Source organism: Saccostrea echinata, unplaced genomic scaffold (genome assembly GCF_033153115.1).
Source record: "Saccostrea echinata isolate AGI-Se365-2 ecotype Australia unplaced genomic scaffold, CSIRO_AGI_Sech_v1 ptg000054l, whole genome shotgun sequence".
NCBI classification, from domain to species: Eukaryota; Metazoa; Mollusca; class Bivalvia; order Ostreida; family Ostreidae; genus Saccostrea; species Saccostrea echinata.
Genome location: NW_026889803.1, coordinates 51,194,576 through 51,338,754, shown reverse-complemented (window position 1 = coordinate 51,338,754; position 144,179 = coordinate 51,194,576). Strand labels below are relative to the sequence as shown.

Sequence of the window (144,179 nt, the reverse complement as noted above, 5' to 3'; positions counted from 1 at the left end):
GACATTTTACTGCAAGAAGACACGAATGACGACCTAACAAAATGATGTTTATGATGATAACGTGACGACTTCAACTTTTCTATCGCCAGCTTCCCTTATTTATGAAGCAATATTCTATTATCACCTGCATATGGAGTTTATGTCTCCCAGTTGACTCGACACGCAAGAGCATGTTCTACGTATTCACGAACAATTTCTAAAACGAGTCAAGTTATTGAACAATAAGTTGATGATACGAGGATATCAACATTCCCGTTTAATATCAACATTTCGCAAATTCTATGGTCGATGCAATGGCATTGTTAGCAAATACAATCGAATATTGATATGGTGATTCTGAATTTTGGTATGTGAATCTATCTTCATTAGTTGCAAAGTTTGTATTATAATGATTTTTAAGTTAATTTACAGCCCATACTGGTTGGAGATTCTGTATTATTGTATCTACTATATGCATTGAATGATTTTTTATTTTTTTTTTAAGGGGAGAAGGCTGGAAAGCTAAGTTTATAAAATTCCATGCTGACAAATGAAACGATATTTAAGCTTTTTGGAGTTCTCTTTCTTTTCCCCTTACTGACTACCTGTCCATCTCACGACTGATACGTAACCATATCCAATGCACATGAAAAAGCTACAAAAACATTAAACATTCTTAGAATGCTTAAGTATAAGCGCTTAATCTGTAAAACAGTTATAAAGATTTGATTTGCATTTATTAGATTCGATGTATGGAACTACATGTATATACTGCTCTGAAAAAAGACTCCAAACTTTAAGAAGATATCCAAATTGAAGCTGGAAGAACAAACGGAAGGTTGTCAATGTGACAGCAAACCGGGTTTGCATTTGCATAATCAGTACTGGTATTTCTCACATAAATTATAAAACTTTTTATTCTGGAAACTAGGAGATGACACCTTTATAAATCGTAATGCAATGCATATCCTCATGAATTCGCATGAGTGAGCATGAATTTGGAATTTGCCAGTGTTCCACCTTTCAGCAACCATGAACGTTAAGACATGTGATTTAAAATGAAATTTTCTCGTACTCTGTCATCTTAACAGGAAGCTGATGCTGATGTATGAAATATGGAGATAACGAACCGTAATAAAACTCAGAAGTCAATTGGAAAAATACAAATTAGGAGCAGCGCCAACACAGACCACCAAAAACATGAGGTGGGATCAGGTCCCAGGGAGGAGTAAGCAGAAACACAGCCACTGATAATGCCGACCAATCACATTGAATGTTTGTTTACAAGTATGGCATTTGTAGTAAGCAGAAACACGTGGTTAGTCAAAGTCCGTTTTACGTTCTTATAAAAGCATACATGTGTCATATTTGGTTGTGATTTGACCGAGTGGCGTTAATACTAGTATATGAAAATTCAAAGCATGAAATTAGTAAGACTATATGGCTACCCTGTTACTATTATACTATATACCCAAGGGAAATCTAAAAAAAAAAAATTAGTTCTTGTTCCACATCTCCCGTTAAAAAACACAAGCGATTAGTATTAATCAACATAATTTATTATAACTAAATTTTTAGACCGTTCCTTCCTTGTACATAAATTTAAAGTTTAGTAGCAGAAAGTATTTAGGAACTAGATTGATAATACAATATGACATTATGATTATATGAAGTAACATTTTTGTTTACTGCATACTCGTAAACAATCATTCAACAGAATTGGTCAGTATTGTCAGTGGTATTGCTGGGTTCTGTGTTTCATATGTAAAGCAGTATTGATTTTCATTGAAATCAAACATCCAATTGCTGATTAATAAGGTAATAAGTTTATGAAGTTTTATCACGCTTGTTTATGCGAAGTGACACGCTGTTATTAGAATGATAGTAGCTTGTGTTCCTTCTTGATTAGGATTCCAGTTGATCATGTGGCCTTGGCAGAAGTTGTGTTGATATGGTCACGCAATGACAGGACTTTACCAATGGCGATTCCAAGGTATTTAGCACTTGGATATCTTCCAGGGTGTGGCTACGCAAGTGGTAAAATTCTTTGATGGGACGACGTTTCTTAGAAATGTGAATGGCGGTACACTTCTGAGAGTGGAATGCCGTCTGCCCGCCTTTTTTATGCCCCGCCATGAATATGGCCGGGGCATATAGTGTTTGTCATGTACGTCTTCCGTCCTTCCGTCTGTCCTTCCGTCACACTTTGGGTTTAGCTCTGTTCAAAGCTCAGTTTCAAAGAAACTATCGAGATATTTTTATCAAACTTCATATGCTGATAGATATTGATGAGAGCTATGCAACTGCATCAACATTTTTTGACCTTGATCTTTCCTTTGACCTTGACCTCACTTTTCTTAAATTAGTGTTTAGCTCAGTTTTAAAGATACCATTCAAGATAGTGTAATCAAACTTCATATGTTGATTGGGTTTGGTTGAAAGTAATGACTGGGTAGGCCAGTTAACTTCTGGAAGGTTAAAATCACCAGTCATCCAAAAGTCACACGTTGGATTCCCTTTGCGAATCTTGCTTATTCACCATTTAAACAATCACTCAATTTGATTATAGTCATTATTATCAGTAGTATTGCTGGATTCTGTGTTGCACATTCAAAGTGGTATTTATGCGCTGCTTTCCCTCGCTTTCGCGAAAGAGCGAGGACATGCATTAAATCTTTCATCCGTCTGTACGTCCGTCTAGCTGTCTGTCAGTCACAAAAACTTAAACTTTGGTCATGTTTTGAATGAGAGAAGATAGAGCTTTCAAATTTCACATGTGCATTACCTTCGACAAAGATCTTTCAGAATGTACGATATTATTTTTGACCTCCTGACCATAGAGTTTGACCTTCTTTTTAAAAAAATTAACTTTGATAATAACACTTGAATGAGAGAAGATGGGGTTTTTAGATTTTGTGTATTGCCCATAACAAAGCCTTTTCAAAAATACTTTGATTTTTGTTCTCATGATCTTGAAATTTGACCTTATTTTCAAAAATTTTTACTTTAGTAATAACTCTTAAGAGAAGATAAGTCTTTCATATTTTACATGTGCATCTATGAAAAGACCTTTTCCTTTTCGAATATACTGTGATTTTTTTTTTACCTCATGACCTTGACCTTAATGTATAACTTTCTTTTCAAAAATTTTAACTTAATAAATAGTAATACATGACTGTTACTTTTAACGAGAGAAGATAGGGGTTTAATATTTCTTGTGTGCAATTCCTGTGTCAATACCTTTTTGAATTTACTATTGTTTTTGACCTTGAAGTTTGACCTTCTTTTCAAATATTTTAATATTGGCCGTAGCTTTTGTACCTGGAAAAACAGGGCTTTCGTATTTTTACACGTGCATTACCTATGTCAAGATCTTTCCAAATGTACTATGATTTCTTACTTCATGACCTTAATTTTGATCTACTCCTCGAAAAAAAAATGAACTTGGTTGTAACGTTTGCACCAGAACATATTGCTTCAAAAATATAAAACTTTCTTTTGAAAGATGGAAAGATAGGACAGACAAAATAATTACAATATGTCAACTGGTTCATTGCATCCCAACCAATAAGACCCCGAAAACGGGTTACCAATTATACAATTATTGCTGGTTTATGTAGCAATATACCATTATCACCTGCATATGTTGACTGACGTTTCTCATACAAATTTTTAGGCCATTATTTTCACACTAAATTGTCTCGGATTTTTCAATTTGCCCGATCATGACAAGGAGCACACGGCGGGTGTGACCTATCGACAGGGTATGCTTACTCCTCCATGGCACTTGATTGCACCTCTGATGTTTTTAGAGGTCCATATGTTTGCTCTGCACCAAATTTGTATTGTTTCAAACTTGACAAGCAAGCCGTTTTAGCTTGATTATACTCTTCGTTATCTTAATATTTCATTTGAATGTTGCACGTTCATTCAAATCTGATTTAAACAAGAAAGCTGAATCTCCTGAAGAATGTACTTAGTAATTCCAAACTATGCCCCAAAAATGAAACATTAATTCTAACATTTGACAAAAAGGCAATGTGGAAGATAATATGATTGCGTTTTAATTTTTTTTGTCTATTAATAATATTATATTTAACTATTCCTTGAGCATTTCTTTACAAATTTTAAAGTATCCTAAGTGAATTTACTTTCACCATTTTTTTAAACAAAAGGTCAAAATAAAAAAAAAACATGAAATAAAAAAAGACCCCACATATTCATTGTTTGAAGATCAACTATGTTTCTGTTTGATATTTGCTTTTAAAATATTTTGTTGAGTAGATGATTATGCGATGACAAATATAAACTACATAGTATTAGAGACACGGGTATTGTTGTTTGTAGTCTATGGACTTGAAAACCCGTCATATTTCTGTGGACAGTCAATAACAAATCTATTATGTAATACTGGATGGGAGATTTAGCAAATTAAACACTCTCAAGGTTAACTTTGTGATATTTTTGCAAAACAAAATTTTATTAGCCTATATGTCGATCGTCCGTGTTGTAAAAATTATGCATATCTATGATTTAATGAATAGCGTTTTTTATTTCACTGAGGAAGTTTGCTTATATATAAATGTATATGAAAAAGATGATGATAACGAACAGGGATCAATCTTATAAATCCTAAGAAATTTATTTTCCATAATTTATCATGATGCTTGATAATGATAAAAAAAAGCATAACCATTTCTAAAGCTTAAATTGTTTAACTTTAATTTGGCAAACAACACGTATACATTCTCTTTAACTCTTTCCTGAAACGTCTATCATTGTAAAAATAAATGAAACAATTCACAACATGGTTCAAGTATCCAAGTTCAAAACCAAACAAAAAGATGTAAGCCTCAGTCGCTGACATATTGCTCAGTGTTTCGTTTGCTAAAATTCTAAGAAGGATTAAAACCATGAATGTAATCAAAGTAACAAAAAATATTATGGCGATTAGGAAGAGTCCGACTGTAATTTTTGTTACATTCCTAGTAACAGTAACTCTTTTGATTGCACATAATAACTTGGAGGACGAGTTACGTTTTGCCGGTAGTTTGCTGCAGTCTAAGCTTTCTGCAGAAGTGACACTGAGAGAGGACTTCAAGGTGTTTGGTTTCGTGTTTTCAATATGAAGAGACAATGAATTTGTGTTCCACTGTTCATTGATCACGTGATCATTGTTCTGAGTATTGACGCCATTCCATACTTTTAGTGAATTATCCTCTGAAATGCTGATCTCTGGTACTGTAACATTCAACGTGGCATTTATGACACTTGGTCGTAAGATGCCTACCTGACGAGTCGAAGAATCTGCCTTTGAATGTTCAGATATCGATATATTGATGTTTTGACAACTGGCACTATATTTTATGGTCTTTGAATTATCATCCTCAATATTGATAATGGGTAAAGAGGTGTTTAGCGGTTTTCCTCTAATTTTCCTTATTTTGAAGGTCTTGATTACGCTGAAGATGGACTCCGGATCTCTTTTAGGGAGTGTTTTCCTGTTTCCATTATACACATCTGCAAATTGTTTTCGTTGCTTCATGCTTCTTTGAATCGTTTTTCTGATCGGCACGTAAAATAAAACAATGGCAAATCCAATCAGAAGGACCTCCATCAAAAGAAAAATAAAATAACCCATGGGTATGTAAGACCTCGTTAAGGTATCACTTATGAAACATTCGTACCCATTTGTAGTATTAGATAATGCAAATGTGTGTGTTCCTGATATGTAACCCACCGGGGCAGCATTTAAAGTAGCCAATAGAAAGAGAGCAGCACACAACTTTCGAGCAGTCGAACAAGTGATTTGTTCACTTACAGGATGACATATACGTCTGTATCGTTCTATGGCGATCAGAAGAATCAGAAATGCTGTCCATATTCCCCAAATATAACTATTCAACATTGCCAGACGACACGTAACGTCATAATTAAACGAAAATGGCTTCATCACCATCGCAATTTCTACCGGAAGATACGTCACACAGACAAAAAGATCAGACACAGCCAGGGCCGAAATCATAATATGATAGGTGGAGTAATTTTGCTGATTTCGAGAGAAAACTATAAGAATGTGAAAATTTCCTACAATTCCGACTACAGCGAGCAGTCCTACAAAAACTGCCACAGGAATTCTCTTGACGATTTCTTCAGTTTCCGTATCCGTCAAAAATTCGTGTTTAATCAGATTAGTGATATTCGTCATCCTGTTTGTTTCTGAATGAAAAAAAATATGGTTCAATGTATACTGCTTACTAAAGTTTAAATAAAAACAAACCAAGGCCGACATAATTTATATAAAACATTATGCAACATATCATTTATTTATTAATTGAACTGAAATTAAGCCTTGAAACAATTAAACCAGTCTGTCAGTACGCAAAAAAGAATTAATAATACATGTATAACTTATTATTTTTCTCTATCGTTCCTAGCTGTCTGCTTGGCTCCACTTGACCACATGATCAAGTATAAAACAGCAAACTGGCTGGGTCTCCTTTTTTAAACTTTAAAAAGGCATATTGACTTGATGTTTCAAATATTGGAAACAATCTTTTGTGAAACAATAGCGCTCGATCGACATATTTCTTCTATATAAGGTCGATATATCTAGGAATTGGCCACATCAAAAGGTTAAAGTATATAAAATTGGTCAATGGTATACGCAATCTGCATTTACAGGTTGGAATTATACTACATGTACATGTATAACCTTAATTTGCAGGTTCGTAATTTTAAAGACCCAGTAAATACAAAGTTATGTAATGATGACCCTGTAAATGCGCGGGGAAAATTAAAGCAGCTTTCAATAAGGACAACTTCTTCTATATAAAGAGAAGAAAAAATATATAAATATACAAAAACTTACTCTGAAGTGAAAGAGGAAATAGGGAAATTGGAAAATCAAAATGAAATGGTTAATCATGGGAAAAGATTAATTTTAAAAAAAAAACTCATTAGCATTGAACACCTTAGAAGATTCAGGATTTAAGCGAAGAACTATTTTAATTAATCTAAATGATAACAAATTTTAAACAATAAATATAAACTTGAAATTCGAAGAAATTAAAGGGAAAAATGGAAATAAAATTTTCACTTTGTTTTATAATTATGTGATCTATGATCGAGAATAAATCCTACCTGTCCAGGCAGTCATTGGCGCTGAAGTAATTCAATTCAAATTATCGCCCACCACTGAATACTGACCTTGTCATGTTTATGTGGTGTGATGGCCAGAGCTGGAGGGACAAAGAGATCAGGTCAATATTTTCGCTAGATTTCATTTTACTCCGAGTGATTTTTTTTCTCCACTAATGGGATTTCAAATGCAGTATACCTGTGTTATTTTTTTTTAATGTCATATAGATTTCGTCAATATTCATTATCAACAAATCAAATTTTTAACAATAAACATATTGTATAATCCATTTTAATTTAAAGATATTATACTAATCATTGATTCTAAAGAAAATGAATGCAATTTTGCACAAACTGCAGTGTTTGATAATCGTTTCATATTTTATCTGTAAATGTAGGCAACATTATCTTGTGATAACGAAGAGCACAATTAATGAATCATATTCAAATTTATGTACACATGTATAACAAATAACAATAATTGGTAAGTGAATATTAATCTTTTTTTCAAGCGGTTTATTATTTTTCCTGTAAAATTCTTTTTAAAGCATGCTTCTTATGTACACTACTTTACCACATGCTCTTTTCTGTACACATATTGTTCAGATGACTACGAAAATGAAAGCATTTTAATTCTCTGTGTATAGTTATCACTATGAATTTTATATGATAAATATTACCTTTTCAATATAATTTCTTTGTCAAAATGCATCTTGCAATGATCAATAAATAATACTTCTTCAATATTTTGATACCTCTATGGGTTAAAAATCGTATAATAATGATAAAGAGCATTGTAAATTACTAATTTTTATCACCGTTTGTTCCCATTGATAAAAAAAATGTCAAATACTAGTACTAGTAGGTTATCAATTAGGAAATAACAAGTTGGACTATTGGTAATGGAAGGAACAAAATCCTAATGAAAAAGCTTACGGAAATATTTTTTACATACTCCTTCATACATCAAATCCCTACTGATTTTTACCTCTTTCAAATTATTCGGCTTAAAATATATATTTAGTGTCTAAAGGACATTAGAAAGAGGGCAAGACAGTGACTAATTTCTAGACAGCGAGTATTTCTCGGAAAAAAGTCATTGTAACCTGGGAACAATGAAATCTGCTATTGTTTCATTAGCCTATATAAGATATGTACGGAAGCCCCTTTAGGACCTATTAAAATGTTTTTTGAATTTGATATAATGAGTTGTCGAATTTGATAGAACGAATTTAATTCGTTATATCGATTTTTTTTTTTAAATTCATTATAATAAATCAAATATAACAGATTTAATGAATTGTTGATTTGTAAGAACGATTTTGAAAAAAAAATTGTTATAATGAGTTAAATTTGTTTAAAGGAATTCTAATATATATATTTTTTCATAACGAATTAAATTAATTAAAACAAATTCGACAGTTCATTATATCAAATTTAATTCGTTTAAACCAATTCAATACATCAATTCATGGTTATTTTCATCACAAGAATTTACCATAATTAACAGCTTAAAAACTTGCGATTTTTCAACTTTATACAGAACCATTCCCAACGATAAATTAAAGTCCAGGCTTTTTGATATCATTGACAGCTGCTTTTTCAATAAAAATGGAACTCGTAAATATACTTACCTTGTCATTGGTCATTTGCAAAATTATTTTGTTAAAAAACATTCTGATTGTACACACAAGTACTCTGAAGTTGACATTAAAAAGATGCTTGAGTTTCTGATTGACAATATCTATGTGGTTTTTGGAGACATGGTCTTCCAACAATATAATGGAATTCCCATGGTTACCAATTGCGCCCCATTATTAGCAGACCTTTTTGTATTCATATGAAGCAAATTTTGTCCAAAATCTTATACGTGAAAAGAAGAAAACACTTGCTGTGGCCTTCAACTCGACATTTAGATATATCGTATTGTCAATTAGCAATGATTATTTCCATTCTTATGTCGATACGATATATCCCGGTGAGCTTGAGATAAAAGATACCATAGTGTCTGACACATCTGTTTCATATTTGGATATTTTACTAGAAAAAGACGTTAATGGTAATCTAACAACCAAGCTTTATGACTTTAACTTTTCAATCGTTAACTTCCCTTACTTATGCAGCAATATACAAGTTCCTTCATCACCTGCATACGGGGTTTATATTTCTCAGTTGATTCAATACGCAAGAGCATGCTCTACGTATGAACAATTTCTAAAACGATGTAAGTTATTGACAAACAAGTTGATGAAACAAGAATATCAGCAGTCTCGTTTAAAGTCGTCATTTCATAAGTTATGGTCGATACAATGACCTTGTCAGCAAATACAGTTTATCATTAAGTCAAATGCTGACTGATGCTTTTCATACTTATTGTTAGGCCATTATTTACACACGGAATTGTCGACGGATTTTTCCGTTATTTTCCGATCATGACAAGGAGCACACGGAAGGTGTGACCGGACGGCAGGGGATGCTCACTCCTCCATGGCACATGATCCCACCTCTGATGTTTTAGAGGTCCGCGTTTGCTCTACTCCAAAATATGTATTTTTAATGGACTTTTGAGCTTGAATATTTTTGATAGGTTCTGTCGGCCGCGTGGCGCAGTGGTTAGAGCGTCTGCTCTAGAGTCGCGAAGTAAGGAGTTGATCCTTACGTCGCGGGTTCGAATCCCACTGTGGGACGTGGAGACCGGTCCTTCGGATGAGACCGTATAAACCGAGGTTCCGTGTCGCAGTAGGTGCTGGCACGAAAAAGAACCCTCACTGCTCAATGGTCGTAAGTGCCGAGTATAGGACAAAATTTGCAGCTATTCACCGGCAAGTGGTGGCGTCTCCATATGAGTGAAAAATTTTCGAGAGGGACGTTAAACAAAATACAATTGATAGGTCCTAAATGGGCTTCAGTAGATATGTTTATTAATCTTTATTAACTTTCTACCGACATCAGAAGAGGAAAAACGGTTAAAATAAAAGAAGTTGTTTGATACAGAAAAAAGGGTTTGCACGAAGGGGCATGGAGAAGAGACAACTTATGTTCATAACATAACGGCCCACCTCATTTGATCTCATAAAATATCCATTGAAAATTTTCAGAGTAAAATATATAACCAATTTAAACTATCATCAAATAATGTAGACTGACATTCACCTCGAGTAAGAAATTTGGTATGTGTATTACGATTAATTTCCTATCAAAATTCTGTAGTGAGTGTTTAGAATGCAATATTTTTTCTTGCAACAGACTCGTGGATATTTATAGAGTCTCCATAAACGGTTCATCTATGACTCTTCCAAGAATTCATAGAAACATTAAAGCTAACATGCTCGAAGCAGAAATTTACTGTTATCAGTTATGTAATCTCATACAGCGAAAGATTATCTAGAAAAAGTAACAACTAAGTCATTCAAGGAATCAAAACAATCCTAGTTTTGTACAAATCTTTGATTTAAAGGACATTATCTATAAAGCACTTTAATTGACTTTTTGTCTGTTATCAGGGTCCATAAAAACATCAGACTTGTTTGTTGAAGATCTTGCTCTTCTTGATTTCTTTATCAAAAAGGAACCTCAATTGTTCTTTTAACTATCTAAACCCTTCAGATCACAAAATGCTTTTATTCAGTTCTTAGAACAAAGTATTTAGAAGTGTTGTATGGGTACACAATACATAATAATCTATTTCAACAACCTTTATAAAGAGTAGTAAGTACTAAGAGTCGCAATTTATAACGATCAGTTATATTTTAAGCATTAAATTTACTGCATAAATTCATCTTCTTTTTAAACCATACAGCATTTTTTAATAGTAAACATACAAAGGCGGAGACCAAAATACTCAAAGATTAAGAACTTTATCAACAAACCTTGATTTATTATGTCGTTTATTTGGATGGCGCGGTATGTCGCGCGACTGTCGCATGCCAAGGAAACTCCGTCGTGTGTCACCCGCATAGCATGTGATAAAATTGATGTTTGGTATGAAGTGAAGGTTTTGGTGTACGTTGATGTTTTAAAAACCACTTTCTAAATATTTCCTGTTCACTATGCCTCTCAATGTCAAAGAAATGAAATGAGTCTGTGTTATGGTTCTTAAATATCAAGGAAACTAACAAGAGAAGATTATTAAAATCTTAACGTAATGTTATAACTTTCTTTTTTGTTTGAAACTTAGGAAATGTTATACAATATCTTATAATGTCTAAAGATAACCACATACATCTTATCCATATTTACACTTAATCCTTTTAAGTCATGATGAATAGTTTAAATATTACAACTCTGAATGGAAAATTTATAGAGCATAATTGAATTTTATAAACAGTGTTGATATCAAATTAGAAGGACTTTTGTGAATTCTGAGAAAAATGGAAGATCTTTTTACAACCCCCCCTTTTTTCCCTGAGTAGTTTTGGTTATATTTCTGTGAAATGAAATGTTATATGTTAAAATGTCATGCCACCTCAGCATTAGTAGTTCAAGTGTGCAATGTATCACCAGTGAATATCTTAGACATTTTTATGGGATGTCATGCTGACAGGCATATCAAATGGAGAAAATTTATTTTTTTGTTGTAAGAACATGCAGTGATATACCTTGATACACAGACATATAAATGCATCACGATTAATACATGTCGACCATACCATAATGCAAAGAAAGTCGATCGTTTATTTAATTTAATCTTTTTTTTATTTAAACCTCAGGAAAAAAAAAAACATTACGGTAAAATCTAAAATTGAAAAAAAAAATATACGTCCTATCCAAATAATTTTTATTGATATTTTTCAAAATAAGATATGGAGCAAAATTTCCTTTCTGTGATGTTAAAAAGTTTATGATGAATACCGAGAAAGATGGAGAGTAACAAGACAGTGGATTAAATATGAAAGGAAAATTTCGACACATTTTTTTCAGATGTAGTAGGAGTGTTAGAAGTATACTGTCTCTTCCGATGCCGTATATCTCATACTCTATGTACACATACCTGCATAATTTTGTTCATCTACCTTAATTGAAAGATTTTTGTTTTGAACTTTGAAGAAAGTTCAAACTTCAAACTAAAATTCATCAATGTGTGTTGATGTGCTTGGTCATGATTTACAATTTGTGGTATTCTGAATAAAGACAAATGGAATTTTTTGTCAATCAATTGTATTTTATTATATTTATTAACAAATCAGCAGCCAGGTTTGTCATTTGATATAAACTAGATATTATTATTACACCTACTTTGCTGTATCGTTAAAAACTTTTGTAAAAAAAAATTGCTAAAAAGAAAAACACACGTTAGATATAATGTTTTCATTATTATAAATTATATTCAAATCAGTGGACTCCTGCCTACCAGGGCCAACACCTTACTACAGCTGGCACTTTTATCAAAAGAGGAAAGACTCACGCGACTGAGAGTGGGATTAGAGTGTGTTTTATCGGTCTTAACAAAGATATCCAGGAGTGTCTCCTCTCCAAACACACAGACACAGACATTTCTCTTCATAAATCGTAAGCTTTACGGATTGATATTGTGTGTAAATGGATTTTAGTTATTATCTGAATTCGTAATTTAGAAATTTATAACGAAGTTATATGGTATCCCTTGCCATATTTAAATAAAATTAAATAAGTGTGATGCAATGGGTCCCCAAAACATTAAGGGCATACGAAACGTACCTTACCTACTGAAAATTTTTCAAGATATTCTTAATTTAAGATTATAGTGCCATCAGATGTTCATATACAAAAAATCAGCATGCATTGCAAGAGGCTTTGAAAAGATAGCAATTGATGAAAATTCTTGTATAATTCAAAGAAAAATATACAAAAATTTCTAGACATATATTCTAGATGTTTTTTTTTTTTATCCATACTTGTTTTAGAAGAAGTGTTCAACAGCATATATAAACATTAAAATGTAGCACACAGTTCCTTTAAGTATTGGAACTCTTCAACTCCAGGGAAAAAGACAATAAAGTTCAAACTACGTTGTGCATGTCCTAAAAACGAACTAGAGATAGATAGAGCAATGTAATGTGGACAAATTTGATCTTCAATTTTGATTAATCTGCATGTCTCTGTTGATAATAAATAGATCACCCAGGTCATCTGTTTTACATTACGAAGTGGCATTTCAGCCTTTCACCTGCCCTTGCCCCACTCTTCACGAAATCAATGGTGTCGTCTGATAAGTATCAAACCTTCTGAGAGATACATTTCGGATTTTTACCTATTTTTGAGCAATGTGACAACGTTAGAAAAATGCGTTGATCCATTCAAATCAATGACTTCTAAAAAAGAGTCGAATGACACAACGACACCTTTCGACGAAAAAACAATTGTTTCTCTGAAAGCTGCGTCTGTGTGAAATAAGAAGATGACGAACAGTATTCAATCTCGAAAGTCCAATGAAACGATACAAATTTGGAGCAGAGCAAACACGGACCTCAAAATTTAGAGGTGGGATCAGATGCCATGGAGAGTGAGGAGAGTGAGTATCCCCTGCCGACCGGTCACACCCGTCTTGTGCTCCTTTTCATGATCGGGAAAAAAAAACCCGGAAAAATCCGTAGACAGTTCAGTGTATAAATAATGGCCTAACAATTAGTATGAAAAACGTCAGTCAGCATTTGACTCAATGATGGGTTGTATGTGCTGACAAGGTCATTGTATCGACCGTAAAACTGGTGAAAAGATGACTTTAAACAAGACTGTTGATATCCTTGTTTCATCAACTTGTTTGTCAATAGCTTGCCTCGTTTTAGAAATTGTTTATACGTGAAGCATGCTCTTGCGTAATGAATCAACTGAGAGACATAAACCCCGTATGCAGGTGATTAGGGTATATTCTACATCAGTAAGGGAAGTTGATGATTGAAAAGTTGAAGTCATCACGTTTATCCTAAAGCTTTGCTGTTAGATTACCATTAACGTCTTTTTCTAGTAAAATATCTAAATATGAAACAGATATGTCAGAATCTGTGGTATCTTTTATTTCAAGCTCACTGGATATATTTTCATTGTGTGGTTTTCTGTATATTCTAGCATTGTCCTGATAAGAGATTTTGTTTCGAAAACCATATTAGTAATTGAATCATTTAAGAGTTTCAAATGAGGTCTTAAGATGAAATATGGAGATAACGAACAGTATTCAAGCTCAAAGTCCATTAAAACAATACAAATCGGGAGCAAAGCAAACAAGAACCTCCAAAAAACAGAGGTGGAATGAAGAGTCATGGAGGAGTGAGCATGCCCTGCCGACCGGTCACACCCGCCGTGTGCTCCTTGTCATGATCGGGAAATAACGGAAAAATCCGTCGACAATTCAGTGTGTAAATAATGGCCTAACAATTAGTATGAAAAACGTCAGTCAGCATTTGACTTAATGATAGATTGTATTTGCTGACAAGGTCATTGTATCGACCATATAACTTACGAAATGATAACTTTAAACGAGACTGTTGATATTCATGTTTCATCAACTTAATTGACAATAACTTGCCTTCTTTTAGAAATTGTTCATACGTAGAGCATGCTCTTGCGTATCGAATCAACTGAGAGATATACACCCGATATGCAGGTGATAAGGGTATATTGCTGCATAAGTAAGGGAAGTTGACGATTGAAAAGTTGAAGTCATCACGTTTATCATAAAGCTTTGCTGTTAGATTACCATTAACGTCTTTTTCTGGTAAAATATCCAAATATGAAGCAGAAGCGTCAGACTCTGTGGTATCTTTTATTTCAAGCTCACTGGGATATACCGTATCGACATATGAATGGAAATAACTATTGTTAATTGATAATACCTCGTCGATTTATCTAAATGTTGAGTTGAAGGCCACAGCAAGAGATTTCTATTTCTCATATTTAAGATTTTGGTTGGATAAAGTGTGTTGTTGGCAGATAAATTACAAAGTTCTAATATGATTACTTAAAACAATTCGAGTAATAAGAATTGAAGTGTTATAGTTCTCTAACACCCGGAGCAAACTCCGACATCAAAAAATATTTAATGTCAACGGTTCAGATTTTGGGGAAAATACTTAATTACCAGAATCGAATTCTTTAATTAATCATAAAGATTATAGTTATAAATGTTATATACCTTAATCATTGTGATATGATTAAGCATAAAAATAAACCCTATGTTATACTGGGTTTTCTTCTGTCTTCTTTAATGGAGTTTCACAGTGGTACTCTTGCCCGATTCTTAGGCTGTATTTTTGTCTTCTTTTTTTTTTTTTTACATAATTATAGAATTCATTTCAGTTTTTTTAATATACTAAGGACCAGAAAACATTTCCATGTGTATGTATTTCTGTAGAAGTGAATTCAGGATCAAAACATTTTTCCCTATCCCAAGTGTATACGTTCCTGCTCCAGTTCTTCTCAAGTATTGGGAAATGTAGTCGTTTTCATGAACCGAAGACAAGAAAGCATACATAGGGATGGGGTGGGAGTGTTAAATCATGAATACACTGAACCGCCAATGCCAGTCTACCATCCTCATCCTCGATATTTAATATCATTGGTACAGCTCTAAGAATAATGACGTCATCCCTTTCGCGATGCATATGATGTATTACACTTGGGGTATTGTATTATTGATATGTACGTCATTGTATGTTTCATTGATAGAAGAGCCACTGCTCAAGAATTCTATATAGGTGGTTTGCTAAGCGGCGTTAAAGTATTGGGTTTTCATAAGAAATAAAGGAGATAATACTCAATGGATGTAAATATTTCCAAACTGTGTCCAAAAAAGAGAAGTGAAATATTAATTTTGACATTTGACAAAAAGGCAAAAGCAAAGTTGAAGAAAAAAAGATTGCCTTTAAGTATTTTAAAACTATTTTTTTCTAAAACAAACGAACAAAGTTAAACAGAAAATGAAATTGAAAAAGACCGCACATTCAACATTTGTAGATGAAAGTATTTTCTGTTTAATATTTGTCTCTAAAATATGTTGATGATCTGCAGGAATCATGTGTACGAAACATTTATAGTTTAAATATAAACGATTTGGTTAGCTGACCACAGCTGGAGAGACTTTACAAACTAAATATTATATTTACATTGAAATACCTTGTCAGAATGTAATATTTAAGTCCGCTTATCTTAATAGTTACGATAACATAGTAACACTTATCATAAATAATTAACACCTAAAAGATAATAGGGTATAGTAATATGTAAATGTATTGAAGTTTTAGGGTTGGAAGAATTCCTTTCGCTCTCGGTGCAACTGAAACAAATTTTATCTATTTTAAAGTCTTAATAAATTAATAAATAAAATTGAACTGACAAACGACTTGACTGTTTGTATTAAAAAAATTATAAATTCTCCATGCGAGGATCGAACCAAAAACTTCTCAATCCTAAAGTACTTTGGACTGGTAACGCAAACTATACTGAGCTATTATCTAGCTATATTTCAAGTTATTTTTTTATTAACAAATTAAAACAAAATATGGGGAAAATATTTTCCTTTCCAATTTCACAGGAACCCAGGATGTAAAATCAATGAAATTGTCACTTTTCAAGTCTCTCCATATTCCTGCCGAATGCCAATCAAATGCGTCTTCGGTCTTTAACACCATGAAACATTTTTGCAATCAAATTCTATAATATGGCAATCGTCTGTTTTGTCAATATTACTTGTATGTTCTGATAAATAGTGGAGATAAATTAAGAGGATGTAGAAAAAAATAAGACATATAATGTAATGCTGATTTAAGAAGCTCTTTCTTTTATTGGTTTTACAAATGTTTAATATTGTGTAAAGAGTTTGCTAACAATGCAATTTAGATACGTTGCAAAGCAACACGAAAATCTCACAGAGTAATTCAGAAGAAGGATCGGCTTCCAAGAAATATCGATTTATATATATCTCCCACCAAGATGGTATAATTTTACATGTACTTTTTACGAGTATCTAAGGAGGTAAAGAATGCTTTACTACACCGATGACCCTCTGTAATGAATCAGAGCCTTATAAGCGACCTACTTCTTTATGCCTCTACGTCTGATTTTTTTTTAAATTCATGTTTGAAGACGAAAAAATAGAAAGGCCCAATAAGATGTCTTTTCAATAAAAAATTTAACATTATTATTATTTTATTTATATTTTATTTATTTATTCATTTGTTTATCTATATATCTATTTTTTGTAAAACTAACAACTATAAAGAAAAAAATCCTTATTTATAATGATAAAAAAGAGGAGAATATTTAAAAAAAAATACATTTGTAGATAATTCATAATGTCAAAAAGCCGTCATAAAGAAAATAATGTACAATATGTAACAAAGAAACAATATAAATGATATGCTGTGAAATCACTAATATAGGTGGGAGGTTATTTTCGTTGTTTTCGAGGACTGAGGAGACCCAGGAATTCATATCCACCACGAAATATAAAATGTGATACACATAACTACTCAAAAATTCTTTGTCCACGAAATGAAATCCGCAGGAGCCAATAGTTTTCCATCAAACCACGAAATTTTGACCTCCTCGAAAATATGTGATTTTACAGTGATTTTTTGTTATTATCTGGTCTTTTTATTGTCAATATACAACAGGAAGGATAATTCGACTGTTGCGTTAATTGTGATGTCAAAAAGATACATCTAGTAACATTGTTGAAGTCAGTTGTGCAACTGAACAGGAAAACGTTTCGAAAGCCTGTTGGGATGAAATATGTGGAGATAACGAACAGTATTCGAGCTCAAAAGTCCACTAAACATTACAAAATAAGAGCAAAGCAAACACGGACCTCTAAAACTTCAGAGGTGGGATCAGGTGACATGGAGGAGTGAGCATCCCCTGCTGACCGGTCACACCGGACCCGCCGTGTGCTCCTTGTCATGATCGGGAAATAACGGAAAAATCCGTCGACAATTCAGTGTGTAAATAATGGCCTAACAATTAGTATGAAAAACGTCAGTCAGCATTTGACTTAATGATAGATTGTATTTGCTGACAAGGTCATTGTATCGACCATAGAACTTACGAAATGATGACTTTAAACGAGACTGTTGATATTCTTGTTTCATCAACTTAATTGACAATAACTTGCCTCGTTTTAGAAATTGTTCATACGTAGAGCGTGTTCTGGCGTATCGAATCAACTGAGAGATATAAACCCCATATGCAGGTGATAAGGGTATATTGCTGCATAAGTAAGGGAAGTTGACGATTGAAAAGTTGAAGTCATCATGTTTATCATAAAGCTTGGTTGTTAGATTACCATTAACGTCTTTTTCAAGTAAAATATCCAAATATGAAACAGATGTGTCAGACTCTGTGGTATCTTTTATCTCAAGCTCACTGGGATATATCGTGTCGACATATGAATGGAAATAACCATTGTTAATTGACAATACGTCGTCGATATATCTAAATGTCTAGTTTAGGGCCACAGCAAGTGTTTTCTTCTTTTCACTTAAAAGATTGTGAACAAATTCTGCGTCATATGAATACAAAAATAGGTTTGCTAATAACGGGGCGCAATTGGTAACCATGGAAATTCCAATAGATTGCTGGAAGACCTGGTCTCCAAAAACCACATAGATATCGTCAATCAGAAACTCGAGCATCTTTTTAATGTCAATTTCAGAGTACTTGTGTGTACAATCAGAGTGCTTTTTAACAAAATAATTTTGTAAATGACCAATGACAAGTAAATTTACGTGTTCCATTTTTATTGAAAAAGCAGCTGTCAACGATGTCAGAAAGTCTGGACTTTAATTTATCGTGGGGAATAGTTGTATATAAAGTTGAAAAGTCGTAAGTTTTTATGTTGTTGATTTTGGTAAAATTTTGTTATTTCAAATTTTCCAAAAGTTCCTTGGAATTTTTTAGTATCCGCATCTGATTTACACCACTTCTTGAATATATTGTGGCACAGTACTCTTGAAGTTTCTCCTTCACTACTGTTAATATCTTGGTGATGAGTAAAGAAAGAGGCTTGGTAGAAAATTTACTGGAACCCGCTATGTATCTTTGTTTGTAAGGATTTTTATGAAGTTTCGGAATCCAATATAGATATGATAACTAAAATTCATTTTGGTTGTTGGGAATATTTAAAATATTCAAAACTGACATATGATTTTGAAGAAATAGATGGAATTGGTGTCTTACATACTACAAAAAAAACATGGACGTTGTGACTTGTATAATGGGCATTCCAAACCTCTCTGTGACAGAAGTTCGTAGAGAAAAATCGTCTACCTTAATTTGCAGCATTCATTGTCCTTTCAGAAAATATTATAAAACAATAATGGCTTTTGGGATGTTTTATATTAAACAAAATTTCATGGACTTGAGGAATTGAAAAATAGTCATATTAAACAGAGATCTTTCTGATTCATATCAAACCATATTCACCACCTAAAGAGTCCATAGTTGTTTTATCATATACTGTGGAATCATTTTAATTCGTGGGGGTCAATGTTCGTGGACAAGCAAAATTTTACTTTGTTCGAGGGGACGTAATTTCGTGGGTTACTCGTTTATACGGTAGATTCAAGTAATCAATATGTTTACAAAATAAACGTTCGTGGGGATGTTAATTCGTGGGTAAGGGTAACCCACGAAATCCACGAACATTGATCCCCCACGAACAATGATGATTCCACAGTAGTTCGGTATTCAATGAACAAGAAATCGATTGCTTCACAACGATAAAATTTTCAATAAAAAGCTTCTATGGCAGATGGGTTCGAAATATGGAGTTTAAGATGTACTAACGTTCAGGTTTTCAATCCTTATGTGTAAGACACATTTCAGCAGTTATCTTCTTCCCACAGGCTTTTGAAACTTTTTTCCTGATAAGTTGCACAGCTGATTCCAGCTGTCACAATCATTGTTTCCCACTTTAAATGAGGTATTATTTGTGAGGTCAATGTTTGTTAACAAGCAAACATTAGTGAAAAGATTGTCTTCTTTATTGTAGATTTAAAAAAAATGATAATAACGTTAGAATACAGTCACGGATCGTTTTTGAAATTATGGTGTCACCCTGAAAAAAAACTGACAACTTACCTGAAAAATCTTTTACGAGCAAAAAAAGGGTGGTGGGGGAGGAGGGTCGGCCTTTCATATAAACATTTTCATACTAAATCAACAGTAAATCATTATTTAGGAAAAAAGTGGGAGGGTGCATCCCCCCCCCCCTTTGATACTACGTGTCTGGAATAAACACTTTAAAAATATAACATTTAAATATTTAATGTTTGCAAAACATCTATGCAATCAATCAATCAAAAAATCTGTCAATCAATCAAGGCTTTGAAAAAAAATAAGTGAGGACCTAGAATAAATAAATTGCACAATACTGAGCAATGAAGTGTTATTATTTTATTTCTGGGAAGCGTAGGGAAAAGTAAAACTAATAAATTGCAGAGAAAAATATTTTGATATCAAGGAATAATACATTAAAACAAAGAGAAATCACAACAAAATGTTAAGATAAGCAACTTGTGCATTAAAATTTAGATACATGTCAATAAACTATTGTTATGTAAATTACTTCATGTATTATGGTTTGTCAACTACAAGAAAGGTTAAATTTATGACACTTAAAAAATTCAAATATAGATAGATGATTTCATTTGGCATATTGATGGACAGCAGTGTTGTTATCTATTTCGAAATTTGAACTACATGTACATTTGAAATTCAATAAAGGTTATACAACATGTATTGGAGGAGAGTGTTTTGTTTGCTAATTGAATTAAAGGGCAAAAAGTTTTCATTTTTTTCCTTTTTAAATCACATGTAGGATTCCCACAAAGATTCAGCAAACTTTTCTTGCTCACTTTGAAAATTTTATACAGAGTTTAATCATTTACAGTTCACTTTTAGCAAAAGAGCACCATTTAATATTAGAATAGAATTGAATGGCGCGGATTGCATATTTGAAGCTAGCAAATTTCGCAAATTAATTTCAATTATAAGAAGCTTTTGTGTGAGAGAAATTCATCTCGATATGTTTGTATGTTTAATTAAATGAATTAGTGAAGGTCCTCCATCAATAATCTCTGATATATTGCAAATGTTCCGCTAACATTTTTAAAGACAATTCGTTCAATACTCGTTTCCCATATTTCCTTAGATTTTTATAAGGTCGAACAAGAAAAGTGTCCTGTACAGCTTCAGTGTAAACAATCTTTCTTACCTTATCATGTTAGATATGTTTAAATCAAAACTTACGTTTTCACCCAATAGGAACTCAATTTTATATTTCTAGTTAAATTTACATAGTTACTTAGCTATTAACCAATCAAAGTTTATAAATTTGAATTCAAATACAAAAGCAAGAATATTCATGGTGACCTATGTTCTATGTCTTTTACATTTCAACCAATAATTTCTCATGTACTGCAGAAAAGACGCCGGAAATAAAATAGGTAGCATGCAGACTTAGCTATTTATACGGATTTTGCAGAAAGGTTTCAATATTAGCGCAACAATCTGGAGAAAACTTTGAGCACTTTACCATTAAGTAGTTTTTGTATTTTTAAGTTTAAAAAAATACTACAAAATGGAATACTATGATTTAAATAATATATTTAGTGAATATCTTGAGCATGCGCAGGATCTACCCGTGGAGTGGAATAAGGAGCATTCTGATGATATAGAAGACAAATATGACACTAATGGAATGCCATCAGTGGTTGTTAATGATACCCCAACTAATCAAAACATAAGTAAAAATTTTGAATCTCTTAAACAAACGCAAACAGACTCTGCATTATCGACAAAAATCGTAAAACGAGCGAAAAGAGGCTGTACTAGCGCTGATCCTGAAACCAAAAAAGGGCGAAGGTTGTCTGCCAATGGACGGGAACGCAGACGAATGCGGATTATGAACGAAGCATTTGATCGTCTGCGAGCTGTGATTCCATCCTCTGGACCAAAGCCACTTTCCAAGTACGATACGTTACTGATGACGCAAAGCTACATCCGGGCACTACAGAGTATTTTGAATGAATGATGTAGTATCTTTTTTGTTAATGTTAGATATTCGGTGATTTTTAAATGACTTGGACAAAGAAATTTGTGTAGTACTGTTTCAGATTCTATTTTATTAATGAAAAAATAACTTACAATTTAAACTCTGTCTGACATGAAATTTAGGCTTTGTTACGTATGAGCTTCCATATCTCTATACCTCGAGTGATTTTCCAAGAATTATTTTAATGCAAAGGACAATTTCAGTCAAAGGTCTGCTATGTTTATGCATGTTTTAAAATAGTAGTAATATTCACCAACATAAATACTGGGAAGATTAAAGTTTGAAAATTCGTTTTTTTCTATAAAGTTATGTTTACAGTTCCGGCATACTATCTGTGTATACAGTCAGTGTTTTGAAGTGTGATGTGTATATAACCACCAGAAATAATTAACTTGACGTTAGACATGATAAATTTGCATAAATATATGATAAAAAATGCCCACATTTATTCTCAGCATTTACTTTTGCGAGTCCAATGTAACGAGTAACACAAAATAATTTTCATGCTGTCGATACGATGTACTTAAAAATATTTAATGCTTGCCAAAATAAAATGTATTTTTAAAATGTTAATGTATATGTTTTTTTAGATGGGTGATAGTACCAAAAGTATAGTATCAAGATTTAATTTTGCAGGTTTCTTTACCTGTCAGTATTTTGTTTTTCTTTTTCTTATATTTTGTTTCATTCTTTTTAAATAAAAGCGTTGTCTTCAAATATAAAGGGATATTTGTGCAATTTTAAGTCAGGTATCTTTACTTCCATCAGTACAAAGACCGACATCTGAAAAAAGAATTTATTTTATAGATAACTGATAAGACTGTGCTCGATTAAGCATAACACAACACACATCTGAAGTATGTATTAGTAAAATAAATAACAATGAAAAAAGGTGAAGATAACGAATAGTGATCGATCTCAAAAAATCTATAAACAATGCAATTCTGTGAAGAGGGCAAAAATCACGGACCCCTGGAAATTCCAGAGGTGGGATCAGGTGACTAGGAGGAGTAAGCATCTCGTGTTGATTGGTGACACTCGCTGTGAGCCCTATGTATTGATCAGGTAGACGGAACATTCCCTGGTCAAATTAAGTATAAAAACAAAGCCCTAACAATTGGTGTAAAACAAGTCAGCCAAAATACGGCCCATTGATAGGCTATCTATTTGCCAACAAGGTAATTACAACGACCATAAAATTTACGAAATGATTACTTCAAACGAGGTTGTTAAAATCCCTCCAACATGAAGTTATCTGTCAGTAGCTTGTCTCGATTTAAAAATTGATCGTACTCGGAGCATGCTCTTGAGTATCGAATAAGTTGGATGTAATCTCCATATGTAGATGATAGCGGGATATTGCTACTTAAATAAGGAAGGTTGACAATGGAAAAAGTCGAAGTCATTTCGTTTGTTACACAATTTAGATGTTAGTTGGCCCTTATCGTCTATAGTCAGTAAAACATCCAAATATGAAATAGATGTGGCAGACTTTGTGGTGTCTTTTATTTCAAGTTTACTGGAATATATCTGTATCGAGTCTGTTGTCATAAAAAATACATAAAAAGTTGTTTTAAAATACTTCACATTAAAACTCATATCAAGATATTTTAACTAACATTTAAAATACAAAATCCTAAAATACTCTCGTTTTTCTTGCGGGGGGGGGGGGGGGACGTTTATATTTCTTTCACTTTCAGGTCATTAAATATATTGCCTTCATGAAATAGCCTTAACCTCCGTGATATGATCGTAAATCAAAATTATGAATGGCGAAATATGAGTCACTTGTCGGACACAACTTTAAGTTTAGGTCAAGACTTGAGAACAATACCGATTTTACAATTTTGTGACAGAAAAACAATCAACCGATCCAAAGATCCTAAATTAAGATATAACCCCCACTGGGGGAGACATACAACAAATTAATGGTAAAGTATATCAGGGAAAATGGAAAATTTAAAAGAATGTTTTCGTGTGTGCATTGCAATATCTACATGGACAATGAAAGATAATCGAACATAAAGAAAGTTATTCAAGCAATCCGCATTGGCAACTCTTTAAATTTTATAATGTTGATTTTTTTTTATCTTATAACGGATCATAAAATTATGATACAGTTGTTATACTCGTATTCTCACAATTTGCAAAATCATATTATTTATTAGTAGTCTGCCTCGGTTTAGAAATGGTTTATACATAGAACATGTTCTTGTGTATTGAATGAACTAGAAGACGTAAACACCTTTTACAGGTGATAAGGGTATATTGCTATAAAGATAAGGGAAGATGACGATAAAAAAAGAATTATTGAAGTCACCACATTTATCAGTAACTTAAGTTGTAAGAGTAGTTTGTTAATAAAGTCCCTACTTAGTAAAACATTCAAATATGAAACAGATATGTTAGACCCTGCGATATCCTTTATTTCGAATTCAGTGGGATACATCAAATCAATGTATGAATGAAAATGAATATTGCAAATTGAAAAATCGATTTATATAAATGTTGATCTGAAGGCCATAGCAAGAGATTTCTTTTATATGTAGTTTTTAAATAAAAGAGTACAAAAACCGGTCTGCTAATAAATTACACAATTATTTAACAGATTTTTAACGATATGTTACAATACATGAAATTTTATCAATGAGGAACTCAAGCATCTTTTTAATATCAACCTCAGGGTATTTGTCTGTAGAATCATAATGATTTTAAATAAAGAAAGATTATAGATGATCAATTTCAAAATATTAAAATTTCCAAGTTCCAAATTTATTCAAGAAGCAGTTGTCTATGATTTCAAAAAGCCTCGTCATTAATTTACCGCGAGATGGTTGTATGAAGTATTGAAAAATGCATTTTTATGCTATTGATTTTGGCAAAATATTGTGATTTCAAATTGATAAGAAGTTCTTTGGAAGTTGTTTTAATATACACATTTGATTAACACCGCTTCTCGAATATGTTGTTGCACAGTACTACTGAAGTTTCTCTGAAGGAGTAAAGAAAGAGACCTGGTAGAAAATTTACTAGATCCTCTTCTGTATCTTTGTTTGTAGGGATTTTTATAAAGTTTTGGAATCCAGTGTAGATATGGTATTTCAAATTAATCTTGTTTTGGAAAACTTGTAAATATTTTAATACATGTACTGACATATGATTTTACAATAATACGAAATCAATTAAATATAACATTTAGTTCTCTTGGTTTATTAGAGTTTGTAAGCTTTCAATCAATTAAAAAACTATGGATCAGCAGTGTCTTCAAAAAATATTTGTGATAAAGTTGTTTAATACATAAAACACAAGAAAACAGGCATGTTCATTAACATGAAATGATTTCTGAAGCCATATCTCCTACTAAAAACTAAATGTCAGAAAATAAATTGTATGTTTGATTCAAAAGATATAATGGATATAAATCGTATTTTATATGAAAGTTGTTATTCCAACGTACATGTATGCTGAATGCAATAATTGTACAAACATTTTAATTATCATTACCGATCATTATTTTCTGTAGCAAAGTAAGTTTTGTGTATAATGTTTTTTATTGATTAATGGCAAAATATTGAATGCTTTAAGTAAAAATATTAGAAATTCAACAAATGTAGTGTAGAGAAATTATCTTAGAAATTATCCCCTCCATACTTTTTACTTCATTTTGTTTCAATTTGCCCTATATTCACAATTATTTATCAAGTTTATATGTATTTTATGTCTTTTAAAAATTAATAGATAATGAGTTGAAGGCAACAGCAAGTGCCTTCTTCTTCTCATGAAGAATTTTTTAAAATAAATTCTGCTTCATTGCAATATGAAAACAGTTCGGCTCGTAAAAGTTCGGTGTTATGCTTCGAGATCATTTGCTCACTAGACAGAATTTCAAGAGAGCTTTTTTTAGAAAAAAAAATTAATATATAACTGTTTTGGACAGTTTGGAATGACATATATAATTGCCTGGAAATTGCAATTACGAAGTTTCTAGTTGTAAGTTGCAACGGATAGTCTTTCTTGATGTAAAAGGTGAAGATAACAGTGATCAATCTCATAAATCCAGTGAAGAATAGAAATCGTAAATTTGTTTGTATGTTGTTTAACGTCCTCTCGAGAATTTTTCACTCATATGGAGACGCCACCACTTGCCGATGGAGAGCTGCAAATTTTGTCCTTTACTCGGCACTTACGGCCATTGAGCAGTGAGGGATCTTTTTCGTGCCAGCGCCTACTGCGACATGGGACCTCGGTTTATACCGTCTCATCCGAAGGACCGGTCTCCACGTCCCACAGTGGGATTCGAACCCGCGACGTAAGGATCAACTCCTTACTTCGCGACTCTAGAGCAGACGCTCTAACCATTGCGCCAAAAACACGGACCCCTGGAAACACCAGAGGTGGGATCGGGTGCCTAGGAGGAGTAAGCACCCCACTGTCCACAAGTTACACTCTCAGTGAGCCCTCTGTAAAGATGAGGTAAACGAAGTAATCCGTAGTCAAATTTATTAAAAATATCAATTGATGGGAAAATGTCCATCAAAATACGACATAACGATAGCTTGTATTTACAAACAAGGTCACTAAAATGACCATAGAATTTGCAAAATGTTAACTTTAAACGGGTTAGTTGAAAACCCTGTAAAATCAACTCATTTTTCATTACCTGCCTCTGTTTAAATATTGATCGTACCCGGAACATGCTCTTGAGTATCGAATAAGTATGGAGACATAAACACCATACGCAGGTGATAGTGGAATATTACATGTCCTGCACAAATAAGGAAAGTTGATGATGGAAAAGTTGAAGTCATCCTGTTTGTCGTATAGTTTAGTTATTGACGTCTAAAGTCAATAAAATATCCAAGTATGAGGCATATGTGACGGACTCTGTGGTGTCTTTTATTAACACTTCACGGTAATATTCGATATGATATATGAATCAAAATAACTATTGTTAAGTCTTATCGTCGATATATCGAAATGTCGACATAAAAGCCACAAAAAGAACTTTCTTCTGTAGAAGTTTTTGAATAAATTCTGCTTCATAAGAATATAAAAATACGTCGGCTAATAAAGGAGCATAATTAATACCAATGGAATTCCAACAGATTGTTGGAAGACGTGGTCTTCGGAGACGACATAAGTGTTGTCAATGAGGAACTCCAGCATCTTTTTAATTTCAACTTCAGAATACTTTTGTGTAGACTCAGAATGGTTTTTACCAAAGTAATTTTGTAGATAACCAATCACAAAGTATGAAAATTTATGAGTTTTAATTTTAATTTAATTTTTATTGAAGAAACAGCTGTCTATTTTGTCAAAAAGTCTCCTCTTTAGTTTTGTGCGAGGAATAGTTGTATAGAGCCTTGAAAAGTCATATGTTTTGATCCGATTGATTTTTGGAAAGTTTTGGGATTTTCAATTTTCAGAAAAAGTTCTTTGGTGTTTTTATAAATACACAATTTATTAGCACGAGTTCTTGAATATGTTGTAGTACAGTACATCTGAAGGTTTTATCTAAGGATAAGGGTCTGGTTGAACATTTACAATGCAATATATCTTTGGAATATTTTATGAAGTTTTGGAAACATGTTTAGGCTCGGTGAGTCAAATGAAATATGGAGATATCGAAAAGTTATCAAGCTCAAATGTCTATTGAAGCAATAAAAATCGGGAGCAGAACAAACATGTACCTCTAAAAAACATCAGATTGGATCAGGTACCATAGAAAAGTAAGCATCCCCTATTGACCGGTCACACCCGCCGTGTGCTCATTGTAATGATCGAGCAAACGGAAAAATCTGTAAGTAATTCAGTGTTATAATATTGGCCTAACAATTAGTATGTATGAAAAACGTCAACATTCTACTAAATGATAGATTGTACAGTATTTGCAGACAAGGTCATTGTATCGACCATAGAACTTGCGAAATGATGACTTCAAACAAGACTATTGATATCCTTGTTTTATCAGTCATCAACTTATTTGTCAATAGCTTGCCTCTTTTTAGAAATTGTTCGTACGTGGAGTTTGCCCTTGCGTTTCGAATCAACTGGGAGAGATAAACCCCATATGCAGGTGATGAGGGATTATTGCTACATAGGTAAAGGGTTTTGACGATAGAAAGTTGAAGTCATCACATTTATGATAAAGTTTTGTTGTTAAGTTACCATTAACGTCTTTTCCTTGTAAAATATCCAAATATGAAACAGCTGTTTCAGACTCTGTGGTATCTTTTATTTCAAGTTCTTTGGGATATATCGAGTCGACATATGAATGGAAGTTACCATTGTTAATCGAAAAAAAATATCGTCGATAGATGTCGAGTTGAAGGCCACAGCAAGTGTCTTCTTCTCATGTATACGGTTTTGAATAAATTCTGCTTCAAACTCACTTCCATTGACTGGAACTATCTGTATATGAATATTATTTATATATATTTAGAAAATTTCAATGAAAATGTATTATTTTCTGGGCACATTTTTATACAGTATTTATTTATGATAAAATAAAATTTTGCATTTAAATCAAGTTTGAAAATTTAATTGATATTTATACAAGAAACTACGCGTGTTTTCTACGCCTTGTAAACATCAAGTCATGCATGCAGTATTTATTTCAATCAAACAGTTATTTACAATTTCTGGCACTTACTTTAAAATATAAAACCAAGCAACTCTCTAATGCTGAATACCAACATGTTTTATCATCTAAGTCTACAATGATTTTAATTTGAAATCATAACCGACTGTTTTAAAATACATTTGTACTATTAGAATATTAAAACACTCAATATGCAATTAATTTAATCTTACACGTAACATCGCATAAACACAGTATCATATTGTTTTTGGTTGGTCGACAGAAATACTACACGACTGATTGATTACTTAAACCGCAATCAATCAATGGCTCGCTGAAATTCCACCTGTCTGCATTATTAATGCTAGATAGCCTGCCGTTTGCGCTCTTTATCCCACATCATATAGGGCGTTTTGTACAAATGGACTCTTTATGACAACATAACGTTCGTAGAGCTTTTTGCAGCTAGTATTCGTTATTTCTGGATATTACTGCGCTGGTAAGTTGTAATGCATATGGATACAATTTTTTTTCTTTTATATCTACAGAATCTTTTTATGTTCTTATCATTAATTGCATCGTTAAGCTAGCTATGAGTTATAAAAATTTCAATTTATTTTTTCATGAATTATATTTATCTTTATTTTGTTCTTTACATTGGTAAAGATGGCTCGGAGTTAGTTTCCGTTATATAGCAATGCCATTCAATAGTTTACATCAAAAGCTACCATCGCATGCTTATCTTCATTCTAGGACCATCAAGAATATGTTATGCAAATTATGACTTCAATTGATGAACTTGTTTATTATTTCAAATTATTAAAAGAGTGACCATGACCTTGAGAAGCATTGACAATATTTGAAGTCTGTCATTAAAGGCAGGCAAATTGTTTACTTGCTCGTTTAAATTGTTCCGGTTGGTGAATTTTTAAATCAGTAATGGACTCGCTTTGCAAATGAACGTCAATCAAAACAAGAAACTGTACCTTTAAAATTTAAAGTTCCTCGGTGTTCATGTTTTCCAATTTTAAACTTGTGAGTAAGTATTTATATATAAATCTTTTATTTACAAATATTTTCTGTAACCTAGGTGTATGTGTGTAATTTCTAATGATTCTATTTTATATACATTATTTTGATAGATTTTCGAGATTGCTACAGATGGCTATACATTCTAGGAAAAGATATCATATATAGTCTGTTGATGGTAAGACCAATTCATTTTCAATCTCTGACGTACATTTACCATGATAAGAATAATACAGTTTGTCTTTACATATCACATCATAGCGATCTGTATAATTAATTTTTATCATTCAAAATAACATTTCATTTCTCAGACCGAAATAAAATCAAGACTGTTGTTGATTCTTGGATTTTTTTTAAAAGTGTATTGCATGGTTTATTCACATTTTCCTTTTATAAAATTTATCAATATTGAAGGAGTGAACTCCAGGCTAGATGTGTTTTTGAATTATTCCTAGAATCCAAACAAACACATCTTTTCGTTATATGCTATAATTTTAGTGTTAATTGAGGGAAACATGAATGATTAAGGGATCTAGTGTTAGATTTAGACATCAACAATGGTAAGGCTGAATTATCACAGATTAGCTTGGTTTATGTTCTAAGATCCACTACACGTTGATTTTTAAATAACTCAGGCGATGCAATACAGAATTTTAATCTGTTAGGCAACTTCTACCAAGACAAAGATGAAAAGCTGTAGCGTGTTTTTAATTTTACTAATACTTTAATCTTCATTGAATATCGACCGCTCCTTCTTTTTGTACTGCTTAACAATCATACATAAATCTTACTGACTTATGAACTAATGCTACCTAGTAATACCTTTATTATGACTTAATACAAGACAATAATAGTTAGAACGGAGACACAATTATCTTCGTTCCGTATCACTTTAGAATTACGTGGGAATTTTTTTACTTCATAGAAGTTGATTCCAATACAATTTTATCACTAGTATTCAATTGATCACATGCATAATGAACATTTCACATTTATGTAACAGCAGAAAATGCAAAGAATTTTTCTGAATGAATACACTATAAAGATAGAAACATCTCATGACCTTTATTATAAAAAGTACAGAGTCATTTATAGATGATTTTTATTTGCCTACTGGAGTTTTTAGACAGATGGAACCTCGGTCTTGAGAATTGCTCTAACTAGAACAGAGCAAGTTTGTCTAGTAAGGTAATCACATTATAACAACGCCATAAAATAGAAAATTCAAGGCCTCATTTTTTCCTCAAAGGTTTATTTAGGTAACCATCATATCTTGTTGCAAGTGGTATGATTTGGATTTTACAAACACGTATAAATTTAATAATGTTAAAAGTTTTTCCTCGGTTGAATATACTTTCCTCTACGTGGAGCATTCTACATAAATGTAATTATAGGACTTAGATATATGGACAATCGAATCCAAATTGTAATGCTAAAAGAAGTAATTAGAAATGCTGTTCATTATTTCATTTACAGAATGTATATTGTTTACCGGATTGCAAAGACTCTGCATACTGGGTCGAGGTCATTATGGGCGTTGAAATTATTCAGAATCTTAATCATCTTGTCATTTTAAATTTTTCGAAGCAGACCATGACTTTAAAATGCATTTAATATGAGAAAGTATTAATGAATAAATGCAAACATGCCACATTCTTATTTTGTTCATAAAAACCAACAAACATAGCATATGTTCTGCAATATATGTAGAAAGAAGGTGGTTAACAAAATGATTGCACTTCTGTGTAGTGGTTATTCACTGATTAGTAATACGTATTGCAATGTTAAATAATACAAATTTATTCAAAGGTGTGAACATGCGAATACCATACAGATAATTAACATTCTTTGACATATAACGTTCTCATTCTTTTCTCCCAGATGTGGTTTAAGATATTCTGAAACTAGACTTGGAACACTATTAACAGAAGCACAATCGGTAAGAACAATTTATATATGTTACTTATTATTGAATTTTCGATGCTTAAATATTCGTTGTACATAAAGTTTTAAGGTGTACATACATATACCAAATGATCCATGATAAAACCCTCTTTTCAAGATAATAAAAAGATTTAGAATCATTTGATATAAACTATTAGAAGTATGTCGTTTATCCAGATGAAATATTTTAGCAGACTTGTAAAGATGTCATCCTTTTTCAACTGGTTGTGCTTCCCCAGTCGCCATGTACGATCGAAACAAAAGTCGAAATTATCAAGGAATCTGGACGATGAAGGTGGATTTCTTTCTGTCAAACAACAAAAGAGGAAATTAAGTAGAAATACTACTCAGAGAACTGACTACGTACGTAAACAGGCTTCGTTCAGCGAGCAAGACAGGAAATACCAAGTCAAAAGTGAACAAAGGCTAGAGGACAGCACTGTACCAAACAAACGAAGGAGAGTTCAGGAAATATTTAACTTACCAAACACAGAACGTTCTGACAGCATCACAAGCCGTAACAACGGAAGTAAATACAGTAGAAATATCAGAGCAAAGGGGGACTTTGGGAGTGAGTATACTCCGAGGATGTACTACCACAACCACAATAGTATAGGAAACAAGTCTGAGAGCATGTACGGATATGTTCCTAAAACTATGCAGACATGTACTGCATCAAAAGCCCTTGAGGGAAACAGGGTGGACGATTTCTTTTCAAATCTTCACAGAGAAAATGCTCTTAATTTGTTTGGGAAGATGAGTTCAAGTAACTGCAGGCAAAATCAAATGATGCCTAAGTTTACCTTTACACATTCCCAGAGTCAGACTTCTTTGTCAACTGCAGATAAAGTATCCCTTATTGAGAGTGAGGAGTTGACTAATGTTGATGATCTTCCTTTAAACTGTGGTGAATTTTATTCCAATATTTCATCACGTGTTAATTCCATTCTGGAGGCTAGTTTCGATTCTATGTGGAATAGCAACGGGGAAGTTTTGTATTAATATTGAACTAGCTTAAAGTATTAATGATGCTTTTCTTTGGTCTACAGTCATGAATGCATAAATTTACGTGAAATATAAATGTACCGTAACATTTTTATATCCTTATCTTTATTTCTCATATACTTTTTCAGATTAGTTAATTGTTTGCCACTTAGTATCTATACGTTATTCTGAGCCTTACCATCAGCTATAGAATCCCTGACCCTCCTTTGGATTGAACTTTGATTTCTTGGGTTATTTTATATCCCATGTCTTCGCTTCATAATTTAATGATTTTTCTATAGCATACCCGAACGTCCCTGCATGTTTAACAAAATGTGTTCTCATCTGTCAATGCATGTAGATCGACAAAATGGAAATTTTCAGTTCTTCAACCTGTTTTATTTAGAACTGTTTCATGAAGCTGATTTTCTTAATATCTACTTACTGGGAATGTTTTAAAGATTATATATGTTTGTCGGTTTTCAAGGTCAATTATTTCAGCCGTTACGAAACTTTCTTCTCTATATTAAAACACTGCTGGTAAAGTGCGAATCGAGAAAATAATGGTTTCGGACACTCGCTACTATGGGCACCTGTGAATTGTCTGGTTAAATTTGTATCTTTTGAAATAACAAAATAAAAATCAATTTTCATAAAGCAAATGTACCAAATAGTTAAGCGATGAAATTGCTTTCATACCCAAAAAGTGCTCAACATCGAAATATACATGCTTTTTATATTGTGTTTTTCATGTACTCGTATTTGAATGACATATAGAGGGCAAGAAGACTAATTGGACAGATTAGTGGATAAATCTAACTTTAATTTAATTATTCAATGTTAAGGAGGCAAACATATGTGCTTTGAATAAACAATATCCAAGGAATTTGCTAATAACAAGTTAATAACTAGCAGTCATTTTGTAGATGCTACAACTGGTTTCTGTTAAACATTAATACGAGCGACTATTTATTAGTGTAAATATGATACGACAACTGGTTTACGTCTATGAGATTGCTGGTTTATGTAACTAAACGCGAAAAAATGCGAAATATTTACATTTTCAAATATTTTTTCCTTAAGATTCTTTGCAAATAAGAAAAAGTCCATGTTCTCATGAACTACCGTGGGAGGAGTAAGAATATTTCCATTGTGATATGAATAAAGTCAGAAAATAGTGCAATCTTTTTTAAAAAAAATAAATAAATAAATGATCGTTGGATGACAAAAATATGTGGCAAGTTATCCGGGAAAAAAATGTAAATATAAGATATGAATTTAATTTTTGAGAATTCATGAGGTACATGAACTACAACGCTTCACGACTGCATATTATTCGCTTCATGAAATGTGCCGGTGTAAAGGCGAATAATGATCCCCATAGAATAATGACCAGGGGTCATTTTTCGCCATCAAATAATGACCCCCGTTGAATAATGACCCCCGGTCATTATTCAACGGCGAAAAATGACCCCCGGTCATTATTCGACGTCGAAAAATGACCCTTTTACCCGTAGAAAAAGTATCATCACCCTAAAAATCTGCATAACCCACCTGAAAAAAAAATGACCCCCGTAGAATAATGACCCCTTGTGAATTAAAGAGGATTAAAGGTGAAATTTTTAGGGGGCAAAATAAAAATAATTTAGCAAGAGACCTGTTGGCCAAAATGCTCACCTGAGCTAAATTAGGAATAAATCGATGATATGTTGATCTCATTACATGTACATTATAAAATTATTGCTGTTTTTAAGGTCAATGCGATGATTCAGAATCTAGAGGAGTAAAAGATTTATCGAGCCCAAAGTTCGAGGTGAGCATTGTTTTTCGATGGTGGAAAATCATCGTACTGACAGAAAAACAGCAATAATTGTTTTATTATGATTCAACGATTAAATTGATACAAACTGTTTAAGCAGACATATCAAGTTTCTTGTTTACATTTGCTCAAGTCATAGCCATACACAGTGAGAGAATCGGAGTTAACATTAGCATATCAAGTAATAATTTTGCATTTGAAATCTAGTTTTGGTGCAATGTAGAAAAAAGAAATGTCAAGCATAGCATCGAAAAGGGGAATGGGGCATTATAAGAGGCAAAATGACAAATTACCTAAGAAATATCTTTGATGAACCCCTTAAAAAGTCTATTGCTGTAAGGGGGATTTCCTTTTTCTCTACTGTATCAAAAAGTTGGGGTAGGGCAACCAGACTTGCAATGACCATTTTGAAGCGAAAAAATTACCTTCATGAAAACGGAAGGGGGAGGACACTCCTACCCCACCCCTGATTCTAGAATGTTACGTTCAGCTTGTCCACTCAAGTAGGAGGGATTTTTTTTATCTATACTGTATAAAAAAGAAAAATAAAATGATGTGTCACAATGATAAATTGAAAATATTTATCTACTTCAATATACACTGTATTGAAATGTTTCCATATTGATTTGACAAACGTATCACTGTTTTGCAGTGGATTTCTAAAGAAAATTATTTCTCTTCCATCTATGTATCCTATTCTCAGGCGACCATGTTAACAGACTTGAAAGTACATAATCATTATGTACATTATACTGGGATTCTTCTTTATTACTTCTATATATTTGAAAAGAAATTCCCATTGACCACTATTTATAAATAAAATTGAATGCACATTATGCGATTGTGTATATTTCAGACATGCAGAAATTTTATGTCCTTTTTATGTTTGCCACGTCTGCTTTATATTTGGACGTCCTACTGACTATAGACGATAAAGACCAACTTACAACTAAATTGTCTGACAAGCGGGATGACTTCAGCTTTTTCCATCGTCAATTTTCCTTAGTTATGTAGTAATATTCCGCTATCATTTGCATATGATGTTAACGTCTACCAAATTATTCGATACCAAAGAACACGATTAAGTTTTAAATCGAGGTAGGCTCCTGACAGATACATGTAAGTTGATGTTACAGGGGTTTCAAAAACCTCATTTAAAGTCAGCATTTCGTAAATTCAATGGTCGTATCACTGACCCTGTCAACAAATATAACCTATAATTGGGTCAATTATTTGGCCTTTCTTCTATACTAAATTCGACAACGGAATGTTCCCTGGTTTATTAATAGGGCTCATGGCAGGTGTGACGGGTCAACAGGGGATGCTTACTCTTTCTAGGCAGCTGATCCTACCTCTGTAATTTTCAGGGGCCTTTTTTATGCCCTGTTAACAGAATTGTATTGTTTGTAGATATTTTAAAATCATCACTGTTCGTTATCTTCTCCTTTTTTTATTAGGAAATATATCCACGGTATGTCGTTCAGATATTATGTCATTTGTGATACATTCTAACTCATTTGCACAACTTTTTATGTCATTCAAAAAATATATAAATATTACATTGCATAACTTTCCGTATATTTTTCCGAAAACTTATTCATTTTTTTTCGTTCACTTTAAAAAAAAATGATCGTACTCAAAGCATGCTGAATACTTTGAGAGACATGTTTACCATTGAAAGAGCCAGAACATCCTACTTGTATGTTTTTTTAGCTATGAATGTCTATAATCAGTCAAATATCCAAATATGAAATAAATGGAAGGCAGTCATAAAGAGAGATTACGTTAAGAGTTATTACCAATAGTAGCCAATTTGCGATTTTCAATATGTGCTGAGAACACAATAGGCTTAAAAGATAGAAATATGCATGTAAATGTAATGTTGTTTTATTGCATTTTAATTGTTCTTTCGTCCAGTGTTAATCAAAAAGGGCATAATTTAAGAAGAATTAAACATTGAGGATCAAACCTTGCCATCAATCACCTGTTTTAAAATGTGTATCACTCTGTTGGAAAAGGGGTCATTTTCCAACGGGGGTCAATTTTTATAGGACGCACATATAAAAATATGACCCCTAGGGCTCTTTTTCTACAAAAAAAAAATATTTTTTCTACGGCTGGGGGTCATTTTTTGTGTATATATCCTCATGAATTCTCAAAAATTAAATTCATCTCTTAAATTAGTAACACTTGCGTGATCAAAGATCATAGTTTTTATAGTTTATTGTCATTTTGGTCATTTCTTCAGGCAATGCAAAACGTTTCATCAATTTTTTTTTTTTTTTTTTTTTTTTTTTTTTTTACAGATATTGTGTTATTAACTTATTTTTTTGTTACTTTCGAATGGAGTACAGCGAGCCAGTCGATGACACCATATAATCCAAAAATGCATCTGTTCGTATCTACGAATATTGTGATGGCTGTAATTTTTTGTCCAAATGGCGATCAAGCTTTTCAAAAAATACTCAGTAAACGAATGCATAATGGAGATATTTCTTCCTTAAATATATGTTTATTCAGAACACATTGTTTCCTTCTTTAGTATTGAACTGCGTTTAATTAAAGCTAGATTTATGATATCTACTAACATGTCCAATTATAAGTAATCCGGTAGCTACATGAAAAGGCTATGTCATTCAAACATTAAAAATTAAATTTTTCCATATAAGTTAATTATTGGAAATATTTAGTGCCTGTACACGCCGAAGGAAGAAAGCATGTTTTTCGAGGGAGAGAGGTGAAATGATACATAGATAAAACGTCTGTCCGGTACAAACACTTTATCTAAAACTGACCAGTTATTTACATGGTCACATAACACATAATTTCCTATGTAGCTTGTAACAAGAGATTTGATTGGTTACAAAGTCGGGTGAAAATTTCCGTACACCCGATTTGAGCCGGGGGTTAAAACACGATTAAAAGCAAATAACGTGACGTCACGATGCATTGTAGGACGTAGTAAATCTTATCGATAGCTTGAAATACAGTTGATTGATTTGTTTACAAAGAATTTATTTGGGTACATAAGAAATAGATTAGTTATCCAGGTCCAATAAAGGGTGTACGGGGATTTATCCCGGGTTGTATTCCATACACCCTTCGGCCTAAGGGTGGATGGAATATAACCCGGGATAAATCCCCGTACACCCTTTATTGGACCTGGATAACTAATAATACAAAATACACAATGATGTCATCACTATTATAACATCATCACGATTATGACGTCATAGCCAGAAATGCATACTGCAAATTACATGCCATAAAATAAGTTTTAAATTGTAATAGTATTTATAACAAGAGGCAATGGGCCACATCGCTCACCTGAGCACATTGGCTAGGAAAAAGAACAAATCAGTTCAGTATTGAAAAGTTTAAAGGGGGGGGGGCTCTTGAATTTTAAACTACCTGAGGATGCTTCCATTTAAGAAATAAGGTATCATTTTTAAACATCTATCGGGATATAAATACGGGTTGGTCACGAGATCAAATTCCATAAAGCCCGAAGGGCTTTATGGTAAATTTGATCTCGTACCAACCCGTATTTATATCCCGATAGATGTTTAAAAATTATACCTTATTACTTATATTTACATTTGTGACTTATTTATATTTTTTATTTGCCTGGTTATAATCTTGAACGTGTGAAGTGTTTTAAATTCAACGGCACGTGTTTAATCCATTGATTGCGCGTCGACCCTTTATGACGTCACTGAGAAATTACGTCGAACGTTTATGACGCGAGGAACCCGTGTTTATACGGATATAGATACACATTGCTTTCAATAGTGTTATATAAAGAAAGGCATTTGCAAATGTAAATATATCAATATAACAAATGACTTTGCTGTTCTTGAGCAGAAGATTTTTAAAGGTTTTTTCCTATTCCCTTGTTAAAAATTTTATCCCCCATTGTGGCCCCTCTTGTGGGGGCGGGGGGTCATTATTTGAACAAACTTGAATCTACTCTACCTGAGGATATTTCCAATATGACTAAACGTGGCTTTTCTGTTCTTGAAAAGATTTTTTCCTTTATATTCCTATGTAAAACTTTGATCCCCCATTGTGGCCCCACCCTAACCCTGGGGGGTCATTTGAACAAAGTTGAATCTACACTATCTTAGAATGATTCCATATCAATATACTTAACAAAGCCTTGCTGTTCTTGAGAATATTTTTAAAGTTTTTTTCCCATATACTTTGATCCCCCATTGTGACCCCGCCCTACCCCCGGGTGTCATCATTTGAACAAACCTGAATCTACACTACCTGAGGATGCTTCCATATCAATATGACCAATCATGGCTTTGCTGTTCTTGAGAAGAAGATTTTTAAAGATTTTTTCCTATATATTCCTTTGTGAAACTTTGATCATCCATTTTGGCCCCATCCTACCGCGGGGGTCAAGATTTTATTAAACTTGAATCTACACTACCTGATGATGATTCCACATGAGTTTCATTTTTCCTGGCCCAGTGGTTCTTGAGAAGAAGATTTTTATAAGATGCTATTTATTTTTCACTAATTTGTAATTATCTCCCCTTGGAAGAGGGCATGGCCCTTCATATGAACAAACTTGAATCCCCTTCACCCAAGAATACTTTATGGCAAGTTTGGTTGAAATTGGCCCAGTGGTTCTTGAGAAGAAGTCAAAAATGTGAAAAGTTTACAGACAGACAGACAGACCCCGGACAAAATGTGATCAGAAAAGCTCACTTGAGCCTTCGGCTCAGGTGAGCTAATAAGAGGGTCATACTAATTATTTATTTTATTTGAATATCATATGTCACCAGTGTTTACAGGTGAGTCCGAATTTTAAATGCAGATTGGCCAATACCCTCACTTATCTCGAAATTTTGCAGCAAAATGATTCAAGTATGCGTTGGTTTCCTTATATTTTCGTAGACCTCTGGTCCCATAACAATTGAAAGTTGCCTGGTACTCATTAGGTGTAGATTTTGCATCTCTACTAGTTGGGTTTTTTTTTACCCCAGACAAGAAAAAAAAAACAATCAAAATAAACGGTCCAAGAATTATTTCTTTTTTAGTTGAAACCTTTTCAATTCTGTCTATTTGTTTCTAAAGCTGTCGAGAATTTGTCAAATTAGCATTTTCTGCCTCGATCTTGCAAAGCAATTTATTTTTCCTCCAGAAAATAGAATTATGATGTCAAATCATTCAAATGATATCAATAACATCAAAACGTACGACTTTTCTACACTTTTCTACACTTTATACAATGATTCCTCGCGATAAATTAAAAACTAAGTCTTTTTGATATCACAGAAAACTGCTTCTTCAATAAAAATGGAACTCGAACATTTTCGTATCTTGTGATTGGTCATCAACAAAATTACCTGGTTAAAAAATCCCTCTGATTCCATACAAAAGTACACAAAAGTACACTGAAGTTGATATTAAAAGGATGCTGGAGTTCCTCATTAACAACATTTATGTAGTATTCGGAGACCAGGTCGTCTAACAAACTGTTGGAATTCCAAAGGGCGCTAATTGTGCTTCTTTGTTAGCCGACTTGTTTTTACGTTCCTTTGAAGAGAATTTATTTAAAAACTTCTACATGAGAAGAAAACGCTGTGGCCTTCAACTCGAAATTCAGATACATTGACTACGTTTTATCAATTAACAATAGTTACTTCCATTCATTTGTCGACTCGATATATCCCAGTGGACGTGAAATAAAAGACACCAAACCTGTTTCATATTGGGTGTTGCTAAAACGCGGAACGGAACGGAAAACGGAAAAAATGATTCCAGGTTAAATCATTAAATATAAAACATATCATAAACAGTATATATCAAAAAAAATTCGTAATTAATCCTTCATTATTAAAATACGAGTTGATTTAGTCATGATCATTCGCTTATTCATGCAGATCTCTGAACATAAACAAAGCACACGGTACGGAAAACTAAACAGAAAATATCTAATGCCATACATATATACATGTAACATGTGGTAAAATATGGATGAGTGGGAAAACTTTATTGAACAGGGGCATCGGCAAGTATTATACATTTGGGAGGCGAACTGGATCGAAAAGGGGGAGGGGTCTAGCTAACTAGCTTAACTAAATAATTAAATTTCCGCCAAATCTTGATATTTCCCCCATCAAGTCAATTTTCCGATTGAAAAAGAACAATTAAGCATGCAACCAAAAAAAAGTTTTATCTGTTTGAAGTTACATGTACTATAAATAAAACAAACCCGGAAACCATTTATAAAACAAAACCATTATTTTTTAAATAGCTAGGAGCTAGTTTGTTTGTTTGTTTGTTTTTTCATCTTCAATGAAGATCACTCTGATCAATATGAAAAGCTAGTATTCGATAGCTTTGTGTACCATATGAGCAAAAAATTTCATAATTTCAATGCATATTTACCCATGCAACTTAATAACGCATATCTCTGTGCCCCACCCCGCCCACCCAATACTACAATATAAATAACAAAATTTTGAACGTTTCCAGCTTCCTCTCATAAACCGCTTAACCAGTTTCAACAAATTTTTGTACAGAGCATCTATGGACAAAGGGGGAAAATATGAATTTCATGGTCCGATGGATCCTTCACCAAAATTGTTAAATTCATGGACAAGGGTCAGGGATTCTGGAGCTAGGGTGGGGATCTATTGATAATTTAGTGAATATGCATAAATGCTTAAAATGCTTCCTCTCTCCCCTGTATACTCAGCAAACAAACTAAGTGCATGGTCATTATAGGCAAGACTGCCACTTCCAAAATTGTGATTTTCATGGCCTTTGGATCAAGGGTTCTGGTGTTAGGGCAGAGCTCTATTGATTATATAGTAAAAATTTATTAATTCTTCTAAAAAAAAATTCTCTGCCACTGGGTATTTGGCAAACATAATAAGTGCATAGTTATGATGAGCAAGGGTGCCTCTTATAAAATTGTGAAATTCATGGCCCTGGGTTCGGGTCTGGTGTTAGGGCTATGCTCTATTGATTACATAGTGAAAATGCATTATTTCTTTGAAAATCTTCTTCTCTGCCCCTGAGTATTTAGCAAAAACGCTAAGTGCATGTTTATGATGAACAAGGATGCATCTTGCAAACTGTGACCTCTGGGTCAGGGGTTCTGGTGGCACAGTGAGACTCTTTTCATTATATAGTAAAAATGCATTAAATCTTTAAAAATTAGGAGGTACAGAGAAAAAATTGTAATGAGCAAGGGTATTTTTTACCAGATTTGTGAAATTTTGGATCACTTGATCGAGCTCTATTGCTTGGCAGAGCTCTATTGATCTTATATAGAAATACTGTACTCTATTTAGAGAAGTTATTCCCCTTTGCTTTTCAACTTTGATAATTAATCACTGTTAATAACGTAATTGATTGGCCCATTGAATAAAAGAATTTAAAAAAAACTTTACACGCATATTACAAAAATATTTTCAAGTTTTTCATAGTGAGGTAGACTTGTAAATAATATATAAATAAAAATAAGACACAAATTCCTCGTCTTTATAAAATCTTTCAAAGAGCAAAGAGGTCAAACTAAAACGGTGCGAGATCAGTTTAAGCGCTCAAGCCCTGTTGTTTTGTTTAGTCTACATGATGCTAGTGACAAATTGGAGTGTATTGGCACTTGCAAGTACAGGCAAATAAATAGATCTACTTTTCGTTTGTAACCGAGTACTTGTAATATTTTATTGATTTCTGATCATCATATTTCTTTGCTTTTGGGTTACATATCTTCATCTCTCCATTTATTTTGTTTTACCTTATATTTTTATGGTTCCTTTACAAGGTTGTATTATACTCAGGTGACCATAAAGGCCCCTGGGCTTCTTATTTTAATTTCATATTCACTAAATTTTTACTAGTGAAAGAAGCATTACGTAAAAATTAAACAAAAATGTTTTGTTGCATTGCCTTTTTAATTGAATCAATTAATGCTAGCAGGGAATAAATTGTACAGGTTTTCATTATCAAAACTTTTCTTAACCTTTTTTTATATATATAAAAAGAAAATTGTTTGATAACATACAGTCTAAATTAAAAGGAGAAGTCCCTGATGAAACTGTAGCACTACTGCTTTTTACTTATTACAAAAAGAAGGGAAAAGAAGGACTCTGTATGGCAAATTATACCAAACCTGTAGGAGGAGTTCTTAAAAAGAATTTTCTTTATTTTTAGAAACCATGGCAACAGCGTTAGAAAAAAATCAATAACGAATCAAAAACCTGTAGAGAATAATGTACAGTTACAGTATATTTCAGTGTTGTCTAGTTTTGTACCATATTTATTGAAAATGGACCAAAACTGTAGGAGGGGTAGTATATTTAAAGAATTTCACAGAAATTTCTATTTTAGTAACCATGGCAACTTTGTTCCTCGAAATCAGACACTGTTCAAGAATTATGTATTTTATTTAGTCTACTTGTGTAGTGAATTTCATAGAAATCAGAGCAAAATCTAGTAGGATAAGCATTTTGAAGAAATGTTTACAGAAGAACAGCTAGACTAACGGAGAGACGGATGGACGAAGGACACCTTACTAATGCATAAGCTCTTGCCTCTGGCCAATAGAGCTAAACATTAATCTGCCTTTAAAAGCGAAAAGTTATTTTATAGTTAAGAAATTCAATGTTGTGAATTACAGAATACCAAATCAATGTACAGGCAACAACAGATATCCAAATTTTAGGGATAAAACAATCCAACAGGTTTTAAAAATACAAAATCACTAAAACAGAAGCGCTCAGCATTTCCCAGAAAGGTAGACATGCAATCATAATTGTGATAATCAAAAGAAAAACATTTAGAAGAACCTCTCTTATTTCACTTAAGGCAATTACTTTGGTTACAAAATAATGGAACGATGCACTACACAAGACGATACTGACATCAAACAGCAGTAATTAAGAGCGATCCACATATTTACAGCGTCTCTCATATAAATCGTTCTTTTCTTCTTTCAGACGAGCTTCTTTCTTTAACATTTCCCTCTGCAAGAAAACAAGTAATTAAAAAACTATTTAGATTTCCTAAAAAAGTCCATTGAAACAATACAAAACGGGAGCAGAACAATCACGAACCTCTAAAACATCAGAGGTGGCATCAGGTGCCATGGAGGAGTAAGCTCCCCTGTTCGACGGTCACACACGCCGTGTGCTCGTTGTAACAGAAAAATCCGTAGACAATTCAGAGTTTAAATATGGCCTAACAACTAGTATGAAAGACGTTAGTCAGCATTCAACTTATTGATAGATTTTATTTGCTGACAAAGGTATCGACCATAGAATTTGCAAAATAATTACTTCAAATGAGACTGTTGATATTCTTGTTTCATCAACTGTTTGTCAGTAGCTTGTCTCCTTTTAGAAATTGTTCGCACGTGGAGCATGCCTTTTCGTATCGAATCAACTGGGAGATTGATTGATTGATTGTATGCTGTTTTACGTCCCATTCGAGAATTTTTCACTCATATAGAGACGTCACCATATACCGGTGAAGGGCTTCAAATTTTGACCTTTACTCGGCACTTACGGCCATTGAGCAGTGAGGGATCTTTATCGTGCCAACGCCTGCCGTGACACGGGGCCTCGGGTTTTAAGGTCTCATCCGAAGGACCCGCAACTTTCACTTCAAAGTGCCGAGCGCATGGCGAAGGAACAGTTGCTACCCATTTTTTATCGACTTAGGTCAGTCGCGGCCGAGATTCGAACTCACGACCTCCCGATCACGGAGCGAGCGCTCTACCGTGAACGGTAACTGGGAGATATAAACCTCATTATGCAGGTGATAAGGTTATTTTGCTACATAAGTAAGGAATATTGACAATAGAAAAAGTCGGTCATCACGTTTATCATAAAGTTTTGTTGTTAGGTTACCTTTAGCGTCTTTTTCTAGTAAAGTATCAAAATATGAAATAGATGTGTCAGACGCTGTGGTATCTCAAACTTTTTAACATTAAATTGATTTTCTCTATTCAGACAAGACATCAATGTTCACATACCTGTTTCGAATTCAAATCTTTATCTTTTCTTTTCTTTAGACTTTCAATCTCTTGTAACTGTTGGTTGATCTTTCTTACAGCATTTAAATATGCCTCATGAGTAGCAACATCTTGCCAATTTAGTACGGCGTTGTTCGCTTTGGTTTGGTTTGATTGTTTTGCAGCAGTAACGTCTTCCCCCTTCTGTATGTCTTTCAATGTCATATCATCTTGGGTATTTGGATCTTTTTGTATGTATGCCTTTGGTCCACTCCAACTGAATCCAAGGTAAAATACAACACTCTTTTGCCACATACTCCTTGGGCTGGGGTAACTGTTTTTTACTTTTATGAAGGATTTGTTGCCGTTTGGACTTGTAACAGTATATAATATCTCCCATCCATCCATAAGTAATGTTCCCTTCAATTGTTGGAGCATTTCTTTTACCGGTTTTGATCGCCACAGAGCTTCACCATCTATGTATGTTTGTTTACATCTAATGTCTTTATAATAAACAATCCCACTAGAACCTCTTCCCTTCCCAAGGAAATAGTATGTTGTTTCTCTTCGACGAAAAGCTTCTTCCTTTTGTTTTGGGTATAATCTGTTGAATGCATTTTTCCATCTTCTAATCGCTTCTTCAACAGTTTCAACAGGATTGATTTTATATAATTTACTCTTCATTTTATGTTCGGTTGGCCAATGGATCATTACAAAGTACATGAATGCTTCCAATTGTGGTCGCTCATCATCACCCAGACGCAGTGTCAAATCGTATGCTCTTCTACTCCACTCTACGAGATTTTTAAAATCTTCCTCACGGAATGTTTTTCGGGTCATATTTTGAACAAGGGTCACCGTTATCAGAGTTACAAAATCATAAGCCTTAGCATACTGTGACATAATGTTATATGAAAGCTTTAACGCCATTTCATTTAAACGAGTTTCTCCATCTGGTGTGTTTCTCAAATCCAAAATACTAGATGAAGATCGACCACCGAGGCGTTTAACTCTTCGTCTTATGTAAGACGCTTTTGCCTCTGGAGAAAGATGATCAGGTATTTCACCCGTCTGTTCTCCAAAATAATTATCAAGATTCTCTCGAAGCTGAACAAGTTCGTACCTTGGATTGTAGCTTACATTCAGTTTTAAAATTTCTCCATCTTTTTCATTTTTAAGTTGTGCAAGCTTGTCTTCTATGACTTGCATAGTCTTTTCCGAGCGTTCCTGAAGATCTTTCAGGAACTCTAGGGCTTCCCCTGAAAAAATTTCGAATTCTTTTGAATTATTCATATTTACCAGATATTTATGTAAATCCATTTTTTCATCTTTTCCAGGGAACCATAGGAAAATCAAATCAAGAAGCTGAACGATGAGACGTACTTCTCCAAAATAGCCAGCATCATTTTCCCTGCTGAACCGTGATTCCTCACTTACTATCTGTTCCTTTGAAAATTTTTCTATTCCTTTCATTGCCAGTTTTACAATCTCTTGTATTTCTGAATTATTTGGGGCTTCACAATCAGCTAGATACGCTTTATACTTGAGTGTTAATTGCGTCTTGTATATTTGACCATAAGTGTCCCAGAGGTATGAATTGTCAGGTTTGCTTTGTACTGCAGTTTTGGCAAATTCCTCTGCTTTTCCCCAGTTAGCACTATGAATGTAAAATCTGGCTATCTGTTGTGCAAGCATGGGATCTTTAGTTTTTTCATATCCAGTCTCAAGCACTTCTGCTACTTTGTCTTTTCCTTCCTTTTCATTAATTTCTAATATTATTGGAGAGAACTTTTCTTTCTTTTGGTCTTCTGTAAATTCTCTTTTTTTCAAAACATCTTGTACAATTTTTTTTAGCTGTCTGACTGATGCATTCTCAGCAATAAAGAGGGGATGACGCAGAAATTCTATCATAATGTCACCAATCGACAAACTATCTTTCATGACGATGTAGTCCAGTATAGCTTTTGCAAAGAGTTTACTAATTATGGACAGTGCCTGGCCACCAGTAGAAACTCGAGCATTTCTATTGAGAAGAACCTCCGTCGATTGGCTAAGAGTGCTTTCCCAATTCCTGTACAAATTTGAAGGATGCCTTCGTCTGCCGCAAAATGCAGAAACGCTACCCATAGAGTAAAGAACACTGCCACTGCCCTTCTTTCTTTCCTCCATCAAAGTGTCAAATGCACTCAAAGGCACAGACTGAAAATCAATGTCGTAAGAGTTGATGAGAGACAGATACTTTATAAGATACATCTCTTTTTGTATATCAATACTGTCGACAAACTCCTTAACTGTGCGCTGGATGTAGTTTCTATCAAAATTTTCTTTCAAAATATTGAATGAAATGAGAAGTTTTGGATCGACTCCATTGTTGTTCCTGAACATTTCATCCAAGGATTGATACTTCCTTCTCAGCCACTCCAGCTCCTTTGTGGACAGTTCATGTTTTAGCTGAACTGTATGGCTGTCAGTAAAAGTGGGGAGGTTTGCTCGCCTAATGCATAGAAATAAGAGGCAGTAAATTGCCCTTGTGTCATTTTTGCAAGATATCCGAGCTTTGTATTCCAAGCGAGCATGTAAATCTTGAACTTTTTCCTCATCGCCATTATCAATAAGAAGAATAGGTGGCATTGGGTTGTTGGGGTCTTCGAAGTATTTCAACCTTTCTATTTGACTGCAAGTTTGATCTGTAATTTTTCTAATCAGAGAACACCTGTAACTTTTCCTGAATTGCCACAATATTTGATGTGCTGTTGTTGTTCCACCTGCACCGGGTTGATGAAACAAATAGAAACATGGTACTCGGGTGTCTTCAAATCTCTGATTTGGCTGAAGAAGTTTTTCTACACCTTGTTGAATTTTTTCCTGCTGACTTCGTCGTAAGACATGGTTATCTTCAAAATACAAGTTCCACCAAGTCACCTGCCCGCCTTGGTAGAATTTTTCCTCCATAAATCGTCGATGATTTTCAAGCTTGTGAGTGTCATGACAAATATCATCGATTTCGCATTCATTACTGCTAAGAATTTCAAGATCACAGAGCTCATTTCGAATTTTTTCCTTTAAATAACAAAATGCCCCTGCTGATGTTGGGAGCTGACATTTAGATACCTTTGGTAAAAAATTACTCACTTCCTTGACAATGTTATTTACGTGCTTCCAGGGTAAACCAATGATACACCTTTCTTTCAAAGTTTTCTTGTCCACACTGTCCCTTCGCAATAACTCATCTCGCCAATTTTCCATCAATTTCTCATTCTCTGACATTGCAATCCACTGATTCTGGAACTTAAGGATAACTTCCTCTGCAATCTCAAGCATGATGTCATAATTCTTTGAGAGAATAAGAAAAACTACCAAAGCCCTCTCATTTGGTATTTCTTGCTGTAAAAATCTTGTTACTTCTTTGAACCCTTCACTTCTTCTTTTTTTCCACTCCAATCTGTTTAACGGAATTTTCCGAAGAGGTTCATACCCATTGCAAAATATCCAAGGCTTGAGTTGACTTGTACTTAGCTCCTCCAGAACATTGTTTAAATTATCCGGATTACTGGCATTTTCTTCACTATTTCTGTCAAAATTATCTGTTGTGTAAACCTTTACAACTCTTTGCAAATCAGCCTCTACAAAATTGTATAAGCATTTTCCATCCAGACTTGAGTGAAAGTCAAATATTGCTGTTGGTTCCATGTTGAGCAAAAATTCAAAATTTTCCGACACAAAATCTTCATTCATTGCACTGTCTAATGGGCTGAGAAAAAGAATTGGGTATATGTCATTTGTGAGTTTTTCACTTCCTGCAGTGTAGAAATTCAAAAATTGTTCTCGTAAATTTACATTTGTCTCTGATGGCAAAGACTCCTCTTCCTTGCGTTTCCTATGTTCTGCAAGTTTTGGTTTTGATTCCATATAATTCTTCAAATCTTCATCTAGCAAAACTTTAGGTACATTTCTGTCAAAGTTGTAAATTCTTGGAACATTCTTCTCTCGAATGTAGAAAGTGTCATGATTCGTCAGACTGTAATTTGGTACAACATCAATTTCAACTACAAATAGGGGTTCTGCTTCTTCATTTGATAACACTTTATGCCTCACACTGACAAACTGGGGTGGTCTTAAACACTGTAAAACAATGCCTAATTGGTCCTTGTAGAAAGCTTGTTTAATTTGGTCATAAAAAACCTCCATGAATCTTGACTGGTTAATATACAAGCCTGCTACCTTTCCTTCAAGAAGACCATCTTTATCAGTATTCTCTACAATTCCAAAATGAATTGTGCCGTTTGTCCTCCCAGAAAAACAAGCACATGCAAATTTGATAGTTTCCTCTGCTATCCAATTCATTAGTGAAGACTGATCCTGATCATCTCTATGCCTGAAGCTATGCAAAGGTTCTATTAAATCAGATATGTAAAAGTTACTTGTTGTGAGTACTGCATGCCTTCTATAAGCATCTGTTGGTTTTGCTAGTGTATCAAATGTTCGAAATATTTCTTTGAATTTTGTCTCTGGGTCATTTTCTTCACTTTCACTTAAAACTCTGTTCTGGCAAATTAGAGAAGTGTCTGTGCCTTCCATTGCTTCGGAACCACTGGATGGGATAACAAGGTAGGGACCCTTTTTGGATTCTTCCTCTAGAATTGCATTTCTTATGCGCAGAAGTCTTTTTCTATCACCAAAAGGCATATCTCTAAATAAATGCCCTAAATCTGTAATATCACATTCCTCAAAAACTTTACCATCAATTTTTTCTCGCACAAAGACTTCTAGATGAATGGCTTCAATACCCTCCTTCTCGCAAAATGGTGCAAGAACAGATTTTAAGTCAGATGGCTTAATATCTTTAAATAGAATTGTAGGATGTAAGGCATCATGGAAGGAATCAGCTCCATCAGAATTTGAAACCAATTCTGTAAAAGAAAAAAGACAACACATCTTTGTCATAAGAAGTCTTCATTCAAATTCTTATCATAAGGATTCCCCTTAAATCTGTCTTTAAAAAATAATTGCAATATTCGGTGCTGTGATATTCAACTCTTAAAAAATCTTCAGTATTCATTAAACAGTTGACGTTCAGTCTCCCGACCAAGATGTAATGGTTCTGAATTGCATGGAGGAATAGTTATGTTCTCATAACAATGCGAACTGTGGTTATTTACTGAAATTAACAAACTCTTCAATATGTCAATTTGGTTGATGTTCTTTCTGTTACAGTATACAAGTATATATTTTCTCTACGTACATATTTTTTAAGGACAGATGATACAAACAAAAAAATGGATGCCTGGATTCGGATATGACCTATTTTAGTTGAAAATGATGCAAATGATAAATTTCTGAAATATAAGAAATTGTGAACTTTCTATGATGTTCAAATTCTACCTTTCTGCAACCATCCTTATTAATCTATACAATTTTTTTTCACTTAAAATCCAATCATTATGAAACTATGACTGAAAATTTGAAATCTATGCGGTTAAACTTATTCATTTTACTTTTATAAACAGGACTTAAGTTGTTATTTTTAAAATTTTTGATAAAAATTTGTTTTTATCATCTGTTCTTAAATAATGAAACTGAGGTTAGGGTTGGGCTAAAATCAGACAAAAATAACATTTAAAAAAAAATAATAATCTCCAGAACAGCAAGGCCGTGATAGACATATTGATTATAAATCATTACTATGATGCATGGATTCAAGTTCTTGTTTCATTTCCCCCTGGGGCTAGAATAAGATCACAATGAACATTTTCGGAATCCCAGATACCCGACAGCAGACTTCGGACCTCTCACTCCAGGGAACGTGTCAAAACGTTATTGGAATAATCCGAATACTAGTTTATGTTGTCTTTGTTAATTGAAATCAATAATCACATTTCATTTTCATTTGTATTTATTTATACCACTAACATTTTGTCCAATTCCCAATTTTTTTGGAAAAAAAACTGTTTCCCTCTCTTTCCGGAGAAAATATTTCATTTTATAAATAATGAAAAAGATGAAGATAACGATCTCAGAAAAATCTACAACAATACAAATCTGGGAACAAGACATAACACACGGACCCCGGAAATTCCAGAAGTGAGATCAGGTGCCTTTAACACCCGTTATCATATATCTAATAAATAGTCTATGATTAAAAAAACTTCTAAAAGTTTAGCGAATGCTAACGTTGAATTTCTTGGCGTTTTATCGTTGAATCCACACTTTTTAAAAGTTTTCTCCCTTGATCGCCATTGAGAGAGAGAGAGAGAGAGAGTTGTCAGTTACTGAGAAAATATTCAAACTACAATGAACACGTTGTGTATTTGAAAACGTATTTTTCTATTATAAGGTCCCTGTCAGTCGTCCTGTTTGCAATCTGCTGTCTGTTGTTTTGTTTGTTTTGTTTGTTTGTTTGTATGTTGTTTAACGTCCCTCTCGAGAATTTTTCACTCATATGGAGACGCCACCACTTGCCGGTGGAGAGCTGCAAATTTTTTTCCTATACTCGGCACTTACGGCCATTGAGCAGTGAGGGATCTTTTTCGTGCCAGCACCTACTGCGACACGGGACCTCGGTTTATACCGTCTCATCCGAAGGACGGGTCTCCATGTCCCACAGTGGGATTCGAACCCGCGACGTAAGGATCAACTCCTTACTCCGCGACTAGAGCAGACGCTCTAACCACTGCGCCACGCGGGCGACTGCTGTCTGTTGTACGATATCAGGTGTCTGAGATTCCAAAAATGTTCAATATGGAGTCAGAATTTTTCATTACATAAAGATAATTTTCATTTACCAAAATTAGAAAATTCTGAAAATCAGAAGGGCCAAAGTAACTCAGGTTAGCGTTCTGGCCCATGGTCCTCCTGTTTTCATGGTAATCGCAGCCAATTAAGGGTAATTTACTGAATGACACACATCAATTTCTCCCAATCCCTCCCAGAAATATTATTAACATACCAGGATCTGTGACACTTTCTTCATCCTCTGATATCTCAGACTCTCTCCGTTCAATATTGGTGTATCTCCATCTATACTTTTGTCAAGAACGTCAATATGAAATGATAAAAACCCTATTTCTTTTGAAACTACAGAAAGTATGAAAGCAGTAGCCAGCTTTTACATATTATGTTTGTTTACATATAACTTGATCTCTAGACTACTTTCAAAAACGATATTCCATGTCCTGGAAATTTAAATCGGCTTAAAAATGATTTTTACAAATTTCGAATTTGCTTTCAATTCGACATTTCGATATATCGACGACGTAATGTCAATTAACAATAATTACATCCATTCATAAGTCGACTCGATATATCCCAGTGAATATGAAATAAAACATATCACACAGAGTCTGACCCATTTGTTTCATATTTGAATATTTTACTAAAACAAGAGGTCCAAGGGCCTTAACGGTCACCTGAGTATAATACAACAATTTAGAAGATCCATAACTGATAAATGAAGCCTTGCTGCCCAAAAGCTAGAAAAATAGTATGATTACCATCAACAAAATAATTGATCTAGTATCTATCTGTCCCCCATTTATCACTATTACCAAGCAGACTATTAACAAAATATCTATATTTTAAACCCATACTTTTACTTCTCACATTGGCCTCTCTTGGCCTTTGAAGAACATTTAAAAGACAATTTGTTTTTGTCTCATTTTTATTCATCTATTATTTCCAAGTCTACCTGATCATTAAAACTATGAAAGTACTTTTTGTATTATACAATAAATATTCTTGCATAATTCTCTTATTCTATTAACCTTTCAAATACATTATTTACAGTGATTAATTATCAAAGGTGAATGGCAAAGGGGAATAACTTTGCTCAGCAGAATAGAAGTCAATAGAGTCCTGGTCAGGACCAGAACACTTGACTAAATGGTCCTGGTGTTCAAATTTCTGGTAAAAATACCCTTGCATATTAAAAATTTTACTCTGTTTGCCTTGAATATGCCCAGAAGCATACAAGATTTTCAAGGAAATGCATTTTCACGATATATTGAAATAAAGCCCCACCCTAACACCAGAACATCTGACCCAGGGGCCATGAACTCACAATTCTGGAAGAAACACCCTTGCTCATCATAACTATACACTTGTTTCTTTGCTTTATAACCAGTAGTAAAAAAAAAAAATATTTTGAAAGAAATTATGCATTTTCACTATATACTAAATAGAGCCCCACCCCCCTTTCACCAGAACCTGGGGCCATGAATTTCACAGTTTTGGAAGAGGGCTCAATGCTTATTACAATCATGCCAACAGTTTGACTGCTTGATGTCCAGGAGTGAAGAAGAAGATTTTTAAAGATTGCATTAATTTTGGTGGTTTTAGCCCACCCCTCAGGCCCCAGGGGGGCAGGGACCATGAAATTCAAAATTTTTGTTTCCCTTCACCCATAGATGCTATATGCCAAATTTGGTTGAAATTGGTTAAGCGTTTCAGAGAAGAAGCTAAAAAATGTTCAAATGTTAACGCACGATGCACGATGACGGACGAAAACGAATAGCAAAAGGTCACCTGAGTGACTCGGGTGACCTAAAAAGACGTTAGTGGTAATCTAATAACCAGAATAAGTAGTTCAATTAAATTACCTTTTTAGGTGGAGAGAAACTTGCAGAATATATCAGAAATGAATCTGAATGAAATACGAGACAATAGGAATGTGACATGGAAAAATCACTCATATATCATTTAGAATTACTAAGTATTTAAGACATACAGATGGACACACAGACAGAGTAATATGACCTATTACAGTGTACTTTATAACATGTCTTTCTCTTACAGTGAAATATCTGTTCAAAATTTGAAAATGTTACAGTGTGAATAAAAACCATGTTATACCGTCAAAACAAAATGTTGACAGAAAGGCAGACAGACAAACCACAAAATATTAAAAGTCTTTCTCTCATGATCAACTCCTTGTATTTAAAATTTTACAATGAAAACATTTTTTCAGTAACCATGTCATGAAAGATATATATTAGAACATACATATAAAAAGAGAAAGTGACCCAAATTTTGTAGTGTTATTCTGTCAAAATATGAAAACGTTACTTTGAAAATTGTTTGAGTTATTGCATCACAACAAAACAGTTTGAAAAGACAGATGAACGTGATTTCTTTCACGCAGGGTCCTAAAAAGCTAGATGGATATAACATGCATTGTGTTGTAAATGAAAAGAAAAGGATACATTTTTTTGTTCTTTTTTGTCACTCTCTTTCTTATTGAGGTTGGATACAATGTTTGAATGCATTCTGCCAAGTCGGTCTTTGTACTTTGTGTTACGTCCCCTTTTCCTTCCCACCAGTACTCAAACGAAATATCCTTTAAAAGATCTGGTTCTGCAATAGTCTTTCCCTCTGTCAGACGATACCTTTTTTGCAGCACTTTTTTCAAAAACTCAATCCTCCTTTCTTTCTCTGTGAATATTGAAATTTTTTTGTTTATATCATTTTAAGAACAATGATGTAAGCACTAAGCAGAAGAAGAGAGAAGGGATGGTGTAATCAAACTGTTCATATTGATAAAAAAAAATATCATTATACACTATATAACGTCATCTGTTGAATATAGCGTTGATTTTTCGTTATTTAAAGAATTTCTAGTATTCAAGCTTTTCCTTATTTGGCAAGGCTTCATACAAATTTATATAAGTGTCCCCTTTTCATTGATGCAATCGTAAAAAAAGTGACAAGTAGCCCAGATTTGCACAGATGAGAAAATCCTTTAACGATGTTAACTTAAATTGATCTGTAGGTTTCTTATTAAACTGCAACTGGCCCTCAAATTTTTTTTTACTTTTCTCACAATAAATAATGGATATCATTAAAATATAAAAATGTTTTCATCTGCTTTATGTTTATCTAGAAAGATTAAGCATTGTTTTAATGATTATTTAAGAAATAAATAACAAGTTTAAAAACTTCACTGGGAAATGAAGTGGGTCGGTCACGTGATCAAATCCTGTGAAGGCCGAAGGCCTTCTCAGAAAATTTGATCACGTACCGACCCACTTCATTTCCCAGTGAAGTTTTTAAACTTGTTATTTATTACTTATATATACATTTGAGACAGACAATTGAATATAATCGAATATAAATATTGCGCTAACTGTTCGTCGTAGATTTTGACAAATTACGCTAGTTGTAAATCGGCTTGAAAAGCGGTTACGCTTCAAATTCATCTGGCAAAGGATTCTGTTTCAGGGGCGTAGCTGCCTATACGCAAATACGCAAGTGCGTACACATCATTTACAAAAAAAAAAAAAAAAAGGAAGAGAGAGAGGGGGTATTCGAAGAAAAAAATCTCCGTTCTGTACCATCCAACAAATATCCGTGTTTGTGTCATACTGTTTCGATTTGAATTTTATCACAATTATATAATAAGATTTGAAATCCTTCATTAAATCATTGCCAAATCCAAATAAATCATCCATTAATTTTTAATTGTTCTTTAATTCACTGATATTTTTTTTTAAAGATCTTTTAGAAATTAAGTTTCTAACACATCGTTGAATGCTATGATCTACTAGTATATGATTTATACTACGATATTTTTTTGTTAATAATTTGCTTTTAGAATACGCGTTTTTGAACGTTGAAAAAAGAGTATATGATACCAATATATCGGTTAAATATTTAGCCTAACTACATGTACAATAAGATTCCATGGAAGTATTAAAACAATGAATATTAATATAATGTCTTTTATTTTCTAAACATTTAAAGCTAAATGACAATATTTATATTTTGCAAGAAAATGAATGAAATATTTGGTAAACCTCAGAGCTTCTGGGCCCTTACCGGCAGGCACGTAGTATCGGGGGGGGGGGGGCTGTCCCCACTTATTTTCATACCTAATCTATTACTATTGAAAATGTTTATTGAAAGGGTGGTCCCCCCTTTTTGTTGTAGTATAGTTAACGAGGTTCGCTCCTGAGCTTTTGAGCAGATTCTTATCTTAACCTATTTTTCAAAAATTCTGCATAATTTTTTAATTCTTACAATAAATTTGGATTCTACAATGCCAATTTAACTATATTCAGTTAAAACTCCATGATTAAATTCCAAACCAAAAGCATTAAGTGAGGAACTATATTTTGTGGCGGAAGGTTTTTTTTTTAGAAAAGATCATTTTTTTCTCTTTCGAAGTATTTAAAGTATGTTAAGTTTGGATTCCTATTTTTACATGCAGTCTGCACACATAGTTATTTTGTGCAGTGGACTGTTTTATACTGGTCCTAAATTATCTATTAAATAAACTGTCATGAATTCTATCATCATATTTGATAAATATAGCAAATATATTGTGGAAATGAAGAAAAAAATAGCCCTAATTTAGGCTTAAAATTAGCACTATTTTAGTAATATCTAAAAATTGACATCACAGACCCCCACTTTTAATTTTCTTTTCTGAATATATACGATACTTTTAACCATTCTTCTTAAATTCAGTAAAATGTCATTACTTTCAAATGATTTTTTTTGCTTGTTAAATTATAATGCCAGAAAAATGAAAACGTTTGAGTGCAAAAAGGTCAAATAATTGAACATGCGGAGTAATTCGAAAATTTCTTCGTTGTTACAAGTTTTAATGTGTCTATTTAAGATTAAATAAGACTGTGTTTGTTCACCATAATTTATTTGAACAAAAAATATTGAAGGAAAAACTTTAAAAATTGATTTATGTGTAAGACGTATTTACAGTGCAAAAAGGTCAAACTAAATGCTCTGTAGCGCCAAAAGAAGCGCATTGACCCCCATTTTTTGTTTTGATTTTTAATAAAGCTATGTGTATAAATTCTAAAAATATACTTGATAAAAAATTCTCATTACTTTTGATGGCAGGATCCAACCTCCTTAAATCATGGTAATTTGGTAATGTATTAATAAAATTTTGATTTCTGAAAGTTGGACACCCCCCCCCCCCCGCCCCCTTCCATTCTCTGCGTACACTTTATGTCCATGCTGGCTACGCGCCTGATCAAGTAAACGGAACATTCAGTAGGGAAATTTAGTATCAAAACAAAGGCCTAACAATTGGTATGAAACAAGTCAGCCACAATACGATCCAATGATAGGTTATATTTGTTAACAAGGTCATTATAACGACCATAGAATTTTCGAAATGCTGACTTTAAACGAGGTTGTTGATATCCCAGTAACATCAACTTATCTGTCAGTAGCCTTACTTGGTTTAAAAATTCACCGTGCTCAGAGCATCCTCTAGAGTATCGAGTAAGTTGGGAGAGAACCATATGCAAGTAATAGCATAATATAACTACATAAACTAGAACTGTCCAAAATGGACAAATACCCCCGATGGGTTTTTCAAAAACGTGCCAAATCACTAAACATATTTTATGGATTTAAGACGTGTTCACAATTTGTTTAAACATTTAGAGTGAAAATTTAATTGCTAATATTTTTTAATGAATGATGAACTAAGGTGCAGCCTAATAAAACATCAATACTAATAAGTATATTGTTTTAACTAGATTGAAAAAATAAATTGCAACTATCTGTCATCTTTGTGAGACATGACAGTCTGCAATTTATTTTTTGAAAAAAAACCATCATATTAAACAATACCAAATTAATCTTGATAACTTTAATCCAATTTTATTTTAAAAATAAAAAGCTGGTCATCCTGTAACTGTGTATTATAATTTGACAGACTATAAATTACAATGAAGAGAGTTAGAGAACAGAGATCTTTAATTCTCTGTTCTATTTTCAAGAGATATACCTGCTAGATCAGAAATGTTCTAACAGCTTCAGACATTGAACTCATTAATTAATCTTTAACTGGATGCATGTTCACTCATTACTCCCAAGGGACAAATGGATTTACACTATCTGTTATGTAATGCACCGTGAGTCTGTAGTACAACAGAAAATGGATATTTATGTCATTCTGTTGAAAACAAAGATTTTTTTAATCTGTTATATAAATCTTTATATAATGAAAAAAAAGAACTGTGTTATCTTGATGCAACGTTTTTTAATAAGGTCACTGCATGACTCATAGATTAACAGGGACTATCTACCAAAAAACTTTTTTTAATACTTGGTGATTTACTGAGTAGTTTTAAACAGCAATTCACATTTTTAAACAGATGTACGAACTGGAAGTTTTAGATTCTATGTCTCAAACCTACATGTACCCAAAATGACTAAGTCAATAAAAATTTTAAAAAAAAAAAGTGTAAAATGATGAAAAATTATCTAATAAAGATGAAAATATCAGGTTCGCACCTTCGTATAGTGAACAAGTGTACAAATTTTCAGACAAATCCATGCAATAGTCTCCGAGACCAGGTCCGGACAAAATCACGTCTACAGACAGGACAGATGGAATGCCGATCCCAGTTTCGTTTGCGGGGGTATAATAAGGGAAGTTGACGATGGAAAAGCTAAGTCATTTCGTTTGTCGTACAATTTAGTTGTTAGTTGGCCCTTATCGTCTATACTCAGTATAACATCCAAATATGAAACATGTCTCAGACATTGTGGTGTCTTTCATTTCAAGTTCACTTGAATACATCGAATTGACATGGAAGTAACAATTGTTTAAGGAATCACTGTCTAGTTAGTAGAGTATGCCAGGACATCAACGATAGTTGGAAACGTGGGATAATTTGCATAACGGGCAAAGCCCGTTATGCATAAATTATCCCACGTTTCCAACTATCGTTGATGTCCCTGGCATACTCTACTAACTAGACAGTGATTTCTTATATTTCCATTTCATTTTGAAATAAAATTGTAAATTTAGATTTTAAAAATGTAGACTATAATAGATTTAAATTACACGAGGTCTCACATGTCAATTTCAATAGTCCCCGACCACTGACGTCAAACACAAAGACAGCCGCACGATCATGTCTTAAGAAGAATATCAGCCCTACAGTCCTCTTATCAGTTCTTTCTCTCATAGAATGTACAGTTTTTGGCTTATATCCTTTACATAAAATGATGATAAAAAAAACTGATTGATTATAAAAAACCGACAAAACAATTAAAAAAAATATTTTTATTTTTTTTATAAATTTCAGTATTCTTTTCAGTGGGGGTTATTTCATTCAATAAGACGGTGAGACTAGTAGCAATTCCAAACAAACAATTTCAATTTGGTCTTGTATACCTTTTCCGAGTTCTTCTCCAACATCCGTTTGCTGAATTTTTTCCTTTATATCAGGTCGATCTTTGCCAACTTCCTCTAAAAAAGCTACAAAGGCTCTTTCCTTGGTGTATAAAATGTTTATCAAACATTTTGCTTTGTCTTTGTCTGTTACTTCAGATGATATTCGTTGCAAGTCATCATGTTCAATGACACAATCTGTGTACAAGTTGTCCACAATGTCTTGAGCACGCAATTCCTCCAACAGATACGTATAATTCTTCTGAATCTTTAGCCTATGCTTAGTGTCCATTTCATGAGTCTGAAAATTCAATAACACAGAAAATTTTTATCAGTACCATATAAATTTATATACATGTATATATTTATTGTTATAAACAATACTATTAATAATTTTCATAAACCTTGCCAAAAAGGATTTGTCATCCTTAACACTCAGTTTACACTTTGTTGCAAGAAATGTAAATAGATCTAAAATTAGAAACAAGGAATGCCTTTGTCGCCTGCTGTTGCATCATTAAAGATATAAATAAAACTAATGGTCTTCTATTTTTTTAAATAAAAAAAAAACACGGATAGTAAGACAGCGATAAATAATCTTTATCATAAAAGTTACAATCAACTTAAGTTCAAGTTAAATGTATAATCAAATTAAATCTATTAAAAATAATCATCCATTCATACGAGTTTATTTCAACAATCCCCAAGATCCCTAAGCCCAAGTCGGTATACCGATACTGGAGTAACGGAACAACTGGAACATCACAAAGGCTTTTCCGTCAAGTCGAGAACAACACCGGTTTTTTCTGTCAAGTCGAGAATTTTTTTTTACAAAAAACTTTAATAATAGAAGTTTAATTCAACAATTCCCGAGATTCAAGATCAAAAGTCTGTTTTATTTTTTAAAGACAGCTTATGGAACATTTGGAAAATCACATGGCGTTTAGTTTAAGCCATACTTCTCAAAATTCATAAGACGGATCAGAGTATTGTTGAAATTAGACCAAAGGTCAAGGTCAGGTGGACTGTAACGCTGATATTTTTCAAAATGTCTTATGACAAGCAGTGCACTTGCCAAATAGCACAAACCTCTAAAGAGTAAAAAAAAAAAATGAATATCGATACTATGGTGTATTTTTAAAAGTACGTCAAACGTCATATTCATAGATCACGAGGCCGGTAATTTTGGTATTTTACAACAAAAAAAACATTCTTCTATGCAATACATGAGCCAGTTGTCAAATCCCTGCCTTTAACATTTCTCAAACCCGCTTGGCGCAGTGGTTAGAGCGTTCGCTCTTGAGTCGCGGAGTAAGGAGTTGATCCTTACGTCGCAGGTTCAAATCCCACTGTGGGACGTGGAGACCGGTCCTTCGGATGAGACCGTATAAACCGAGGTCCCGTATCGCAGTAAGTTCTGGCACGAAAAAGATCCCTCACTGCTCAATTGACCGCAGAGCCAAGTATAGGTCAAAATTTGTAGCTCTCCACTGGCAAGTGGTGGCGTCTTCATATGAGTGAAACATTCTCGAGAGGGACGTTAAACAATTAACAAACAGACAAACAGTACTCAAAATATACGGTGGGACAGACAGACAGACGCCAGCAAAGTGATCCCTAAGTGTCGTTCTGCTATGCTGGCGAGACAACAATGGGTTTCCAGTGATGGAAATTCTTTAAATTTTATAATAATTGACTTTTATTACAAAGATTCTTTAAGGATGGAGTCTTGTCAGCATTTCAAAAAATTAAGTAATAGCGAGCGCAGCGAGCGGCGCGAAGCGCCGCTCGTCACTGCGAGCTCTAACGACAACGCCTGGGCGAAGAGAAAATTCGGACTACTGCACATTCATTCAATAGAATTTTTTTCCGCAGTAATTCTGACCCACAATGCATTGCTTCTTGTTCTCGCTGCTAACTTCATTCACGCGGTAGCAACAACTAAAATTTCACAAAAAATAAACTCACCTTAATTTAATGGATATTGCATGCAGATAGTAGATTAAACGTTCTTTGTTAAAATATGTGCACTTTTTAAACTTTGTTTATGGAAATGCAGCTAACGTACGTCATGTGACGTCACAGTCTAGACGTTCCAAATGTCTCGTGCGGTTTGAAGAGGCGGATCTTAAAATGAAGTGAACAATGCGCTCGCCCCAACGGTCGCACCGTCAACATATTAGTAAGATAAGATTTTGTCATGAAGAATGGGTGGAGCGGATCCCATTCTTCATGACGAAGATTTCTCTTAATATGATCTTACTGATTTAGAACAGAACCCCAGCCAATCAAATCAATGATTCAAAAATAAACTCCTCCCATGATTGTGTCATAATAGTGCCAAGCTTGAATTGGCCGCTCATTCTGTATAAATACAAATCGATATCACACACACACACACACACACAATATCGAACACAGTTTCAAAATGGACCTCCAAACCATTCAGGTAAGCATGGACTTAAATGAAGTTGTTCTTGATTAACTGGGAGACTGGGATGGTGAGGATATTAAAGCTACTGAGGCAATGAATATCCTTGTACCAAGAATCTTTTTATTTTTTCTATATAATTGTGGTTAATTGACAAGACCATAGCCAACAGGAGTGGACATCGCTCTAACACCACATAAAAGTACCATCGGGAACATTTTCCTTACTGAAGGAAATTAGCAACACTCTCGCTCCTCCTGTGCCCCCCTCCCCCACCCCCGCCCCAAATAAAAATTTGAAAATCATGCTTTAAATCGATCTTCAGAGACAACGCTGATATACATGACGACGATTGTATTTTTATGGAAATGTGTGGGAAAAATCTTATTGTGTAGAAAGGCGACAAAAAATTAGAGTGGAAATTACCCAAAAAAAGTGAATTCCAAGACCCGGAAAAATTTAAATATGATTTTGAAACAGTACATGTGTCTTGCATTATCTTTAAATTTTTTTCTTTTTGCGCGAGAAAAAAAAAGCCCATATAACTGTTAAATGGAACAATCAAACACCATTCCATAGAAATAGAACTATTCTTCAACACAAGGAATCGATTCTTCATGAGAATTGGAAACATTTGATTGGCTGAATAAGTGGGGTTATGTTCTTAGAGATATAAATGCACTCTGTGTCTGAATACTTCAGCAATGAACATCATGGTCGTAGGAACCGGGGGCCATGTCCCCCCCCCCCCCATAAATTTGCCAATATATAGAGTACTATAGAAAATGTAGATACTATATACTTAGTAGATGTTTGTGTCCCCTTAATAAAAACTACGGAAGCCGGTAGGTGCCAGGTAGAAAAATATTTTATCTGGCGGCCGCCAGGTAAAGAGATCTGGAGGCCGCCAGAAACTTTTCTGGCTGCCGCCAGATAAAATATTTTTTCTACCTGGCACCAACCAGCTTCTGTAAAAAAAAAAAAAAAAAAAAAGTCTAATTACCCTTTTTTTGGTTGTCAAGGAATTTTTGGTATTTGATAGTGCTCCCTCCACTGAAAATGTATGGCTGTGCCCCCCCCCCCCAACTGAAATTGCTTCCTACTGGCCTGAACATGAACAAGAACAAGTTATCGAACGATTTTAGGATACGGACGAATTTAGGGTATAGATAGTTTTCGTATGACGTATTTTCTCTCCGAGTTATTTCCCTTGGCCGCCATCTTGGTGGTCAACCTGGTAATTTTCCTCTTTGTCTTACCAAATTTAAGAGGATGTAGCACAAATATTTAGAAAAAATCTTTATAAAATAAAAATTATGAAATAGAGGAGGCCTAAATAAATGCATATATTTCAGAAAAACAATGTTTTTCTACCCAACAATGATCAGTATAAAAAGTTAAAGTTGGTTGAATAATGAAGGAATATGAACATGTTGACCTCCAATATGGCGGCCAACGGGAAATAACTCTTGCTAATTCAGGCCTACTGAAAACTATCTATATGACGATATATCATTTGGCTTGATATGATGATGTGAAACCAATGAAAATACGAAGTATATTTTTTTCTGGATTGATAGCATAAATACTAACACTAATTGCTACTGTGCATGCATTTGTAAATACTGAAGAAGTAAACTCTTCAGTACTTTCGAATGCATGTACAGTAGTGATTTTCATCTTGTATAAATTCTTTAGGTAATACAGAGAAGTACCCCGATCTTCTGTCATCGAGTGCATAAAGAAAATAAATTGAAGACTCACATATGGCCCAGGCACTGTAAGCCTTTGTTTAGTTAACTATAATATGTGTCCCATTGTTATTCTGATTATCCATCTCCGCCCCATATTGGTGTTTATAAAACGAAACATTCTTTTTTTTACTTTCGATTTGGTTTCTCTGTAAAGCATGATGGGAGTGATCGTTATTTCTGGAAATCACATAAGCTATGACGTCACAGCCTACTCCACTGCGTTACGGTATCCGGTGAAGCATGAAGCGGTTCGAGGACTTATGTACTTAGACAAGTAGAGTTTTTTCAAAAAGCTTACCGTCTTTAGCAACAACCTTAAACAGTAAACTGACCTAAACCTATCAGGCCGTATTATTCTTGAAAATTTCTTGACTCTGTATTTCTTCATTAGTTTTTTTCTGACATAAGCTCTACCAAGTGAAACGTTAACAGATGCTCGGCTGTCTCCTTAAACTTTGACTCTGCTGCTGAGATCATTCGGCAAACCTCGGCTGATTCCGTCACCTTTGTGATATGTAGATGAGGTACGAATCGGCCGAGGTGTTGCCGAGTGCTGCCGAGATTAGAATACATACAAGTTGTAAAGCTTGCATGCAATAAAGATCAATTCTGTTAACAATGAAAATATAGAAACGTTTTTTTGGTAATTGCTATAAAAAAAAACTATCATGTTAAATCGAATTAATTAGTTCCAATTTCCACTGTTCGTTTTGTCATATTTTTTTACGATTAAAAATCTTGAAAAATTGTTAAGTCGTACGAAAATTAGATCATCAGAAAATTATCTCCCTTGCCTTGAACAGCATTTCAGCCAATGAAATAATGGCAAATTTTCTCATCATGCAATTTCTGCCAATCACAAAAGAGAGGAAAGGCATAGTCCGAAGACTGTAAAATACTTCAACTCTGTATACCGTCTTCCAAGGAAGACGGTAACAAGAAATCACAGAGAATGACGACGATAGTATTATCGCAGAGCAAAACTGCAAAAAAATATAAAGTTAGTACTCTAGTAGGAAAAATTATTTATTTGTTTGTTTGTTTGTTTTTTAATTCAAATATGTTAACGATCATGTGACATTTTAAAATGGAAAAGGCACGTGATTAAGATGAACACAACTGTGTCCAAAACTATAGTGTTCACAACCCGAAGGTACTTTGAACAATTGTGAAGTACGAAAGCCGGTGTATATTGAATATTGACCCCCATGGAAAGATGACCGGGGTTCAATTTTCATCATAGAAAAATGCACTCTCTACCATCGGCTCATACATTCACCTCTGTCGTTGGCTCGCGTATATCACAATGTTAAACACAAGAAATAGTGCGTTTGTTTTAATCATTATAATTAAATTCCTGCACTAGTGTGTATCTTTTAAGGTATATATTTTCTAAGTAGCTCTAGGAATATCAGTTTAATTTGAAATAATTCTTGGAATATCATGTTTTTTACCTTATGTCAAAAATCTTGACGTGAGCCCATTGCAGAGGTGTCTGAGAGAGTAACGAACGACAACTCTGCAAGGGAGATTGAGAAAAATGACACGAGGTCTAAAGTATGGCATGCCGATTCCATCAAAATTATTTTCTGCACAATGATCACGATTTAAAACACGGGCTTGATGAAAAATATACACGAGTAAAATAAAAATGCACGTATCGGTAAAAATTGGACATAGTTTGAAAGGTTTTAACACAAACATAACGAAAAATACACGAATCCGAGTTTTTTTGTTTTACACGATTAATGGGTATAAAATGCACAAACGAACTCTTTATACGAACTTATGTAATCGAGAGAAAATGGCGTTGGTCGATGACATGCATGTTTCTTTGCTAAAGGCTTAAGTTCGATCCGATTTCTAGCTATAATGCCAATAGAACGAATGAAATGTTTTCTTGTGAAATGTAAAGCTGTTCGGAGATATTATGTTTTTCTTATATTGATCCTAGCCAAAATATAGAGGTATTATATGATACCGGACATATGTGCTATAATGCGGGGTAAAAAGGTACCATTGCATCTGATGCACTCGACTCCGAACTAAAAGTAATATTTTAAGACAAAACACTGCAAACTCTAAATTCCTATTATTAAACAGTACAGCTGACTATGATCTTGATTTAAAAAAAAAAAAAAAGAGGTGGATTTTTTTTTTTTAAATAAACGCGCTATGGCCTTTGAAAATTCTCTAACTTATAGAATGATACAACTTTAACGGAAAGTTCTTGTATGAAATAAAATTAACACATGCATAATAAGGGGATTCTTCATGAAAATGATGGCAGAATTATTGCAGATTATAATAATAAATTGTAGAATTTTTTTTTGGTACTTTTCATTTGTACTAATTATGAATTCATTTGGACAGATTTTTTTTTTCATTTAGTCATAGGTGATTATTCAGTTGGCTGGATATATATTTTTTTTTCAAAAAACTTAAAAAGGGGATTACCTGACCTTAGATATACACAGTATGTATTTAAAGTCAAACATTAAAAATATTTTATTTCTACTTTACTTATAAAATATATATCAATTTTGGTTGGATATCTTTAGCCCATGATATCGCATATTTTCATCATGATAAAAATCAAGACATTTCTATAATGGTAAGCATAACCATCATTCGTAATGGCGATTACTTGATAAACGTTTTCACGTTTAATAAAAAGGACCAGATAAAGGGAGAATATATATACTCTGATGTGCTTTATACACATGCGGTTTTGTGTTTTGTTACTTAAGATTTGTCCAAATGAAATAACAAAACTCTACTTTAATGATCCTAGCACCGGTAAACATATAATTAGTGGCGGATCTGGTTCGTGGATCGATTGGAGTCACAACATTTGAATCTATGTATTTATTAAAGTTTCAAATCGTTGGACCATAATGACACATCAGAAATTTTAAAACATTGTGAATTACTAAATACATCAACGCACAATGGTACAAATAAGAAATGGGAATGGATATGATAATAAATAGAAAGAACATAGAACGTGTTTTATCACTCTTGAAAAATGCAAATAAATCACGTTCTTTATGGAGCTCGACGTTTGACAATTTTTTTCCAAGATAACAAAATCTCTTTACATTTCGAATTCGTATGCATAAAATTTTAATCATTTTCCAGACACTTAGTTTCTTGTAATAACACTTTTTTGCCCAAATCTATGGCCATTATAAAAAGAACATGACTGTATAATTATAAAATGAAACTAGAGCCCAGCTCGTTGCAGAGCAACGAATAGGTCTTCCGTTGGAGCAGTGACCTTGAGTCAAGGTCATGCCATATTCTAAGATGATTAATAATCTTTTAAGGGACTATCAACTTGCAATGCTTCGCCAGTAGAAAGACAATAAAATAATGTACACTTTCTCTTTCGTGACCTTGAACTTGTCCAGATGACCTTGCATCAAGCCATGACACACTCTGGCTCTGACGCAAACCTATCTGTGTTACCGACTTGACAAGTTAACATCTGTTCTTTCAGACCACACATCCAGTAAAAGCATCTTGTTCTTAGTGACCTTAAACTTGAGTCAAGGCCATGACACAGTCTGTATGATATCAACAATACCCATTCAGAGTGTTTCCAACTTGACAAGTTTACACATGTTTTTTTTTTTCATTTCGTTTCCATATAATTGTAATTTATTACTTTTAACTCGCTGGCTTCAAATTTTATTGTAAATATGTTTTATGTCCAATTTCGATATTGAAAAACGTCGGTGTCCTTGAGTACGTGTACAAGATGCATTACGTTACCCTATCACATCATGTTTTATAACGCAGACCATACATGTTAAAAAAACCATTTTATTCATCAAAAATCTCTGCTTAATTATCTTTGCCGATTTCTTACAGAACTAGAGTGTTCCCAGGAACGCATGGTTTTAGCTTCAATAAAGATGTAACTAAGTCTAAAAGTTATCAGCAATTTATTTGCTACGGCATTGAATATAGTTCATGCCAAAAAAAAAAAAAATCCAGGGACAGTAAGACTGTGATAGAATCTAACAATCAAATAGAAATGCAAATCCTTAACCCCTGAAAGCCAAAATGGATATTAATGAAATTTGAATAAAGGAGATGGGTGAATATGACGAGCGATAAGCCTATAGTGTGACAAACATGAAGATGAAAAATTAAATTTCAATTATATCAAAATTTTCCTTGATATTTCGTCTAACATTAAAATATACTTTATATAAAATCTCTATAATTTGCAAAAATCCCTAAAAGATTGAAATTATTTGCCTGGGAAATATTAGACACACACTAAAGCGGGCAAAAAGAGTCATTTTCTCATACTATAATGCTATTTTTCGATATGAGTGGGTCTTCGCTCCACCTTTTTGAAAGTTAATCCTCAAAGTTTGCATAAAAATATATTTTTTTTGGTTACCAAAAATATGGAGCAATGACCCACTATACCTTAAAAATATACTTTTATGACATAACATTCGCATCTTTTCGAGAAATACTTGAAGTCCATTAAGTCAAGGGTCATATCACAAACATGATTTAAATGCCATTCTTCATCAGGACTTGTGTAGTCTAGTGGTTAGCGTGCTAGTCTCGAAAGAAAATAATACTCAGGATTTTTATTGCCAGGGTTCGAACCCCATGAATACCACATATTTATTTTTTTAATAAAAGAATAAATTTTGCCGAGAAATTTTTCCTCAGAAAAGTTTTATTTATCGTAATTTCATAAATTTCAATAATGAGAACTTTACTCTAAATACTAAATTCACAAACTGAACATGATTTTTTATATATCTGAAGCTATAGGCTTTTTGCACGCTATGTTCACCCATCTCCTTTATTATAAATAATTATATATAAATTATTTAAGTATGTGATTTCAACAATCCTTCGAAAGAGGCTTCAGTCTATCATATCAGCAATTGTCAGTCTACACCATCCATTTTGGAATACCGATCCCGTTGTATTTTCATAGTACTTAAATTTCAGTTTTTGTGGTTTCCTTTATTTCATACAGTGTCAAAATACATTGTCATGAGCTCATAAACATGTATAACTGTTAATTATCAAACCCTGCCTCTGTAATTTCAAAAGACATAAGTTAAATTTAACCTTCCGCAGTATATTTTACAAAATAGGTCAAAGGTCAAGGTCAAGTGGACTGTAACGCTAGTATTATGACAAACAGTGCACATTCTAAATGGCATAGACTTACTTCATAAATATCAAAATGAAGTTGTATATCGGCATTATTGGTTATTTTGAAAAGTAGGTCAAAGGTCAAGTTCAAGGATATCTAGATCGGAAGCCATGGAAAAATACAAAAGCCATAGTGTCAAGCTATATGTGCAAATTATCAAATCCATACCTCTTACAATTCTCGAGATATAAGGTGTGACAGACGGACGGACAGCAAGACAGACGCCAGGTAAATTGATCGCTAAGTGCTGCTCTACTCTGCAGGCGACACAAAAATGTTTGTTTGATTGTCTCTTTGTTGTTTAACGTCCCTTGAGCTGCCAGCATTTGCCAGTGGAGGGCTGCAAATTCAGACCTATACTCGACACTCAAGGCCATTGAGCAGTGGGGGATTTTTTTCATGTCGGCACCTACTGCTACACGGGACCTCGGTTTATACGGCCTCATCCGAAGGACCACACTCCACGTTCTGTAGTGAAATTGTTTGTTTGTTTGTGTGTTAACGTTCCCGTCGAGATTTTTCACTCATATACATGTATGGAAACGCCACCACTTGCCGGTGGAGGGCTGCAAATTCAGACCTATACTCGACACTCAAGGCCATTGAGCAGTGAGGGATCTCTTTCGTGCCAGCATCTACTGCTACACGGGATCTCGGTTTATACGGTCTCATGCAAAGGACCGGTCTCCATGTCCCGCACAGGGAGTCGAACCCGCGACGTAAAGATTAACTCCTTACTCCGCGACTCTAGAGCAAACGCTCAAACCACTGCGCCAGGCGGGCGACGTGGTGGTATTCGAAACCACGACTACGAATCGTAGGGGTAGAAATATTTTGATAAAGGTACTATCATTATGAAATCATGTTCTGACTTAAGCCTGTAGAAAGCAATTTCATTTTTTCTGGGACGGGGCACAATCAATCAATTTTTTATATATCTTAGCAAAAAATAAAAAATAAAACCATAATTGCGGGGAGGGGGGGGGGGCACGACCATATAGCTCTAAGCTATATAGTGACTAAGAAGGAATAACTTGTCATTTGTCAAAGTCTTTTACCTAAACTCTTCACTTTTAATTGTCAATAACAGATTCTTGTTACAAAGTGAAAAGTATACATTTATATGTACATATTGTAGTACAGGTATCCATCTCATATGCATAATCTATTTAATCAATCGTTTTATCCTAAAGGGAAAGTGAAATCTCAATCAAAATTTTTCACAAATACTGGACTCTCTGATTGATTATAATATACATGTAAGAACGAATCGTCAGTTAGGACTGCAGGTTTGATAAATTCACAGCATGCATCTTCAGCCTTAATTAAAACGTTGTTTCGAAATATTACACTGTATCTATAAAAGCGTAAAATTAGAATTGACCTAAAGAATATTTTACACCACATGGGAAATGTTTCCGTGGAATCCGGAGTTTACAATTCTGATTGACAGGTGTAGCGCCGTGCATGGATTTCATGTAACTATGTGCAAATAAGAAATAAAGGGATCTAAAGAAAAGAGTTATTGTGATTGACATTGTAATCAAAACAGAGACAATTATGAGTATTTTGGCTGTGCTGGCCTTTCTGACATTTGAAGTAAAATTTTAGAATAACTTATCATTGAAATAAAGTTGTAAAAGTGTATTATCAATTATGTTCATTTTCATCATTAGATGTGTGCTAATAAATTTGTTATATTCAAGTCCATGTATATGTACTCCTTGTACATTTTTTTTTCTTTTGAACCGCGCGTGCAAGTGGAATTAAATTATAAAAAGTTAACATACTTCTTAAATGCATGGATTTTAGGTTACACAGTTCTGGACATTAGAAATAATTAAGCTTATAGTTTTGCCGATATTTTATCGTATGCTAAAAAATATGTATTACATAAAACATGTATTTTAAAAAATTCAGCACAATATAGCCTTTCAGATACTTATACATACAAATCAAATTACATATAAAATGAAATATTTTATTGAATATTATGATCTCTTCTCTGTAAACAGGCATGTTTTGAAGAGGACATTGAAGGCGAAAAGGGGCTCGAATAGACGCCAATTTTTTTTTTCTTCGGAAAGCTGTACAGTTATCTTGGGCGACATATCGCGTACAAGTACAATGTACAAAACAGCAGTGAAAATAAAAATAATGAACTCAAAATTTAATTCTCTTCTCTCAATTATTTTGTGAAATATAATTACCAACAAATATATAAGTTTTTACCAGAGTGTATACAAAGCGACTTTTCAAGCGGTACATGAAAGCGTTTGACGCGTGATCAGGTACGTGTAATTGCTTTCTAAGCATGCAAACTCTGACTACAGTATCAGGTATAGCACTGATTGCTGGCCTGTCAATCAAATCAGCAGCTATTGTTTTATTTTTGTATGATTGTCGGGCGGTATATTATCGATCTTAAGCTATAGGTAGATTTTGTGGGCATTAATGGAAAATTGGGAGTTTAATAAAAGCACATGTACTTGTCATATGCTGGAGTTACAAAACTATAGACGACAGAGTTTTTCACATAGCATGTTCAGAGTTGGTGTAATCATAAAGATAGCCATTTTAAAAAGAAAATAATGTAAAAGTGTTAAGCAATGCGTCTTATTGTTTTCAAAATATATCTCTTTTGAATTCTTGTGTGCAAACCTTGTGTGTCAAGTTAGAATTATCTGCAGAATTAACTACACGCAATGAATCTCCGAAATTAAACATATAATAACACATACATGTAATTGAGAAATAAATCGTTTATTAAATACATGTACATGTATGCAGTTTAAAGATTAGGATTCATGAAATCGGGGACCTTTATACGTCCTTAATAGAATGTTTTGGATTTAAATTAAATCAAATTAAGATAAGAATAAATAATTTAATTGAATGACCCGGTATGATTTAAAAAATAATTTTCCGTAAATCATTGTGTCAGCAAAATGAATATAGAACTACAATGTTTTGTGTATGAGCACTCATAGCTGCTTCCTCGGCTACATAATTAGGTTACATAATTGTAAACAAACACAAAACCCGGGTATATGTGAAACGCAGTTAAATGCAGTTAAAGACTGATTTATATTTTGCTAACTTTTTTTTAAAATTTAATATAGTGTATGTTTCAACATTAAACGACGAAAAGATGTTTAGTTTACGAACGCAGGTCGCTGGTTCACACGCAATGGATCTCTTGTAATTTCGGCCACAATAATTTAATTAGTATATCACCAACATGACCAACATAGATAAGATGAAATAATTTGAAAGATCCGATATGACTAAAAAAACAACTAGAATGAAAATCAGAGACAAAAAATGTTTACCCAGAAAATGAAAGATTTCTTTCTTCACGCAAGCTAGTTAAACATTTCAAAATAAGAATAATAGCTGAAGTTTTCCTATTGCAGAATTATTCTTATGGCTTTATATGATTACCGCACGTCTGGCATGTCCCACCCTAATTTTCTACGCTTAATTCATTCATCATGTTCATTTGACCATTTCTGATTTTAAAAAAAATGTCGCATGCAGATAAATTGTGAATCGGAAATCAATTTCTTTAGAACCAAATCAATATTTGTTGCGAGAAGTAAATAATTCGATAGCTTTTGAAGATTTCAACATACATTTTTGTAACACGCATATTTGTAATAACCACTTTATATACGAAACAAAATTTCATTCTCTTATATGGTAATATGGATGTCGTAATAGATCTGACTAAATGCTTGACATGCCTGTTTCAAAAACGTTTCCTAAGTTATCTTAAGATATGCCTAAGTTATAACTTTAGAAGTTCCTAAGATTTATCACAGCTTTATCACGAAACAATCTTATCTAAAAAAAAATTATAAGTCATTTCTTAAGTTGTGCCTTTAAGGACTAATAAAATAACATTCCCGCTCTATATACAACTCTCAGTATGGTATATATTTTTAGATTCAAAAAGGAAGGGTGCGAGGATTGGGGATTTCCCCCACTTTTAAAGGATTTGGACACAAGTATGCTTAACTTTGCGAAGTGTGTTGCTAGATCTAAGCATTCACAGACACACCCTTTTAAGCCATCTTCCCTTCCGAGCACACGCTATTTGTATTTTAATTTTTAAACATTGTTCTAGGTGTTATATATTTACTTTATTTTGTTCTTATAAGGTATCTACATGTAAATAAAATTTTAAAATGAATGCTTCGTAGCGAACACATGCGAGTTTATATTTTTCAAACAATCTTTGCCAATTACTACACTGCATGTACACGTTAGTTGTTTGTGCTGTGTAGAGCAACTATCAGAGTACACAATGTATTTCAACATCGAGGTGCCCGCGGCTCTCTGTGGCCACGTGTATGTAAACGAGGACTGGACTACAACACCTAAGACACAAAGCGGCAGAGATGGATGAAACTGTTTGCTATATTACAAATACATGACTTGTATATTTGAAGGAATTTTTATTTATGTTAATGTTTATTTAATTCTATAAATAATAAATGGACATTCACAAGAGTGATGGTAAAAATAATATGTGCGTAGCATGCGTAGTAATTACAATTATTTACCGAAGCCCCCATTCAATTACAATTGCAGATGAATTAAAATACAACAACACGGGATAGAGCAATACTTTTTTAAATGTATTGATGCGTGAACAGACAAAAACAGCGATTAAAATTTAAAATGATTTTTATGCACCAGTGTTTGGAATTAAGATTATAAAAGATCGGTAAAGTAATCTTACTGATTCGATATAATTAAAAACATAACTTTCCATTAATTAATAGCTCTTTGTACAAAATTGACATTATATGCGATCACAAATACTAGCTTTGTTTATGGCCACAGGTGGCTAGTACACTGGTGACCTCGATCAACAGCGTGGGATTCGCGCGTTGGGTTACATAACTAAATATCGAGCTGAACATGGAGACCGTAATATGCATACAGCTAATGATCGTGAATTATTCAATGCATACAGTTTAAAATCACTTACAAAGTTTGTTGTAATAATAAACGTAGAAAGATAGATTTAATATTCTCCGCTTTTGAACACTATTAATCTAATTTAAGAAGAAAAAGAAGAAAAGAAAGACAAATTGTAATAAATAATTTAATAGTGAACCATAAACCACGTTTTAAACCTTATTAAAAAGAAAATTAACATTAAATACCGCAGGGTATATTATTGATAGCAAGTCTGTTTAAGTTATACACATGAAGAGGTCTGATTTCCTTGCCGAATGAAAAACGTTACCTGTTTACCTGGCCTGCTTTCTAATACGTATTACGCAATACCCATGGTATACTCGAACAAAACAACATTTTCATTAGATCAAAAAGGTGTAAAAGAACAATTTTGTTCCCAAGATCCAGATCGAAATATTTACCGTTTTTGAGTTATAAAGCAAAAACTTTTAAGGGCCCAGGATCCCGAATTATAGGGGCCAGCCCCTTTTAAATGGTATAATATGAAAGCCCTTGCAATTATGCACAACTTTTATTCTACATGTTTTAACAAATTATTTTTAGTTTTAAAGATATAAAGGAAAATATGTCAAAATTTTTGCTCTTTTTCGCGTTCTAAATTTTGACCCCTCTCTAGCGCCATTTTTAATGCAAAAATCAAGAAAGAAAAACCGATGTGCACAACTTCAATGCTTCTTCTTTTCAATTTCAAATGGTATTGTGCTCCAATTATTACAGTTTCCGAGCCTTTGTCTGGAAACCAGAGGCATAAAAATTTCAATCAAAGGGGAATAACTCGTGAACAGAAGGTAATTTCCGAATTGTATTACAGTATTCTGAGAGTGTTTTGTAAAGTCTAAAAGCTCTGAAAATTTGAACAAAATCTGTTCAGAAATGAGGAAGATATGAAGCTTCGAAGTTGGCGTCTAGGAAAAAAAAAAAAAAGAATAATCTTAATCAGTACAATCAGTAGAAGGTCTTCCGTTGGAAACGGAAGACCTTAAATATTCTTCAATAACATTCAAGGAACATATTTGATACAAGATCCACTTTTTAAAACACTATTCATGTGCATATCCAAAACTTTTAAAAATTCAGATTATGAGTAAAAAAGCCTAATCTATGCAATTTGTATTTTGTACGTATACATGTAAAAGTAATTAAAAGGATTGCTTTATAGCAATATTGTACATGTGTATCAATGGCATCAACCATGTCTTGTTTTACTTCAAGCATGACTACGAATAAATAGAAGAAAACATAATTATGATGAATACAAACCTCAAGAAATCTTTGTTTTATTACCGTGTGCAAATTTATTATTGTCAAAATCTGCATTGTAAATAAATATACATGTGTAGCCAAGTCACAGATTATTAAGTTCATCTTGTATGTCTTCTTGAATTTGGTCTTACAATATCGTTACAGTTCCGTTGTATTCTCACTCGTGCAGTTTTTGTTTTTACGATTGTGTAATTTTAAATTCTCACTTTATCGTGTAAATATTTTTGTTAATTGTACAGTTTTCTATAGTTTGTGTAAATTTCAATAACTTCGTGTGTATTTAGTTCACTTTGTGTAAGTTTTTACTTACTCGTATGATTTTTGTTTAAGGTCGTGCAAGAAATAATTTTGATGCAATCGGCATGCCATACTAAATTCTATGACAGACACAGGCACTATAACAAGTCAAGGTTTATAACTCTGAATTCCTTAGCTGCAGAAATATATAGCTCTCTGGTTGAGTAAATTCGGACAGATATACCATAGAGCTACAGATCCATGCAAGCACTGTAATAAAAAAAAAACATGATGATTTACACCGCCACCTTTTCGTCCTCGCTTCGGGTATTATTTCTTGTATTATGTGCGTCCCCCGTCAAAATCATGGTATCCGTTAAATACCATATATTTTACTCATAATTTATTAATTTATTTACCTTTCTACAGTTCCAAACAGCACTACATATTAAAAGATTTTGAGGAGCATCGGCAAGCATTTGGCATTGTAGTAATCTCAGCGAGATCCGTAGAGACTAAAAATTTTGGTCTGGTGTCACATTACATGTATCTCATTCGGGGTTTCGTGCCCGGACTTCGACCGCTTGTTTCGATTAATACGGGTTGAAATGAATTAACTGTCCGCTTCAACTTTTTGCTTTGGACACCCTTTTAATTCCCTATCACCATAAAACTGTAACGTGTATGATTGGGTTCTTACAAGAGATAGATACCAAGTTTTCCTCTTACTCTGTCTGAGTTTATAATTGCAATGATTAATAAGACCGCTCTGTCTGAGGGTAAATCACACAGTATTAAAAATTTTTCCTCTTATCTAGAGACGGGGACTGGGTATGATTCTTGCACCGTGTTTCTCCTCCTAGGTTCCTATTGATAAGAAAGAACTGGGTGTTTCAATCTTCTTCAGATTTACTACACCCAGAACTTAACATCAATTCCTTAGGATTACTTACCACTGGTGCTTCTATTCTTACCCTTACTACTTCTTTATTTAACTATTCTTTTGCCGGCTTCTGTTTCAGCTGTCGGCTTCTTCAGCTAACTTCTGAATGCCTTCCCCAAAACTTCGCTTTATATAACCTTGGGCTAGTCTATGCCAAGGGAAGTCAGGTCATTCCATTATTTGAGGTCTTCAGTGCGTTTATAGAAATGCCCCTTAACCATTACATTACCCACGCCTCTGATATCATGCGTCCCGCATGTGATTTGATTTAAAACTAAAGATTTTTTTTTTACAATCCTGAAACTATCTTGTATTCAAGAAACACGTTATAAGAAACTATTATTACAAAAGGTCCTTTTTAACACATGCAACAAAATTAGGTTACCAGGCAGTAACTGCATAGAATCACAATATACATATCATTTAGATTGTTCAGTCAAACCAAATGTCTTCTTCTAGTCTTTCTACTGATTCGCCATCCTTCTGATATTTCTTCAGTACACGTATTGTTTTCTGATGACTCTTGGTCCTGGCTGTATCCACCTTTAGCTCTGTCTGTGTTACGTCAGTTGTTACACAGCAAGGACAGTGCTGCTCCTTTGCTCACTGTCTGTTTAGCCTCAGATAAACCTCTGGTAACTGTTTCTACAGCTCGTCTTTTCACTCCTGGTAGACAGGGAGCAGTCCTCTTTCTATGCGTCCTTTCTTCCTTCCAATCCTCATCTGCACATTCAGGGGACTTTCTCTTAGCTTTCTCCACTGGCACTGACTCCCCTGTTTCAACTGTCTCTTTCCGGGAATGTACTCTATTAATATGTCTTGTAAGAACGGTCTTCTTGCTGAATATTAGAACACACTGCTCACATTTAAACTTTCTTTTGTTACTCTCAGACGCACTACAAGCCAAATTTTCAGTGGGACTGATACCAGGTTTGGCCACTATTGCTTTGGCTTTTCCCTGATTTTACAACTTTGGCCTCTTTGTTACCATCTTAAGATGTGATACCTGATCTGAACATGTTACTTCCCTTCCAGTAAGTCTGGATATCATCTCTGATTTATTAACGCGCAAACATCCAATATGTCCTTTTAGCTGCAATTCATGTTCCACTTCATGAACATATATTTTCTTTTCAGATACGTCTAACAAGCATTTGCAAGACTTCAGGAAATCTAGACCCAGAATACCATCAGCTTTAATATTTGCTATAACAGCATGGCAACCAAATTCACCATTTCCAAGTCGCAGTGAAAAATCCCCTCTTCCTCGGACCTTCAAGGGTGTTCCATCTGCACCTAGTACGAGGGACATTTGAAAAGTTCTGAGAACTGTTTGATAAAATATTATCCTTATAAGGAAAATTACTGAATTTGATATCATTGGACAGATCACAAAAATATACACATATTGTGACGTCACTTTGTAATTTTTATTACGTAATAACTCCGAAAATGACGTCAGAATCTCGAATGTCTAGCATAATGACCATAAAAATGACGTAACAAGAGACACAATTTCAGTGAAGTAAAATTGTAAAGTCAACTTTTGTTCATTACTCGGATGCAAGCTAAAGGACACAACTGCCAGTTGGAAAAATGTTTACATAGACTACAGTCTATCATATGAAGTTATATAATTAGGAGCTCCTATAGTTCTGAGATGGTTTAAGAATGTGTCAAACATAGCATGTTGTTATCGAATCTCGTGCAAAATATTGGGTAAAAAAGACTCTGCTGTGAGAAAATCAAAAAGTTGACGATAACAGGAGAATAGTGGACGGTGTTACAGAGTTTGCTGGCATTAATTCGCCAGGTGTTTTAACCAATTTTGCGGGAACGTTTCAAGCTCAAGAGAGGTTAAGCGAAGGGTGTCCTATATTTTCTCGTAAAAACCAAAATGGCGCCGGTGTTGTTCTGACCCCGCCGTAACTCGATATGTCCGAAAATTTTAAATCATGGAAAATAAATAAGATTGTACATAGCAAAGAAACTCAGATTTATTTTTTTTTTTTTGAGTCGAAAGTCAAAAGCAAAAGTGAGTTTTGGATCGCCAAAGTTGAAATAATATGTAAAAATACGCACAGAAACAAGTCCGGGGGAAGACTTTTGTACGTCTTATTCGTAAACGGTAAGAGTCCTGACACTCAAAATACATTTATGGAAAACTGCATTGTTACACTTCAATTTTATATAGAATATCTTTTATTTAATATAGGGGAGAGCTATATAATAGACCGAAAATCCATCTATATCATATAAATAAAAATATTTTATGAACGCCTAAGATAAAATTACCGTGCTTATTAACCATGCAAAAAAATAAGATATGGAATTACTGATTTACTGTATCATTTTTACAGTCTTACTCTACCTCCATACAAATTTTCTTTGAAATATCTTTTCAAAGAAGCCTTTGACAGCACTTTTTCGATGTTCTCATGGACAAAAAAACACGACTTTTCAGTATGCTAAACATTCGAGATTCTGACGTCATTTTTGGAGTGATTACGTCATAAATGTAAAAAAATACGTTAATATAGGTGCAGATTTTCCAGCTCTTTTCAATGGTACCAAACTTCTTAACGTCCGTGTAATAGTTAACATTTTAGCGAGCAGTTCTCAGAACTTTTCAAATGCCCCTCGTATACTTTGATTTACAGGTTCTAGTCTACAATCTCCTGTGTTCTCTATTGCATTGTATAGTCTGTCTGCTAGAATTGTCAAGGTTGCCCCGGTATCAACCAACAGATTGCATGGCACATGATTCACAAAAGCTTTGATGAATAAGCCAGATTCTTTATTGATTGTCCTTGCTTGACCGCAGTTGTACAAGATACAACTTTATTGCTTTTGTTTCGGGTTTGAGTCTCTGAGCGACTTTTTTTTTTTTGATTAATCGTTTGACTCTGATTTCCGTACCCTCTCACTAATTTGATTATTCTTTACCCAACAGTCTTTAATTCTATGACCACGCTTTCCACAGTTGTGACATTTATATGGAAAAGCATCTGGTTTCAATAACTGATTAGAACTAGGTGGTCTCGGAGTCTCTTTCGTTACAGCCATGTCTGCAATTTTCCTTTCTAAATTTCTTAATGATTCCTGCAGTTCATTACGTAGCTGCTTCATTTCATCTCTCACACTTGAGTTTTTATGAGACTCTCTGATATTTTCCTGATCTCTAGTTGCTCCTCTTGCAAAACCGACATTATGCCGACGTTGGCGTTCGGCTCTACAGAAAGCCTCAATTTCAAGCGCCAAACGTATAGCACCATATAAAGACCTAGGGCCTGATTGTTGAATGCGTAAGCGCATATCAAAATCTGTCAACGCATCAACAAACTGATCCTTGGCAATCATCTCGGTAACTTCTCTTGGTGCTGTCGGGTAAGCTAGGTGAGCCAAGCGTCTTATACTTTCACCAAGCTCCGGTAACGTTTCGGATGCCTTCTGTCGTTTATCTCTCAGCATTGCCCGATACAGCTCTGTTTGATTGGCTGGTGCAAATCTATCTTCTAATGCAACACATAAATCCATATATGTGCAAGCCATACCTCCCTTCATATTACCAAGGACAGTCTGTGCTTGTCCTCTCAATGACGCTGCAAGATATAAACTTTTCTGGTGCGCATTCCACATGTTTATATCACTGCTCGCCTCTAAGTGAGCTTTATAGTCTATCCAAGACCCAGTTCCGTCGCTGGTTTCATTACAGTTTTACAATATGAACCTCCTCTATCATTACTTTGTGTGCCCTGCATACTCACATTTGGATTTTGATGGTACCCAATATGAGAGCCAGTTCCGGTACCTGGCCCTTTTGTCCAGGTTACACTAGTTGTCGTCGTTGTAGCACCTGAAGTACACCAAGAAAAACCAAGTGTGGATCGTGTCTCGGAAAACACAGACTGTTTGATGGAACTTTTCCTCAGCAAGTCATATTTACTGGCTTTACTGTCTCCTCTCATGTCCCTGTGCTCATCTTCTCCATACAGCGCGTAACCTGATGACGGGTAATCAACATGATCAATGGTGTCCCTCATATTAGATGCACCCTCCGCGCCACGGTTACTGGACGATTTTGATGTCAATTCATATAAACTATTTTCTAATAGTTTGTCTCTAACATCTACCCCGGAGTCTGGAACTACATTTGACCTTGTAGTCTGGGGCGTCGACTTCTGCCTTTTTAATGTTTCTCTCAGTTTTTCTGTCTTAGCATCAACTGCACTGAGATCAGCGTACAGCTCATCTTCCATATTGTCCATACTCATTCAATTATCACAAGAACTAGTCTAATTCTAAATATTCATTGTTTAGCACTCTATAAATTAGAACTACGTATCCTACACTTGACACACAATGCCCAGTATCAATAAATCTGATTCCCTACACCCAAACACAATACACCTGGTACCCTACACTTGGTACACAACACCTGGTATCACTACTTGGCTTTACAGCACTTGGTAAACTGCATCGAGTTCCCAGCACCCGGTGTCAATAGCACCCGGTATCGCCTCTTGGTTTCACAACTCTGTGTAACACTGTACCGAGTTCACAGCACCTGGTGTCAATATACTAATTCTAAAGCACCCGTTATCACTAATTCACTGTACCTGATGTCAGTACTATCACAAATGTTAAAAAATTTAATACAAAGTAAATCAGACAACAATAAAAATTTAATCAGAAAACGCCTTGTACTCTATCCCTTGACCGGCTACCACCAAAATGTAACGTGTATGATTAGGTTCTTACAAGAGATAGATACTAAGTTTTCCTCTTACTCTGTCTGAGTTTATAATTGCAATGATTAATAAGACCGCTCTGTCTGAGGGTAAATCACACAGTATTAAAAATATTTCCTGTTATCTAGAGACGGGGACTGGGTATGATTCTTGCACCGTGTTTCTCCTCCTAGGTTCCTATTGATAGGAAAGAACTGGGTGTTTCAATCTTCTTCAGATTTACTACAACCAGAACTTAACATCAATTTCCTAGGATTACTTACCACTGGTGCTTCTATTCTATGGCTTCTATTCTTACCCTTACTACTTCTTTATTTAACTATTCTTTTGCCGGCTTCTGTTTCAGCTGTCGGCTTCTTCAGCTAACTTCTGAATGCCTGACTTCCCCAAAACTTCGCTTTATATAACCTTGGGCTAGTCTATGCCAAGGGAAGTCAGGTCATTCCATTATTTAAGGTCTTCAGTGCGTTTACATAAATGCCCCTTAACCATTACAAAACTTTCGTTTCTTGCCTCTGAAAGGTTTAAATCCATCAAATAAGTGGTTCATTTCTATAGGAAATAGTAGTAGAACGAAGTATTTGAAGCAGACTATTGCTGGAACTCTTCAGCATCGGAGGTTTAAACGAATAGCTTATTGCTATGAAAAATCAACAACTTTATATTTTGATTGGTTTAAACCTTTCAGAGGTAAGAAACGAAAGTTTTATGGTGATAGGGAATTAAAAGAATGTCCAAAGCAAAAAGTTGAAGCGGACAGCTAATTCATTTCAGCCCGTATTAATCGAAACAAGCGGGCGAAGTCCGGGCACGAAACCCCGAATGAGATAATGTGACACTGGTCTGAGATCCGTAGAGAAACCAGACCAAAATTTTTAGTCTCTACGGATCTCGCTGAGATTAACATTGTGGAGGCGAACTGGATCGAAAAACGAGGGGAGGGGGCAATACATCCAACACATCAACCTATGAAGTTTTATCTTTTTATGCAAAAATTTAAAAAAAATCATCTACGTATGTACAATTTCTAAAACGAGGTAAATTATTGAAAAACAAGTTGATGAAACAAGAATATCAGCAGTCTCGTTTAAAGTCATCAATTCGTAAGTTCTATGGTCGATACAATGACCTTGTCAGCAAATACAATTTATCATTGAGTCAAATGCTGACTGACGTTTTTCATACTAATTGTTAGACCATTATTTACAGACTGAATTGTTGACGGATTTTTTCGCAATTTCCCGATCATGACAAGGAGCACACGGCGGGTGTGACCGGTCGGCAGGGGATGCTCACACCTCCATGGCACCTGATCCCACTGATGTTTTGGAGGTCCGTGTTTGCTCTGCTCCTATTTTGTATTGTTTAATGGACTTATACTAGTATTAACTACATCCAGTCAAATCACAACCAAATATGACATATCCTTTTTGGGAGACAGGAAATGGGCTTTGACTGACCACGTGTTGCTGCTTACTACAAATGCCGTACTGTAAACAATCATTCAATGTGATTGGTCAGTATTATTAGTAGTATTGCTGAATTCTGTGTTTCATATGCAAAGTAGTATTGCTTTAATTGAAATCCACCAATTGATAAAGAATATGATAATCAATTTGCGAAATTTTACTACGGTCGATCAAGCAAACTGACACGCTGTCATTGTAATGATAGTAAATGAATAGAAAAATTGAATTTCACTGAAAACTTGAATCGAATGGTAGATTTGTAATTATTTATAATTTCCTTTTTTTTTTTTAATTTTCAGTCGATACCGTCATATTTTATATATCACGTATGAAATGCAGAATCACGTTTTATCGTATCCAGTACATATGTATTTAATGTGTGATTGCTTCGCTTTCCCTGTTGTGATAAGAACAACGATGTACAAGATCAATGAAAATGTTAAAAATTCGTCGAGGACCTACTTATCCGGGGTGGGTACGTGGGTTCATTCAACACTGTCACCTCATTCTGCACGGAATGCTGATAAGACACCACAAATCAGACATGCCGAGTTCCTAAGAAGTAAAAACAAATCGTCTTCAACGCAGTATGTAAAGAGCTTCATAAAGGAATTCTTTAAACATGGAAAATAACGCATATGAAACCATTGAAGGTAAGTAAAATTACAAACCAGAATTGTTCTCAATCAGCATAATTATGTTTATTTTCACAGTCTGTGACGAAGTAGGATAGTTGACATAAAAAAATGATGTTTTCAATAAATTCAATCTAATAAACATGTAAAAAAAAAAAATAAATAAATAAAAATAAAAATTTAGCCTTACGTTATTGAGATATCTTAAAAAAGTTTTTTTTTTAATTAAACGTGATAGATTCTGAAACGAACGGAGGAATTAGCCGTCCAGTTGAAAATGGTACCCGAAAAAGATACCTTACGGACAGCACAGAGTCGCAAGATGTTAGTGAAGTCAGTATAGTACCCGAGAGGGTCCGTATGAAGAAAAATGTCGGACTCATAAGCGGAACATCTCTGATAGTAGGCACCATCATAGGTAAAATAACAGTCGACATATGACACGAAAACAATCTAACGTTACTAGAAGGTAATAAATAACAGCATACGAGGGTTGCGTGGCAACAGAGAAATTGTAGGCTGATGATCATCTACTTGACTCTTTTTAATGTCACAATTTTAGTTCTGTTTGATTATATCATGAAAAGTATTACATAAAGTTTACTTTATTTGGTTATTATAAAACAGGATCCTTTACATATATCAAAAACCTATTGCTATTTTCATTTTAATACTGATAGACTGTTTTTAATCATCATTGATGGTACACAGGTGAAAGTATGTTCACTTTAAGGAAAATAATGTGTGCTTTGCTTACAATAACAAGGTTAACAATTCTTTAAAACTTTATTTTGAACGTTTATAATATAGATTTAATAAATATGATATGATTTTCGCAATTATTCCAATTTTTGTGTTTCATGCATGTATGATATTGCACAAGCAATCATATTCATTGACACTTTTAAATCATGTCAAAAACATTTTTGTTAAAATTAAAAAAATATTCTAAAGTACAAAAAAAGAATAATGAAATTTGTTATAATTGCTTGTAGGCTCCGGAATTTTCATATCACCCAAAAGTGTGCTAGACAGGACAGGATCTGTCGGACTAAGCCTTGTTGTCTGGGTAGCGAGTGGATTCTTGGCCTTGCTTGGTATAAGTTTTATTAGTTTTCTCAAATTTAAACTACTAGGCTTAGTTAACAACCCAAATACTATAGTACTCCACTCTGTTAATTTCATTCACCTATCAGGTTCATTGTCGTACGCTGAGTTGGGAACTGTCATAAGAAAATCAGGTGGGGAATATGTGTATATTAAGGAGGCGCTGGGAGATATTCCCGCTTTTCTGTTCGCATGGACATCTGTGATGGTGGTCAGGACTTCCTCCATGGCTATTATTTGTTTGACTTTTGGTGAATACATGGCTACTTTTTTCCCGTATTGTGGATCACCAGTCATCCCTATGAAAATTGTTGCTGCTCTTGCCATTGGTTTGTCCTTTACATCTACTTTTTGATTTGATTCAATGTTGTTATCTAATTTACCTTAAAAATATTATTAGTTATATTTTACTTTCTTTCATCTATAAATATTTACATCCACTGAATATTATTTCCTTTATTTCTTATAAAAACCATTGCTGTTAATCAGTCAGTAAGCAAAACTAAGAAAGCCACCTGCATAGATTTCTTAAGCAACGGCTATTCGATCAATTATGCATACAATTACATACACATCTATAATACAATATTTAACATACTTAATTTACTTTGAATATTTTTTTTTACAAAGATGTAAATATAAACAATAAAATGTTCTTCTTTGTTTGATAGTGCGGGAATTAACGTCGCAGCTATTGCAGAGAAAATACACATAACCTGCTTACGCGGGTTATGTATTTTTTCTGCAACAGCTGCGACATTAATTCCCATACTAACAACCAAAGAAAGCATTTTATTGTTTAAATAAGCAATATCCTTGATAGTATCCCTTGGAGTCATTAACAGTTACAGTACAACTCTGGCCGGAAGAACCCAGGTCTTCTTCACAGCTGTGAAACTACTTGCTCTTGTTGTCATTGTGGTAGGAGGCATCGTCAAACTCATTCAAGGTACCATCTGTTTTTGAACATGAACACTTTGAATAAAACATTACTTTGTGTAGTCTACACGACTGAGTTACTAGAAAGAATTACATCTTCTTTTGTTCCTACATAGGGAACACATCTCAATTTGAAAACAGTTTTGATGGTACAACGACCTCCCCCTCCAGTATTGCTCTAGCGTTTTATAACGCTCTATGGGCTTACGATGGCTGGTAAGCATGAACGCTTTTAAATTGAAGTTTCTTAGCTTAATTTCTCTTTAGACATAAAATTGTTTACCCAACGCTTTCTATTTACTTAGCATTAATAAGGATTATAATTGTAAACTCCTTATTATAACTTGTTTCCTCGGGTTATGCTTTAAATTTTTGATTTTTCGTTGTGGAGGTAAATACATTTATATACATTGTAATTTCTGCACTTCCCCCAGTGAATTCCAAATTTACATCATGAAATTAGTTTACTTGCCGTGCAGAAATGCAAAGCATAATACACATATGAATATAATCATAAAACAATTCAGTTTAGAATGTTTCCTTTGTTTTACAGGAATAACCTGAATTATGTTACAGAAGAAATAAAAAATCCAGCTAAGTACGTAGGATATTAATGAAGAATTTATGCACTATCAAAGTTATGCAATTCAACACTCACCTCATTTGCAACTTTAGTCTGAGTCATGAAATTAAAATATCGGCGTCATATTTCTAACTCTGCAGTTTTTCTCAGTTGTATTCATACATGCATTCCTTTTAGTATCTGGGTTTTTTTCCCCTTTATTTCTGTCTGTAGATTTAACCTTGCTTGCTCTTTCGAAGGAAACAAGAGGGGCATCATATTCAGTCATATGGTAATTTATGTCTAAATATTGTGTCTTGACCTTGAACCATTGTCATGTGAGCAAGGTCATACGAGTTATAACTGAAGTGTAAAATTCTCGTCTATGCATAACCTTGTAAGGGAGAAACAACACTATCTTATGATCTAAACCAAAATGTTTAAAATTTAGAAAAGTTTACCTATTTATGGATTGGAAGTCTAATATATCTAATATTTCCTTATTCCTCTTAAAAATATCAACACCAGTGAAAGGAGAAGCCTCAGCAGTACTGTAAAACAGCATATGCAAGAAGTGTCATTAATCAGACGTGGATACTTAAAAACTCCAACTTAAAGAACTTGGAGAAAATTTGAAATTAAAAAATTCCCAAAATCAATTGCATTAAATCATTTGAGTTTTCAACATATTATACAACCATTCACCCTCGACAAATTAAAGACCAGGCTTTTTGACATCATAGACACCTGCTTCTTTAATAAGAATGGAACTTGCATCTTGTCATTCATTTACAAACTTATTTTATTTAAAACCATTCTGATTTTAGGCACAAGTAATCTGTATTTTGAAGTTGCTTTCAAAAAGATTATGAAATAGATCCGTAAAAGATGAGTTCCTCATTGACAATATCTATGTAGTCTTTGGAGACCAATTTTCCAACTATATATTAGAATTTCCATGGCTTGTAAATGTGTCCAATTATTAGCAGATCTGTTTCTGTCTTCTTTTGAAGCATAATTTAATTCATAAACTTCTACATGAAAAGAAGAAGTCCAAGTCTGTGGCCTTCAATTCGACATTGGGATATATCGATGATGTTTTATCAATTAACAATATTTATTTTCAACCATACGTTGATTCGATATATCTCATTGAACTCGGAATTAAAGATAACAAGGAGTCTGACACATCTGCTTCATATTTAGATATTTTATTAGAGAAGGACATTTTCTATCGCAATCTTTCCTTATTTATATATCAGTGAGCCATAATCACCTACATATGGGGTTTATACCTCCTAGTGAATTCGATATGCAAGAGTATGTTCAACATATGAACAATTTCTTAAACGAGGCAGACTACTGCCAGATAAGTTGATGATACAAGAGTTTTTACAATTGTTGAAAGTCCACATTTTAAAAATTCCATGGTCGATACAATGACCTTGTTTGCAAGTACAGTCTTGGTTGAATCTTTCATACAAATTATTAGTCCCTTATTTTCATACCGAATTTACTACGACTTTCTCCGTTTACCCGATCATGTCGAAGGGCATACGTCGGATGTGACCGATTGACAGGGGGTTGCATACACCTACTGAGCACTTGGTCCCACCTCTGATATTTTCAGATGCCCGTGTTTGTTCTGCTCCCAATTTGTATTGTTTCATTGGATCGACTTTAGAGCATGATTTCTGTTTGTTATCTTCACAATTCATTGAAGAATGCGAAAATCTCATGCTTTGCCTACGGGTAACTTATGATCAAAGGATTTGTTATAACCATGACCATTGGTTATTTAGATGGTGTAAAAGGCACCGAGATTTTAAGGTTTGGTCAAGAATTTTGTAAGAAGATATGTCTCTGTTTTGAATTGGCGATGTTTGGGAGCAAATTTCCAAGAAGTATCTTGCTCACTTTATTTTCCCTTCTTCTATTCGTTTCTAATAATTTCTTCTGTATATAGAAACCTTCCTCGAGCTAACGTCTTGGGTGTGATGATCACCACCATAATATATCTATTGGTCAACATTTCATATCTCACTGTCATGACTTCCACAGAGCTTCTGAACTCATCAGCTGTTGCTGTGGTGCGTATCTAGTATCTATTATTGTCGTACAGTTGTGTCTGAAAACATTGTAATTTGTGAATCTTATGTTTGTTTTGATTACTCTTAATCTTTAAATGTTAAAATTTCTGTAATATTTAAAAATATTATATTGTCTGAAGGTTATAATAATACAATGTATATTCGTGTTTCTGCAGACCTGGGGTGACCGCGTTCTGGGAGGTGCTGCTGCACTGATGCCAATAGCCGTGTTGTTCTCTACGTTTGGTGCTGCAAATGGAACATTGTTTGGAGGTGGAAGGTATAATAATCGTGCAGTTTAATAAATGAAAGAGTTGACTAATGTATGTATTTTCTTGGTTTTCTTAAGGAATAATTAATTTCTTGCACTATTAAGAGTTGTGTATGTAGCTGGGAGAGAGGGGCACCTTCCAGAGATGTTGTCATACGTACATTGTAAATATTACACGCCATTTCCCTCGGTGATATTCACAGTAAGTAACAGTACATTTACAGTGTGGCTGTGATTTTATTTTTCTTTTCGTTGCTGAAAAGGTAATTTGGATTCACTTAAATGGAATATGGAGATAACGGACAGTATTCAAGCTCGAAGTCCAGAACAAACACGGACCTCTAAAAACAGAGGTGGGATTAGGTGCCATGGAGGAGTGAGCTTCCCCTGCCGACCGGTTACACCCATCGTGTGCTCCTTGTCATGATCGGTAAATAACGGAAAAATCCTTCGACAATTCAGTGTGTAAATAATGGCCTAACAATGAGTATGAAAAAAGTCTCTCAGCATATGACTTAATGATAGATTGTATTTGCTGACAATGTCATCGTATTCACCATAGAACTTACGAAATGATGACTTTAAACGAGACTGTTGATATTTTTGTTTCATCAACTGTCGTGTTTGTCAATAACTTACCTCTTTTGAGAAATTGTTCATACGTAGAGCATGCTCTTGCGTATCGAATCAACTGAGAGATATACACCCCCATATGCAGGTGGTATATTGCTGCATAAGAAAGGGAAGCTGACGATTGAAAAGTTAAAGTTATCACGTTTATCATAAAGCCTTGTTTGTTAGATTACCATTAATGTCTTTTTCTGGTGAAATATACAATAAATTAAAACAAATTAATCATCACTTGTTTTAGATTGTGATTTCTTTGATTATGATAATTCCTGGAAACATTGGGTCGCTGGTAGACTTCTTTAGTTTTTCCGCCTGGTTGTTTTATGGTCTGACTGTCACGTGCCTCATCATCTTCCGCTTCACAAAGAAAGATGTAGAGAGACCTATCAAGGTAAAACATTTAAAGTAGTACTCACAAATCAATGAGAAAAGGTAGTCGAAAGATTTCTAAAATATTTTGCAGAATTGCAGAATGATCTTTAATGAGTAAAAGTGAAATTAATTGTAACTTAAACTAATTTTAATATGTAATTTTCCTACTTGATAATTTGTATTGGATTATATTTAAAGGTTCCTATTGTGATCCCCATACTCTTTGTGCTGATAGCTATTTACCTTGTTATTGGACCAATCATAGAAGATCCACAAATTGAACTCCTATATGCGTTCCTATTCATAATTGGAGGACTCTTATTTTATTTCCCTTTCGTCTACTTCAAGCTCAAAATTAAAGGATTTGGTAAGATCTGAGCAGTATTTTCATATGTCATCACCATTCGAATCGTAATTCCTGTAATCTGTGGCTTGGATGACAACATTTTGTTTGAAATTCTTTTACAAAGTATTTTTTCTTCTAAAGATTTATTTATGATATATTTTCGAAAATCCGTTTTTATGAACAAAAAAAAGACCAAACTCTCTCTTTGCAACAACATTTCTTTGTGGTATCTGAAATCTGAATTTAGAACAAATCATTTGTTATAATTTCAGAGGGATTAACAACGGGTGTACAATTGCTTTGTGAGGTGGTCCCCAGTCCATACGAACCAGAAAACTGAAAGCACGGTTAAAAAATCAGAGACCATATTTATGTGCATTGCATTCTTTGTTCAACTTTTTACAGACTTGCTTTTTGCTTTAAATGAGCAATATTATTGCAATGGATTATCTACAACTTTAAAAATAATATGTTTACATTGTCGGAAATTTTGAATTATAAAATTTAACATGTATTGCACTGGATCACCAATGATTCAACTAGATTGTCTCCAAAAGCAATAAAAACTACAGGTGCTGGGCCAATAGAAAAAATATCAAAGGAGTTATTATGCACAGAGATGAAAGAATGTAGATAAATTGTTTACTTTTATATATACAAATGGTTTTTAAACTGTCTAAATGAATAATGGGATATAAAATCAAACATTTTTTGAGTAAATACTTATATCTAGGTTTTAATTAACATTTTCTTTTTGATGATTTTCCATTTACTTACATTTCAGCAATGAAGATTTTTTTTCATGTTGATGAATGAAAAGTTAATGCAAGTGTTTAAATATGAATAATACATATCCTTTTCAATATCGCATCCTGTATAAGCCCGAGACTCCAATATCAGCCAAGTTTACGCTTTTATTTTTTTTAGTGCATGCTTAGTAATAAGATACAGCACATAACTACTTGAGCAAATACAAGTAAATAAAAATCATTTTTATACAGTAATTTAAAACTAAGAGAATGTGGACAAAAAATATGTGTATCATCACAATATCACAAAGGTTTAATCTATAAAGGATGTGATATAAATCCGTATCAGTCCTGTAGATCCAAATCTGCGGATTCTGTCCAAATCTGCCCTGCAGAATCCCAATCAGCCCTGGAGGCTGACACAGCTACTGTGACGTCAAGAATATCGTATATGCAAAAAAACCTTATTTATTACTAAGTATGTAATAAATCTATATTAATATATATGATCAAATACATGTACTTAAAACATATATATCAATGCTCATATATTGTTTTTTCACTTCTTCCGTCTTATATTTTATCATTTGTACATATTTTGTGAGAATTTAAAATCCTAAATAAATATGTTTTTATAAATATATCTGTATATTTTCAGTCTTTAAACATTTAGATAGTCGACTATTCGTTGACATCCCTAGTATACATACACTTTATAATAGTATCGGCCATACTAAGTATTATATTCTCTCGTCTGATTATTCATAAAATGACATGGCAATGATGGCAAACAGCATAAATCTTCCTGCCATTTTGATTTTGCTACCTTCACCTCAGGTTTAGGCTGAGAAGATTATTGACTGATTGATTGATTGATTGTATGATGGTTTAAACCCTTTCGAGAATTTTTCACTCGTATAGAGACATCACCATATACCCGTTGAAGGGTTTCAAAAGACATAGTCGGCACTCGGGGCCACTGAACAGTGAGGGTTCTTTATCGCACCAATGCCTACTGCGACACAGGACCTTGGTTTTAACATCTCATATCCGAAAGACCCGTGACTTTCACTCTTGGCGAAGGAACAGTTTGCTACCTATGTTTACGTCTTAGGTTTGACGTGGAGCGGCGAACGAGAATCGAACCTGGGCCTCCCGATCACAAAGCGAACCCTGTGAAAATGACAGTCTTGTAAAACTATTCATAAATATAGATAGATAATAACAGCTGTTTTCACAATAAAATTTATGTTTGTTAAAGCATAAATATTGACATGCGTTTTAAACAAATTAAAATTCGGTTACGAATTAAGGGACAGAAAACCATAAATTTAAAATTGGACGAAAAAAACGGATTTTATAAAACATAATTGAGATTCCTTATCTTCTATGGTCTGACTTTATTATTCTGTCCCACTGTCATGTACACATTCTGTGTAAATTTACGATAAGATTAGAAAAAGACATGCAAGTCTTATGTATTTGTGTTCCTGCGCCATAACCTATGTCTGCCCTGTATACAACAGAAAAAAAAGCCAACTGATGGAAAGCAGAGCATTTGACGGTTGGTATGAATATACATAGCTTGGTATTCTATAATTTGAAAATCGTGCAAATAATAATTATTCCCCTACCACTGGGGATTATACATGTACGTTTCCTATCGCTTCGTCTGTCTGTCTGTCCCACTTGGTTTTTCCAGATTTCTTGTCTAGAAGCTCTTAAAGGGGCCTGAACACAGTTGCATTGTTTACAATTTACATTTCTATGCTTATTCAAAAAATAAAAGTAGTTAAATAAAATGAACTTACATGAATATTCTTAGAATTCAATGACAACGACATTCTTCTAATATCACGTCAAACATCTATTTTTGTAAACAGGGCACGAGCTCTGTTATTGTTAATGTTTAATTTGTTAATCTTTGCACATATCACTGAGCAAGGACTGACAATACTGATGAGTTGGTTTTCCTTTCTAATATTTATATTCTGGATTTTCTGGATTAGAGTTTTAATATTTTTCATTAATACACAACCAAATTTCTAATATTTTTTGTAGTATAAAGGATAAAGTTTACTTTGTGAAAGTGCAAGGATGTTTCAATCAAACGCGTCTCTCAATTTGTACTTTCAATAATTTCAAGATAAAAGAAGTTCTGAACACGCTTTTATTATTTTTCCGTATGAAATACTATAGCAACATATAAGTCATGATATATTACAGAAAATTTGAGAACATATTAACTTCAAATCTGTGTAAAGGCCCCTTGAATGTTCCCTTTTCGTTCCGCTTTGATTTTTTACGGAAATACGCGAATACCGGGGCTCAGTATTGCTTGTACAACAATACCAGAATACTTGTTAAAGTTGAAAATTATTCAAGTTAAGGAGTGTGTGATTGAGGCAAAAAATGCTCCCACTAAAAATCGTTTACACTTTTTAATTTCAGTATATGAAAATACACCTATTGAATGTTAGCTATATCTATTCAATGGAATATTCAATGGTTGGCTATATCTATTCAATCTACAAGTATAACCGTTGTAAATCATTACAGAATATGCTGGTGCTGAAACTAGTTCCCGCAAAAGACAAACAATGGAAAGTCCAGATTGCAGGGATTCTCTGGTCACAGTGATCCCTGAAAAGGTCCGTATGAAAAGAAATATCGGGCTGATTAGAGGGACATCTCTCATAGTCGGAAGTATAATAGGTAAATTTCTTCGCTTCTTCGATCAAAAACAAACACGGAGACAATATTAAACTGAAGGTGTGTTAATTCTGTATAAACTCGATGCATAACTTAATTGCGACACGCCTATCTAAAAAATACACCAATCATTTTTTATTAATTAAAGCAAATTTAATGAAATATGCTTTTGATATCGGTATTGCTATTTCAGGATCAGGAATTTTCATTTCCCCGAAAGGTGTGCTTCAGAGAACAGGATCCGTTGGTTTAAGTCTTGTTGTTTGGACAGTCAGTGGCTTTATTTCTTTAATGGGTAAATATTAATGAGTAAATATTCTTTTTAGAATATTCTGTGAACCCGGACGCTTGTGTTCCCGAGACAATATTATTTAGATTAATGAAGCGTCCGGATTACTGCTGTATATATAAATAAATTGCTCCCCACAAATTTCGTCCGGAAGATAAAGTGTCCAGATTATTGAGGTCCGGATTAACGAGGCTTAACTATACTTGAATCACAGAAACACACGTATTGTGGAAAGATTCTTAACAGATTAACGATTAATTTAAACATTCAAAGTATATTTACATAAATGTCCCTGATATTGAGATGTGAGAAATGTTCTTTCTTTCCCCCAATCGCATAACTTAAGATAGAAAAGGTAAACATTTAAATAGCTACAGCGGGGACTATATTTTTGGCGGAACAGGAGCGTAGGAAAATATCTCAATTTCACCACAGATACATCAAGTTTAAACAGTCTTTAAAGATTTTAAAGTACATTAAATAATATTCATAATAAGGGACTTAAGTTTTAGAATATTATAATTTAATTTTCCAAACAAACTAGAGTCTTGTTAGCCTTCGTAAGTTTTCAATCTATTAACATATTTGAGTGAAAAATCATAAAAACCTGTTCCTCTCTTCTTTAAGAGTCTTTTTTTTTAATTTTGTATCTCTGATGACTTTCAAATGAGAAATTTAAAATTCAAATATATGAAGCATAGAAAAATAATTAATAGTAGAGAAAATTCGGGTCATACAATATCTATTTTCAGTTAAATTATTTATCTCTTTAAACTTGAAAGTGGTATTTGATAGAGAATATGTGGTATTATACGGGTATCTTTATACGCAAAACGAAAGAAACATTTAATTTATTCAAAAAAGGAGGAGCTATTAACATTAATTATTTATCCTTGTTGTCCAGAGAAAAGCTAACGAATTGATCCCACCTTGCTACTATGATATGATGGCCATTCTCTGAAATTACCTTAACTCTGATATGGGAGCCATGGCACCATAGTCAGAGAATTTTTTTTTTTCAAACTTGCTACGGTAAAAGTATTTGATACCAAAAATTAATTCATGTCAGGCAAAAATCAGTTGCTATTAACATATTTATAATGTAGCCATGGTTACCACTTATTAAGAGACATATTCCGAAGAATTTCTTCACAGCATAAATGGTTACTTGGTATAATGTACGGTATTTGTGTAAGTGGTAATTCGGTTTTTTCTTAGTCTTTGATAAGGTTTAATAAAGTTTCAAAAGAGTTGAAAATCTCATTTTTAAAATTCTTTTCCCGTTTGTTTTCTTGGTAATCAAAACTAATAGGAACCAGATTTGTATTGATTTTTGTTTCTGGTGTCAAGAAATAATAATGTGAAAAGCTTTATAAAAATCGGTGACGATGCAGGCCAAAAGAGCTTTAATGTAATGGTTACTTAAGGTCTGATGACACGTTGCTCGAATATCTGTTTTGTATCTCTTCGTAATATACACCAAATTAATCAATATTGTCATTATCCCGTGATTTCTAAATTATTTTAAAAACGTCTAAGTAAATAAAGACACCAAAAATTTGTGATATTGCCAATGCTATCATTTCCAATAGGGTTATATAGTAAACAACATACTCTGGTATCTTGCACAAATGCCTGGTAAGGTACCTTAACTTTGGTGAGGAAACTTGTTCAAGTAGCAATACTTCAATGACAAATTCTTTAGGAAAAATATCTATTATTGAGGAACGTGTCGTCTGACCCTAATTGAATCTGTAAAAATCTCATTTTAAAAGTTTTAAATACAATAGTCCTGAGAAGAATCTTCTTAAAGAATGGAGAGAAGATAGTTTTCTTTTGTTTTTTAAAGGTGCGTTGTCTTACGCTGAATTGGGTATCATCCTACCAAAGTCGGGAGGAGAATATATCTACATCAAAGAAGGCTTGGGAGATATACCTGCATTCCTGTATGCCTGGATATCAATTATTGTCATTCGAACCTCCTCTATAGCTGTCGTTGCTTTGACATTTGGGGAAAATATGGCCACTCTTTTCCAGTACTGTGGATCCCCAGTCCTCCCAATTAAGATTGTGGCAGCAGTCGTTATTGGTAAATTTTAGCAATTGATCTGCTTTAACCTTCTATTACTGAGTTACTATTTTTGACATAATTTTACCCATGCCTTTTTCAGTAACCTTGGGAGTTATCAACAGCTACAGTACCTCGTTAGCGGGAAGGACTCAGGTTCTATTTACTTTTGTAAAACTAACATCCCTAGCAGTCATTTCCATCGGAGGAATCGTCAAGCTTATGCAAGGTAAATGACCTCTAATCGGACAAAAAAGTGCACTCAATTCAAATTTTTTTATCAATTAAAAGTTTGCTCGTAATCTTACAGGAAACACATCTCAATTTAAAAACAGTTTTGAAGGTACGACCTCGCCCTCCAATGTTGCAATGTCGTTTTACAACGCTGTCTTTGCTTACGGTGGATGGTGAGTGAATGAATTAACTAATTCGTGAAAGCAATAGAGATATCGTCAGAGTGAATATTCTGCACAGAGTATAATGCATTATTTATACATACATGTAATATAGACCGTCAAATAATCCTTTCGTGTTGTAGGCAAAATCTTAATTTTGTGACGGAAGAACTGAAAAATCCAGTCAAGTAAGTCCCTAATCCTAACAAGCTTTGATTATTCTCAACTTATGCAAAAATAAATGAAATATATCAACATCCAGAAAAATTCTTTTTGCCTTTTTGTAGATTTCAATTTCCTTTTTCATGTTTTTGCATTGAATACAAAAAGAATAGATTTTGGGAAGAATGCAAATATAAGGAAGTCTTTAAAGGAAAACTGTGTCTTAGCAATGAAATAAGCCTGTACAAACTGTTTTTTTTCCTTCAGAACTCTAGACCATATCTTAAGTTAGTATTGCAAAGATTGGAATCATTTTTTCTGAGTTATTCTGTGATTCTTGCTTCCAAAGAGAAGGCAAAGAGATTTCCGGCCAAACAATTCAGTTTTCAATACCTTTGTTTCCTTCTTTGAAGTTTCCATTTAACAAATACATGTATCTGAATCACAATCTATAATTTTACAGAGACTTACCTCGCACCAACATTCTAGGCTTGATGGTCACCACAATTGTTTACCTGCTTGTAAACATTTCATATCTTACAGTTATGACCTCAACAGAGCTTGTAAATTCCCCAGCAGTTGCCGCTGTAAGTATACGTGTGAAACAGTTATATCTTTATAACGAAGGATTATTCTTGCTTTAAAGTAAAAAGTTCATTAATTTTTGCAAATTTACTTCACATCTGTATTTTTCTTAGCCATGGTTATGAATCTGAAAACTGAAAATTTGAAAACCTCAGTGAGAAAAAGGAAATTCAAGTTATAAAAATAAAGTTTGGCGAAATTGAAAACTTTTTCCATAAATGGAATTAAAGCTTCAGCTTTTCAATTATATCTTCCTAACTGCTTTATTAACTGATTTTTTTTACTTACAATGTTTCAAATTATTTCATTAAAACAAATTGTTCAGACTGGTGTCCGGTGTGAATTTTGTAGACATGGGGTGACCGTGTTCTGGGGACGGCTTCCGTGCTGATGCCATTGTCTGTGATGTTCTCTACATTTGGTGCCGCAAATGGAGCCCTTTTTGGAGGAGGAAGGTACTTCTTTATCAGGGTATTAATCGTGTCTCTAATTCAATGATTGCAAAGTTGCAACAGGCGAGCAAAAATAATCTAACTTACATTGTAGAGCACTATATGCGGCAGCAAGAGAAGGACACTTTCCTGAAGTATTGTCATACATACATTGTAAATATTATACACCATTTCCATCAATTATTTTCACGGTATGAAATTGTGTTTTTTATGTACATTGTTTTCCCATAATAATATATACCTTAAATATTATTTTATTGGCAATTAATCATACAATTTTCAAAATTGAACCTAGATAATGTTTTGGGGGACAAAACCATGTATCTTCCCTGCTATACTATACTGCTGTCCCTCACCGTAAATGACCTCGATATACTGCAGTATCTAATTCTTAATAATAAAGCTTTACAACATACAAATGGTTTTAAAAATACATACATCTCGAGCCATTCTTTAGCTATTTTCTTTATAAGTTTTTGGACAAAAAATTCCACATTGCATTGCCAAGCGACCTTAACCTTTGAATAATGACATGGAATCAAGATCATAACAGACCATTGGTCATTAATAATAACGGTCGTCCGCGTGGCGCAGTGGTTAGAGCGTCTGCTCTAGAGTCGCGGAGTAAGGAGTTGATCCTTACGTCACGGGTTCGAATCCCACTGCGGGACGTGGAGACCGGTCCTTCGGATGAGACCATATAAACCGAGGTCCCGTGTCGCAGTAGGTGCTGGCACGAAAAAGATCCCTCACTGCTCAATGGCCGTAAGTGCCGATTATATGACAAAATTTGCAGCTCTCCACCGGCAAGTGGTGGCGTCTCAATATGAGTGAAAAATTCTCGAGAGGGACGTTAAACAACATACAAACAAACAAACATTAATAATAACGTACTTAAATTTTAATTCATTCCAACTAAGAATTCCACATTTGTAATGTTCTGAAAACGATGAAAATATTTCATTAAATATTGGCCTTGAACTTGTTCTGATAACGAAAATATTTCATTAAATATTGACCTTGACCTTTAACTCAACTGTATTATGAACGTGTCTTACTAAATGAGAAATATCTATTACAGATAGTGATCTCGCTGTTTATGGTCATTCCGGGAGATATCGGATCTTTGGTAGACTTTCTGAGCTTCACGACCTGGCTGGTGTACGGGATGACAGTGTCATGTCTAGTCATATTCCGCTTCACGAAGAAACATGTGGAAAGACCCTTCAAGGTTAATATCACAGTGATAGTAAAACTGGGCAATTTATAGTCTTTAATGGCTCAATTTTATATTCTTTATTTTATCAATCATGGTTATAGGTTCCAGTTGTGATACCCGTGTTGTTTGTGCTGATCTGCATATATCTTGTGATTGGACCACTTATAGAAAATCCACAAATTGAATTTCTCTACGCTTTCTTGTCCATCGTCGCGGGGCTTTTCTTCTACTTCCCATTTGTATACTTTAAAGTGAAGATAAAAGGTTTCGGTAAGAAATTTATTTACTGCTCTTTACAATTTCATGACGAAAGTCAGTAGTAAATATTAATTGTGATTTTTTTAAATTTTCATTTCTGATTATTTTTAACTTTTTTCAAATGTAAAATGAAATGAATTTTAAGGAAGTGATTTATGTGAGCATGGAATCAATTAATGGCTAAAATATCGGATCATTCTCTTTAATTCCCAGTGAAGATTTTGCAACTTAAGTTCGATATGAAAAAGAATCAAAGGTGAACAGTTGTTTGTAAACTGTTTCATTAAATTCCTTTTTGTTCACCTAGTAGAAGTAGAAGTGGCGCCAGGTCTACTTACTTCATTCTAGTATTTCAGAATTAATTTCACTCACTTTGAATTCTTCTTTCATTGTAACACAGTGTATCGAATTCAAATTTTCTTTTTACTCCTGAAATTTTGTGAAAATATGTAATGAAAAAACTTCGTCAGAAAATTTTAAGAAAGAGATCGCTGTAAGAGAGACTACAAAATTCATCCATTTCAGAGCTGCTAACAACATCAGTACAACTACTTTGTGAAGTGGTTCCCTGTCCTTATGAACCGGAAACCTGAAGAGAAAGGAATTGCAGGAAATAAAAGGGAAAATCAAACATCATAAAATTATAAAAATTATATACCTGTCTGAAAATGGGAGGATTTCTTCTGCAATAATATTCAGTGTCCAAAGCATTCAATGTTGTCTGGTACTGATTTATAACTTTAAGAATTGCTTTTAAATGAAATTCGAGGGTCAGATAGCTATTTTAGATTAAATATACTGGCATGATAGAATTTTAAGGAAATGCATTTATCTTAAAGTATAATTCATTTTTAAAATGCTAGTATGCCAAATATATTTGATAAATTATTTTGCATGTCTGTGTGTTTATTAATGACTTAAAAATTGAATAATTTATTTTTTCCTGATCATTTTGATAGGTGTTCACGATTCAAAAATATATTCTACCTCTTATCCTTAAAAAAGAACAAATAAATATTGAATTTACTTTTCATGTTTTATAAATCTATATTCTGTCACCACCAAATATCAAAATTGACAGAAAAGAAACATTATAGTGCTATTGTTAAGATCATTTAGCTGCAGAACTGTAGTGTTATGGTTTTATATTTTAGTCTTTGACCATAACGCTACTATAACCAACCTGTATATTTACCGTTTATAGTAGTCTCTACAGGCCAATAACTCGTTATGCCATCCGACAACAAATTAACAACAGGCGAGTTTATTCAACTGGTCTGTAGAGACGACTATAAAGGGTTAGGAGGTGGATAAAATATACAAGTTGGTTATAGAATGTGTCTAGAATTAGGGGATGAAAGGTCGATAATTGACCAAGTCCAATGCTGGAGAGTGGCGAAATATATCCTTACGTGCGCAGAAAATCTTGCGCCGTAAATTGCACTTAATTTACATTACGGGATCTGTAGCGTTATGGTCAAAGACTAAAATATAAAACCATAACGCTACAGTTCTGCAGCTAAAGATCACCAAATGCATTGCTTTCTTTTATACAGAAATAACTAGGATTGATTGATAATATATTGAAAATAAGGAAAACATAATACAAATTGCGATTTTATTCAATATGTATGTAACTGTAACAATGTTATGTAAATAAAAAATCAAACAAAATAAATAAAGATTTAACAAAAACAATATCTTATCACAGATAATATCATCGTTGCATTTTTATTTGGTAACTGTCATGATAACTATTTATCATGATAGTGTCGCAGCTTTTGGGGTTGTACAGTTGCCAAACAGTTGTGAATTCTTCACTTTGGAAGGATGTCATGTCACCTTTATTCCTGCTGTTGAGGAATACGTTTTGCTAGACACACCCTTAACACTGTTTGTGAAACAGTGGTTTACCGACGGATTATTCTCGGGTAGTATGCATTATGAGTAGATATCTCTACTTTATCAGAGCTTTGTTACAAAGTCAAACGATTCATCGTACATTGGAGGTGGAGAGTTTTGGCCGCTAGAGGGCGAACTGCTAACAGTTGATACAGTGTCATCAATAGTACCGTCCATAGATTCCAAATCATCAATAGAACCCATTGTGTCGTAGGTAGCAACTGTGAAAATATCAGAAAAGTCCACAGACAGTGCGTCGTTCGAGTACTGACGTCCGAATCTCTCTACAGAGGCGGTGTCATCAAGCTCATTCATCATCTCTTCGATAGGTTCCAGTGTTGTCATTGGGGCTACAGAGGCTGGCCTTCGTGATTTCTTCTGTCTCTTTCTCTTTTCAAATCGTCTGCGAAAATATCATTTTACAATTATCTCGAAATTTAAAGGACATTGTATGGGATTAACAATGCGGGTTGGTGGTTGAAGTACAATTACTTACTTTTCTGGGACTATTTCCAAAAATAGTTGGAAGAAGACGGTGAAGTAATCTATAAATGTAAACATAATTGTAAAAGTTTTGAAAAAAAAATACATTGTTTAATCATATGAAAATTTTCCTTTCGTTAATTCATACTCTTTCATGTCAAAAATATACCAATACTTCACGGGTACAGATACTGACTTCTTAACCAATGTAGAAAACGCAAAAGTTTGAAAGTTAGAGGGGAATTTCGACAATAATTTCATCTTTAGTTCGGAGAACAATTTTTAAAAAATCGACATTCTTGTGTAATAGCATTCCAGTTTACCCATTAAATCCGATATAAATATAACGTTTAAAATAATACAAGTCACTATACGAACTGTAGGTTTCTCGTATAAAGGGGCATGTCTATTTGATCTAAAATTAATTTCCTTTACAGTTCAGATACGAGGAGTGATCAAAAAGTTCGCGAACTATCTCTATAATTAGAAAACCACAATTCAGATCAGAACGAAATTTGGCACACATATAGTCATACATATGTTCTATAAATAGGAGATTATATTTAATTTTTAGCCAATATGTAGGTGCTTTGTGACAAAAAATGGTTCACTCAGTCTTACTCGAGCAACGAACGGCAGTAAAGTTTAATGTATCTCTTGAAAATTCCTTTGCAGTAGCATATGATAATTTGTACAAGGTTTATGAAGACAAAACACTTGCCAGAATTTCAGTCATTTATTGGATTGATTGTTTTAGTGAAGGAAGAGAGATGGTTAAAAATGATAGTTTGTTCTGTTGCCCAATGAAAGCAAGCTGGGGAAGAGATATGTCTTTAGTTGAGCAATTTGTTATGAGAGATCGCCAAGTAACAGTTATAAAAATAGTTGAATATCTTAACAATAATACAATTATTAAAGCCCTAAGGTATCGTTTACTTTAGACCTTAAACATATCAAATATGATAAAAAGAAGGCACCCATACTATATTCATATTGGATAAACGATGTTCCTATGACAGAGGACTATGGTTGTGATGGTCACCATGCTCATTCTGGGAAAGGACATCCTTATCACCATCCTATTTCAATAACTTACATGGTAAGAAATATAAGACTCAGAAAAATCAACAGAACGTCACGGAGCATGTCACGTGACCGACTGAATCACGTGATTCGCGCATGGACAGAACGGTGGCAGATGTGCATTAAAATCAAGAGGGCTACTTTAAAAAATAATGAACACTGAAAGCTTATTTTATTTCTTTTATGGAATGAAATATATGGAGATAACGAACAGTATTCAAGCTCAAAAGTCCATTATACAATACAAAATAGGAGCAGAGCAAACACGGACCTCCAAAACATCAGAGGTGGGATCAGGCGCCATGGAGGAGTGAGCATCCCCTGCCGACCGGTCACACCCGCCGTGTGCTCCTTGTCATGATCGGGAAATAACGGAAAAATCCGTCGACAATTCAGTGTGTAAATAATGGAAGTAATTCAATTCGTTCGCGAACTTTTTGATCACCCCTCCTAAATCTATTATTAGAAAACCTCAGTTTTTAGTTTTGCTCAACTAAGTAACCGTTTTTCAATGAAAATTTTCAAACGTGTTTAAACCTGTTATCTTTTTATTCCAATTCCATCTGACTAGTGGCACGTAAAAGACAATGGCGGATCCTGCTACAGCCAAGGTGAAAATAAACTCTCCCTTCAATGGATATATGGTAAAAGGGGCGATAACCAGGTAGCCAGCACCGAGAGTGACGAAAACGGGGATCAGTATGTTGACCTTCAAAATTAAGAAAAAAAACGCTCCCCTTTTTAACGTCTTTCTTATCATTATAAAAAGAAACATCTTCATACAAACTACTCACAATAGTGTGACAAATAAAATGCAGATTTGTTTTTAATTCAAGAAGAATTTTACTTTATAAGGTCGAGGAAGATGGGGTTTTCGTATTCTCATAACAATCAAGCCAAAAATTGCGAGTCCATGGAATAGCCAGACCGTAAATATCCAAAAATGGACCATAAATTGGGAGGAGAAACAGGTGGCCATCACAATGGCTGCAACAGCCTGAAATTAGAAAATTTTTGTTGATTAACAGAGTAATAGGTAATTACATGCACCCATATGAATAAATCAAACTGTAGCAGCCATTTTCACAATTTACATTAGATATACTATTATCTTACTATTTTAGTATAGTATAAAAGTAATAAATACCCTCATTATAATTGCAGGAATATGGCTCTTGGTTCTAATGTGTCTGTACGTTAAAAATTCTGGCACATACCCATCCTCAGCAGATATAGAAGAAAGTCTTCAAAAAACAAAGATTAAATATCTTATCAAATCATATGGAGTAAGTTGTTCTCTGATATCACAATATATATTATTTTCATACATTGTAATGGGTTTTATCATTGGTTCGTTTGATATCATGTGTCAAAGTATAGAAAAGCAGTTACACAGGGTCTTCCTAAATATAAACATAAAAACTCGAGTAGACCTGTCCTTTCTAGTAACAGATTGGGGAAGGTTTGTAATGTATAAGAATGGACCTGATTCGCTGTCGTATGTCAATCAAACCAATCAGAATTCTTTTCCAGTTAATGTGAATAATCAGCGAATACTCGGATTGACCGGTACCTTCTTACAACTGATTTTATTGCTTTACATTTTGACAATTTTCCTTTGAAAAATAAATGTAACGAATGTCACCTTTGTAGAAAATATTACAACAAACGTAGACCCTTTCATTCGATCAATCCATAGATATATCGACTTCACAGAAAAGTATATTGACCTCACACTTCTTGCTCGGTCGATATGCAATATATCTATGATCAACCTCACTAAAGGTCTGTATTTGTATAATGATATAAATGTCTTTCTAAAACTGACTTCTATCGCTTTCCTTTAATTTAAGACACTTTGGATGACACCAATCTTACCTCCCTGATGCAATAATTGTGTTATTAGCATTCCCAAGGGCCACGAAAGCAACCCCTACGGGAATCAGAAATCCTGCTTCACCTAGCATTTTTCGTCCCCACATCTACAAAAATCAAAAGAAACATTCTTTCTTAAAGATGTTAATATATATGCGCCATCGTTGTCGAAACTCTTCTTTTACTGTATCTTTTGAAACAACCCGTTTATAATTTGCTACTCATCACCGACTCAGATTGCATACTGCCTTCAAATAATAGCAATGTTTAAACGTTTAAAGAAAACTTACGACTCCAAACCAATGGTTAGCCGTTATTTCTTCCCGAGTCAAGACTGTAAAATATGACGTCACTGTTGACAGGTAGATTATCATAACCGTGGGAATCACAATTTTCACCAGACGCGGAAGGTTTCTGGAAAATAAAGAAAAACAGGTTAACCTATATTGAGGACATATTGGTGAAATACGTTGGATGTCAAAAGACACTGTCAGATAACATTTTGAAGAAAAAATTCCTTCGAAATAAAAGGAGATTTTTATGAAACAAAAATATTAAAAAATGCATTCTGAACATAAAATATGTTCAAATGAAGTCTTTGGTACAATGTGTTTTCCTTGAACACTCCACTCGTTGAAATGGTATTTCCAATCTCATACCTCATCTTTTGTGTGGCTTCACCTAGATGGAATTCATTCCTATTTCTATCAACAAAATGCTACTTAAAAGAGAAAACAATACACGTATATGTAATAGTACGGTGCTTAAGGGTAAGCAGAGTGCAGGGGCACCAGTCTGGTTCCCTAGCCTACTTACTTGGGTGGTTTTCTGACCCCCGCTGTGACAGAAGGGACATTTGACCTGAAAGCACACAAATTAAAAACACCTTACGTTACGTTCCTAACATAGTATTCGCCATAAAGGCGCAATACCCAGCCCTTTATCCGGGCATGTCATAGGATTACAGGCAACCTACCATCCGCCATAGGCCCACATAGAGTTGTAGACGGCAAAGACAATGTGACTGTGGAATGTCTCCGTATCCTCAAAACCTTCATCCAGGGCTCCAGTTTTCCCTGTTTGTAAAGAATGATTCCATGAGAGAAAAAATATGTTGCTTACGAAAGCGTATTAGTGCTACGTAATTTTTTTAATTGGTAATTCCAACTTCAAAGTTGGCTTCTCCAACTTTAAAGTTGGTAATTCCAACTGTGAAGTTTGGTAATGCCACTTTATTCTTGGCTTTTCCAACTTTAAAGTTGATAATTCCAACTTTAACTTTGGCTTTTCCAACTTTAAAGTTGGCTTTTCCAACATTAATTTTGGTTTTTCTAACTTTTTACGGCTTCATGCGTTTTATTCGTATACATTGTAGTGGACTCGTATTGTTGTTTTATAAATACAGTGGAAAGAACCGGTTTAATTATAAAATTGTGATGAAAGTAGGAATAATTTTCATTTTGTTTTCATATACAGAATTGGTACATCTAGTACAGTTGTCTTAGAAACATGAAAATTGTGTTGATTCATCCTAATATCGAACACCTGATATGATATGATCTCATTAGCTTAAACTTACTCTCAACAAGAAGATACATACATCAAATTGTTGAGAGTTGGTAATAATTCCTACCTTAAAGTTGGTAATTCCAACACTTAGCTTTTTTTTTAATTTAATATTATTATCAACTTTATTATAGCAAACTAAATACACTAAAACAAATTGGTTTCCAATTAAACTGCGTCAATTATTTTGACCTTGGCCTTTCCTATGACCTTGTATATAATTTCCAGCTTTAAAATCCCTAATATATCTCTTGGTCCATCTTATATAATTTTATAGGGTATAACTTCATACGACTCCGTAAAGTAAAGTTTTTAGTTTGCCATCAATGTAATTTTCTTGTAAAACATCCATGTCAGATAATATTCAAGTAATAATTCAATTCAGTTTATTGACAACACCATGTTGGCATACTATTTATACAAGTAAATGATAAGTCATTCAGCATGAAAATAAATATCAGGAGATAAGAAAACTTAAAAAAAAATCACCTGAAGAAATGTTATAAATTCCGCAGACAACGATGGTACCAATGGTGATTATTTTGGCCAGGTTTGACACCGATATCATCTGCCTTGCCAACTGGACATCGTATGCATTAACAATTGACAGAGTTACTACAAAAGGGATGATTCTGGATTATATAAAATTATTAATAAAGAAGCGAAGAAAACACAATTAATTTATCAGAAAATACTAGTATTATATAAACAAAATATAATTAAAACATAGAATCTAGTATATGCTTCACACCAAACAAAGAGTTCTACACCTACATATTGCAATGATCGCCAACAACTTGTGCAGAATTTCAGGAGGTCCACAATCATCGGCTAGTGAATCACAAATGTAGCTAGCGAAAGCTTTGGCGAACACCGCAGTCGTACAGGGTTCGGCGGCACCGATGCGCATCCATGTGTAAATGAATGCAGGAAGAGGTCCAAACGCTTTGTGTATGTAACCATATTCGCATCCTGCCCTTCTCACAAATATTTGAAGCTCGGAAAAACAAAGGGCAGCTAAAATGAATAAAATTTGAATGTTTTAATGAGAAAACTAGTGAAACTTTTTTACGTTTAAAGTTGACCATTTCAATTTTCATTCAATTTTATCCTCTTTGTGTTGTTGTTGTTGCCTAAGTATGCCTTGATGAATATGAAAAAAAAATACTTCTTTTTTTTTTTTTAAAGTTAATATATTTTGCAAAATATGTTAACATTACTGTAACTTTTATTTCTGAGTATATAATTCTTAGAATGAATTCTAGCTTTCTCATACGGCACTGTATGCTTTTTATTTGCATGGAATTCACTTTTATTGGTTGTTACCTTGTAAAACTCTTGCTTTTGCTAATTACAACTCTTGTTTTCCGTTCCTAATGGAAACTAATCTCTATACAAATGTAATTAATACTAATATCTAATGTACGATAATTCCTAGTTTGAAAGATCAAACAATGAATAGGTAAACAGGGTATTTAAGAGTAGTGTAATGCTGCACACCTTAAGAAAACAATTTCAAGGTCACTTCAAATCGACTTGAGGTGAACATTCAGACATCTGCTATTTTGATATGGGTTATCTGTCATCTGTCTCCTACATAAATTGACCAAGGAGGTCCCAATGTTTGCCAAAGACAGAAAGCATCCCCGGTGATAGAAAAATTAACTTCTTGTTAGGCAAAAAGGAACTATTGCGGGTAATTTGAGTTCTCTATTTAATTCGGTGTTTACTCAAGGAAGATCCACTGATAACCTAATATTTTCCTGTTAAGGACAAAAGGGTTGATAGGAAACAAGTAATGAACATCAATTGAACACGAGTGTAAACAGAAGAGTGGAAAAACTCTAGCATGGAAGGAAACTCATTCATAGAGCTGTCGGGTATACTTCAAAAGAATTGACTGCTTCCTAGCTCTTTAATAGCTTTCAGACGTATTGTTTCTACAGAAAGCCGATTAAACAGTCGTACATATTTGGATGGAAATCTATTCTACCTTTAAGATAATTATGTTATATTCAAATTATTCTAAGAAAGAAGGAAATGTTCTGCAACCCAACATTAACAAACCTTTCATGAATGATAAACACAATAAGCCTTGTTATAGATCTGCCAGATATACTATGATTATGAAAACGTGAGTAAAGAAAAACGTGACATGCATATAGTATAAGTTGATAAACCTTTTAATAGTATCTTGATATTGGTCCTAGATCGAAAGAGCGAGTAAATGGTTTGCATACTTTAAGTTACTAAGCTTACATGAGAAATAAAATCCTTTCTACTTTCATCTATTGAAAAAATCTCATAGTTAAAATTATTTCATCAAGTTTATTGGATTAAATTACAGTAAAATTTACTCAAACTTAATTGTGTTTGTGTGTATTTTCTTTTAATTTTGTGTATAAAATTAGGCAATAAGACAAGTCTTCTTGTTTCAATAAGACAAGTGATTAGTTTTCAAAACATACATGAATATAGTTGAACTCTGTACTTTACAGTCTGGGATTTGGTGCTTAGTCTGGGATTTGGTGCTCTTAAACCTCTAAAATCGAATAAAGGAAGCGCAGTCGCAGGAGTAATCAAGCGTACAGGTGTCTATCATATAAATTTCTCAAAAGCCTTTGTTCTAAGTGTAAACCATAACTAACCACAGTTCTCTGAACCCTTCGTTCATAGTGTAAACCATAAACTAATCACAGCTCTATTTAACTCACAAAGTAGAAGGAGGTAATGTATTCAATATAGGTTGCATTTCCGCAAAAAAGAATTTCAGAATAGATTGAAACGATTTTAATGATGTCTACTGCAAAGGGTATCTTGGTCATGCAGATTCTATGAAATTATGTCAGATACCCATTAAGTTTCGGATGCTGGGCGAGACGTTGCATTTTTTTTATTATGACTCCTACTTGACTCCATGATATCTCAGAAAGTTAGGAATAGGTTGGGGTTTTTTTAATTAAATTCAGGGTTTGACAAAGATTCGATGAGTTCTTGAGTGGGATTGGGATACTGATGCTGAACAGAAAAATAAATTTCAGTACTTATGCTTGACTTACGGTAGGATATGTTTTTGTTATTTATTGCATAGGGGTCTGTACGGGGCTCGCTTTATGAGTGCCTTCTACTTTTAATATTTTTGTGTCCAAATCAGAGTGTTATTAAAGTAGACATGAGTATGCACTTTAATATCAAGCTGGCAATAATCTGAAAAAAGGAGATAAGTGTAATCAATCAAAAGGTCCGTATCAAAAGTTTATTTCACTGTCACAAAAAATTCTTCCCAGCAATCTCTTATACAAAATGTGAATGGGTCCCATTAACATTTAGTGTGCTAAAGATACTAATTATCTTAACAGATTATTGCAAGAGAGACTTACAAAATTTGCATAACGCAAATTTGATTTGATGGATGAAGGACTTTCTATGGGTAAAGTTAAACATAAATGATGTCCCGAATCTGACGAAACCCGACAGCAGAGTTTCAATACTGTATGGAACGTTTTTATACAAGTAGCAAAAATGCCTCACAGATCCAAATGATAAATAGAAGATTTACAGCAACTTGGAAAAACTCACATAGATAAAATCTGAGTGCTTCGATAGATTTAATGAAAAGAAAAAAGAGACATTCCAAAAGTAAGGAAAACAACAAAGAAATCAATTATGAATAATGAAATATTCACCATGATCGGAACAGCACTAAGCATTTCAATTCACCTATGCAATATGATTAAGCAAAGACTTGCAAAAAGAAATACAGAAAAACGCCACTCAGAAATTATGGAAGATTTGACTTAGAGAAAAGCGGGTAAAAAGAAATACAGGCCAAATATAATGAATTAAAAATATTTACTAACTGAAAATATTACTTTGACTGAACATTTTGAGGAAAAGACCTATAAAAAAAAAAGTAAAAAAAAAATCAAAACAAATCCAAAATAAGAAGGCAAAATATAACAAGGAGAGAACAGAACTGTTTTAAGTTAGACTTACTAAAAAGGAGGAAATATCACGTTAATCCGAGATGATGAACATTATACTTACCACAAGTTGAGAAAATACCACACAGAGCCCATATAATGAAAGTAAGACCAACAGAGCCAGCCCCAGATACCACGTTCTTAGGAGAAGTAAAGATTCCGGGTCCTGAAAAATAGACATGACAATCAGAGTTCATGTACTCGTGCCAATAATATAGGGATTTTATATTATATAAAGGATTCAAAAAAAAATTATTATAAAAATTATTAAAGAAAAATTAGAGTGTGTACATGTACTTGATTTAATAACTATGATGTTGAACTAGAGCTCATTTGACATCTATTTTTTAATAATGATATCTTAGACTTAAAGATGAAATACTAGTATATCATGATCGTGTACGCTCAGAGTTTATATGTAAATAATCTAAATCAACATCTATCGCAGAAAGTCAATAAAATGACTGATAAAGTGGATGAGTGACTGGACTTTGCTATATGATATAGTATTAACATACCACAGCTGTATGTGTAGTATTTTCAATTTAAATTTTCTCATGCGTATGTTTTAGTTTCATTAACATACAGAATACATCCGTTACAAACCTATGACTGTCTGCATGATAAGTGACCCTCCCCAGAATATTCCTATTTCTTTGAGACTGAAATGCCATTCTTTCTTCACTCCTTTGGGGGAGATAGTTGTTCCAATAAGGTCTGCAGACCCCCGTCTCTGGGTTGTAACCCAGATGGACACATCAAGGAGGTCAGTCTGGGTACAGGCGCTGTTTTTGCGGTCAGCTGTAAAAAAAATTGTAGAAGATTCTTTTAAAATATATTATGGAAACTCGATGGTAAAAGGTAGTAATACAAAACCTCTTTTCTCATGGAGATTATTAGGAGAAAATATACATTAATTGAATGATTGGACATATCAAAGTATCTCGTAAATGGTAGATTTTTATAGAGATGATTATATTGCTTAGTTCAATTAAACATATTTTCATCTAATCTCTTAAAGTAGTCTTATAAAATTCTCTTTGTGGTTTGAAACTTGAACTATCAATCGAGTGGAAATTGATCAAATTTTCAAAATTTATTACATTAATTTAAAAATGTATTAGAAATTTATATTTTCAGTCACTGAATTCTAGCAACTGGAGATACTACTATCCATGGGAAATTTGACTTTGATCAAATGTCATATCTTTAATTTTTTTTTTTTTCAAATACAAAGCTACCAGTACTTTCTACTTTTATATATTTCTTCATTTGCGAGAATTCTACCTAAAATAATATCTTCCTAGTTGTAAGAATTTTATTTTGTATGCTTAATTGATTTCTTTAAATTTCTATAATTATTTTCTCAAAAACTGGTTCATCTCATAAGACTGATAAGGAATGTACTTATATTTAAACAAAAAATACCTCACTTAAATTTTATATCACACGTACATGTATAAAATTATATATCGGTACTTGTATTTACTGCATTTGAATGCACTCTTTATAACAACAATTAACAATTTTCATATCCACTGCATGTGGCATAACTATCTTCCACATGGGAAAATTCTAATCATAGATATTCGTAATATTTTAAAATCAAATAAAAAATTTTCTTCATACTGGATTTAATGTTTAAAATATTGTCAATGATAGCAATCTGTTGGCTTAAGGACAGATGATACCAAAAAAAAAAAAAATGGATGCCTGGATTGAAATATATTTTTAGACCTATTTCAGTTGTAAATGATGCAAATAATAAATTCTAAATTATTAAGAAATTGTAAACTTTCTACGATATTCAAAATTCTACCTTTTTGCAACCATCCTTATTAATCTATACAATTTTTTGTCACGTTAAATCCCATTTTTGTGAAATTAAAATCTATGCGGTTATACTTTTTGCATTTTACTTATATAAACATGACTTAAGTTGTTATTTTCAAGATTTTGATAAAAGTTTGTTTGTATCATCTGTCCTTAAACACAGAACATTTTTGACATGTATTGTTGATATTCATAGTTTATCTTTTATTTAATTCAAGCTTCCAGAAAAGTGTTAAAAGTAAATATATCTCAAGTGCCGGGTTTGCATTTAAACCCAACGTTTCCTCTCTGAATCTTAGCAATGAAAAGATTTAAATAAAACAGTCAATGGGATTGATCATTAGAGATCAAGATAACGTACTATGAATGGGATTGTGGGGAAAAACCAATGGGAGTGAACTCCACTACTCCAGTAAGCATGTGTAGACCTTAGGAATTATTTTGGCAAAATCTCCTTGAAAATCGTGTAATAAAATATTAGCTATCTACAAAACTTTTTTAAATTTCTAATGTTTTCAAAAAAAAATTAAGTCTCGTTTATTTATGCATAAACAATTGTCAGATATTATAAAGTGTGTTTTTAAAGTAAGAGATGAAGCACTTCAATTTCTCACAAATATATTATTTCATGAAATTGAAAATATATTCTTATTCTATTGTTTGCATTATTTTATTTAATTTCTAAATGAACTCGATTTATATTTATTTCTTTGTATATACATATGTATGTGTGCAGTTTTGAAGTAATGATGATGAACAATAAGATATTAATGTCTTACCTATGTTTCGTCTCATGCTGGGTGTACAACTGATAAAGATAATTGAATGTCCTTTCTTGTTTATTTATGTCTCTCTTCAATTATCACACACTTCCTCCCCGTAGGAAGGCCCCGTTAGATAACGTGTCTCCCTCCAAATTTAACAGTGACCAAAACAGATGTCATATATATCTGCATATCAATTTTTGCTAAATGTTCCTTAGATTATAAACCATTTCACTGACTCCATCGTTAACTTCTAATTTGAGGACTACATTTTAATTTTCTGTTTGAAAAGATTGTCTGATCTGTGGACAGCTTCTACATTTTATTAAAATTTTGAAAGTTTAATTCAACCCATAGAAACATATGTGGGAATTATTATTATTATTATAAAACTTTCAAATCTGTTAATATTAGAATAATTTCTTTTTCTTACAATTTTTCATACAATTTAACGTCCAAATATGCCTAAAATTTTCTCAAATACATCCTGTACATATTTTTTTTAATCTTTGACATTTTATTGCCTCAATTTGATCCAGCTTCTGATTGATTGATTTGTCTCAAGAAATAAATTCGAATTATTCCCAAGAACTGTTGCAAAAGTATTGATAACTGTTTCCCTTTAATATGCACACATGCTTGGACCTTCTGTGGACGTTGTAGTCCACTTCTAGATCCAAAAATTAGACTAAGATATTGACACTGAAATGAAATTTTTTTAACTTTGTTTCTGCAATATTTTAATTTAATTATTGTATATTTCCTTTTGAATTGATTAGTTGTTATTATGAAATTTTTGTTTTGTACTCTTAAATATTCTACAGTCTAATTAAATACCATTTAACCTATTTCTTCCGATAAGATATAGTTCTTGTTTGTTGTGTTTTAAACAAAACGTGTGTCAGAAAAACGAGGACACTTATTAGCTTTAGTTGTCCATTAACTCAAAGCCAATAATCCAAGACAAACTATGATAACAAAACAATAACATTCCAGGAGGTTTGTCATAGAATATTTTGCTGTTTTTTTTTAAGTGCCTGATGAAAGGTCAATTCATGAGTGTCCTAGAAATTGAAAGAATTAAGTACATGTACTCGAAATACGTTGAAAGAATTAAGTACATGTACTCTAAATACGTAGCATGCTGCTCAAGAAAGCAGTTTTCGTTTATTTTAAATTGCGTTCACTAGTAATTTAACTGACATAAATGCATCACTCTAAAAACTGAACCAGGACAACTTCATCAATCCTTTCAAAGTGATTTATCCATAACTGAGAATTTTTTTTACAGGTGATTTCAGTTGGAAATACGGTTGATATCTGTTTACATATCAATTTCAAGGAAAACATTAATTTAAAAATGTAAATGAAGATATTTATTACAAAAGCACATTGCTAACAAAGATATCACGAATATTCCTTGAATCCGGCGCCACGATTTTCATTAAGTAAAATCTATTTGCATGAGTGTAAAATGAAATGAGAGAAATTTTGCCGTTGCCTAAAATACGATTGGTTTTAAAATTATCTTAAATTTACATGTATATGTGTATATTCTTTACAAAAAAAAATCATTAATGATCCAGTCCTAGGGTCATATGAGACAAAGAAGTTAAATCTTTACAATAAGCAGATTCTTGTACATGTATTACAGAAATGTATGTTTTGTAAGACATGCCGCATATCTAACAGAATTTTTTTCTATAATTTACCATGCCAATCTTTGACTCCAGTTCATACCATATCCATACCCAGGAAGCCACAATTTGATATAATTTACACCACATTGGAATGTTTACTGTGCACTACACTGGAATGCTTACACAGTAATTGATGTTCTGATGTTCTTTAGCAGAAAATCTTAAGAGCTCTGAGCCACCTATGACCTATTCTAACTATGGGACCATGATTGACCAAATTTGAATGCTACATGGGGATACTTGTACATTTATTGATCATATCCTGTTTTTTTAAGATTATTAAAGATTTACTTCCAATATATGCCTTCTTAAACTTTTACCACCTTTTGTGGCTAATTTCTGGCCCCGACTATTAATTCTTATACACATTTGCATTTGACTACTTTGGTCTAGATGTTTCTGAAAAGAAAAGCTTCAATTTTTTCTTTCATATTTATTTCTTAGTACATCGTTAGGTGTACCATAGAGACCTATACATCTGTTTCATATTTTGGATTTGGATGCTTTACTAGAGAATGATGCCAAACCAACAACTCTATGAAAAAAGTGATGACTTCAAATTCTCTATCGTCAAATTCTCTTATCAATATACCATTATCACTTGCATATGGTACCGGTGTTTATGTCTCTCAAGTGACTCGATACGCAAGAGCATGTTTTATATATTTCTAAACCGTGGTAGGCTACTGACAAATAAGTTGATGATACAAGGGTATCAAAATCTCTTATAAAGTGAACAAATTCTATGGTCGATAATGGCTTTAGAGATGTAAACAACATATTGGCTGAAATGTTTATTGGGAGTGATGTCATTTATTGAAATAAATACATGTGCCTAGAAAACACAGAGAATTTATGAGTATTTAGGCTTAACTTTTCTGTCATGTTTAAATACTAATAAATGTTAAATACAGATCAATTGTAAATTTTGAATTGACCAGGTGACAGTCATTTACAATTTTCACAATCAGAAAAAATTTATTTATTGTCACTTGGGACGTTCAAAATATCACCTTGTGACACATATTCCTAATACTGCATGTACATTTTTCGATCTCTCGAGATATTTGTTCAATTTTTGGAGTAATTAGAGTAGAAAGGTTTCCATGTCAGTCTTTTATTCAGCTGATAATGTGCCAACTCTCCCAGCGAAGATTAAATAGATCCTGGGAACTTTCCTTAAAAAGCAAATTTCTGTATGCATTTTTCGGTTGGTAGTTTTATCCGGAAAACTAGTTCATTTCTTAACTGGGTTACCTAATAGTGCACCGTAATCATTTATCTTTCGAGACCTAGTAGCAATAAAATCTGGAGGTAAATTATGTAATATGTTATAGAATAAAGCTAAAGTCTGTATATTAATCACCACATCGGTTGCATTGTGCATCTTTAATTAGGTTCTGCTGTTTGTATTCCCATGAGGATGAGCCTTTCTTCGCTACATAGTACATATGAATATTTTTTGTACCGTACGGCAACCTTGACCTACATCAAAGTACAAGTATCGTGTACTGTTCCGATTGACGATGATTTCAATGCACTATCTTCTAAATAAATAAATTATGACGTAAAAAAATTGTAAACTGTAGCTGAGATATTTGCTGGTCCAGTATTTCACATACAGACCATAACAAACGTGATGACTTCATAGAACATGGCCTTAAAAGATGAGATCGACTCGGAATTAAAATTTAAAAAAAATGATCTTCTTATCAAACTAGACCTTAGATTATATTGTACATGTATGTATCTAGTGTGTGCAATTTAACCTGTCTCTCTTTTAAAACTGGTGCATATGGATTTTGTTCGTACCTCCGCAAAATATTACTCCACCTAAAGAGTTTGTTCGATTTGTAAATCTTGATGAAATAGTTGAGGATTTCAAATATTTAAATAGGCTTGATGTCTACAAATTGTAGCTTTTGTTCTATCTTCTAATTCTTTGTCAAACTTTGTTCCTCTGTTGTAGCCTTAAACTATCCCCAAAGGCCATGATTTGCAATGAAGAAAGTCATGAATGGAATTTATGCCATATGGGGATGTTTGCATATCAATTTGACTGATTATAGACCTGTTGTTCACGAGATTTTATAAAGTGTTTTCTCTAATATATATTCCTTTGTAAAACTTTGACCCTTTATTGTGGTCCAATCCTAGCCCTGAAAAAAATTGAATCAATAGAACATACGGGTGATTTCAAATTAAGTTGACTTATTATTACCTGTTGTTCTAGAGATGTTTTCCAGATATTTTTTCTACATATTCTAATGTAAACATCCCCACTCCTGCCTACTGCCTACGCCAGTCTACAAGACCATGATTAGAAGACAGTTGTATCTACATTACAAGTGGACGCTTGCATTTTAACTTTACTACCTGTGGTCCTGTTGTTCTTGAAGATTTTTTTCTTATTTTTTCCCCCAAAGATATCACTACCCAATTTTTCTCTTCCCATTATGGTCCCATCCGGCTAGTTCTTCACAAATTTTATTTTACCTTGTTTGTGATTGCTTGCGATTTATATGACTAATTGTGGTTTTGCTGTTCTAAGGGATAATTTGAAAGATTTTTTTAAAAAAATATATTTTTAAAAAATTTGACTCTATATATATATTTGGCAATAGGGATCACGCATGATTTTAACATCTACACTTAAGGGGAATGCTTGCAAGCTTCTCCGTAATTTCCATTTTCAACATGTTTGGAGGCCTTGGCATGCATGTACATGTATGGGAAACTAAATTAATCATTGTTAATTAGAAATACAGTAAATAAATTAAAATACAAATACTAGTTTATTTCCCGAGATTTGTATTATACTCATTCACGTAAATGTGATGGGGGGGGGGGGGGGGGGTAAATTTCTAATTTTCTCAGTAATGCTAGCAATGTCAGACATTTCACCTATTACGGAAACAATCATCATCAACACTGTTTACGTATTTACTCGCGTAATTGACATGATCTGGCGGTTGTTTGCCGGTAAACACTGGATAAGATATAAGTCCGCGGCTGATACTACAAAGGTTAGACAAGTGACGAGTCTTTTCCATTGAACACGTTTTTATTTGATTTCTGAATCTTATATATGCTAAGTAAACAGATGCTACATGATATAGTAATGATATATAAAATATATATATCGTGTCGAACTAACTGTTGCTCATGTAATTTAGACACCAGTTGCTTGAAACAATCTCCTGAATAAAAGAGCAATATCATTCGTGACCTTGCATAAGCGGATTCAAGGACAGGTGATACCGAAAAAAAAATGGATACCTGGATTGGTATATATTTTAAATTTGGACATATTTTGGTTGTAAATGATGCAAATAATAAGTTTCTAAAATATTAAGAAATTGTAAACTTTCTATGATGATCAAAGGTCAACCTTTATTGATATATACATTTGTTGTCACTTTAAATCCAATTATTGTGAGACTTTAAATGAAAAATTAAACTTATGGGGTTAAACTTATTCGTTTTACTTATATAAACATGACTTAAGTTTTCATTTTCAAGATTTTTGATAAAAGTTTGTATCATCTGTACTTAAAGGGGGGGGGGGGGGGTCGTACTTACTGTCGTTTATGTAACTTAGGCACCAATTGCTTAATTGAAACATTTTTTTTTCTGAATAAAAGAGCAATGTATTTTTAATGCATAGGCGGATTAAGCGGGGGGGGGGGGGGGGGGCAAGGAGGTCCTCCCTTCTTGAAAATTCCTTGATCCGTCCTTGTCTTTGTGTACATTCCACTAATTAATACTTCATATGTTGTATATATATATATATATATTTTTATTATAAAAAGACATATTAAATTATGGATTATCATACAAGAAGAGGGAAGAACAACAGTTCTGACCTATCTAGATAAAAGTGACGCATAATTAGATAATAGTCAAGGACATAAAGATGAAGAATATTTCTGTCCTCAGACTGCAAAAATCGGTACTCATGCAGATAATAAGTATGTTGTGAAACACAACCCAAGTTTGTTATGTTCATTAATCAAGACACATACCCTCTTGCCCTCTCTATTACTTATTTATTTAATTATTTGTTCTCTTATTTATGTTAGATATTTTTCTCATTTGTCCTTGAGAGGCCCAAAATTGGAAATAACAAATTTATCTACATACCCAAAGATAGGCCTACTGGACTTTTAAAGACGTTCCCCTGAATTTCTCCTCGGGCAATGACTAACAAAGCCCAACATGGAACGTGACACATGTGAGATAAATTTCAGCATTTGGTGAGGATTGACATTCATTATTATATTTATTAAGCTTGCCTCTTAGATGCTCAGGGATAAATAAAATTTTTTAACATTAAAACACATGTACGTGTTTAAACTTAAGAAAGGCATGGTATCCTGTTCTCCGTGTGTGTGTGAGGGTGTGTGTGTGTGTGTAATAACTTGAAAAACAAAGTTTGAGTTAATTTAGTGAATTCAAAACTTTATTTCGCAAGACATGGCAAAATATACACATATTGCACAACACAAGGAGTATACTGAAGGTATAACAGCGTATCATTCTCACACTAACAGTATAAAATCAAAGATAACAACTTCACATCCGCAAAAATAGTCAATGGAAAAGCGTGTTTGATGTGGCAACCACTCCAAAATGTAATGTATATGTACCTATTTTATTCCCAATTCAATGCAAATGCAAGTCTAGTATTATCGTATATTACTTTTTTATTTCGTGAAAACTTTATTTTTCGGAAATTACATGAGACCCTCTGCTTGCAAAAAATTGCATTCTCACGTATATTTCTATTATAATCGATTAAACACAACAATAGCCAAAATCTGTGTCTATTTTTTCATCCTTATATAAATACAAAAAATAAATATCTCAAGAAAATGTGTTGCAAAATATTTTTTGCATCCACAGTCATTTGCTGCAATCATGCAGCAAATCAATTTTTCAGAAATGTAAGAAAATATGAACTGGGCTATAATAAGTACACATACTCATAAAAGTTGTCAGACATGTGGTACATTGTAATCAGTTGTAATCAATCACATTTTTGCAATCAGATGTAATCAGAACCTTTACGCTACCTGTCCAGGAGTGTATTTATAATTAGTGACTTGTTAGTAACAAAAGAAGAATGCCAAAATATCCCAGAAAAGTAGTTCTTTCCAGGGATATGGAATGTACAATAAAAAATATCAACAAAATAAAATATATATCAAAACACTTGTTCCTCTAAGCCTTCAGGTAAAAGTAAGTAACAAGTATGGATTTCTGATCAATGTGAGTATTTGAGGACTAATGCAAACGCATGTGTTTATGAAACACAATGCACCCCCATGGATACAACATCCAAGGTGTTCATTCCCTATTAAATTTATTGAAAGAACTTTTAAAATCATCATCATTAATCATTAGAAACTGAAGTGAATTTTAAGAGGGCTGGGTGGTTGGGGCCATTTTCAGACTATATTGATCTCCTTTAGAAGAAGAGCTCCATATAAAGATATACAAAAAATGATCAAATTTTAAAACTAAAATGTATGAAATTTTTGTTTGCCAAATGATAGTTGACAGCTTAAGATATCATATCTAAAAAATTAAGTTATATCTGATGGTTAATTTGTTGACCCCCAGCCTCCTTAAAAGAGCATAAAAGGTCACCTAAGTGGTACATGTGTTTGTGTATTAAATACTTCTTAAAATATTTTTTATCGTATTTTTAAGGACTATCAAAGAAGAAAATCTTTCAATAAAAAAAAATCAAATTTATATGGTTTATGCTGTTGTAAAAGTTTGACATATTTAAATCAAAATGATTTATACTTCTTTAATCCACTTTCTAACATCTCTCCATCATTAAATGATGGCATTTAACTTAAACTGGAAAGTATTTTTCTACAAGTGTTTAAGTTAAATTGAAATTTTCAAAACTTGAACCAGAATACAAGACATTATTAGACAATTCCCTTGAAATATCAAATAAAATATGAACCCTGTTACTATATCTTGCATCTATAGAGTTTGATATGTTTTATACTATTTTTTTTACAAGATTTGTTTTTTAAAAACAGGCTGGTCAATTACAAGATGTTGAAAACTGGAGTAATACAAACAACAGTTATGATTGTCTTTGCATAAATATTTTCATAAATGTAATGCAGTCTGATTTACCAGCACCCCCCTACCCACCACATCCCCTGAAGAACACAAAGGATATACTTGAAAGGGGGGATAGACTAAAAAACCTACCTCAACCCTCTAGTGTATACTCTTGTAGTTAAAACAATAAATTCTTACTTCTTATATGACTGATAAGTATATTTTCAATCAGAAAATCAACATATATATACACTACAGACAAACACACAACCTCTTACTTATATGTAACATCTTTCTATAAATAAATATTCAAAAAAATTAAAAACTTTGGCACATATCTACCCTGATATATCTTGTTCTTGTTTTACCATAGATAATAATCAATATATTAACATCTACTTTTAAAAATTTGTTAACCTTTTCATAATACATGATAACAGTAAAACTTGTTTTAACCAGCCATCAATGGGCATAAAATTGTACCAGAGGAAGTTCAGACTGGAGAATTTTTTTTAGAAAAATATAAGTAATATTTTGGGACTAAAATATTTTGCCAGGATGCTCAACATCTGTAGCAAGTAAGTTTAACTGCATTACAATTATTTTAATTATGGGATACTGAAATATAAAGTTTTATAGTATACACTTCTTAAAAGCACTATTTAAATGCATCACGCTTTAGTAACACATACATGTATATTTACATGTATACCTGTTAAAAAAAAAAGTTGTATATACTACTTTTCTCTCCAGTTTCTCAAACAACTTGGTTAGTTTCATCATTATCAGCATATTGAAGGTCATTCAGCTCCAAGGTCGGACTTTTTTTCATTTTTTCCTCCAGCCTCTCTTCCATGTAGAATCCCATCAGGTCCTTTCTTGTGATGATGCCCTTGACCCCATTCATGTTGTCCACTACTGTCAGGTGTCGTAATCCAAGAGTTCGGAAAATAATGTATGTTCTCTGTAGAGAGAACTTCTCCTGGATAGATAATGCTGACTGATTTGTGAATCGTTGCTGCAACAAAAATATATCAGAGTTAAGAATGAACTAAGTTTAAAAACTACTTGCATATTGATTTTACAAGGAGTAGCAAGAAATAGAAACATGGATACTATGAATAGGTATAAAATCAAAAGTATATTTTATTTGGCAGTAAGTTTGTCGCATAAAAATATCAGAGGATTACTGCACACACAAAGGTAAGATGTACATTATGCCGGAGGAATATAGAAAAAATGTCGTAAGACAATAATACTAACCAGGTCTATGTAGAGTTTGCTATAACGAGCATCAGAGACATACTTCTGCAGCATCAGGGAGGTGTCATGAGGATCTACCAGTTTGTGGACATGCAACTAGAAACATAAATATAAAACATAATTCTCAGTAGAAACTCTAGTTATAGCTCATGTAAATAAAAGAATTTCTATGTACCGGTATTAGCAAATTTTCTTTTATTGTAAAGCTGCTCATATGTTTCAAACAAGAGGTCCTAGGGCCTTAATAGTCACCTGAGTATGATAAAACCCTGTAAAGGATCCACAAAATGGCAATTTGACAATTGTATAATAGAGCAATATATATGCATACATGGGAGGAAAAGAAGATTTTTCAGAGAAATAATGCATTTTCACTGTATGACCAATTGAGCCTTCAACACGGTTCATGAACTTTGGTAAAGGGCTCAGTGCTTATTACAATCATACCAAATTTGATTGCTTGATGTCCAGGAGTAGAGAAGATTTTTGAAGATTACATTAATTTTGATGGTTTTTTGGCCAAACCCTCAGGCTGGGGGGGGGGGGGGGGGGGAGGCAAGGACCATTAAATTCATAATTTTTGTTCAAACTAAATTGACTAGTTTCAGAGATGAAGCTGAATTTCTTCAAAAGTTATGAATGACAGATGACGAATAATGGAACAACAGATGAAAACAGATTGCAATAGCTCACCTGAGTCACTCGAAAAAAATAACATTTACGACTTTTTTATGTACCGGTAATTCTATTTCTAATCAGAATTTTTACTTTTAAATTTGAATAAAAATGTGCTATATTGCTGTTTTGGAAACAAACTTGTTAGAACCTTTTCTAAGTTACATTATAATTTCAAAGATCATTTCATAGTTAACTCATACTTTGTCATATTCAACCCAGGAAGGTCCGTCGTCATCCAGAGTTTCCTCTGTATCATTCTCTGATTTGAATAAACACTCTGTCTTCAAGAGAACTATTATCTCCATCCTACCAAAAAAAAAGTTTATAATACTTAATTTTCTCCTTGCATTTGTGTAAAAAAGGGGACAAAATGAGCTTAAATAATTTCTTTTTAAGGTCATGGGATACTCATCATACTACCAAGGGTTAACATTTGAACAAACCTGAAGGGGCCCGATTTAAAAGAGAACTTACGACTAAGACCAAAATTTAATTCTGCGTATAACTTTTTAATTCAAATTATATTGAAAATAGTTTTAATCTTTTTAAAAGGAATGTACTAAGATATTTATACGCTAGCAATTTTAAACAGAATCATTGATTTTGCAAAATTTTACAATCAACTTAAGTTTTTGGTTTTAGTTGTAAGTTAATTCTTTTGTAAAACGGGCCCCTGAAGCTACACTACCTACGGATGCTTCTATTTCAATATGACTAATCATTGCTTTGCTGTTCTTGAGAAGATTTTTAAAGATTTTCTCCATATATTCCTATGTAAAACTTTGATCCACCATTTTGGCCCCACCCTAACCCCAGGGTCATGAATTGAACAAACTTGAATCTACACTATCTGAGAATGCTTCCATTTCAATATGACCAATCATGGCTTTGCTGTTCTTGAGAAGAAGATTTTTTACTATATATTCCTATGTAAAACTTTGACCTCCTATTATGGCCCCACCCTACCCCAGGGTGTCATGATTTAAACAAATATGAATCTATACTATGTAATGGAGATTTCACATTTCAACTTTTTTGGATCAGTGGTTCTTTAGAAGGAGATTTTTAAAAGATGCAACCAAATTTTCATGAATTCTTAATTATCTTGAAAGAGGGTGTGGCCCTTCATTTTTGTTGAGTAGAAATGCAAACAAATACTTCTTTAAAATCATAAAATCCAGAAATAGAAAATTTATAGAAAAACTTGTTTTAAAATGTAAACTTTTGTACCAAATGACTCATCTGGTTATATTTCATAGTATATTTTAGCAAATTAAAACATAATATTGGGGAAATATTTCCCTTTCCTATATCACAGGAACCCAATAAATCAATAGAATACTAGAACATCATGTGACAGATCAATGAAATTTTTTTTCAAGTGTGCCCAGATTCCTGTTGAATCCAAATTAAAGTGCCTTAGTTCTCTATACATTGATATCTGTACTGAAATTCAATGCAAAAACATGAAAAAAATGAAATCCCCCAACATAAATATAAATTTAGTCTAATACTTTCTCCAGATCTTGGGTATCCAATGACCTTAATAAATTTTTTTTAATACATTTCACCTGCTTTTTGAAAGACACTATGTATAAAATAGTGTATAAATGTATAAAATTCAGTGTTTGACATTTAGATGTACTTAAGCTCTAAAGGCTTCTAGTTGTTGTCAATGATATTGTACACGTTTTAATCATCAAGTTATAAATGTATAAACTGTACCTGAAGTTGGAATCGTATACATGCATGTATGTTACAATTCCTCATGGAACATGAATATAATCAAAATTAACAATTATGAATTCAATCAAAACAAATCCACTTGTTTTTAACTGAGTATAAGAATATTTGTTAAACCTCGTTATTGTGCCAAAGAAGCTCTCACTGCCGTTCTCATTTTTCTGAATGACGGGAAATCCCCCGTGGGTGGTGTTGAGTATGAGGGTAGAGAGAACTGAGACTGACTCCCGGGTCTGTACCGTAATCACCGGAGATGACATGATGTCACCTGCTGCAAACAGGTCAAGGTTCAGCCTAAAAGTAGGTCAAGTCAAATAGTATGATACATGTCTTTGAGAGCAATGCATCAAGAGAAAGAGCATTTTAAAAATTCTTAATATGAAGTACTTAAAAATTTCTTCCTGATATACAGATTCTTCATAAAGTTCCTGAACAGAATTAATATAAATAAACATTCTGTGATGAGTGGATATACTCACTGAGCTTTATCTATTCTGACCCTAGGCTCAGGGTCCAGTAATGGGATACACTTCAGTTCCAGTAAGGCATGGTAGATAGGATGAGTAAAGAAATCCCCTACCCACTTGGCCACCATTACAGACACCATCACAGGCAAGAGAATCTGTACATCATTGGTCAGCTCCATCTACAAAATGGCAGTATTGGTTACCTCAAACAAATATTTTCATCAGAATAAAATTCACAATTTGTGTGGAAATGGAACTTTGGTTTTCATTAACGGGTCCTGATAAAAAATCTAAATGTTTCTTGTTACCATGATGACAGTGACAGCCAAAGCCAGCCTGGTGACTCCTCCAAAGAATGATGCTGCCCCGATCAGTGAGAAAACCCCAGGGTCCATCCATGCCCAGTACCCAAAGTCTTCACTGTGGACCCCAAACATAGAGGTCATCAGGAGCCCTACTGCACGCCCATAAAGACCACCCACCAGACTGTAATTTAAACATATGCACCAAACACTAATTTACATTTGGCACTGTTTGGAGCTAAAGTTCTGTTAGTTTAGCAGTGAATATGCATATACAATAAAACGGTGAAAATGATGTGAAAATATCTCACAAGAAGAAGTTAATACATGTACAAGAAAAATGCATAAAATCATTAATATGAACACAGGATAAATTTAAAATTTGTTACATAATGATGAAATAGAATAAAAATGCATAAATTGTACAGTATATAAAGATGTGAAGTTAGGTGTTTCTTTCAAATTCCAAGGGAAAAAGACAAATTTCACCAAAGAATATATTTCACATCATTGTTCAAGCTACTGATTTCTTTTCATAAATAGAATAAGCACAATAAGTTAGATAGGACTGTACACAGATTTAAGCTATACTTACAGCATGGGTACGAGAGCACCACTAGCCACTGAGGTTCCAGTCGCCCAGCAGATCAACAGGAAATAGATAACCAGCATTGTCAGCAGAGAACCAAACCCAAACTGTAAGTGTGTATCTCTCGAAAAAAGACGCTTCACGGCATTTTCTAGGGTCCCAAACATCAAAGTAGCCACTAAACAGAGATCAACTATATGATTTCTCATTGTTGTTGCAAGCTACAGAATTGTAATTTTATTGAATTATTTCAGGTGGAGGAACATCATTCTCTCTAATTTATCACTTAAATTTAACATTGGATCCTATGCTTTTGATTTATACATCTTCACTGAATATTTAACATTTCAAGTTCTCTTCCTGTATGTTGATGTGTTGGTGAATTTGTTAGTGAATAACTGATTTCCTTTCTTGTAGTCTGTTGATGTTGTTGTATCGCTGATATTGCTAGTAAATACTTATTTTTGTTATGCATTGAAGTACATGTACTTGAAATAGGTCATTGAAAATACCTTTGTAGTCTGGGGTTATCTACTTTCATTATAAGTACTGGTGGTGTACACTTCTTAGTTTGTGGTTACTTACTTTCATCATTAGTACTGGTAGTGTTTGTAGTTTGTGGTTACTTACTTTTGTCATAAGTACTGGTGGTGTCTGTAGTTTGCGGTTACTTACTTTTGTCATAAGTACTGGTGGTTTTTGTAGTTTGTGGTTACTTACTTTTGTCATAAGTACTGGTGGTGTTTGTAGTTTGTGGTTACTTACTTTTGTCATAAGTACTGGTGGTGTTTGTAGTTTGTGGTTACTTACTTTCGTCATAAGTACTAGTGGTGTTTGTAGTTTGTGGTTACTTACTTTCGTCATAAGTACTGGTGGTGTTTGTAGTTTGTGGTAATTTACTTTTGTTATAAGTACTGTTGGTGTATACATAGTCTATGGTTACTCACTTTCATTGTACGGGTAGTGTATACTTTTTAGATTGTGATTACTTACTTTCATTGTAAGTACTGATGGTGTACACTTTGTAGCTTGTGATTACTTACTTTCATTATAAGTACTGATGGTGTACACTTTGTAGTTTGTGATTACTTACTTTCATTGTAAGTACTTGTGGTGTACACTTTGTAGTTTGTGGTTACTTACTCTCATTGTAAGTACTATTGGTGTACACAGTTGTGTTGGTGATTCCAGTTATGCCCCCTCTCTTACAGTTGTATGTTTCCACGGTGGCCTCCACATGTAGCGGGTTCCTTGTGTCATTCATGCAGTTCACCCTGTAAGAAAATGTTTCAATGACTTTGACTAAAACTGAACAGAAAAAGCTCTGGATCTGAATTTATTCTCTGAAAATGTCTTCTGCAATTCCACTACTATTTCCTCTGAATTGACTGAAAAGCATTACACCAGTGAACTTCAATGAATGACATTACATATTTCAAACATGCAATATTAAACTTTCAGATGTCTGTGTTGCAAAGCCATTCAATGACATAATAGAAAATAACAGTAAAACTCTCACAGAACATAGCAGTCAAACTGTCACAAAAAATTGTAATCATACTGTTGCAAAATATAGCAGTTCAACTTTGACGGAAAATAGCAGTTAAACTAAGAAAAAGCAGTTAAACTGTCATAAAAATAGCAGTAAAACTGTCAAAGATCACGGAAATTGTATTGTTATAGAAAATATCAGTCAAACTTTGAAAGAAAATACCAGTCAAACTTTGAAAGAAAATACCAGTCAAACTTTGAAAGAAAATATCAGTCAAACTTTGACAGAAAATACCAGTCAAACTTTGAAAGAAAATGTCAGTCAAACTTTGAAATAAAATACCGGCCAAACTTTGACAGAAAATATCAGTCAAACTTTGAAAGAAAAAAGCAGTCAAACTGTCACAGAAAATAGCAGTCACATTGTCTCAAAACTTAACAGTCAAACTATCAAAGCAGTCAAACTGTACAAAACATAGCAAAAGATAGCAGTCAAACTGTACAGAACATAGCAAAAGATAGCAGTCAAACTGTACAGAACATAGCAAAAGATAGCAGTCAAACTGTACAGAACATAGCAAAAGATAGCAGTCAAACTGTACAGAACATAGCAAAAGATAGCAGTCAAACTGTACAAAACATAGCAAAAGATAGCAGTCAAACTGTACAGAACATAGCAAAAGATAGTAGTCAAACTGTACAAAACATAGCAAAAGATAGCAGTCAAACTGTACAAAACATAGCAAAAGATAGTAGTCAAACTGTACAGAACATAGCAAAAGATAGCAGTCAAACTGTACAAAACATAGCAAAAGATAGCAGTCAAACTGTACAAAACATAGCAAAAGATAGCAGTCAAACTGTACAGAACATAGCAAAAGATAGTAGTCAAACTGTACAAAACATAGCAAAAGATAGCAGTCAAACTGTACAAAACATAGCAAAAGATAGTAGTCAAACTGTACAGAACATAGCAAAAGATAGCAGTCAAACTGTACAAAACATAGCAAAAGATAGCAGTCAAACTGTACAAAACATAGCAAAAGATAGCAGTCAAACTGTACAGAACATAGCAAAAGATAGTAGTCAAACTGTACAAAACATAGCAAAAGATAGCAGTCAAACTGTACAAAACATAGCAAAAGATAGTAGTCAAACTGTACAGAACATAGCAAAAGATAGTAGTCAAACTGTACAAAACATAGCAAAAGATAGCAGTCAAACTGTACAGAACATAGCAAAAGATAGTAGTCAAACTGTACAAAACATAGCAAAAGATAGCAGTCAAACTGTACAAAACATAGCAAAAGATAGTAGTCAAACTGTACAGAACATAGCAAAAGATAGTAGTCAAACTGTACAAAACATAGCAAAAGATAGTAGTCAAACTGTACAGAACATAGCAAAAGATAGTAGTCAAACTGTACAAAACATAGCAAAAGATAGCAGTCAAACTGTACAAAACATAGCAAAAGATAGTAGTCAAACTGTACAGAACATAGCAAAAGATAGCAGTCAAACTGTACAAAACATAGCAAAAGATAGCAGTCAAACTGTACAAAACATAGCATAAGATAGTAGTCAAACTGTACAGAACATAGCAAAAGATAGTAGTCAAACTGTACAGAACATAGCAAAAGATAGTAGTCAAACTGTCACAGAAAATAGCAAAAGATAGTAGTCAAACTGTACAAAACATAGCAAAAGATAGCAGTCAAACTGTACAAAACATAGCAAAAGATAGCAGTCAAACTGTACAGAACATAGCAAAAGATAGTAGTCAAACTGTACAGAACATAGCAAAAGATAGCAGTCAAACTGTACAAAACATAGCAAAAGATAGCAGTCAAACTGTACAAAACATAGCAAAAGATAGTAGTCAAACTGTACAGAACATAGCAAAAGATAGTAGTCAAACTGTACAGAACATAGCAAAAGATAGTAGTCAAACTGTACAAAACATAGCAAAAGATAGCAGTCAAACTGTACAAAACATAGCAAAAGATAGTAGTCAAACTGTACAAAACATAGCAAAAGATAGCAGTCAAACTGTACAAAACATAGCAAAAGATAGTAGTCAAACTGTACAGAACATAGCAAAAGATAGTAGTCAAACTGTACAAAACATAGCAAAAGATAGTAGTCAAACTGTACAAAACATAGCAGTCACTGTGTCAAAAAAAAAGATAGTAGTCAAACTGTACAGAATATAGCAGTCACTGTGTCAAAAAAAAAAGATAGTAGTCAAACTGTACAGAATATAGCTGTCACTGTGTCAAAAAAAAGATAGTAGTCAAACTGTACAGAATATAGCAGTCACTGTGTCAAAAAAAAGATAGTCGTCAAACTGTCACAGAAAAAAAGCAGTCAACTGTCACAGAAAATGGTAGTTAGATTTCCAAAAGACTGTGGATTGAACAAATAGTACACTCTGTAACTTTAATAATGAACAAAAATATTGCAACACAGAGCATCCACACATTCCACCTCATAAATTTATCCATGGCATTTATATCTTAGTGTACTGTTTCTAAATCTGTTGGAAATTACATTGTAAAAGTGTGAAACATTATACATTAGATATTAAATAAATATCAAAAAAACACTGCCTACCTCACATCTCCACTGACTCCCTCTATACATGTGAATTTGGAGCAACCAAAGGCTTGAGGGAGGTAAACTGAGAGAATGGTCACTATAATCTACAATAAAGTGCCCCGCCACAGCATGATACGCCCGTCAAATATTGTTCAATTATCACAAACATTTTAGAGTGCAAGAAAATCAAGTCAACCTTGATACACAGATTTCCATGATTTTTCCATTCCTTATAATATTTGTTTATACATTTCCTGTGGTGTAGGCATGAATTATAACAAATATTACATTATAGATCCTCAACTGGTTGTGTTAGAGCTTGACAAATGCCCATCTGCAGCCCCCCCCCCCCCTCCCCTTTTTATATTTGTGAGACATGATGCTCTGAAATTTGTGAGTTGATATTTTCAAAAAATTAAATAAAAATATCATATTATTCAATATGAATTTATCTTAACAACTTAATCTATACCAAATTAATTATAAAATAAAAGACTGGCCATCAAATGAAATATGCTATAAACTGACCAGCAGTTCTTCTGTTTAATTCCCAAGGATACAGATAAGAAGTGCTTGATCAGATATGCTCTAACAGAAATGATTGAGACAACTAGCCTTCCTACACTGAATCATTAATTAATCTTTAACTGGATGCATGTCCACTCATTACTCCCAAGGGATGAATGGATCTGCGCTATCTGCTTTGTAGTGCAAATAGAATGCATATTAATGTCATACTGAAATTAAATTTGAAAACAAAGATTTTTTTTTCAATTTGTTACAAAGATTTATAAAAAGAAAAAAAAATGTAATCTTGATGCAACATTTTTAATAAGGTTTCTGCTTGACTCTTACATTTGTAGGGACTATCTACCATAATTAAATCTTTTTTTTTAAATACTTGATTTTTTTTTTTTAGACTCAATGTCAGACTGGTTTTAAGCTGCAATTCATATGGAGAACCGGCATGCTAATTCCAATATCACCCCCCCCCCCCTTCCGAGTATAATTAGTTTTAATTAATTAGTTTAATATAAGATATCAAATTAGTTTAAATAATACATATAATACAATACCAAATTAGTTTTAATTACTTTTCACCAAATTCATTTTAAAAGTTAGGCTAGCCCACAAAAACTATGTAATCCAACATGGCTGATTCCTCTGCCCAATTCCCAAGAGATATAGATAACACCTGCTTGATCAGAGATGCTCTACCAGTTAGCTCCTCACACTAAACTCATTAATTTCTCTCTAATTTGACGTGCAATTTTCTGTTATCAAAATTCTCCTTGACCAGTGCTTGATAATTACACCCATGGGAGAGGTGGAATTTCTCTTGTAACATTATATTTGTTATAGATTGCTGTAAAGTATATAATGAAAAAAATAAGTATTTTCTTGATTTTAACATTTTTTTAATAAGGATACTGCAACACTTTTACATTTTTTGGGATTGTATAATATAATAGTAAAAAGACAGTTTTTTTTTAAGTTTCACTTAAATTAAAGGTCACAGTGACCTTGAAATAGGTCACAACACACCTTCTACCTAAGATGCATAAACTGGCCAAGTTTGATGATTCTAAGTCTAATAGTTTTCTAGTTATGAGCCGGACAGGATTTTTCCATATTTGGCCATAGCATCTTAATTAAAGGTCAGAACGACCTACTTTTTGTGCGCGACACACCGTCTACCCAAGAAGTATCAGCTGACAAAGTTTGATAATCCTAGGCCTAATAGTATTAAAGTTATGAGCCGGACATGAGAAAAGCTAACAGACAGACAGACGGACGGACATGAACGCCATAACATAATACGTCCCGTCTAAAGACGGACGTATAAAAACAACACCCAACTCAAATATACACTATAATCTATAAAAATAACATTTCAGATATACACTATAATATATGAAAACAACAACATCTCAAATATACAATATAATCTACAAAAACAACACCATCTTAAATATACATTTACGAGGGGTGATCAAAAGTATGCGAACTAATTGAATTGCTTCCATAAAAGAAATAAAATTAGGTTTTAGTGTTCATTATTTTTTAAAGTAGTCCTCTCTGATTTTAATGCACATCTGCCACTGTTCTGTCATTCTGTGATCCAGGCAGTCACGTGCCATGCTCCATAGCGTTCTGTTCACAGAAGCTTAAAGATTTTTCCGAGTCTTATATTTCTTGCCATGAAAGTTATTTTTAATAACAACAGTCCATTTGTCAGAAATGTCTAAATCTCGGCAATAGGATGGGTGGATAAGGATATCCTTTCCCAGAGTGAGCATGGTGACCATCAAATCCTGAGTCCTCTGTCTTGGGAGTGTCATTTATCCAATGTGGATAAAGCATGGGCAATTCTTTTTATCATATCTGATATGTTTTAAGTCTAAAGTAAATGATATTTTAGGGATTTAATAATTATATTATTGTTAAGATATTGAACTATTTTTTTAACTGTAACTTGGCGATCTTTCATAACAAATTGCTCAACTAAGGACACATCTCTTCCTCAGCTTGCTTTAACTGGGCAACAGAACAAACATCATTTTTAACCATCTCCCTTTCTTCACTAGAACAATCAATCCAATTGATGATTGAACTTCTGGCAAGTATTTTGTCTTCAAAAAGCTTGTACAAATTATTATATGCTACTGCAAAGGAATTTCCAAGATAAACTAAAAACTCTAATGCCGTTTGTTGCTCGAGTACGACTGAGTCAACCATTTTTTGTCACAAGTCATCTATATATAGTTGCATTTTCACACTGAAACATCACAAACATGGAGCAAAACATCACATAACATCTGCTATTTATAGATCTTTTGAACAACTATATGTATGCCAAATTTCATTCTGATCTGAATTGTGGTTTTGTAAATATAGAGATAGTTCGCGAACTTTTTGATCACCCCTCGTATAATCAACAAAAACAACACCATCTTAAATTACACATACATGTATTAAATTATAGTGTTAAATTACTTCACATTAGGAATTTTTAAAGATTTCTGAAGCATTTCTTTATCTAAGAAATATAATAAAATCAAAAAATAATGCAAATACAGATTACAAAGTTTAAAACAAAGCAACATAAACCTTCAGGTAAAGTTGTCACTTACTATGATAATAGCAGGCTCAAATATCCTCAATATTTTCTGGAGCCATTCACTTTTGATGTTTGCTAGAAGTCGTTTTCTGCTCCGAGTCATCTTTAAGTGGAGGATAGTAAATACAGCCCCCAGAAGGCCCCCAATAAGTCCAATGATAATCGTAGGGATGAACATCAAAATGTTAACATCTATACCTCTTTCAACCTAATAAACATATATTCACATACATGTACATTGCAAGGATATGAATAATATTGTTCTGTTACAAGTTGTAAAAAAAAATCTTCCACATATAGCGTAGGTAACACTATATGCAATGCAACAAAAAAGCACAATCTGGCCTTCAATAAGTTTAGGTATCTAATTTTTTATTGTAACTTTTATTTTTAAGTTAATTAGTTTATTTTGCCAAATAGATTTTACAACATTTTAACAAAACTAAAAGTTATTGCCAAAATATAATCAAAATGTAACACATGTACTTAATCCTACCCATACATCTCCTTTGTTATTTTTGAGAAGCAAAAGCACTAGAAAGGTAGACCAATATAATACAGGTAAAATTTTGATTTAAAAGTTCTGTATCTGACACAAGCACTTGATATCATATTTTTCTGCTTTCCAAAAAAAAAAAAATTACCCCTACCTACATGTATGTGATTTATGATATATAGGAGGTTTTTTTAATATGATGACAAAAGAAAAAAAAAAATTTAAGTGCCTCTGGTAGCATTTTACTTGAAAAAGAAAGACTTACATTAAAGAGAATGTATCTAGTTGTCTTAAACTGGCCAAATCCTCCTGTATATTTGAATCCGTCAAAGGCAGAATTAAAGAGATCTGTTGTAAAGGTGGAGATCATGCAGCAGAAAAAAATCTGCCAGGAGAGAGTCGTGGTCCAAAATGAAGATACCTCCTCCATAGAAAAAAGGAGGCCCCCCACAGGGGATCCGAAGGCAGAGGCAACTCCAGCTGCTGCTCCAGCAGATATAAAGTTACGTCTACAGGTAATTATCAAAATAAAATTTTTAATGTTATTTGAAGACAACATAAAATGGAGTGTTTTACCTCTGAGTTAAAATAAGAAGAGTCTATACTAAACCTGTCCTCTGAAGTTCTAAATCTTTGAAAGATAGGAAGATTGATTTTGAGTGTCTCTGACTGAAACTGGCTTAGTCCAGCCCCAACAAGTGCTCTGAAAAATTAAAAGAATGAGGTTTCCACCTTCAATTTCAATAAAAGACTCAAAATCATGTAAATGTGATTTTCTTGTGTCTAATCTGCATCAGTTTTAGACCTCAAATAGTTTATGGAGAATTATATTTGAGATAAGAGTTATTTGATTGAAATTTGTAGCAGACTCTATTACCCCATATGAATCATTGGTCCCTCTGGTCCCACTGGAAGACCACAGCCAACAGCTGCCAGACAGGAGAAGAATTTGACAGCCAATGTCTTCACATTAAATATATGCCTTACCATGGTCCCATTGAGAAACCCTGTGACTTCAGGTATCCCCGACCCTCCAGCACTCGGACGTAAAAACTACAACAAAAGGGGAACAACTCCATAATTCACACATTAATTTGACTCAGTGGAAATCAAGAATGTGCTATAATTCTGGTAGGTATTTACTAACCACTACTATGAATGAACTAAATATGATGAAAACAAGACTGTACGCAGTGGCTACAACACAAGCCAGTCCAAAATCATTGTCCTGAAAAAAAAAATGAAAACTTCATAGCCTGTGCCAACAGTATCATTAAAATGAATGACCAATTTCAAATACAAGGATTTATATTCACAAAGTGAAAAAAGATTACATGTACATACACTTTCACATAGCATTTGATAAGTAACAATTTGTGTAATTTTTTGTTTACTTTCTTTCATATTTTAGCTATGCTGCATGATTTTGATACTTACATCTATAAACTGGCGTGTCAGGTGCCATTTTAAGTGAGCAATTTCTTCTATCAAATCATGCAGTAGGAAACCAATCATTCCCACAAAGAAACCAATCAATCCCATAATAACCCATCTCCCCAAGTTATACCTACAAAACATAGAGAAATAAATCAATCCCATAATAACCCATCTCCCCAAGTTATACCTACAAAACATAGAGACAATACAACAGTTGAACTTCGGTATCTCGAACATGTATATCTCGAATACCATGTGGATATAATGTCAAAGTCATTTTGAAGTCCCAACTGCTTATTCCTTAAGTATTTTACCCTGGATATCTCGAATCCTCAGTTATCTCGAAGTATTTTCTCGGTCCCTTTGAGTTAAAGATAACGAGGTTTGACTGTATATGATAGAGTTTAAATAAGCATGAACTTTACAAATTTAATCCTATTTTAGATACAATATTCTATTCTACAGATCGAATCTTCTGATGATATAGTTATCTGATGTCAGTTTTAAGCCTGAATGAGAAATCTATAAGTAATATAATAATTCCCTTCCTGACTAACATTCACCCAGTCACAGTTCTGTGTAAGAAGTTATACTGTATTCTATGAATTCCCCCTGTCTTAAATTCACCCACTTGCGTCTCAGGCGAAAGGGGCAAAAATAAAAAGGGGGTGAAAATTTCCCTGTATACAGTATATTTGAAATTTTTTCAAGTATTTCAGTATCAAAACTTCTACAATGTCCCAACCCTTGCCCTTTAGGGATTTTGAAGAAACAGGAGTCTACATATAATTGGAGATTTCTTCTAGTTTGATCTTCTCTCCCATAGTTTCATAAGAAAAAAGATTTTCATAGGTCCTATCTTATTTGCACAGCTTATTAATTATCTCCCCTTGAAATGGTGCATTGCTGTTCATTGAAATAAACTGAATGGGTCTGGTGGAAGTAAGCAGATGGACAAGAGCCACAAAAATTAAACTGATAATAGATAAACTTTGATCAGAAAAGCTAGAACCTTTAGCTTCCGTAAGCTTTAGAGGTCAATCTTTACATGGTTAAGATCTTAATGATAAGGACTGTATCAAGATATCGATATATATTTATTATTTATATTCAAGAATGTATCGAATAAAAAAAAAAATAACTTCCAATACGTTATCGGACAGGCATTTTTCCTTATAATTCTGTGAAAAAGTTCGAAATTTCAATCACCAAAGATAATATTTAACTGTTCTGAATAAAAACTGATCAATAATTATATAATCATTTAGGAGATAGCATATCTTTAATAATTATTACAAAATATATTAACATGTTGGTTTTACAGTCCTTAAAAGTTTGAAATTGAAGTGTATTTTGTTAAGAAAATGAGAGGAGAACTTCGAAATGGGTTATAAAATACTCAGTTTTTATAAAACTTATGCTTTAAATGATTTATAAGTCATTTTTGATAGATTTATTAAAGAATCCAATATATCGCATATTGCTTTATAAAATATTGTATCATATCATATTGTATCGAATTTTTTTGCTCAATACACAGCCCTACTAATGATACAATAATTCTATTTTTAAATTAGATATTTTTTCAACAAATCATGTCAGCAACATAATACTCCTTACCCTAAGGGACCCTGATTTTTCAGCCATCTTTTGTAGATTTCACTGTGTGGAGGGAGATAATCCACACTTTCAAAGGAGCTCAGAGTTCTCTGCTCTTCTTTAGTGTACTTGTGGGTCACATAGACTGGCTCGTAGTCTCTACCCTATTGATGTATTTCAAAGGTCTTAAACCATTTCATGAATAAAATATTTTTTTTCTTATTACCGCGGTACCTAACACTGAGGTTATTGAGTAATCATTAGAAATAACTAACAATGCACTTGACAGGAATAGATGATTTTCACATTTACAAGAGTCATTTCCCTTAGCAAAGTCAACCTAGGGCCAGCTGGTGTAAGGTACTGTTTTCCCTCTTTAACATATTACTAGCTTTAAGAGGCAATTGTCTGACACTTGAAATCTACATTTAAGTTTTCTTTGTTGCCCCATGCTATGCTAATACATATACAGAAATGGTACAACTTTGCCCAAAAGCATTTAAAGGTTTAAAATATTTACAAGTAAGTTACAAAGGATGAACAGTATTGAGAAAAAGGTTTGTTACGCCAACAAGGTGAGATAACTTTTAAAAATGTGAAAGTTGTTTACATCTATACAATACTCTTCACTCTACAAAGTGAATTGCAACAAATTTTCAACACTGCATATGGTCTCTGACACTCTATACTTAATTGAAATATTGACACTCTACAGGGTTCGACACTAACGTTAGTCCGTTAGTCTCAGACTAATACATTTTCATTCGGACTAATAAAATATGTGGCTAATTAGTCCGAACGGACCAATAAAAAATTCTGAAAAACAATATGAATAAATTACCGATGTCCGATTCTCAACAACTTTTACTGGAAAACCCCGCATGTATTTTTAGATTTTTAGCTTTTGGCGGGTAGTTACGCAATGCCGGGTCAGTTCAGTGCTTAATTTTTCGACTAAGTGATCGATGTGAAGTAAAGGTTATAGGCCGAAAACTGTCCATTCTGTGAGAAGAAAGAACTGTTGGAGGGCCGTTAGGCCCGACAATAGTTCTTTCTTCTCACAGAATGGACAGTTTGAGGCCTATAACCTACTTAAAACATTTACTCTATTGTGTTCATAATGTACTCTCTTAAAATTGTTTCTTATCCATTGTATTGAGTAAGCATTGTCTACTTATTGGACTGTCTCAGGTAAAGGTTGCTGTCAATCAAAAGAAACTTTTACATTCATTGTAATTGTTAACTTAGTGGACAGTTACAGGTAAGTGCTAATTTTAAATAAACGAATTAAGAATATTTAACCACAATGCCATGATATTCCAAAATCATTTTCTTGGGATTGTCAGTGTTGAAAGCACGTCTTCATCCGAGTTGGGAAAGCATATTACTGATGCAAATCAAATTCAGATATGATGAGCAATCTACTAATAATACAGATGTCATTTTTCTAGTGAGTTTTGGATTTTGAGATTAGGATTTCAAGATAATGAACTTTGAAGTCAAAGTGGACGATTTTTCAAATATTTCTCAACTTTTGGCTAAGGCTATTCAAGGACGCAGAAAAACAAAGGGAACGTAGAAAGATTTCCGCAATTAAATCAACAATATTTGGATGATTTAAAAAAGGCTTTTCGCAGAAAACAGAGAAATGTAAATGGGCAGTAACTGTGTTCTTTAACTGTCAGGGAGAATGTTGCACAGTACCCATCGTTGATGTTTTCATGCTTAAGGATGTTGGGTGATAAAGAAATCAACAAAATTATTATTTTCATCGCTGAAGTCAGAAACGAATCGGGCAAAGACTAATGACCAAATACCCTTGCATTCCTATAACAGAAGAAACTATGTGCTCCTGCAGCAAGTGAGCAAAATTATTCGGAGTTCTAGTGAGAAAGAAGGAGCGATTGATTCTTGTCAGTAAGGCATTAAAAAGGGAGAAGTGATATTCTCGTGTGTGTTGTTGGTGCAACTTACATAGAATTCGGAGATATTTCCTTCAAATTAAGTTTTGACATTCATTGTGATATGGAATATACATTTCATCATTTTCAATTTTTGTTTCTGTGACTTGGAATATATATTTCATTGTTGGATTCATTACTTCAAATATTTATTTGTGTCGTTGTTGTGTTTCCTTAATCATTAACTTACCTGTAGCCGTCCAATAAGTTATTAAATACTGTCCATTATTTTTAATAATGGACAGATTTTTGACTTATTGGACGGTTACAGGTAACTTATTGGACTGTCTTGGGTCTTTCAAGGAATAGAAAGTATTAAAACAACAAAGGATGATGTCATACTAATGTTTTAAGTATAAGGTTTTAGCGATCATGATTTAGAATGACACTTTTAAGATAGATGTTGGACGTTTTGGATGTAATGTAAAGAAAAAAAAACGAGATCCGGAATACGATCGTACTTGCTGATTGCGAGATTTCAATGAATCTGTGGAATAATATATTTCACATAAATACTTTGTTTATTTAAAAAAAAAATGATACGTATATTAATTGTCACGTTAAATTAATGTTAAAAAACATTGATGTTTCTTTTTTTTTTGACGGACTAATAAAATCGCGTGCGGACTAGTAAAAGTAATGAAGCACTAGTCCGGCTGGACTAAGGCCTTAAAAAGTTAGTGTCGAACCCTGCTCTACACAGTATATTGTTAAAAAGATAGTTTTTCTATATCATATTTCCCCCTTGTTTTATTTCCCTTGGCCACCATCTTAGAGGGCAAGTCAACCTTAGTGATTTTTCTTCTAGCTGTCTTACCTAATTCAAAGTTGTGTGACAAAATTGCTTTAGGGGAAAATCTTTATAAAACAAAAATTCTGAATTAAAGGCTTTTATCAAAAAATTATACTTCAGAAAAAAATAATATTTCTTACACCACATTGCCCAGTATGATAATTAAGTTAAAAATGGTTCATTAATGAAGGAATCAGAGCAAGTTGACCTCTAATATCATTTCCAATGGAAAATACCTCTTGCTAAATTCACATCTCTTGAAAAAAATATTTATTAACATTTTACGTTATATGGTCCCTGATATTCTTAAATGAGTGTTGTTTTTTTAACATTCAACATAGCATATGGTTATCATTCTACACTGTGTATAATTACACAATTCTACATGGTGTGTGGTTACTAACCTGTTCAAACAGTCCATATTGATCATCTGCTGGATATTCCACAGTGTCATCCTGAGGTTGAGGCTGTGTGAGGCCCGTCTTATGTAACATACGATGTCGTAAACCTCCCTTTGAAAACAGAGACTGGTTTGTTTGATGAGTGGACAGTGGTGAAGCTGCCTGGGTCTCTTGTCTTGTGTCTGAGCCCTCCTCTGTGACAGAAGCCTCAGACTGAATTTCATCCCTTGACTCTCGAGTCATGTCTTCAATAAAGGCACTCATTCTGATTTTCTGAAAGTCAAATCAAATAATATCTATAATAAAACAAATAATTTGTTTGCATTACATATTCAAAATTTATTGAATTTGTTATGTTTTTAACATTTTAATTTCTTAAAAATCATATTGTTCAGAATTTATGTATTAAAATTGCATTAAACTCTATGTCACAGTGAGGAAAATGCAACAGACCAGATTTGAATCTAGCCCCCCTGAATCTCCAGTCTATCTGGCCACCAGAGATCGAACCTGTCTGACTGCCATAACAGACACCGTGCGAAAGGTGATACTGTACTGTACAGCATACACGTTCGTCCCTATTTGTCAGTTCAATGTGATATGAACAAAGTCAGGTCACAGTCAGTCAATGAAAGCCAACAGAAATTCCATCGATGATTTTTAATATTTCCAAAGTTAATTAATATATAAGTACTATAACATAATATGCCCTTCGTGAAATCCCTGAATGCTGATATACCATAGAACATCTCGCAGCAATGCCTATTTCGAAAGTTGGCAAAGAGATAAAACAATCTTTTAGAACTAAAACTAAAAATGACACCCACACCAAACTAAATGATAAATTTTTAAAGGAAGTATCAACACACTTACTTGTCAATGGTATTTGTATCTATCATTAAATTACAGTTATTACATTGTAAAACTCGACTTTGATCAAAGTGAAACTAGGTGTTCTAGGGGTCAAATTCAAGTCCATCGTTAAGTCGTACATAGAACACGTCGTATTTTCAAGAGGTGTAAGTTTCCAGAAATAAAATTGATAAATAATCAAGCATTGAAGACTTTATTTCTTATGACATTTGTAAATCCAATAAACCCAAAAATTCCTGATAAAACAATGAAAATATTTTTTATGATATAAATATTTTTGTACAGTCAAAAAACATTTTTCAGTAGAGCATGGAGGGTCCTTAGAAAAGAAATAGAGAGAGAGAGAGAAAGGTAATAGCTTTTCATTGTTCAAAGAAAAATTAAAAATATTCAAGTCATTCTTTTAAAAACTACTCTCTGGATGTGCTTGTTTCGTGGAAGTATATTTGTGTAAAAATCGCAACTTGATTTTTTACTACGAATTTTCTAAACCTCTTAATACTGGGCGTCCGGTATTATTAAAAGAAATCAATTGACAAAACGTGGATTATCTCTGTATTTTTTCCATGAAAAAAGAAATTAAAACAATATAGAGATTAAATAAATATTTTAATGCAAGGCACAAAATACGCGCATTTTGAGGTTCTTCTATACCACTAACATAAAATTATATATGTATATCATTATGAAGGTAAAAATCCAACTGGTTTTGAATGAATGGAAAATTGCCTTTAGAATAGGATTATTCCCGGGAAAAGTCTATATTCTGTTTTCATGGCAACCGGCCTAAAAATTGATATTTATACTATGAACAACCAAATCAGCCCTACCTCTATACAATACCGTTGCCCACATCATCACACTAACATGACCAAATCTATCAACCTCCTAGAGGCAGTTTTCTGCAAAACGTTCATTACAAAGCTTATGCAATCTGATTCTTCCCATGGCCGTAGGAACCGGGGGGGGGGGCATGGGGGACCATGCCCCCCATTAATTTTGCCGATATATAGTCTACTATAGAAAACATAGCTATTATATACGAAAGCCCATTAGGATCAAACTGCGGTAAAAAAATTTAAAAGGCGTTATAACGCCTTTTCAAAAGGCGTTATAACGCGAAAAAAAGGCGTAATAACGCTTTTTGAAAAGGCGTTATAACGCGGAAAAAGGCGTAATAACGCAAATAAAGGCGTAATTACGCCTTTCGAAAAGGCGTTATTACGCCTTTCTAAAAGGCGTTATTACGCCTTTTAAAAGGCATTATTACGCCTTTCTAAAAGGCGTTAATATGCCTTTCCAAAAGGCGTTATTACGCCTTTTTAAAAGGCGTTATTACGCCTTTTAAAAAAACGTTATTAAGCCTTTCCAAAAGGCGTTATTACGCCTCTTATGTTTCAATACATGACTTACTTGGCCCACCTTGGGGGCTGATTATAATTAGATTTCCAGGAAAAAAGATTTTTAAATGTGTAAAATATTTCCAGTGTAAAACCAACTTAGTCCTTCTCTGATGCCAGACACCTCTACCAAGGTGCATGGATTTCAGAAATTTGGTTGAAGGCTAATTGCTCATTATACCTATGCAAATAGTTTGCCTGTTTTTTTCAAGAGGAGAGAAACATATTTCAAATTTGACATGAATTTTAAATACATGGCTAGCAAAGCCCAAAGCTGGCTCTGCGTATATCCTGGATTTTCAAAAGCAGAGTGTTGACTTCTCTTAATACGCATGCAAACAGCTGTCTGCGAGATATGAGGAATATAGAAAATACTATAATTTATAATATAATTTATAATATTAAAATTATAATCTAAATATTGCATAAATAAAGGTGGCTTTGGTTCAATCTTTCATATATTTATTATTTTAAAATAACGCCTTTCCATTTTTGGATATAACTCCTTTTCGAACAAACAGGCCTGTAGTACGAATGGGAGGGGGGGGGGTCCCCCACCCCACTTTTTGGGAGAATAGTCTTGCCATAGTTTGCTTGGTCCCTTAACATTTTGTTGCAGTATGGTTAAACTCGGGCAAGTCATTGCATTTAAAAAAAGTTTCACCGATAAGTTAGAAAAAGATTCCCCTTTAGGCAGTTTATTTCTTTTTTTTTTGGGGGGGGGGGGGGGAGAAGGCAGTTTATTTTTTTTGGGGGGGGGGGGGAGGTTCTTGTTTTTTTGTTTGCTTGTCAATTTTATGGGAACCCCCCCCCTTTAAAAGCACGGGCCTGTCAAAGACATAATAATGGCCCTTCAAAAGGCATAATAACGCCTTTTTGAAAGGCGTATTAATGCCTTTTAAAAAGGCGTAATAACGCCTTTTAAAAGGCGTAATAACGCCTTTTTAAAAGGCGTAATAACGCCTTTTAAAAAGGCGTAATAACGCCTTTTGGAAAGGCGTAATAACGCCTTTTTAAAAGGCGTAATAACGCCTTTTGGAAAGGCGTAATAACGCCTTTTGGAAAAGCGTAATTACGCCTTTATTTGCGTTATTACGCCCTTTTCCGCGTTATAACGCCTTTTCAAAAGGCGTTATTACGCCTTTTTTCGCGTTATAACGCCTTTTGAAAAGGCATTATAACGCCTTTTAAATTTTTTTTTTACTGTAGTTTGATCCTAATAGGCTTTCGTAATCATATGCTTGTGCCCCCTCAACAAAAACGTCTGATGACCTTTTCTTTTCTTTCTTTTTTCTTTTTTTTCTTTTTTTGCTTGTCAAGGAATTTTTTTTTGGTAGTTGATAGTGCCCCCTCAACTGAAAATGTATAGCTGTGCCCCCCCCCCTCCAAACTGAAATTGCTTCCTACGGGCCTGCTTCCAGCAGGCTTGGACTCGTATGTACACCAAACTGTTCAGAGGTGTTGCTTTAGGATTACGCATGGTCTGAGACATTTGAAGTCGATATTTGTAGTGTTGTGGATCAGAACAATGACATGAGAAAGTCTTTTGGCTCTATTTCCAGCATCCCGTAGTCAATTGCAAACGGTCCCGTTTAATATTCTGTGCAGTTCAGGGATAGCTAATGCTGCAGACGTCATCGTGGAATGTTTATGAAGATTACGCAAATCAAGGAAGCCGCTGTGATCCCGCGCTACTGATGCCACGCGTGGTCTGCCATATTGTTGGCAATCATTTGCTGTACCATGCTGTTGGTATCTGCTTTTTAGGTGAGATATGGTGCCTTGAGCAACATTTAATCCTCTTGCAATTGTTGTTGTTCACCGGCTTCCAGTTGCCCAGTTTCCTTTTTTTTTATATGCATTGCTTAAATTCAGCATTTTTGAATGCGTCAATTTTCAAAAAATATCAGAATCAAAAAATCAGTAACCCAAGGATAGACCTTTTGTACCTGGATGGTGTGGATCAGAAACCAACAAAAGAAAAGTGTTAAAAAGACCAAATTTTAGCATTTTGCAAAATCGTGTCTTTTTGTCTCTGAGTTTTGTAGATTGGCTGTCAAGTTTACAATAGAGTTTTTTTTTAAATAAATTTTACCAAATAAATTTTACTTGAATGAATCATATACATCTTTAAAAAAAAGCTTATCAAAACTATTTTACATAATTCAGTATATTACTCCTATTGTGCGTGTCTTTTTTTTTTACAGTATATTTTGAACCTCAGTAGGACAAAAATGTTAATGACCACTATGTAGGAATGACAAGCCTTATTGCTTCAGATAGTAAAAAGAAACTATTGGTAAAAAAGGTCGTAACTTTGGTTACATTTCAGTGAATGAAATCTTGAAATTAAGAAATATTCAAATTGTTTCCATTTTTAAAGTCTCATGCTATAGTTAAAGATCCTTAAGAAGAATAAACAGATTATTATTTGCTTACTGCTTTCTTGGTTACTACGGCAACAGGCCTTTACGACATGATTTTGCATTGAAAGTATGATTCTAATAAGGGCGAGGTTTATTAGAATATATCTATTTGATGTAAGTAGACATAAAAGAGAAAAGGTTTGGAAAAGTTTGTTTATACATCCATTACCATGGAAATTATATTTTAGTGATATAGAATAGGCATGCAGGTTTTGTAATTAAAAACTACATATTATTTCATCTATGATTATTATTAAAATTGTTCATGAACTATGGAGCTTTTTTAAACTTTTTTCTGAAAACTTTTCTTTCGAATCAAGAATTTGTCAGAGTTCCACCTGACTGCAACAAGAAATGGAGGGGGGGGGGGGGTTAACCTTTAAATGAATATTTTCATATTAAAACTTCAACAAAAGGCTTTTTTCTTAAGAAGGATGGCGCATACTACTGGCCTGATATTACTTAAGGATTGACTTGCTAAAAAAAACCATACGAGTAAATCTGATCAGTTTCAAGACCGATAATGTTGAAAACGTTCATATGATAATAATTCATAAAACACTCCCTTTTGGACTTCTGGGGGAGGGGGAGCCCTGAGGCACAGACATCAAAATTCCGAAACGTTAATGCTTCTCTACATACCGCTACCACTTAGAAATGTTGGAGTTCTACTGCCAAGTCTGTTTTTAGTAACATCTATATTGGACTTGAATCAAAAGTTTAAAACTTACTGCAATTCTAGATACAATCTTAAGAATTATAACACGCGCATAATGTACAATGTATGTCTAAAACGCGATGGAAACGGGAAGTGTGGGTATAAATTAAAAATTTAATTATACACTGGAACCAATTAATGATAAGTACTTAGGTATATCGTTAAAAGATCACCAAAAGACACATGCATATCATTGATTTTAAAAAGCCATTAATTATAGGGACGAAAAGTTCTCATTTCCGGACATTCTTTAAAGAAAACTAGTCTCCATGTGGAACCCGGACTGTAATGGTATTGCCATTGGATATTTTAATCATGCCGGTCTACATTCGCCCTTTCTAGCACCAATCCGAAATTCATTTCAAATCATAGAATATGCTAGAAAAAAATATAACACTTTTTTTTCTATTTATGAGATTTAAGCACAGCAATTTCATATGTATTTCAATCTCAGCATTGTTTTCACATTTTTGGTACGAAATAATGGAAACTGTAACGCCCCATTTTGTTCTTTTCTACTTTGCATGTCTGGAGCGTCTCTTTTCCCGGAATTTTCCATATCTCTCCAGGAGAACGACAAACAACCGGCTTGACACAGCCTGAAACACAAAATATCAGTGAAACATTACACTCAAGCTTGCTAGCGCGCGGTCCAAAAAAGCGGGAAAAAATGATCGCATTTATTATGGAAGCCTAATTTAAATTTCATCTGCATAAAACTGAATGGCAACCTAGTTAGAGGGAGAAAGGAAAAAATTACCTATTAAATCTCGGACACAACATTCTGAAAAATAAATAATTGGACTTTTACAGCTTCACTGTTTAAGGATAAATAACACAAACAAACCTTTTTCAGAAATCAGCAATATTTTTTTGTAGATTTATATTCAAATGGGTAACCTGAATAATGTTTGCCATGTAAAGTTGGAGAATTCAGTAAGATTTTGTCACAATGTTAAAAATACGTGCAACATTTTGTATAGAACTATAAAGAAACCAAAACAAATTCGCATATTTTAGCACCAAAGAAAA

At 33.5% G+C, this 144,179-nt stretch overlaps 7 protein-coding genes across 8 annotated transcripts in view; 4 read left to right on the top strand and 3 right to left on the bottom strand.

The window, feature by feature from the left end:
* Positions 1 to 21,670: 21,670 nt before the first annotated feature.
* Positions 21,671 to 22,123, top strand: LOC133204995 (transcription factor ATOH7-like). Its single transcript, XM_061340734.1, has one exon. It carries the CDS (start codon positions 21,671 to 21,673, stop codon positions 22,121 to 22,123), a length of 453 nt encoding a protein of 150 aa, XP_061196718.1.
* Positions 22,124 to 29,159: 7,036 nt separating this feature from the next.
* LOC133205794 (uncharacterized) lies at positions 29,160 to 32,796 on the top strand. Of its 2 annotated transcripts, none has more exons than XM_061341672.1 (4): positions 29,160 to 29,223; positions 29,867 to 29,931; positions 31,635 to 31,692; positions 31,892 to 32,796. In XM_061341672.1, the coding sequence occupies exon 4, from the start codon at positions 31,902 to 31,904 to the stop codon at positions 32,697 to 32,699; it is 798 nt and encodes a 265-aa protein (XP_061197656.1). In that variant the 5' UTR covers positions 29,160 to 29,223; positions 29,867 to 29,931; positions 31,635 to 31,692; positions 31,892 to 31,901; the 3' UTR covers positions 32,700 to 32,796. The 2 variants fall into 2 exon arrangements, with proteins under 2 accessions (XP_061197656.1, XP_061197655.1); XM_061341671.1 differs by having other exon boundaries at positions 31,889 to 32,796.
* A 9,646-nt stretch (positions 32,797 to 42,442) lies between these two features.
* Positions 42,443 to 62,891, bottom strand: LOC133204994 (sterile alpha motif domain-containing protein 9-like). Its single transcript, XM_061340733.1, has 6 exons — positions 62,827 to 62,891; positions 58,635 to 58,932; positions 53,680 to 53,908; positions 51,429 to 51,499; positions 44,504 to 49,392; positions 42,443 to 43,493 (listed from the first exon to the last, which is right to left on the bottom strand). The coding sequence occupies exons 2-6, from the start codon at positions 58,921 to 58,923 to the stop codon at positions 43,407 to 43,409; spliced, it is 5,565 nt and encodes a 1,854-aa protein (XP_061196717.1). The 5' UTR covers positions 58,924 to 58,932; positions 62,827 to 62,891; the 3' UTR covers positions 42,443 to 43,406.
* A 19,228-nt stretch (positions 62,892 to 82,119) lies between these two features.
* LOC133205347 (b(0,+)-type amino acid transporter 1-like) lies at positions 82,120 to 89,361 on the top strand. The gene is made up of 13 exons (XM_061341140.1): positions 82,120 to 82,324; positions 82,545 to 82,724; positions 83,302 to 83,403; positions 83,503 to 83,742; positions 84,237 to 84,362; positions 84,469 to 84,568; positions 84,906 to 84,950; positions 86,881 to 87,004; positions 87,181 to 87,284; positions 87,381 to 87,477; positions 88,147 to 88,296; positions 88,476 to 88,644; positions 88,896 to 89,361. Exons 1-13 carry the CDS (start codon positions 82,294 to 82,296, stop codon positions 88,961 to 88,963), a joined length of 1,536 nt encoding a protein of 511 aa, XP_061197124.1. The 5' UTR covers positions 82,120 to 82,293; the 3' UTR covers positions 88,964 to 89,361.
* Positions 89,362 to 91,972: 2,611 nt separating this feature from the next.
* Positions 91,973 to 98,105, top strand: LOC133204993 (b(0,+)-type amino acid transporter 1-like). The gene is made up of 12 exons (XM_061340732.1): positions 91,973 to 92,087; positions 92,278 to 92,379; positions 94,223 to 94,462; positions 94,545 to 94,670; positions 94,752 to 94,848; positions 94,980 to 95,024; positions 95,462 to 95,585; positions 95,935 to 96,038; positions 96,130 to 96,226; positions 97,117 to 97,266; positions 97,356 to 97,524; positions 98,038 to 98,105. Exons 1-12 carry the CDS (start codon positions 91,973 to 91,975, stop codon positions 98,103 to 98,105), a joined length of 1,437 nt encoding a protein of 478 aa, XP_061196716.1.
* Positions 98,106 to 99,439: 1,334 nt separating this feature from the next.
* Positions 99,440 to 137,994, bottom strand: LOC133205748 (uncharacterized). The gene is made up of 31 exons (XM_061341617.1): positions 137,734 to 137,994; positions 134,597 to 134,739; positions 132,977 to 133,106; positions 132,687 to 132,767; positions 132,417 to 132,592; positions 132,150 to 132,242; positions 131,805 to 132,048; positions 131,057 to 131,251; positions 127,938 to 128,026; positions 124,977 to 125,107; positions 123,840 to 124,011; positions 123,251 to 123,428; positions 122,955 to 123,121; positions 122,593 to 122,769; positions 120,933 to 121,038; positions 120,055 to 120,150; positions 119,582 to 119,809; positions 116,727 to 116,739; positions 109,011 to 109,205; positions 108,469 to 108,570; positions 105,196 to 105,438; positions 104,911 to 105,036; positions 103,832 to 103,931; positions 103,672 to 103,716; positions 103,146 to 103,269; positions 102,859 to 102,962; positions 102,128 to 102,224; positions 101,828 to 101,977; positions 101,518 to 101,689; positions 99,911 to 99,959; positions 99,440 to 99,817 (listed from the first exon to the last, which is right to left on the bottom strand). Exons 1-31 carry the CDS (start codon positions 137,992 to 137,994, stop codon positions 99,478 to 99,480), a joined length of 4,527 nt encoding a protein of 1,508 aa, XP_061197601.1. The 3' UTR covers positions 99,440 to 99,477.
* A 5,615-nt stretch (positions 137,995 to 143,609) lies between these two features.
* LOC133204992 (uncharacterized) overlaps positions 143,610 to 144,179 on the bottom strand; it is a 2,036-nt gene continuing 1,466 nt past the window's right edge. The window contains exons 4-5 of the mRNA XM_061340731.1: positions 143,908 to 143,931; positions 143,610 to 143,746 (exon numbers count right to left, since the gene is read on the bottom strand). Of these exons, the coding sequence (XP_061196715.1) occupies positions 143,610 to 143,746; positions 143,908 to 143,931 (161 nt within the window). The remainder of the gene's footprint in view (positions 143,747 to 143,907; positions 143,932 to 144,179) is intronic.

Bases quoted from the DNA above. Each gene is read 5' to 3' on its own strand.
- LOC133204995 (XM_061340734.1), top strand. From the start codon at position 21,671: ATGGAATACTATGATTTAAATAATATATTTAGTGAATATCTTGAGCAT.
- LOC133205794 (XM_061341672.1), top strand. From the start codon at position 31,902: ATGTCATCCTTTTTCAACTGGTTGTGCTTCCCCAGTCGCCATGTACGA.
- LOC133204994 (XM_061340733.1), bottom strand. From the start codon at position 58,923: ATGGACACTAAGCATAGGCTAAAGATTCAGAAGAATTATACGTATCTG. The intron at 51,500-53,679 runs GTATCCTTTTCT...ACAAAAGTATAG, and splicing joins ACAAAAAAGAACAAAAAAAT to ATGGAGATACACCAATATTG. The intron at 49,393-51,428 runs GTATGTTAATAA...TTTCTTTTACAG, and splicing joins AGAAAGTGTCACAGATCCTG to AATTGGTTTCAAATTCTGAT.
- LOC133205347 (XM_061341140.1), top strand. From the start codon at position 82,294: ATGGAAAATAACGCATATGAAACCATTGAAG. The intron at 82,725-83,301 runs GTAAAATAACAG...AATTGCTTGTAG, and splicing joins GATAGTAGGCACCATCATAG to GCTCCGGAATTTTCATATCA. The intron at 87,478-88,146 runs GTAAGTAACAGT...CACTTGTTTTAG, and splicing joins TTCCCTCGGTGATATTCACA to ATTGTGATTTCTTTGATTAT.
- LOC133204993 (XM_061340732.1), top strand. From the start codon at position 91,973: ATGGAAAGTCCAGATTGCAGGGATTCTCTGGTCACAGTGATCCCTGAA. The intron at 92,380-94,222 runs GTAAATATTAAT...TGTTTTTTAAAG, and splicing joins TGGCTTTATTTCTTTAATGG to GTGCGTTGTCTTACGCTGAA. The intron at 95,586-95,934 runs GTAAGTATACGT...TGAATTTTGTAG, and splicing joins ATTCCCCAGCAGTTGCCGCT to ACATGGGGTGACCGTGTTCT.
- LOC133205748 (XM_061341617.1), bottom strand. From the start codon at position 137,994: ATGAGTGCCTTTATTGAAGACATGACTCGAGAGTCAAGGGATGAAATT. The intron at 134,740-137,733 runs GTTAGTAACCAC...ATACATCAATAG, and splicing joins AATATGGACTGTTTGAACAG to GGTAGAGACTACGAGCCAGT. The intron at 128,027-131,056 runs GTAAGTGACAAC...ACTTTATTGTAG, and splicing joins TTGAGCCTGCTATTATCATA to ATTATAGTGACCATTCTCTC.